General features: G+C 36.8%; 5 protein-coding genes across 6 annotated transcripts in view; 2 read left to right on the top strand and 3 right to left on the bottom strand.

Annotated features, from left to right (window-relative positions):
* The window catches only part of si:ch73-63e15.2 (protein strawberry notch homolog 2), a 42336-nt gene extending 26806 nt beyond the window's left edge, over positions 1-15530 (bottom strand). Inside the window, exons 1-3 of one of the 2 annotated variants that reach the window (XM_043222236.1) lie at positions 15346-15530; positions 4571-4711; positions 1910-1989 (exon numbers count right to left, since the gene is read on the bottom strand). In XM_043222236.1, coding sequence (XP_043078171.1) covers positions 1910-1989; positions 4571-4672 — 182 coding nt within the window. In that variant the 5' untranslated portion in view covers positions 4673-4711; positions 15346-15530. The remainder of the gene's footprint in view (positions 1-1909; positions 1990-4570; positions 4712-15345) is intronic. The other variant, XM_043222238.1, reaches the window with a different exon arrangement.
* A 4943-nt stretch (positions 15531-20473) lies between these two features.
* tm6sf2b (transmembrane 6 superfamily member 2b) lies at positions 20474-30525 on the top strand. The gene is made up of 10 exons (XM_043223913.1): positions 20474-20609; positions 22009-22112; positions 25199-25296; positions 25372-25475; positions 25699-25781; positions 25861-25985; positions 26069-26170; positions 26242-26334; positions 28435-28554; positions 29851-30525. Exons 1-10 carry the CDS (start codon positions 20524-20526, stop codon positions 30058-30060), a joined length of 1125 nt encoding a protein of 374 aa, XP_043079848.1. The 5' UTR covers positions 20474-20523; the 3' UTR covers positions 30061-30525.
* A 1377-nt stretch (positions 30526-31902) lies between these two features.
* Positions 31903-37139, top strand: hapln4 (hyaluronan and proteoglycan link protein 4). Its single transcript, XM_043223912.1, is given in 6 exon segments — positions 31903-32151; positions 32153-32212; positions 32716-32824; positions 34372-34734; positions 34822-35124; positions 36048-37139. Coding segments are annotated over 6 exon segments (1290 nt in total). The 5' UTR covers positions 31903-32052; the 3' UTR covers positions 36404-37139.
* A 6569-nt stretch (positions 37140-43708) lies between these two features.
* On the bottom strand, positions 43709-100615 carry LOC122328186 (neurocan core protein-like). The gene is made up of 9 exons (XM_043223895.1): positions 99981-100615; positions 99831-99898; positions 84831-84947; positions 69491-69604; positions 57733-57891; positions 56138-56220; positions 54753-54897; positions 48565-48747; positions 43709-48477 (listed from the first exon to the last, which is right to left on the bottom strand). The coding sequence occupies exons 1-9, from the start codon at positions 100613-100615 to the stop codon at positions 48359-48361; spliced, it is 1623 nt and encodes a 540-aa protein (XP_043079830.1). The 3' UTR covers positions 43709-48358.
* A 3876-nt stretch (positions 100616-104491) lies between these two features.
* LOC122328187 (brevican core protein-like) lies at positions 104492-107164 on the bottom strand. The gene is made up of 3 exons (XM_043223896.1): positions 107114-107164; positions 105594-105887; positions 104492-105252 (listed from the first exon to the last, which is right to left on the bottom strand). Exons 1-3 carry the CDS (start codon positions 107148-107150, stop codon positions 104492-104494), a joined length of 1092 nt encoding a protein of 363 aa, XP_043079831.1. The 5' UTR covers positions 107151-107164.
* Between the last annotated feature and the right edge of the window lie 37015 nt (positions 107165-144179).

Raw genomic sequence — 144179 nt, forward strand, 5'->3', positions numbered from 1 at the left:
GTTAATTAACAGCAATGGCTATTAACAATTATAATAAATAAATACTTTTAATTATAGTTTTTATTGTTAAAATTACTACTACTACTACTACTAAGGATTTAAAATTAATATCATCATTATTATTATTACTACTGACGTTCTTGTTATTTTCATTATTTTTATCTAGTAACATAATTCTTAATAGCAATTACTATTATTAATAATAATAAATTTTAATTATGGATATTATTGTATTGATTATATTATTTTAAGCATTAACTGTATTCTGAATTACAAATAATCGTCAAATAATAATGACAATAATAACTATAATTTGAAAATGTGTAGTTAATTATTGTTATAATAATGTTTAAAATGTAATTACTAATTATTCATTTATTTATATTACAATGAACTGATAGTAATAATATAAAATAGTACTAATATTCATATAATTATCACTTGATTCATATAACATTAAAATGTTATCAAGAATACAATACATTTAACAAACAATATTTACTTCAATTTAAGAGTAGAAAATAATAACAACCTTGTCTAAATGAACAACATTTTTGAGGTTTGAATCATCGGTTTAGCTATGACTCATGAAAGTGGGAAAACTTGTATCTGGCGTCTTGCTGTGGAAGAATGTAATACGAAGCACAAACTGATAAGCTGGTGTTTTCCTAGTCTGTCTGCACGAGCTGATGCAGAATATATTTGTTAATGAATGTCAAAGCATCACTGAAAGTTTTCACATTGCCAGCGCTGAAATTCGGTGAATGCGTCGAGATGTTTTTCCATCACGGAGTGGGCGGAGGATGTAGCACTGACGCTAGCATCAACCACAAACTGTTATTCTTTCTAAAACAGAGACCCTTATTTCAGCGTTTTCAAACCCGTCGACCTTTGCACACACATATCTCATCCACCTCGCTTCCCTGTGCCATACTGCTACAATAAATCGCTGATGCGGGCTATAAATACACAGAGAGGACTTCCCACAGTCTCTGTAAACAAAACACCCGCTCGTTCACATGACCTCTGATGGCACCTGAGCACAAGACGACGCCAAACGATCATGCACAGCAACTCCAGGATGACCAGACGTTTTGATAAAGAAAGTAACAATTAATTAAGATAAATGAGTACGTTTTGTCCACACAGTGAAAGTCTATGGGGGTCATTTGGACCCCATTGACTTTTTGAAGTCCTATCCTTTGAAAAGGTTTTCACGCAATATTTTTTGAACAAAAGTCAGTCTTTTGCACAACTAGGTGGCAACAAAGCAGATGTTTTATATATATATATATATATATATATATATATATATATATATATATATATATATATATATATATATTTAAAAAAATCATTACGGAGTGCTTCACTAAGGCAAGTAAAATTGTAGACCGAGTACGTATCATATATCAAGTCAAGTTCAGGGATGTTTTTGCTTGCGTCTCATCGGTTCGTAAAGACATGAAGGGACTCGTTGTGACTTCCTGTATCAAGGTTGCAGATACAATACGGTCTTTTATTGCCAAATAAATAAGTTTAACTTGCAAAAGGGCTTCCCCGGTGGACATGGACTAAATAATACAATGCCAATATGTTTTCCTTTAAGGAAACATCAAAATACATTTAAAAATGTATACGTTTATTTCCATAAATTGATGCATGAGTGAAACAGGACACGAATTTTATGTTTCTGAGGCATAAAAATAACTGAAAATGAAAATGATTTTAGATTTGGAAGGATGATTATGAAGACAATGTGTTTTTTTTTTCTTTGGAATGACACGCGTGATAAACATGTTAATTAAGAAGGGTGACTTCTGGTTTCGTTCTGACTTCTTTTAGGTTTCCTCTGGGTTTGGTAAACAGTGGGAAGATATAATGATTAGACGGAAGTCTCTGTACTTACTGGTTGTCAGATTGCATGGGACAGGGCAAGCTGTAGGTCTGATGGGGGAAGCTCCAAGGGTTGCTGGCAAACACATGGCTCTGAAAGAGAGGAAGTGAAAGGTTCTGGGTATTAGGTAGGGATGTACCACTATCAAAAACATTATAATGCTAATTAAATATATTTCTGATAATTAATGAATAGCTGATAGTAAAGGTTAACATTAAATGCATTTATACATTATTTATAATATTTTTGAACATATCATTTGCAAACAAAGGAAACTGACTAGAAAAACGAGAAGGAAAACACAATGTATATATATATATATATATATATATATATATATATATATATATATGACTAAAGCTAGTTTTACAATTAAAATTAACCACCAAAAAAAAAATCCTAATATATATATATATATATATATATATATATATATATATATATATATATAGGGTTCAGATGAGTTTTGATCTATTCTACTCTATGATTCGTCACATACTGTAATAACAGCTTAATGCCCAAAAGCGCTGTTCCAGTGTATTTTCTGTTTTTTCATAAACAAGCATAAGTGGTAAACCCGACATACACGACACTGCCTGCGTCTGACTAACAAACTTGCATATTAACAGATAAATGCTGGTCATATTTCAAAGTCCAAACAGTCAAGTGTCTGAAAGCTGTTAGTACTGTGTGTGAGAGATGTGGGAGCTGATGGTAGCACACAATGGGTATTGTCAGTGGGAGTGTCGACAGAACGAATGGTCCCAAACTCGTTGGGCGAGAGGAGATTTTCTACTAGTTAATCGATTGAGGAGGGTTTCGTTATCTCAGATAATAATAATAATAGTACCAAAAACTAAAATGTGTCACCAAATACACTTGGGCAGCCTAAGTCTATGAGTGGGAAAAACTGATACTTATATATATATATATATATACACACACACTTCCATGGCCACAGGTGTATAAAATCAAGCACATAGGCATGCAGACTGTTTTTACAAACATTTATGAAAGAATGGGTCGCTCTCAGGAGCTCAGTGAATTCCTGCACACCTGTGCAACAAATCCATTCATGAAATTTCCTCACTCCTAAATATTCCACAGTCAACTGCCAGCTGCATTATAAGAACGTGGAAGCGTTTGGGCACGACAGCCATATAAACTGATGGAACAGGGTCGCAGAGTGTGAAGAGGTCGCCAACTTTCTCCAGAGTCAATCGCTACAGACCTTCAAACTTCATGCGGCCTTCAGATTAGCTCACAGTGCGCAGAGAGCTTCATGGAATGGGATTTCATGGCCGAGCAGCTGCATCCAAGCCATACATGAGCTAGTGCAATGCAAAGCGTCAGATGCAGTGGTGCAAGGCACGCCTCCACTGGACTCTAGAGCACTGAAGATCCGTTCTCTGGAGTGATAAGGATTATGGTGTGAGGTTGTTTTTCAGGAGCTGGGCTTGGCCTCTTAGTTCCAGTGAAAGGAACTCTGAATGCTTGAGCATACCGAGACATTTTGGACAATTCCATGCTCCCAACTTTATAGGAACAGTTTGGAGCTGGCCTCTTCCTCTTCCAACAGGACTGTGCTCCAGTGCACAAAGCAAGGTCCATAAAGACATGGATGACTGAGTCTGGTGTGGGTGAACTTGACTGACCTGCACAGAGTCCTGACCTCAACCCAATAGAACGACTTTGGGATGAATTAGAGCAGGGACTGAGAGCCAGGCCTTCCTGTCCAACATAAGTGTGTGACCTCACAAATGCGTGAAAAATAAAAAATGCACATGAACACACTCCTAAACCTTGTGGACAGCCTTCTCAGAACAGTTGAAGCTGTTATACCTGCAAAGGGTGGACCGACGTCATATTGAACCCTATGGATTAGGAATGGGATGTCACTTAAGTTCATATCCGAGTCAAGGCAGGTAAGCGAATACTTTTGGCAATTTAGTGTTTGTGTGTGTGTGTGTGTGTGTGTATACACTATATAGTCATTTTAAAGGAAATATCTTAGTGGGCGCATTGACAAAAAAATAGGAACTAAAACTAAAATAAAACTTGTAGCTGTTACAACTTTGTCCAGAGCTGAGTATAGCCTGCATAAAAATAGCGAGTCATTCGGTCTTAAATTTGTATCTACAGGAAACCCCCTTCATCTTTATTTACACTCATGATGACATCGCTGTACTCTATCACAGCCCAAATATTTACTTTACACTTCCTTTTTCCACTTCAAAACCATCTTATTCTTCGAATTTTACCCGACGCTGTCACAATACGAGATGCACGCTAACAGTATTGAAAAAAAAGCAGTGAGAAAGAGCTACATGGCTTATCAGGAATTGCGTCTACCAACTGTTAAAATTACTCTGTGACCACAAAGACGTCACGCTATCACCCACACCCACCAAAATCTTGAGGTTTCGCCCAGATATCAGAATGAATGACCCGAGTTTTTTAAAAAAGGAAACCAGTAACGAACACTATGACTTTATGAATTTTATACTAAACCTGTGTTTACATTCCTGTGGTGAGAAATGTGATTCTATACCAAACGCATTGTGGTTAACAATACAGGCTAGCAACCGAAAGGATGTAGGTTCAAACGTTTTTTGACTGGTGTGACCCAAAACGCTCCCTGTTTAGACGCTAGAAGAAATGAGAGGTAGCTACCATAGGGGGTGCGAGGATGAACCCCCCGGCATCCAGCTGAGGTCCGTCCGAATGTGAAAAGATGTGCCCGTCCATAGCAGGCGGAATGGAGAGCGATGGCATCAGACCTGAGCGATACGGTCAGCGTCTTCTCACCATGACCTGAGAACACAAACACGAGACACGGTACGTCCTTAAACAGTGGAAAAACAAGTGGGCGAGCATTATACTGTCAGTGTTAAAACCTCAACAGATGCGCAAAAAGCCATTTGGAAGAACATGAGGGTGAGTAAATGTGACAGAATCGTTATTTTTAGCTTAAACGCGACGATAATCTCCACACACTCTGAACAGATCTATTATAATCAGCTAGAAAAGCGTTAAGTTTCACACAGAAACCTCTGAGGGTCCTCACCGGTTGAGATTGCGTGGCGGCTCTTACGTGCAAAAGTGTGATATTTGAATAGAGTTCCTTGTGAGGAGACAAAATTGAGACATTTCAAGCCACAGAGCGGTTTGAATTAAGAAAACAAACATGGTATCACATGAAGGGACAGTGATTGTTACGCAAGGGAAATTCTCAGAAGCGCAAAAACAACTTGTGTTTCTCCTTAGGAAGTTGATAGTGTGCCAGAGAAGAGTTAAAAACACCTTAAACATGACCTACGCATCATTCAGGCGAAACCTTGTTTTCACTTTATGGCTGCTGACTGATAACAGACAATTTAATGATTTACTATCTGGCTGAATGAAGATAAACTGCTAAAATAAATAAATAAATAGTCCGAAAGGTGTATATTCATTAAAGGGGTCATGAAGTGAAAAATCTAAATTGCCTTGATCTTTTGCCATGTAAGAGGTCACTGTGCTACAAACACTAAGAACTCGAAACGCACACATACTGTCCTGCTCACGCTTTAAAGACTAGCACAGAACAGAAGAAATTGTTGAATAAAGTTGGAGTTTTGTTCAATCTATTCAATGTACAATTATTCTCGTAGCTTCATAAAATTAAGGTTGAAGCACTGGACTGTCTTTACTTTCTATGGAAGGTCAGAAAGCTCTCGGATTTCATCAAAAATATCTTAATTTGTGTTTTGAAGATGAGCGAAAATCTTACGGGTTTGCAACGACAGAATTTTCACAAATTTTTTGAGGTGATTTTTCTTTATTCTGACGCAAAATTCCAGATTGCATGGACTTCTCTTGAAGTGGCTGGATTCACGCACAGAAAAATGTGCCATACAAAGGTAATGTGAACTGACTGAAAAGATAATAGTAAGGTCTTATAATATTAATGGTCAATATTAGTCTCTTTTATTTCAGCTGGAAAGAAAAACTGGAAAAAGTCCAGGATTATAAATACAGTTTGTTTTTCCTACGCAATAACAGGCACCGAATAAAAAAAAAACAAGGCATTTAAACGAGATTCTTTTAATTTCACGTCTTAAAAACGAACATTTAACCACCTCTGAGGTTACGGTCATATTTCTTACACTGTCGAATGCCTGAGCAGTCAATGCATCCCAGTAAGAGGAGGTGTCCATCTCTCTAACCCCCTGCCACAAAGGACAATCAATACTGATTACTATTGAGTTCCCAAATGTCCTCTTCCTGTAAAGCACCATTATCTTTACTGGAAGACGGGGAAAAAAAGATGAGAAAGCACCACGGAAAGAGATTTTCACAGGAATGAAGCACACACTGGTTTTATTTTACATAACATCCATAACATTTTACAGAAAAAAACCCCAAAAATAGATGAAACAACTACCAAATGTAATAAAACTGGGAAGTTGTATTGAAACAAGAAGGAAGCACTAAAAGATACCTGACAGACCATTTTTAAATAAACTTTCTTTGTTATTTACTTTCACTTTTATTTGTTATTTAGGAAAAAAAAAGGACAAAAAAGGCATTATTGGTGGAGACGAAAAGGAGGAATTCCTTCAAGAATTAGGAAAATACTTCTTTTTGCCTACAAAACCATCTAAAATGCATCACATTTCAAAAAAAGGCTTCGGTGTTTAGGAGGAAACACTAAAAACAGGACACAAATGTCATTAGTGGTGGAGACAAGAATGGGATTCATTTAAGAAAGTAAAAAATCCTTCAGTTTGGCCTTCACAACCATCTAAAGTATTATATTTTAATAAATGTATTTGTTGATACATTAAAAAAATTACTTGCAGAGACAAGGAGGAAAAATGGGACAAAAAAAGACAGTATTGGTGAACACGAGAAAGGGGAATTCCTTCAAGAAAAAAAAAAAATGCTTTACTTTTTCTCCAAAACCTTCTAAACGTGTCATACTTCAATAAATGGATTCGTTATTTAGGACTAAACATAAGATGTAAGGTCATTAGTGGGTGGTTTTCTTAATAAAAGGAAGAAAGTTCTTCAATTTGTCCGCCAAATGCGTCTAAACACATTGTATGTCAATAAATGAATTTGTTATTTAGCAGTGAACACTAAAAATAGGGTGGAAAAGTCAAGAGCAGTGGAAATGAGAAGGGGGAATTCCTTCAAGAACAACAACAACAAAAAAAAGCATTAGTTTGGCCTCCAAAACCCATCTAAACATCTCATGTTTCAATAAATGGATTTGTTATTTAGGACTAAACACGAAAAAATAAGATAAAAAGTCGTGGAAGGGGATTTCCTTAAAATTCTACAATTTGGCCTCCAATAGCATCTAAACACCCTGTATTTGAAAACAATGTATTAAAAAAATTGTTATTTAGCAGGAAACACTAAAGGATGGATGAAGTCATCACTGATGGAGACGAGGAGGGGAAACTCCTTCAAGAAAGAAGAAAAACCAACAGAGCTAAACAAACTAGAGTTCAGGACAAAAACTTGTGCAAAAACAAGTGTGAGTTTATATATATATATATATATATATATATATATATATATATATATATATATATATTAATTATGTATTAGTGCTGTCAAACGATTAAACAATATTTATTATTCATATATAATGCATAAAGGTCATATTCAAGAAAATTTTTATATATTACATGTATTTATATATAAAATATAAGAACATGAATATACAAATGTACAAACGTGAATTTTTCTAAATATATACTGTATGTGTGTGTATTTATATATACACATAATAGATATACACTGTACACATAAAATATAAACAACAAATTTCATTTTGGATGCGATTCATCACAATTAATTGTTTCACAGCTCTAACATACACACAAACACATATATATACATATATGTCCGTCTGATAATCACAGATGGTGTGAATCACGAAAGCTCAGGAGCTTATTTCGTGCCCTCAGCCCATGAGACCTGACAGATACCTCACGCGCTCCCTCTAATCGTCTCTGATCTCTCGCACGGCACTAGAAGCGACCGAGACGTCTTTCAAGGAGCGGGAAGAAAAGCAAACAAGCATTATGCAAGGGGGAAAAAAAGTCCTCAGGCCTGCGGCGTGGTATGGATCACCATCAGGGGTTTCCCGCGTTCTCCTCAAGAGTGAGTTAAGGACACAGCTCACATTCTGCTGGGTTAAGATGAGCACGTGGAAGACGTCCAGAAACGTGTAACGCTGATTATCCGCTCGTCCTCGTGAGGGAAAAGCTGGAGATCCTGTCAGCTCAGAGTTCCCTGATGTTCTTGGATCAACACGCGCCTCGTTCTGTGAGAGTTCATGCATACAACAAGCTTCTGTTTGCTTGGCGTGGTCTGATGCCAAACCGGAGTCGTATGGTTTTGTCCTCGTTTGCTCTTTGTCTATCTCAGACCTTCATCTCTGGGTAAAGGTCTTGTTGGGAAGAGCCAAACGAGTGCGAGTTATCTGGTTTCACATGACTGGCCGGGAAAGCCGAGCTCGCGAAGACGGGGCAGACGATCCCAGGAGATAGAGGAAAATCATGCTGACAATTGTTTGGAAACAGCCGAAGCTAATGCAATTAGAGAAACAAACTAAGCATGCTAAGTGCGGCCAAACGTGTTTGCAATGGCAAAGCCAGACACATTGATTGAGAGATTAAATATGCAAGACAAGAAAAAGTTACTCTGGGTGCTGTCACGTCCAAACGCCACATGATTAATAGCGCAATTATGATAAAAAAAAAAAAAAATCAAAACATCTTTCTGTTTTACTTAGTTAAGCTCCTCTTGGTAGTGTATTCAAAGCTATGGCCAGTACTGCCAATATTCATTTATCAGTCAAGGCCGATAATTTATAGTCAATTCTAAATATTATTATAATAATATAAATATTTAAATACATGCTATTGAAGTTTGCCTAAAAATATTGTAAATTAAAACACAGAAAACTAAGCTTAAATGTTTTAAGTTTACACATTTCCAATTGTCAACAAACATTTAATTCTTAAAAAATATTTAGATCATGGAATTTATTTAAAAATTATTTTTTTAAAGTATGCGTCGATATCAACATTTGTGGACAGTACGAATACATTTTTTTAAAGAAATGACTACTTTACACTCTAATTTTCTTAAATTATTCTAAAAAAGAAAAAAAGATTGATCAATTGTTTTTAACATTTAATGTAATAATGTTTTTCGAACAGAATATCATTACAATGATTACTGAAGGCTTGAGTAATGATGCTGACAATTCACACGAATAAATAACATAAAATAAATAAATTCAAATAAAGCAAATAAAGAAACCAGTTATTTGAAACGGTGATCATATTTTACAGTATTATTGTTTTTACTGTATGTTTGGTGTCTTATGCCTCGGTGGGCATTAAACATACAGAAAAATACGGACATCAACATAGAAATTTGCACATTAAGCCAGAAAAGGAGAAATGTTAATATTTAATCATTGAAGATTTAATAAGCTGTCAACTGAAACAGTCAAAAGAGAGATTCAAAACGAAACCGATCAAACCACTGAACGGAATGGCTAGAACGTTCCAGATTGTTCCAGATTTCTGTGAATCATCTAAACAGCTGGAGGCAAATGGTAACCATGACAGAAATAATAGTGAAAATGACTAATTCAGCTGAAAAATACACCACTTAGGCCGTGCTTCTATCATTCAGCCCAGCCTATCTCTTTGTATGATCATGATTACACGCAATATTGTCTATCTGGGTGGGACATTTACTATTATAAAGCATCGGCAGGATGAATGTTATGAAGTCATTGTGAGTCATAACGGGCTTTCATTTCATTGAAGGAGAGAGCCATTTCAGAGGTTTACCAATGTCATTCAGAACCTGCAATCAATGGAGGCCTTTCAAAGCTAGACCGCGTTAAAAGGGATCTGCGTAGCTGGTGGCGAAGTCGAAGTCTTTTTCCAGCATGTCAGCAGCATTAAAACATGTAAAAAGGAGAAATGTGGTGTTGAACATAAGAGAAAATTGGAGCGACGGCCTAGTAGTAGGCTAAATGTTTCAATACCAAGAAGTTCCCGTAAACGCTTGGTTAAAAAAATGGTTAAAATTAGGGATTCTGGGGAAAAAAAAACAATTACTGGATTTTGTCAAATTGTTGATTACGCACCTATAAAAGTTCATGAAAATCACAAACTTAACCCATAAAAGTAAAAACAAAAAAACTTTTTTGAAAGATATCTGAACAACCAAGAAATAACATTATTGCTGCTATGGGAAAATGTTTAGAAGTTAAAAATCATCTAAATATATACAATCTTAACGAAAAGTTATAACATAACTCTCATAACATCTAAAATTTAAAAGCGTTCCTGAGGAAGATTTGGAGCTTGTTTCAACACTTACCTAAAAAACACTTTAAAAGCTTCAAAAAATCGACACGTTCCAAAGAAAAGATTTAAAAAAATAGACATGTTGGAGAATTTTTGGAAGACGTAAGAGAAAATACTAAACCAATAAAAAAATAAAACCAACGTGTTCCTATGGAGCATTTGGAGGTTGTTTGCATAACTAATAAAAAGTGAATGAGTTCCTTGGAGGATATCTGCATAACTAAGAACGCTCATGTTATCTGTGTAACGCTTGGAGAACATTAAATACTCTCACAACATTTAAAATCTGGAGGATATCTGCAGAGCCAAAAAAATAACATCTCTTGAGGAATGTGAGAAAGAAAAAAACGGTTTTTAAAATTTGTATAAAAAAGGACACATCTCCTAGAGAGCATCTGGAGGACTTTTGCAGAAAAAGGAAAAAAAAAAATCAGTCAAGCAAACTGAAGTTTGCAAAATTAGCTACATATTTATTTATATGGACCATGTATATAGATTACAGAGTTAAACTGTTACAACAAGCAGGCATAAAAACCAAAACAAGGTGTGAAATATTCAGAAACTGTTCTGGATTTGGAAAAAAAACGAGCGCATGCTGCTTTTTCTCCCTCTTACTGGACCTTCTGCTTTTTTACGATCAGTTGCCGCCCTTTTCCAGCCCAACTCTGACCCATAAGCACAGCGTGACGCCTTCACGACTCCTTCCAAAACCGAGCAACTCCGGCCTTCCTTTCTGCCCAGGGTCACCAAACCGACACGGAAAAGCGCTGCTGCTGATTCGACAAAATAACAGAGTGAAGGCCGCATCCAGCAAAACAAGCCACATGCACGTTCCTGGGGTGCCGTCAAAACCAAGAACAGACGTCATTTTCATCCAAAAGGAAAAAGCATTACATAATATTACTGCAAAGACCGTCCCAGGGAACCTATGAAGGGCAGAAAATACCCCTGACTTCACCACGGAGGTATCTGTGCGAAAAGAACGTTTAATGGCATCGGTGAGGCGAATTGATACAGAGAATAACAAAGGCTTTTTCATAAAGAAACTGACTGAGCGGCCAGTTATGGGAAAAGTGGGGGTGTACAAACCACCATGAGATTTCGAAGCTGTCGTCCTGACCTCAAAACAACTCAAAAATCTTTCAATAAAAACGCTTTCCGCTTTCAAAAAAAACTTTGTTTCTGTCTTTGCCTTTCCACATCAGACGGGATTCCCAGATCCCAGCGTTCCTTCGGAACCAAGATATGCAAATTATGCCTTGAAATCCCGTTGAATTCCAGGACGGACTGCTAATGTTTAGACTGATATCTTAATGTTTAGATGTTTAGACGTCACAGCTAGTTCTCCGTGGTGTACGTGCTCTGCATTTCACTATCAGACTTAAACATTCCTTGAACGCACATTCCTTGAGCACAAGCAGCACTCAGTAGAGTTGTATTCTTCAGCAGGCCACAGAGAATTGGGTGTTTTTACAATGTAAATAAAAAAGGTATTAACAAAAAAAAAAAAAAAAAAACTAATAGTAAAAACATAATAAATGTAAAAATGTAAATAATATAAATAAATTACAGGAGAAATATACATTTCTCGTTTTTCCAACAAAACCAAATAAGATGAAATAAAATATACAATGAAATAAAAAATCCAAAAATATCTATAATCAAATAAGAGTCATGTAAAATAAATAAATAATTACATAAAGTATGAACTACGTAAAATTGATTACATTAATAACGCTAGCTGTACATTGAACGATTTTAATGAACGGCGTAAAGGCAAGAAGCTACGGATGAGAAAGAGATGAAAGTAATCTCACATTTACTTTAATTATCTACTTGAATTAATTATTCTGATCGATTGAGAGAGAAAGAGAGAATTAGTGTGAATTAGTCTACCTGCGTCTGTGTCTAAGTAAGAGATTTTATTAATCAAAGTTACAGGGCACCGTTCTCAAGAAGTTTGTATTCTCACAAACCAAAATAACAGACAGAATTTTCTGAGGCCACATGGAAAAACATATGAATTATTATAAACATTGTATAAATTAATAGCCTACGTAGGCCTATGGATGATTGATTATAATATTTCATTTTCATTATTAGTAACAGTTTCGCCTGTGGGATAAATAAAGTGAATAATATTTCTGTATATTATCAAATTCTTCATTAACTTATGTACTATCCCTGTTGTGGCATTATTCATAATAAACAATAAATACTTTTGAGAAATACTGCCATGGCTGTTTACAGAGGTCGCTTTTTTAAATCCGTGGGAAACGTGGACTTTTTGTCTTTAGCTTATTATTATTTTGTGCTGTATTGTTGGTTACTATTATTTATACGGTTATTTCTGTTTCTGCATTAAACAACACTTTAATATCTAAAGCTTGTTCGTGTGATGTTATGGAATGCTGTGAAATGAATAAAGGCATAATAATCGTCATAAGCGTAAAACTGTGGTTATTCCTCAGACATTAAGCACACTAAATGGATCTATGACCGTTGCGTCCCTACGTACGATACACGATACGCCAAACACCATGAAATGAAAATGAAACCAATCGTACCAATCGCCGCAGACTAGCATCACGCAAAGAAGGGGTTAGGACGATGAATCAGTGAGTGAACCGTAAAAAACAAATGCATATTATAAGACAATGAAAGCGTTTTTTTGCATGCATGTCAACCCTGTTATTAGGGAGCCTCAAAACCAAGATATTACCCGTAATAGGGGTACTTTAAAATAAAATGCTTTTAAATGTGCACTGATTCAAAACTGCAACTCTTTGAGACGAGCTTAAATCAAATTCTATGGCACAGACAAGTGTTACACCCAAATAAAGGCTGGTGAAATGAACCTCACTCGATGCATGTGTGACCTGTTGGACTCGAACCAGCACCGATCGCCGTGGCTCCCCGTGGCGCTCCTTCCCGCCCTATTTCACACTTAATACATAGCCCATTACTTGGCTTCCGGAAACCGAACGCTCGCATCGGTAGGCCGCTTGCGCACAGAAACACCGCTACGGCAGCAGTATCGCTCCTCGCCGAAACGCATGAACGACATTCAATGAGAACGTAAGAAAACACTGGGCCAAACGGAAGCGGGAAGGTTCTTCAGCCTGCGCCCCACGCCGCTATCTTGAGTTAAATCACTGTTAGAGAGCTTTGTACCCTGCCTGGGCTACACAACAGAGCTTTGTGCGCCAAACTAGAAAGCGGCCGTTTGAATTGCACAGACAGCTCTGAGCCAAAACTAACAAAGAAACAGCTAATAAATAACCAGGATCATGAACTAAAGTGCATTAAACTGTCTTTTTGAAGCATTCTTTTTTTTCTCTGTTTCTGGGCGAACATTATTTATTAGAAATTATTTATATTAATTGGGCTTACATATGATATCTAAATTATATATCGCTATTTTTGTCTTCATTTTTCAAGATTGCACTGTCAAGAAGTGGCAACAAGGTTATAAATAAATAAAACATTTGATTCATTGGGTAACAATTCAATAGTCACGCTAGATGACAAAGATTCAGCTTCATGTGATGATAATCTAATCTTGCAGCAATAATTTGGGTGAAAAACGACTTAGTGTTTAAAAAAACAGAAGTAACTATAATGAAAAAAAGTCAACAATTGGGTCCACGTTAATGGATTTTCTTATTGTTTCCCCACTGCCAATAAATCACAGGAAAAAATGAATGATATCTTAGTTATAAATGACATCTGCGATTATAAAATGTATTAAATTATGTTTTTATTACGGTTACTTAAATCCCGGTCGAACCGACAATTAAATAATGTCCCAACAGTTATCAAAACACAATGTAATCCTAAAAAGGCTTCAGTTTTCCTACGCCATCGGTGCAGTACGCGTCGGATTCGTTTGGACGCGTTTCAAGAAACTTTTTGCCTTCTGCATACCGCTTTGTGTCTTTCCAAAACAAAACGTGGCCATAATTGCTTTTGTTTCCCTCCCCGTGCAACCGTCTAGACCGAGTGATGTCAGCTGGCGTCATCCGTTGGAGAACAAGCCACTTCTAATCGAGCTTCTCCACACTCTGTGCTGGCAAAGAAAGAGGGAAGTTTGCGTGACTTTTACAGTTACACAATCCGCTGGGTCCACCATCGTCACACACGACCAGCGGGGCTGATATCACGAAGAGATAAACGCTATTATATTCCTCTTCTCCAAAGGATTGGTGCAGTGACAGAGACTAGGCCTTGATCCTCCCTTCATCAACTTCCATGGAAGGCCACTGAAGTTCCTCGGAAACGTAATTCCCAGAAATGACTGTCCATTCAGAGAAGTGAAATCTTACAGTCAGATCTGTGGCGCGATCACGAGGCACGATATTTCACTGATTTATTAGTGGCCTGAGAAAAGTCGCTTAGAAACCAAACCAAACTAAACAACAACGGCTTGATGTATTTTACAGTACAATACGAGTTGAGACAAGCCCAGCTCTGGCCTGAAGGGTTTACACTCTTGGTTTCAATATCACTCATCCCTTATTAATAAAGCCGTTTCATCACCTAAATTGGAAATGTCGCATTTATTACGTTCGTGTGAAGAACTAAAGAAGCGTTCATCGCGCTGGCGATAAAAGTCAACATTAAAGAAAGACAGACACGACAGAAACGAAAACAGAAAGTTCAACTCCGCTAACAGAAACTTAACCGCTGAGCCTTTATGAGCAGTAAACATAATAAACAAGTTAATAACTCTTCCGAAACCCCGTTTATTAGCAGAATGCCCGTGTTTTATTACGCAACACAATCATATTTGCCTCACAAAACTTATGTCGACCCCGGTGACTCTTTATAACGGCACTTCCGACATTAACATCCACCATCTATTCGAACTAGTGGACTGCTATGTGCGTTAAGACCCAAAACAGCGCGATCAAACAGACGAAAAGTCTAATAATTTGAAGTATTCGTACTGACGAAAATACGCTGCGAGCATGCACTGCGCATGCGCGGGACGATTTAGAAACCGGTACACAAACAACTCTCAAAACTCTTTTGACAGGAACAGGACTCGCTTACTTGAATATAGGCAGCTCTCGAACGTATTTCCCAAGCCTCTTTCCTTGTTTGACGCCTCGGGAGTGGTGAAATAGAAAATAGCCCTGGGTTTTCTTCAGCTCGTCGCGCTTGAAGCCATGTTGAGCAGAAAGCCGACACTTCCGCGGCTGCCTTGACACGTCTGACTGGACGCGAAACAACGTGACTAGTGTACGGGACGCGACGCGACCCGACCCGTCTGGGCTCCTACGTCAACAGAAGAATGGCCAATCAAAGGCGACGAGCTGATCGCCGCGTGATGCGATTCGTGAACTTTTTTTTTTAGCGGCGCGTTTGCGTCGCGTCTCTCGCGCGCGGATGCGTCAGGCTACGCGCTACACGCGGACTATCTACAACGAAGTAACGAAAAAGTCGGGTTTTCGAGGTCGGGATGTCTCGACGAAATATTACATGTAACTTCGTGACGTTTAAAATAAGTTTGAGGGAGTTTTAGACCGTTTCGGATATTAATCGATGATTTCTTAGTTTGCCGCGCGCCCTTGTGGATAAAGAGCTAAATAGCCATTTGCATGCACTATATTCTATTCTATTCTTGAAATGTAAAAAATGTTAGATTTTATCTTGTTTGCCAAGCAAAACAACTATTTTGACCAAAATATGTTAATTTATGGTTTAATGAGTATAGCTTTTCTAACAATATGCAGCTCTCAAAAGTCAGTTGTGAGCCATGAGCATGAACAGCTTTATGAGAATAAACCATAGTTTCATTGTAGTAAATCTGTAGTTACCATTTAGTAACCATGTCGTTTTTCTTTTTATTACCATTGCTATAACCAGTTTTAAGTGCCACGGTTAAACTATGGTTACTGTAGCAAAGCCATGATTAGTCTGTGGTTACCATGGTTTTACTTCAGTAACCATGTTTTGTTTTTTTTTGTTTAATTTGTAGTAAAACCATGGTTAATTTTCGTATTTTATGGTGGCCTACAACACAGTGGAACTTTGAATGAAGTACTGAGTCGATTGACAAAAATGTTACACACGAGAAACGAAGGGGTGCCAAAAAAAGCAAATCAAACTAGACCAAATAGTCAAAGAAATCACTGTAGTGCATATAAGAGAAACAATGGAAGGCAAAAACACGTATTTGGATGATTTATATAGCCTGCTGTTGAATAGTACCTATCTCGACCGGTAGGTGGCACTCTGCACGCAGGTTTCTACAAACTAAAATAAATAAACGTTGACTACATTTATTCACTCTACCTACTATGAATGTTAATGATCCTGAGTAGTCACGTGATCATTTTCATACCTCACAATCGTTTCCTCCCCCACCCAATTACTCATATTAATACAATCATACTTCCTTGTCTTGTGCAGAAAGAAAACTATGTTGTGCGTAATGCTGAAAAAATGTACTGTACCTGAAGAAATATCCTGCTCGATTGCCCCCGCCCTCATTTTGGCTACAGAAAGAATTCAGACAAGGAAATAGCCTTAAGTTTCTAATTTACTCTATATCTTGATATTCCGGTAGCGCAAGAGAAAAAGTGTGGCTTCAAATTATTTTTGTTTTTCATACAGAATTAAAACGAAACTGATTATCGTTCTTAAAGGGATAGTTCACCCAAAAAAATTATTCTGTCATTAATCAACCTAATAACAGCACAAACCCATATGTTTTTGTTAATTTACTCAACTTTTGAAACAACTACTTACTCTTTACAACCCTTTGGAAACAAATAACCAGAACATTGAACAGTCTTTCAGTCATTCACCGGAAAAAACAGGGATGACTGGAGATTGTTGCAGCACACACTATATACAAGTACTGGTCATTCAGTATCTCAGAAAATTTGAATATTACTTAAGACCAATACGAAGAAAGGATTTTTAGAAATCCTGGCCAGCTGAAAAGTACAAACATGAAAAGTACGAGCTTGTACAACACTCAAAACTTAGTTGAGGCTGCTTTTGCCTGAATTACACTGCGGCGTGTCATGGAGTTGATCAGTCTGTGGCGCTGCTCAGGTCTTACGTGGATACATGAATCTTGTATTGAGGAGGGAGTTGGAGCTTATACATGACAGGATTGACTTGTTCAATGATGGTGAAGGGGCAAACATATCTGGGACCTAGCTTCTTGCTGGGCAGCCACAGACGCATGTCCTTGGTGGATAGCCAGACCTTCTGTCCAGGTTGATAGTTGTGTGTTTCAGCTCTTCTACTGTCAACCATGCTCTGTGGACTGCCCGCTGAAGACGGTGATGTGCAGAGTCCCAGATACTCTCTCACCAGCAGTCCACTGCTGGAACATCAGAGGGTATGGGAATAACAGGGACTGGAAACCAAGTACACACTGGAAGGTCATGAGTCCAGTAGCCAATTGTTGGAGAAAGTTTTGGGCTTTTCTGGCCCAGCCCAGGAACTGGGTCTAGGAGTCCTCACCTCCAGGATCTTCCTTTCAGCCTGTCCATTGCTCTGGGGATGGCATCCTGAGGACAGGCTGATGGTCACACCTAGGAGTCTGAAGAATGCCTTCCAGAAACAACTTCATAAAATCAACCCCTAAAATCAATGACCAGGGGCAATTCGAAACTGGCAGGGGGAGGAGTTTACCGACTGGCAGATGGCGAGGATATTTGGAAATGGCACACTCTCTACACCCCTGCACAAACCTTCTCACATCCTGCGCCACCAGAAGTGGTCTCTTAGCAATAAGAGAGTTCCGTTGGCCCCAGGAGCATTTCTCTGCTTTCAGGTATAACTGAAACCCACTTAACTTCTCTAGAACCTCCACAACATGCTGGTGATGTTCAGCCAGGCTCCGGGAGTAGATGAGATTTTACTTACTTGGTCTTTGGATCTTTAAATCGTATCATTTTAATCATGAATCATAAATTATCAGATATAGCAAATGATGAATAGTTTACATCCAAAGTCTAAATCTAACAATTTTGAGCTTGTATTTTGTAGTTATGACTTCTTTTTCTCCAAATTTTGAGTTTACATTTGACAGATGTTTATAATTCAGGTTTCAGTTCATAACTCGCAATAGCATCACAATTTCTTCCATACAATTATTATATGATAGCTGCACAAATCATGTACGAATGCTCATCATTAGTTTAGAAGGAAGCTACAAAAAGGCATTTAGGTTTCAAGAATATGCTAAAACTTTGAAGAATATTTGTGGTATGCGTAACCACATTTTAGTTCCTCTTCTGGGATTTCTCAAGATTGGAAAAACCGGAATTACAAGTACCCACTTTCCCATTCCACTGTTTGAGTCTGAGCATAAATACAGTTTGTTCGATGAGCGCTCACATCTTTTTTTTGGTCTTTCCTCATCATTGAGCATGGCTCTTATGCCCACCAGCGTTGTTCTGCAGGCATTGTCTAGCTTCACAGGTGTTGCTGTGAAGGCTTACAAGATTTGGAAAAGCCCAAGGGTGAACAAGAACTCACAAGGTTGCTACTGACCTCAACTGACATCCTCAACACAGGTTCGTACAAGAACCTTTTTGTGAATATGGAAAAATTCTTTGACCCACAATATGACTACGATTGCACAAATGTAAGAGATAACACTATTTTTATGCGTGGGAATGAGAGATACATGCGTCCTTTTGGCTGGAAACGCATTGCTTTGAAAGTCCTGGATAAGTATCCCGATGGAAATGCCTGGTTGGGTACTGATGGATGGAGGAGTCACTCTGTGGATGGTGAGTGGCCGGTGTCCTATCATGGAACCAGCATGAGTAATGCTAAATGCATCATCGAATCCAACTACAAAGCAGGCCATAGAGAAATGTATGGAAGAGGGATTTATTCCACCTGGAATATACTTGAGGCTGCTAAAATATACAGCCAGACATTTACATGTGAAAGAACCGGAAAGATATACCAAGTCCTGCTGCAGAACCGAATCAACCCACAAATGAGGAAAGTGTGCAACAGGAACGACTACTGGCTGATTGAGGTTCCTCATGGCACTTCTCCTGAAGAGGAAAAAAAAATAGTGGAGAACTCCATTCGGCCTTATGGAATTCTGCTGAGAGAGAAACCACCCTATTGACCTTAATGGGTTCTGTGGGAAAATTTACTGCTTGTGGGATCATTTATTAATTACACTTAGCTGAGGATTTGTGTTTGTCTTAAGACATTAGTGCTGTCAAATGATTAATCAAAATTAATCACATCCAGGTATTGAAATTCAGGGTGACATTTAAATGGCAGTAAATAAAAATATATATGACCCGTTACAATGTTTTGCTGCAAAAATAAATTTGGGAAGTGGTACGTAATGTTGTATTTTATTTTATATTATTTTATTTTATTTTATTGTATACTGTACTTGATAAATGGAAATGTGTGTCTATAGCTAATAATGTATCCTACGTAGACCTGCTGTTAATAAACAATGTTAAAAGTAATAAAGCAGTGACAAGACCTCATGTTGTACATGATTTATCGCCATGGTTTTTTATTATACCAAGTAGTTTATCAGAGTTTATAGTTGACCTTTCATTCATAGTTTAATATAAAGCGCAGTCCGGTAGATCCTGCACTTTACACTACATTAGCCGACAGAATAGTACAATATGGTAAAGTATAGGCCTAATGATACTGCTACAAATTCTGTACGTAACGGTATAAGTCCCATAATAATTTAGTATCTCTAGCAAATATTTCTAACCCAGTAATCTATCAAATAATGTTAGAAATCCCCTTAGTCCACTTCACAAGTACATTCTTGAGCTTACCGAACAACACATAACCCACACAAAAGCCTCTTTGCCTGTCGCGGCTTTGGCAGAGCTTTCCTTTTTTGGCACACAGGCATTTGACAAATTAGACCAAAAGTAAACACGATTATGTAAATGTATGACAAAATCAAATTATGTACTTTTCCAAAAGAGCCTTTGTTTGGCTCGATTATTCCCTCACAATAACGCGACCCCCACAGGGCCATTGTAAATTGGGTTACGCACAATTTTTGGTGAGGGTGTCCTCGGTAAGTAGACGTTTATTTTCGACTATAACACAAGAGACCTGCAAAATATTTATTGACTTGCAAAGTCCCTAAGACTTTCGAGATATACTGAATGCTAATGTTGTTAACATTACTCTAACAGTTTGTAGATTATCTTCTGCGGAGCCTTGGGTTGAATAACCAACTCGATAGCAAACATCATGGTACTGGAGATATGTGTTTTTACATTTTCCCTGACGGCTCTTGGCGTCCTTTACACTATGAACAATGTTCCAGCATTTCAAGAGTGAGTATTTTTGTACCGTATAAGGGTTAAAACAATCAAAAATCAGTTTTAATCAATTTATTATAAATTGATCACATTAATCGCATTGGTTTATTTATTACGATAGTTAAAGGAATAGCTAAAGAATTCATTTTGCGTGATTAAATGTGGCGATTTTCGAAGACTATCACTCAAGTGTCTCTTATTTCTTTATGTCTTCCACTTGAGGGCAGTGAAAGCATATGGTATTATTCACAAAATAAGAGTCAGACACCGATGCAAAACATGTCTGCTATCGCGGTCACAAAACTGCAAAAACAAAATGCAGTTGATTTTGTTCTAGATTCAAGCTACTGCTTTTATTGATAGAAAACACAACAGGTTTATTATAATTATTATTGCAGAAATCGCAGCCTGACAAAAACAAAATATTACATTCACAACATTACACCCATTTAAAAGATGTAGGCACTGCAAAGCAGCGCAAGCCAAGGAAATTATACACCACGCTTGGAAGACTAAGACATTTGTGTGCATATCTCTCCCCGGGCTGGTCTCAACATCACAAAAACTGGCCAATTTAGACTTGAAAAGAATTATGAATGCTTGATATTTTAATTGCAGTCTGCAACATTTTCATTTGAAAGTTTCTGTTATTCTCAAATTGAGGGTCAAAGGTAAAATACAACAATTAGTTTGACTGTATAATCAATATATATATATATATATATATATATATATATATATATATATATATATATATATATATATATATATATATATATATATAAACTAAGCAAGGTCATTAAAAAGTGCTATTTCACTGTACTTCCGTGCCAACATTTATTCATTTTAAACAAAAACACGTTGACAATAAGACATGCTGCACATACAACAGTAATCATGTCTCAGAAAGACAGGATGGTTGTCATGTGCTTCCCCATCTCATTTGGTGCTCTGGGTGTTGGAATAATTACAGCTCTCTCTGCCAAACCATTCATCTCTGCTCACTTACTGGAGACAGGAAAGAAAATGGCCGAATACACATAGGTGTGTAGTAATTGGGGACAAGTCGCTATGCAAAATTAATCAGAAATGAATTTCGACGCCCTTTAGGATAGGCTTGAAGGGCATATTCTTGATTAAATATTTAATACTTCAAGGCTGCTAGAATAATAGTAACAATAATAGGTGTACTTGTTTTAAAAAGTCAGTTTTTTAGCTCCCTCTAGTGGTTTTTTTGACCCCCTCCGCTTTTTTCGACTCTCCGTTTTCATAATTCATACAATTTTTCTGTCTTTCTTAAATCACTTGTCTTTGTATGTCGGTACCCCCATGCAAACTCATGAAAACGATCTTTTTAAAGCAAGTTGATTCTGATATTACGTTCACTTATATTTGTAATATTTTGCGTTTACAGGCCAGTGGTTATTCTGGAAATTGGGATGGCTGTTCTTGTGGCGGTGTTCCTCCTGGTCTACCTCGCTACTCGCTATAATCCTCCGAAAGATCCTTTGTTCTATGGTATGAGCTCTGACACTGATTTGATTCAGTTTTGGTTAATTATTAAAAATATGCACCATTTCATCATTTCTTTCTGACTCTTAAATAACTAAACAACAGATGATAAGTAACACCAAATGTGTTTCTGTTTAAGGTTACATACGTCTGCATGAATTATTTAAAAGGATGGTTTACCCAACAGTAACAATTCTCTCATTAATCGCTCACCCTCATATTGTTCCAAACCCATAAGACCTTCATTCATCTTCGGATCACAAATGAAGATATTTTTGATTAAATCTGAGAGCTTTCTGAACGTGCAATGCAACTCGTTCAAGGCCCAGAAAGATAATTAGGACATCAATAAAACAGTCCATCTAGCGCAGTGTTATGAAGCTACCAGAACACTTTTTGAGTGCAAAGGAAACCAAAATAACGAACAATGTATTCTCTTCCATGCCAGTGTGAGAAGTGAGTTTACAAGACGTGCGTACCTTTCTGAGTCTTGAACATGTCAGTTGTGTTTCTGTGAAGATGAGTGAAGGTCTTACAAGTTTTGAAATGGTTGAGTAATTAATGACAGAATTTGAATTTTTGGATTAAGTATGCCTTTAATTGTTTTGTTGCTCCACTGAATGAAGCGATTTAAACTCATTAGTATCAGTGGGATGTAGAAACTGGCATTTCATTGACATTTCCTCTCACTGTAGTAAAGGTTCAGAGATGTTTACACAAAAATCAGTGGAACTTGCTCAATTTTTCAAAAATAGAGAGGAAAATCGTCATTTGTCCCACCGAAATGTTTACAATGCCAGATAAGGAATTACAGAATTCCTCCGTGACACGTTGTTTGTCTACTATTTGTGGACAAACTTAAAAACTAATTTAAAATGAAAATGCTTTAAAAGGAAACATCCAGCGAAATCCTCAAATCATTAAACACAAACTCCTTGTGCATTGCCAATCTCCTTCGTATTAGGACACAATAGAAAAATGTAAGCTTTTTGCTATGTAATTCTAGAAATTCAGCTTAAGATAGCGGTGTTATTATGGGTTAGAGTTGACTGAGAGGTGACAATGTCATCTGGCGCAGGATGTCATTTCACCCCGCAGTGATGAAGGAGGCGATAATTCCATTATCACACCTGTAATGCAGGTAAACCAAACCAAGACCCCTGCGGATTAAAAAGGGCTTGGGGAGAAAAAAGGAAGTGAGAAAGACAGACAGTGAGAATGTCAGTATCAGATTGTGCATCTGTGCTCAGCGGATGGCATTACGGCACTTCTCATTGAGCTGTTATATCTACGAAACTGTCAGTCAGATACTCGGGGGCGCTAGAAGAATGGCACTGGACAATATCTAGTCTAGCAATCCAACCATAAAATTGGATACAAGAAAAGTATTTGTTACAATAACACACCTGTCTTTACTCTTACACCGGCGCATTCCTTTACAACAAGCTATGAATTCTATCTTGAAAACGTCTTAGATTACTAAAGGAAAATTTCGATCTGATCGTTTAGGCTACTTACCATCTTTATAGCTCGTCATTTATCTAAAAAGAGCAACTTGAACATTTCCCAAAACTTCTCCATTGTGTTCAAATGCAGTGATGTGGTTTTAAGACGACATGAGGGTGAAGTAAATGATGACAGATTTTTCACGTCTAGGTGAACTTTTCCGTTAAATCATGTGCCTGAGCTTTCAGCGGTGACATTTACAGTCATTATTTTTGCCTCCATGCTTAAGAATTTTCCTTCTTCATGTCCCCTGCCACTCATTATTTGTCACCCAGACGCTTAGGAAATGCCACATGGGGTATTCACTGTCTCCGCAAAGTGCCCTTTTGGCACAGCTGCACTTTAAACCGGAAAAAACCCCACCACGTGGCTCCAAGTATACATTTCTTGATCACAGCTCCGCTAGCAGATATCATTATCCTCTTCCACCTCGCTAGAAATCAATAGTCAGTAAAAGTGAAATCTTTTTAATAAAGACGCGAGAATAAAGGTGGACTAGTTAACTCTTGATAGGGCGGTTGAGCGGTGCAACATCTTATTAGTGAGATTCTTCTTTCGTCGCAGAAGGCTTAGAGTTAACAATGAAAACATTTCAATTCAGCGCTTCGAAAGCGCCAAAGAAGCCGAGCTCATAATCCCACTGTGGAGAGAGATGCGTTTTCTTGCAAAGCCTGCAATTAAAAGTGAACAAAGTAAATTAAAATTTCTCTTTCATTATTGACAAGAAGAGTTTGTCACTTTCTGAGGACGAAAATCCTCTATTGTTTGATTTCAGGCATAGCGTTAATTATATGTGGAATATATAACCATCCAATCATGTGACTAATGCTGCCTTCGCATGCTATCGGAAATTTCCTCTTTCCCACTTATGAAGTGCTGTAATGTTGGAAAAAATAAAATGTACAATCCCATCGGTTGACAATTATATAAACACTACTGCGCAGTTGGTCAGCTTTCAACTTTCACTGCTAATAAAACATACAATATGCTTTGATTAATTGTTCATATTTAGCCTGTAAATACTGTAGCGGCAAGACAAATGGATGTAGTTGCTGTGAGAACAGCAGCAATGGTTGTCTCCTCCTCCATGTTTAAAGTTTATGACGCACCAGCTCTGGTATCAAAATTATTTCTGAATTTCCCTGTAGTAAATATGACTTGTGATCTAGTTTACATCCAATCTGTGATTAGGAATTCTGATAGCACACGAAAGCAGCACTGATACAATATCCCACTTCTTTCATGATCTAAATATTATATAGAAATGAGTCTACAATGTAACCTAAAAACAGTCAACCAAAAGAATTGATATATAGTATAGCACTGCTATTGAAATTCTCCATATTCTCACATCACCATGAACCAATCCGAATCAAGTGTTCCATAGGACCACACACAACTCACCAATCAGAATCAAGTATCAAAATACCAAAATATCAGATGACCAAAAAATAAATCAAAATCGGAAAGCTGCGATAAATTAATTTCTTACTGACATAGAATACACTACAACATCTAAAGCGCACACATTTTAACACTAAACCGAAGACTCTTGTTGTGTAAACATAAAATCTTTTTCGTTTCAGTTTTTGCAGAGTTTTCCTTCACGTGTGTGATTGACTTCACGAGCGCTCTAGAATACGATGGCTTCACCTCAGGGTTCATGGAGTTCTACCAGAAAACGGTCAGTATCATGAAGAAAAAGCAGAGTTGATGTTATCGATTACCCAGTCTGACAGTGGTCTTGCTGGTTCTCCAGGGGGAGCCGTATCTCGGCACGCCGTATGCTATCATGATGTGCTACTGGGATGGTATAGTGCACTTCATTCTCTACCTGATGCTAATACACCGCATGTCAAACAGGTTTGTAATGTATGTCTAATCAGTAAACTATTCTAGTCAAAGATGTAAATGAGATGTATAGTCTGCCATTTTGTTTCATGTTGTAACATGGTTTTATTCAAAGGATTGGATCCAGTTGAGATAATGTTTTGACACTATCTGGCAAGAACATGACATGAAAGTACATGCTGTGAGGTTTAAAAGGAGATGAATTTTCTTAAATTAGTGTTTCCTATCATCCCAGGCAACAATACCGCACATTGGGTCTTTTCTGGGCTGGATCACTGTGTGCCAACATGATTGTGTTTGTACCTGGAATCGTGGTTGGTGAGTCAAAGTAAATAAATGATCACAAATTCCTGCTGCACAGTACATAAGATGCTCCTCAAATACGTTTTATGTGCAGGTAAATATGGCTCTGAGATCCGTCCTGCCTTTTGGCTCAACATGCCGTTTCTGTTGGTGCCCATATGGGGAGCAGTTTCTTTGTTCTCCAGGCCAAGGGATATGCCTCTTGTGGGAGCATCCAAGGTAAAGAACCAGACACTGTTGACCTCGGCCAGTGGTTAGTATTTTCTCTACAGAATCAGTAAAATGGTGCATGTTTCCATCAGGCTGAACGTGAGCAGAAAAAAGCCTTGATCTGGCGCCCCTTGGATCTTCTTTTTGTGGTTTATCTAGTGGCTGCCATGGCATTCACTATCTTTAGAGGACTGGTAAGTTGGTGCTTATAAAGTCAAAGTCAAAATCTGTTATGGCAAAGAAACTCACATTTGTTTCCATATAGGCCGTTCTTGATTGCCCGTTAGAAATCCTGAACAGATATGTGACTGAATATGAGCCATATCTGAAGGATCCCGTGGGCTTCCCAAAAGTTATGGTGAGTAGATATTCACATTCTCTCAAGTAATCGAATTCAGTTTTAGGCCAACATATTCAGGCTTCTTAATACCCTGAGCTTAATAGCATTAAGCTCCTCTAAATGACTGTACGGTACCTTCTAGATAGGTATTACTCATTATTAGCACTCAATAAGGTGGGTGGCTTATTGTCACCTTGGGTAGTCTGTCTCAGCTCGAGCACAAAGGTATCAAGGGTACCTTTGTTTTTGTTTAGATTGGTCAATAGGTTATCAAAAGTCCTTGTTCTAACTGGAACCCTGGCACAATGGTCGCCCATCGATCAGGCAAGAGATGTGCTGTGACTTGATAAGCTAATCCTACCCATGAGTCCTGGCTGAGCCCCTCCATCAACTCTAAGAAGGAGAGAGTGTGACATGTGTGGTAATGTGTTAGATAAGGAACGAGGGTGCACCAACACGTATGTTTGTATAGAGGACATGCATTGATCGCATAATACCTGTGCAGTCAGGACACCCAGGTGCTAGTGAGAATATTTATATAGTATATATAGGGTAAATACCCTAAAAAATTGTAATGTTTCTACTCAAAATTCAATTCAACATTTGCGAATGATTAAAATCTAACTACTTTACATATAAAACAATACTGTATATTAATTTATACCTAAAATTATATATGTAATATTTTATTTTAAATGTATTTACATGTATGTAAATGCATAAATGTATATCTAATATATATTTATATATATATATATATATATAGATGTACATATAAGTATAAGTACAACATATGCACACACAAACATTTATATTGTATACATATGTTGTTCTAAATATTGATATATAAGTTATTAGTAATTCTTTACTAATTAGTATTTTTATTTAGTTGATTCATTATTTATTTTTGCAAAAACATTTAATAGATAATATTTATTATCATTTTTAATATTTAATATTTATTATACCTAAATAGATGTTTTTTCATTTATATGAAGTTTATAGGTTATATAAGTAATTTTTGTTCTATACACACACACAAACACACACACACACACACACACACACACACACACACACACACACACACACACACACACACACACACACACATTTAATACACAATAAATACTGTACTATAATAAATAATTGAGCTATAATTAAATAAACTTATAATCATATAATCGTATATATTAAATAAACTGATTCATTAAAATTAGTGCTGTCAAATGATTCATCACGATTAATTGCATCCAAAATAAAAGATTTAGTTTTACATAATACATAATGTTTGTATACTGTATATATTTATTACGTATACATAAATACACATACACACATGCATGTATATATTTAGGGTAAATATGCTAAGTTTACATATTAATTATATAAATTATATGAAAAGAAATATATACATTTAAATACATGTAAAAATGAAAATATATTATGCAAACAAAAATATTTATTTTGGATGCAATTAATCTCCATTAATCATTTGACAGCACTAATTAAAATATGAATTTGTAACTTGAAATACATAAAAAGCAACTTTATAGATGTATTTTTAGTAATTTATAGGTGTGTATACATATATATATATATATATATATATATATATATATATATATATATATATATATATATATATATACATATATATATATATATATATACTTATCATGTCATGTTATCATGTCATGTCAAATAAACAAGTTTTAGCATCATTTTAAATCACTTTTAAAAACAAGCAATACAAATAAATTCACTAAAGATGTATCTGAATTCCTGGGCGAACATGACTTTCACAGCTTGTTATAACTTTCTTGAAAGACACCACGTGCTATGCAACACAACCAGGCTCTGTTTAGGGTCTAATCGTGGGTAATGTGCCCATGTTTGTGTTTTTAAGCCTCAAGTATGAATGATTGTGTGAACTCAGAGCAGTCGGGCCGATCTGTATTCAGCAGGAGTGCATTGCTGCAGCAGCGCTGGTGCCCTTGGGGACTGAGTTGGACTGCATTAATTTGCCATCAAAGCACTGGTGTGTAGAGGCAAGGCGTGTAGTGTTGACACACAGATTGAAATAATACTTGTTGCACGATGTCTTTTCGTCTCCAGATGTTGCTGCTCCTGTTCCACGCGCTTCCAGTGCTGGGTGCATTTGCATATGGGCTTTGCACACCTGGCTGCACTTGGATGCTTGATTGGACGGTATATTTTGCAGGTGCCATCTTACAGGTAACTTCAAGTCGAAACTGAGAAGAAAGCAAGAAATCATCTGTGAGAAACTGTAGATTCTATGTTCCAAGGTTCAAGTTAGAAACAACAATTGAGGTATACTGTATGTCCTCCATATTTTCTGGCAGAATCTAGAGATTTCTGTCTACTGTATGCTGATGCTATAGAAAGGCATCAGCATCAAACAGTACCACGATCAAAGCCTTGGCCTGAACAAGCTCATCCAGCACCCCTTTAATTCCCAGTATGAGGCCTGAGCAGTCAGCATCTCTAATCAAAGACCTCCAGTAGAACAGGACTTCACTGGAATTTGACTGTAGATCTCCGGCTCCACATACTAATGAACGCCTCCTCAAAGCTGCGAGGACGTCATTCATCTCTACTTACCCATAGGCAGAGGCCTCTAAAAATACATTACAGGGTCTTGGATGAGACCTCATTGTGCCCTTATCATTGAACTTTGCAAAAGTACAATATAAAACTCAGTTCTTGCATTTCATTAAGGGAGAATGAATGGTGTAGAGAACTTGCAGCCACAGTGCTAGGATTTGTGTTGGTATGTGGGTGTTATGGGCCGTGTTAGCCATTGTAAGCTAAACTATGCTTGCTAGTTTCGTCATTACCAGCGCAGTCCAATGATTCATTGCTTCCTGAAATCTAAGTTCCATCGGCAAACTGTCATAAACAGCCATGATTGGAACTCCAGCTCTCGGACTGTGGTTGGAAGCAGTGCATATTGTTTGACATGTGGACTTTAATTGATCGTATATACACCACCGTGGGCATGTGGGCATAATGAACGCTGTCAAGGTCTAGAAAAGTATTAAAGACATTGTATGAATTCTCCATCGGTCATCAGTGGTTCGGACGTAATGTTATGAAGCTAAGTTATAGTGCTAAGGTGATGAATCATTGAGTAAAGTTGTAATTTTTGTCTTGTAGCTTCACTACGTTACTATTAAACCACTGATGGTCTATTTTAATGATGTCCTTGCTACCTTTCTGGGTCTTGAATGTTTCTGTTGAGCTTCCATCTAAGAAGGGTCAAATAATTAATCAAAAACATCTTCATTTGCGTGATCAAAGGTGAATAATTCATGACAACATTTTTTGGGGGTGAACTATTCCTTTAAGCAATACGTTTTTTTACGGAAATGAATCCCTGGTTGGTTGTGTTTTGGCCCAAGTCAAGGTGACCGAAAGTCCTTTTCTCAATTTATTTCATTTTTTTTTCATTTGTCTTATCAATTGAATAAAACTCTCACTCACAGCATCTTGTGCTTCTGTCCACCACAGTGCCAGTGGTCTCATATTGGAGCATCGCTGCACCCACGCACCGCAGAAATGTACAGGATTCCCATCACGACCCTGGCGCCCGTCCTCCTCCTCAACCTGCTGTATGCGGCCATACCTGTCCTGCTCGCCCTGCGCTGCAAACGAGAGCCGGACTACTTCCTTTCCATCGCACCTGTGGGCCAAACTAACAATGAGAAGAAATTAAGTTAAATCGACTGAGAAAAACAAAAACATTGACCTTGAAGTATTGAAGTTCCGTCATCATTTACTTGTGCTTCAGAAAGAGTGCATTTCAAATTGCGTTTATTTGGCACAGCTGTGTTCCAGTGGGTTCTAGTTAATTTGGTAATCACGTAGGTTACAGGACCTTGCTTTTTGGAAATGTCTTGATTGTGTCAGTTGCCAGAGCTACGGCTGTTACTGAATTCCTCATGAGAAAAACAACTCTAAATTGCATGAAGCTGAGATCATTAAAGCATGGCTTGTTCTACCTGTCTTGACACAACAAGACCTTTAACGCCACCGTTTATAAGCCTTCCGTCTTTCACTGTAAAATCTCATGCAGTGTATTTTTCTAGTTCTATCCATCTGCTCCTCACAAATTTCACAGTTAGCTACATCTTAAATGTAACACATGCCAGAACTTTCTCCTGAATAATTGACTGGTCTCATAGGTAATAAAATATTATCCTACAAGATCTTCATCTGGATACACTGTATGTACATGATAAAGTCAGCAGGCTTGAGTTCTAGAGCTGCTAACATTAAAAGCTACCCTTGCTCAGCAGCTTTTTCATGCTGATGAGGAGCAATGCGCACCATTTCTGCTTGCACACACAAACAGCGCTCAGTGTGGCATCAAATCAGTTCCAGTGGAATTAGTACAGAAATCTGTCAAGCTAGTCTAGCGGATAATTTCATTTCAGTGTTGACATAGCAGAGGTCAAAAAGTATTATATTAAATATTTCAGTATAGGGGAGGCTAGTGGTAATTAGCTCCTTTCTCCTACAGTGAATAGTTCTCAGGATTGGATTTTTTTTAAAAGTCAGTTTTAAATAAGCTATTGAACGCATTAAAAGTATTGCTACAGTTCACTGAACCCATACTGACAACAATAGTTGTCACAATGAAATGAGTAGGCAATTAAACAGCCTATTATATGCTTTGCAATACAACTGAAACTTGTTTTAAAAAATTAGAAACTGTAAAAAACACTTTAAAGAATTTAAAATTGTATTGGCCAGCAGTGTAATGTATTACACAATTATCTGTCAAAGGATCACTTAAAATAGTCTAGAATAATCACTCTCCAAACACACAACAAATATGTACCAAATACTGAAACATAATAAATATGTATTAATAAAGGAGTCAAGATTAGAATATTACATATTATTGTAATTTTGTAAAATATATACATGTATATATATATATATATATATATATATATATATATATATATATATATATATACACACACACACACACACACACAAACATAATTTATGAGAATGAATAAAAACGGAAATATAGGCTGTTTTTGCAAATAAACTCTCAGGCTAGCGTATAGAGATTTAGCCTAGCATACTAAACGGTTTCTCGCATAAATTAACTAAATTAAGAATATTAATTTTAGCCTCATATCTTACAAATACTTACCACCAGTCGCTATGTGCTTAATTAAAATGTGATTATAAATTTTTGAAGAGGGGGTAAAAAGCTTTGGACAATATCCCGCTTGAGCTCAGTCCCCTTTCCGTACACTAAAGTTACAGCTGCTATACAAGTATGTAAGGCAAGTACGAAACTCTACCTGGCTCTCTTTTAACGAAAACACAGTGCATTTATTAATTACAGACACTACATTATTATAGTTTCACGATACAATACACTTTATTTACTGGATATACATAGTCAAAACCTACTCGCGTTAGGTTTGGGTCTCATTTTCGACCAATTTAAACCACTGAAGTGCTTAAAACAAGTTGAGGTTATTCGAGTTTAAATATCGACGACAACGCTACTAAATAAACGACCTGGCAAAGCTACCGAGTTTGCGATTAAATTCGCAGCTGTAAACAAGGCTACACAAAATACTTCAAACTTAAAAGTGCACCGTCCGAAAAAGAGACGGGCAACCCTCTTTGATACCAACAGTGCATCAGCCTAACACTAAGAGCTTTTCTTCAGTCGTAATGTAAATGAGAGAGACACCGTCAGCAGCACAGTGTGATGAGACGCGACAGACGACATCTGCAGTGAAACCGAGTCAGAACCGGGACGGCTGCACCGGAACGCAAGTCACTGCACCGGAGCAATAATAACTTCATACTGCATAAAACGCGTCCTCTCGTCATGCTGGTGAGTAAAGACTGCACGCGTGGGGGATTTACTACGGTAACCTTGATAATGCGCAGTGCATTGCGGTAGGGGATGCTCAAAGATGCTGTAAGGGGAGTTGAGGAGGAGGAGGATGATGTATGATTCCGTTGTGTCGTATATAATGTGTTTGGGCTGGCGTCAGTGCTGCATAGTGTGTGTATGTGTGGTCTGGATCATGTTACATAAAAGAAGACATAAAAAAAGACCCGCATTTGTAAAGCATCACTGTATGACTTTGTATAGACGGCAAAAATCTGACTATTTTGCTATAGCAGAGGACTCTGGTACCTAATGTTTGCAAAGATGATCCAAAACACATTCATATTTGTCATGCTGGTATATCCATCATTAGAGTTGCAGTAGATGTAGACCAGATACTTCCCATTTATTCGTCTGATTTAGTCAAAAAACAACAACAACAAAAAAACTAACAAAACCAAGCTTATTTGTGTGCAATGTGCAATTTATTATTTTTTTTTAAGATCTTGTGCTTGGAAACCATTACCTGTGGGCTGTTGTTACTTTCACCCTTTGTGAACACCTACCCAGCCGACTTGGAGAAAGGACGTAGGAGAGTGGTTCATGTAATGGGTAAGAACTTCTTCTGTGCCACTTTATACCAGGTGTCCCAGATCACAATGCACACAAGACAAAGCTGCAAATGCTGCGCAAGCAGAAGAAGCTTATAGCTACCGACAATTGCCTACTTGTAGGAAAACATTTTTGCAACTGTGTTAAACATGTGACTAACAGATATATACAATTATTGTGTAAGTGCATTCATATTCAGAGCATTTCATGTAAATTTTGACACAGACCACTCCACCCACAAGAGTAATCTTCAGAGTATAACCTCACTTTGCAAGTTTAATGTCGGAACACCAGAAGTGTTAAAAAAAACGTACAAACTCCAATTGTAGTGGCTACTCGAAGCTCAAGTTGGATTTAAAAGTAATATGCAACATCTGACAATTTAATTTAACAGGTAAACATGTTTTATAATCGGTTTCAAGTCAGCTAGATGGATTTTCTTTATTTGATATTCATTTTTATGTAAGCAAGAAAAAGGGTCTTTAATTGAAGCTGTAGCTGTCTTCTAACAGCATGGTCCCAACATTTACTTGGCAGCTGCAAATTACTTTCAAAAAGTCTGTGGTTACAGTGACATTGCTTTCAGTTTAGACTCTTTGCTTCTGATGAAATACTGGTTCTTTAGCTGTCTCTGGCTGAATTAATGATTGGACATGTTTGGCAACCCAGCTTTCAAAAGAAAAGGTGTTGTGGTAACAAACATTTCCGAGTGCCAGGTGTCCAACTGACAGTTTAAATGAGCAGATGTCAAAGCTGATTATGGCCCTTGAGGTCTGTCCGGAAAATCTTGGATAGCTATCAGAGAAGGTGTTGTTTGATAGCTGTGTTTCACGCTTTTAAGACTTGGTGGCTTGGAGATCCAGCTATGCTTCAAGTGCCTTTGAATAGCTTTCAGGCAAAAGCAAAGGAATCTGTGGGAAATAGTCATTAATTTTTCTTACCAGGTTTAAGATTAGATGCTTATTTAGTGCAACAGGTAAAGCTAATGTACTCAGCAAGTGGGCCGCATTTGCATTACAATTGGCACTCTTAAAGAATATTCATGCAATATGCAGATTTTTAGTCGGATGTGGCGTATCAGTTAAGTTCACATAACTGAAAGGGACACAGCACAAAGAATACTAAAAGATTTGGCTGTATTTGAAATGAAAATGACCCTATTTGCACATGAACTGCATGAAAAACAACCACAAAACTGCATACTTTTCCACAGTCACATAAAGTAAATTTTCACCCAAACCTTAAGAAATTTCAAATTGACAGCCAGTCCTAATGTCAAGATTCAACTGAAATTCACATTCAAATATAATTTCAACATTATTAATGTAATACGATTTAAATGTGGCACTCATGGTTTCACATGATGTTAAATCATATTCAAATATAATTGCAACAGTTTAAATCTAATTCCCTCTGAATGTGGCCCTTTTGAAGTTTCTGAAGTTTAGCATGGCGCTAGATTCTTAAAAGGTATGGGACTGATTCCAAGGTTCTGATAAACATAATTCATATAATGTGAACTTTTGAACTTTTCTCTTTTTCCCTAGAGGACGAAACAGGGGCAGTGATAGTCCAGACTGCTCCAGGTAAGGTGGTCACTCATCGTGGTGGCACTATCACTCTTCCCTGCCGTTACCACCATGAACCAGAGGACGTCGACCCTAACCGCATCCGCATCAAATGGACAAAGGTTTCTGACGCTTTCCAGTTTGAAGACGTATTTGTAGCACTGGGGCGACAACAGAAGGCATTTGGGTCCTACCGTGACCGAGTGTCTCTGGAACGGGCCGGGCCAGGAGATGCTTCAGTTATTATTCACAATATCACCTTGCAAGATTATGGCCGCTACGAGTGTGAGGTCACCAATGACATGGAGGATGACACAGGATTTGTCAATCTAGACCTTGAAGGTCAGGGAACTGGTCTTGGTTGTAGTAACTAAGATGAAATAAAGTGTCGTATTTCTACTTAACCAACTTCTCTGAACTTTTTCAAAGGTGTGGTGTTCCCATACTACCCTCCATCTGGACGCTACAAGTTGAACTACCACCAGGCAGAGGAAGTGTGCCAACAGCAAGATGCAATTCTGGCCTCCCATGCACAGCTCCACAAGGCATGGCTTGAGGGACTGGACTGGTGCAACGCCGGCTGGTTAGAGGATGGTTCGGTCCAGTACCCCATCTCCCATCCTCGAGACCAATGTGGCCGAAAAGAAAGCCCTCCGGGGGTCCGTAACTATGGCTATAGGCACAAAGATGATGAACGCTATGATGCTTTTTGTTTTACCTCGAACCTCAATGGTGAGTGTTTGCCTTGGGATGAAATTGCTTCTTAGACATCCTTTCTGGCCTGAGGCTGTTGGACCAGGTTCCTGTTGAGAAGGTCCTCCTGCTTCTCCTTTCACTGCCTTCCATTCAATACATATCCAATAAATGGTGCCAGTGCCACAAATGAAGGAGTCTTAACTGAACAATGCATCAATTCCTGGAAAATGGTCCAAATCAAATCAGATTTCAGGGAAACTATGATTAAGTACAGCTTATGGGGTGCAGAGACACTTTGTGGCCATGCGGGAATAATAGGCGTTTGCTCAGTTGAAAGTTGAATTGATTTTGTCTTCAGGAAGAAAACTGTATTTTTGGCCCTGGTTCAGACCAGTTGTTACTAAGTGCTGTATGATCCAGTGGGTACACGAGATTTGCCCAGTTCTTCAGACCCACTAGCAGTCAAGTCATTGAGAGCCAAAAGGCTTCTCTTTTCCCCCAAGTGGGCTATTAGAGAGGACAGTTTGTCCTGAAATCTTTATAGCTAGGGCAATTTTCAATAATACCCCTACACTGACCAGCTGCTGCAAATTTAGCCAATGGCCCTGTGGGAAATATGAGAGATTGTACTGCTCTAACAGTCAGCCGTCACATAAACAAACAGAAAATCAATGAATGACTTCTGAAAAACAAGTGGCGGTCTGAAATGTTTCCTTCTTTGTCCTTTCCTTTTTTTAGTTTCTTTTAACTTACCCAGCCAGGCCTGAAAAAAAAGCATGACAGGCACTGAAATCATGATCCAAATTTACTTTCCAGAAGATTATCATTAGCATTTTGATGGACCATTCAGCTGGAAAATGTTGTTTTGCTATTCCAGTTTGTCAGACATTTATGGCTAACTGTTGTATAGCCTTCTCATAGCTTTTGTTGTTTTTCTTAAAACTGTGTTTCTCTTGCAGGACGTGTTTACTTCCTCAAACGTTTTAAGAAGGTAAACTACATCGAGGCAGTAAAGGCGTGTCAACGTGACGACGCAGTGATCGCCAAAATTGGACAACTATACGCCGCATGGAAGATCCAGCTCTTGGACCGTTGTGAGGCTGGCTGGGTGGAAGATGGCAGCATCCGTTACCCCATCGTCAATCCTCGGGCCCGCTGTGGGGGCCCAGAACCTGGGGTTCGAAACCTAGGTTTCCCTGATAAAAAGTTCCGCCTCTACGGAGTCTACTGTTTTCGGAAGAACACTGATGTCCAGTCAACACAGGCTCCCAAAGAAACCACAACCAAACTGGCTAATAGCACCAGAAGCATCTGAAAGTGCAAAATACCAGTTACTAGCATCATGGCTTCCATGTTTGACCGACAAGGCTTTTTGCACACCTGCTAGGCTAATAGACAACTAGGCTAGTGCTGAACTCGGGGCTTGTACAATTTAACACACTTGCTTGAAATGAGGTGTCAATCATCTCTAAATTGAGAAAGTAAGCAACTTTTCTCCTCAGAGACATTAGTTTCGCAGTGTACCCTGCATGCAGAATTTAGCCTTCAGGTTTTCAATTTGTTTTATTTTGCTGTTTCCCAGGGAAGACAAAAGTGACTTTAATTAGCGCTATGAAAACAGGAAAGCTAATTTAGCCTTACAATGACTATAGCACATTAGCAATAGCCCTCAATGGCCTGATGATGAGAAAGTAATAATGAACAAAACTTGCATCAGATGCTAGCATGAACTGGCTAGCTTGGCTGGGCTTAGCTTGCTTATTAAAATGAACTTTCAGAGTTATTGTCATCAAAGCAAGTAGCAAAACTGATTAGCTTTGCCAATTACTATGCACATAACACTAGACACTCGTTTTTTGATACATTTTGAATGACCTCGCAAGCAATAACAGAATTAGGCATGACATTTTCTAAATGTTTATTACAGTGGTAAAGCTAAAGTATTGTGAATGACAGACTTACATCAGCTGCTTTACTGATTACACTGTCCATTCAGTATTGCAAAATATTGTCTGTGATAATGCATTTTAGATTAAAGTTATTTACCTGTTGTTGTTTGCATGTCAGTTCTCTAAACGACTGTGGATGCAGGAAACAGAATTGCTTGTAAACACAAAAGCTTGACCTCTGACACAAAAAGGGAAGGAAAACCTGATGTCACCAGTAACCATGACGATAGCTGAATATGGCTCTAACAAATTGCACATTGCTATTTTGGTTTGTCTTGGGCACAAGCTCCCGGCGATGCTGCACTTTGTGTCTACAGACTGCAAAACACTTGAGAAAATGTTTGTTGTTTTGCCAGAATCACATAAGTGACCCTTACATTTCCATAGTAACAGCTATAATGAGGCCTCATGAATTTCAAAGAAAAGCAACAGTCATGTGTTAAATGGCTGAAATTAGGCAGTTTACTCTGATGGATTTCATTAGCACCCTATATATAATTTGAATGCAGGAGTAAACATTCTAAAGAATACAAAAACATTATATAACGAGTGCTAAATTATATACTATTTCATTGAAGCACAAAAATGTTTTTCTAAAAAGCTAACTTCTATTGGAAATTGGCATCATATCACGTATGTTGTGCTACTCTCATGAGAAGAAGATGCTGTATAAAAAAGATAATCTAAAATATTTCTCTTGAGATGGTTGCATTATCTTTCAACGGATAGATTTAATCTTCCCTCAACATGAAAAAGTCAAGATTAATTGACCCCTAACAACTGAGCACGTCCTCTTGGGCAAACAGGACTGAATCAGATCTCAAAAGGTGCCATATTTGTCTAGTTTCTTACCTGCTGACAGGAAAAAACTGAAAGTGAAAATTGAACACTCAGAAAGCATGTACTACACAGGCACAAGGTGTCAAATAATTTGCTCATCTATTCTAAACGTTAATGCCGTGCGATTTGAAAGGAAGTAGCATTCCCATCTCTGCAGGAGCTAGCAGAGACATGCTATCCAACAAAACTGTTTGTTTAAGACAGTGTTAAGCATAGAAATCAAGTCATAATTCGTGAACAAAAGATAACACATACATATGTAACGGAGGCCAGGTGGTGAGTGCTGTTGAGATCAACCTCACTCCCATGATCTCAAAACATCATCTGATGCTAGAGGTTACGGTCTGTAGCTTCCTTGTTAGCATGCTCACTTTCCATGCTGGAAATGCTGGAAATGACCGTTTTTCAAGGCCCGTGATATATTCAATGCATTTAAATATCATAACACAACACAATGCTATAGTACATTCACAAATGCTATGATTCAATTAAATAAATATATGCAATGTAGGTTTAATATATGCACTTTAATTATTTACATGCGTGTAAATGCACTACACTAATTGTTATCATTTACGTGTGGAGCGTCTCAAACTCAGACCTGCTAACCTTTTAGTGGGCACAGTAGCACACTACACTCCACGCAAATCCTGGTGACGCCTTTGTGCACGCACAGTACTTAAATCAAGCAACAGCAATTAAAGAGGACTTTGACTAGTCAGAGCGCTGGGTTCATTCCCCATAAATGCAAATCACAAACAGTCTTTCCAAATAAGGAACACTGTATTCTTTATGTATTCATTCATAGTATCACAGTGATACTGGGATCAAAGTTTACAGTTAAGATATAAATACAGATGTCTATGGTAGCGATCAAAATAGATCTTTTTAAAGTTTCCTGATGCTTCGTAAATAATGTCAATAGTATTGCTCGCCACGGTAAAAAGTGGCTGTTAAAAATGTATTTGTGACTGAATCGAGATTTGTTCAAAAACGCTGATTCATCCAGTAATGCAACAATTGAAGTATTCATGAGTGATACATTGAATCATTCATTTGAAACACTTTTTCATAATTTAATATTAACAATTGGTGTAGTAAATATATTATCAATTAAAATGTTAATAAAATAATTCATTCAAAATATTGCATTGCATTGCTTTCTTCACAACCTTTCCTCACTTACCAATTTGAGAATATATCCCCCACCCCTCGGTAAAAAATCTCAAGGTTGGCAGGTCTGTCAAACTTCATCTCTGCATATTGTTGTGATCTGGGAACACCGTGCACCATTTTATCAGATTTTTAGGGCGAACAGTTTTTAAACCTACGCTAACACAGGAGAATGTTCTCAATATGCTAACTGTTCATTGCAACGGCAAAATAAAAAATTATACCTTCAATCTGAGTTTACGCATTTGGATGTCCACACATTCAAAAAGAAGCATGATTACCTGAACTAATTATCATTGACTTATTGCTATTATAGATGTATTTTACTCAGTTTTTTAAATACTATTGTTTATTTAGGTGTACTATTTTTACCACAAAAAAAATGATTCTAATTCTAATTATACTTGATTAATCGTCTGGATGTAGAAAATATTAACTTACAGGATTTTGCTTATTTGCAGTCGATGTATTTTCAAAACGAAGACTTTCAGAAATAAAAACGGGAAAGATGTTACATATTTGCATGATTTGGCTCATTGCATCCTTCATGCAAACACTCCAGTCTCGTTGAGCTAATATGTCTAGCCATTCTTCTTGTGTAAACTTTGAGAACGCTGTATTATGTACATAATGCTTTACATAGTAATTGGCTGAAGTGTTTGTAACATTGATTGGCTTATTTCAGCGGGTAATGAGTCAGTGCATACAAAGCCTCTGCTTTAGTTGAATAAGCCTCCAGCAGTGAACAGTGAGCGTTTGCTGTTTGTTTAAACCCTGTAAGCTTTGAACAGGGATCCTGCTGATTTGTTCCGATTGGAAGCGGCTGTAGGTACAGATCAAGAGCGAACATGCTGCTTTTGCTCGACAGTCTGTGTTGAGAGAACTCAGACTGAAGTGGAAAAGAAAGGGTAGAAGGTTAATGCAACTGTTTAGAGCATTTATTCACAGAGAGCTCTTGAACGTGACGCAAGAAGAAAGGAAGTTACATGACCAGTTTGAGTTAAAAACAAGTGTTTTGTAAATGTTCGCTGTGAATTTCCATGATTAGATGTAAGCAAGATAAGGTATGAGCAAAATAGACATTGCATCTCAATTTAGCACCAGCCAATCAGAGTTTAGGTATGGATTTTGTTTTAGAGTTAAAACCAATGCTAAAACGAACCTTTAACTTTAACGTTAACCACGCACCTGGTTTCAAGGTGAAGTTATTTTTTATTTTAAGGATTAAGGATAAAGCCTATACTATATACATGAAGCAAAGGAAAAGAAATAACTGTTGTGATATCATTTGTACCAAAGTAGCACGCCGAAGCAAGCTTTCTAAAAATGTTAGCACTGAGTGGTAAACACCTCTAACAATCATTGGTTCATGGAAGTGGTGTGTTCTGAGGCTCCAGCTTCTTTTCTGGTTATGTTTTTGTGTTTAGTAAAACTGTAATAAAGTCTGAATGCATAAACAAAGTAACAAAAACTGAAAAACGAACAAAGACCCAATGCATCAATGCAATGCAATATCCACAGCTATAATACTCACAACCTCCTTTATGAAACGTTAAAACATGGCCCTTTCAAGCCATGAAGGTCGAGCGCTTCCCTGGAGCACGACAGAACTGTGAGACTAGAAGTAAGAGGACTCTGATAGACTTGCTATGCCCGAAGCCACCAATGCGTAAAAATCCTATTGTACTGAAGATGCGCTTAGCTGCTTAATGAGGGAAGATTTCCGGATCAATTGTAGACCTACAAGAAAGGTACACTGGAACTCAACGGCCCAGATGGACTTGAGCAAAAGTGTGTTTTTATTTGTTCGCAACTCATTTTTTTGGCCTGCTTTGCATCCCGCAGTACTTTAAAAAGCTATTAGCAGCTAAGGACTCAGCAACCATCTGCACAAACATCATTATCTTGTTAAATGCGGCTCTTGCAAAGGCTTAGCAGACCTCGTGCATTCATCAGTTTACCTACTGGAATGAAAAATGAACTTAAGAATAGGAATTAACCTTAGCACTGACTCACGACGCTAATATGGCAACTGTATAAACGCATTTTCCCAAATGAGGAATACGCCGGAGATAGTTGCCTGTCACAGTTTTTCAAAACGCCGTCGGTTTACGGCAAGGAACACATTCAGAAAGCAAAGACGGGGGAATCTGGCAATTCAGATGCTATTAGCACACTTAGCTTCAGTCAGCGAAAAAGTTCTAGGATGAGATGCTTAATATTTATAGAGCAAAAAAAAAAAAAAAAAAAAAAAGTGGGCTTACACTTCTTCAAATTCATATCGCTCCCAGAATAGTAACTGGTTCAAAAGAAAGCTCCACAGTAAATCAGGAATGTGTTTTTGCGGTTGGAAAAATGCCTAGGTCATCTTAAGAGCAACACTAACTAGATTCCACAGCTTGACGTCTAATGAGGACAGCGTGCCCTTGGAACACCGGGAGAGTCTAGCACATGCAGATCAGCCGGGCAGAAAGATCTCCCTCTACAGCTGTGAAATTAAACTAGCTTGGAATTTATTCAAATCAAAGTAGCTCACGGAGTTTCAAGGGTTAAACTGTCCAAATAAATTTAAAGGAACATTCCACCCAAAATGAACATTGAATATCATTTTAAATCCACACAGATAATGGCTATATTGTGGGTTTTCTGTGAGATCTCTTTTTTTTTCCTGTGGCATAGTGACTTGTCAAGGGACAGCTTATTTAAAATGTTAAATTCTGACATTAATGTCATTACGAACTCATTTCTCATCTTTGAGACACAAACAATACTGTATTTTCATTGGAACCTGTACTTGGTTGACACGGGAGAACAAACCTCATTGGTTCTTGCACGGCCAAGCTTGCAAAATTGGAGCGTTTTGATGATTTTAGCGAATTTGCATCGGTCATTATTTATATGTGCATAAAAGCCTATATTACATTTAATCATCAATAAACCACTCATTCAAACACACATTGCAATATATTCGCAGACTTTTTGAGATGTCAATGTTTTTGGAGGAATAAACTTTTAAAGGAGCGATAATCATTTGTGGTGAAAGACGAAAGGAAGTCTTATATGTGACTCTGGACCACAAAACCAGTCATAGGGGTAAAATTGAGATTTATACATCATACGAAAGTTGAATAAATAAGCTTTACACTAATGTTATGTTAGGATAGGACAATATTCGGCTGTGATAGAACTATTTGAAAATCTGGAATATGAGGTTGCAAGTAAAACTAAATATCAAGAAAATTGCTTTTAAATCGTCAAATTAAATTCCTAGCAATGCATATTACTAATCAAGAGTTAAGATTTGATATATTTACAATAAGACATTTACAAAATATCTTCATGGAACATGATCTTTACTTAACATCCTAATGATTTTTGGCATAAAAGAAAAACTATGTTATTACTTCAGAAGACTTCTTAAGAAGTGAATTTTTTGCATTGCATTTTTCTTTTAGTTGAAACTGTTCTTTAAAAAAGAGAAAAAATAATATGTAGGTAAGTAAATAATGACAGAATTTACATTTTGAGCAGTGCTTATGAAAAGACTGGGCCTCTTTGAGGGGATCTCAACAGGGTACTTTTTCATTAAACAAGTAATTCATTTTTAAATTGTATGTCTGGATGAATAATACTCTTTGATATTGCGCGACTAACACCTTGTTCTGTTGCATCTCTGTGCTCTTCTGAGTCTTGATCTCGCCTGTTTATTAAATGTGAGAATCATAGCTCCGTACAGGAGCGGATACAGAAATATTTACAATGTCTCGCTCCTCAGTGCGAGGATGGAACATCAAAGACCTTGAATCTGACATGAAGAGATAAAGCAGAGGTAGTCAGAGATACACGGAGTGTATGAATTATTCACCACACACTTCTTGTGAGCCAATGGCCCGATAAGAACCTGCGTCCAGTGACGGAGGGAAAGAGAAAGATTAAACAAAAAAAATCTAAAATGTTCGCAGTGGCAAACGTGGAGCTGACAAACCTTTCCTTGCTAAACCAAACAACTTCATATTTCATTGATCGGCATTAAAATAATCTGTAACTTGTAAGGCCCTTGAGATTTAAAGGATCAGTTTACCCCAAAAAGGTCAAATTCTGTCATGAATTACTCTGAATGCTTTTTTCCACAAAGAAAAAAACTATTCAACTATTTCTTCTCTTCCGCATACCTTGATGCATCGTTGAGTAAAGTCGCTATTTTGGTTTTTTTTTTTTGGGGGGGTTGAACAGCTGATGTCACATGGATTATTTCAACAATGTCCTTTCTATCTTTCTGGGTCTTAAACAAGTCAGTTCCATTGCTGTCTGTCAAAAAGCTCTCGTTTTTCTTCATTTATGTTCAAAACAGTAAAGAGTGAACTGTCCATTTAATGATGACTTTTTGTTTTCTAAATTTGTGATCTTTAAGGGATAATTTATCTATAAATGTGATTGAAAATCCTTTACTTACCCTTATGTAATTCCAAACCTGATGCTTTTCTTGGTCACTACATACGTACATTGTATGGAAAAGAGCTGCATGAACACATGTTGAGTTCTACAGAGAATAGAAAGTCAGACAAGTTTTTTGTGGTGTAGTTAATGGCAAAAAACCCTTAAGAATGTGTAATCTGCAACAAAAACAACTGTAAAGGATAAGACCAATACAATGGTACTACCGATCCCATCCAATGTTTTTAATTGACCACTTGTTCGGTAAAGAATATAATACAATGACAGAACTAGAATTCATAAGAACATCAATAAATATTGGATAACACACATGGACCACATTCACACAGCCTTACTCGGGTCATCCCGGTAAAGGAAATGCTTTAAAAATAAACAACAGTATCTCAATGTAAAAGATGGTGTTTGATGTTTGTAGTGCTTTCTGCCTAGTGTCGGAGAACGGAGAGTTAGCCTGTGTGACTGAGGTCCTGGGACTCTAAGCAACAAACACATCCAGATTCCATGTTAAAAAAGTGAAAAACAAATAAATCCATACATAAAAAAATGAGAAGAGAACATCAAGAAGTGAAAACAAAGTCTGTACATCACCGAGCCAGGGAGTGGTGTCAAAAGATTTTATGGTTTTGTCGCAAGGTTGTTTTGCTACTGCCAGAGGAATGAATTTACTGCTTGTAACAGCAGGGAATGCTGGGTCATTAATAACGACGGGATGCCCTTCAAGCCAACAAATAATAAATAAACAGGAATGAGAGCTGCAACTGTAAATATGCAGGAAAAGTCTCATATGCTTGGTTTTGAAATGTAAGCAAAAAAGTTGAAGAACGTAAAGTCAAAATGCATATCGATGTAAAACCACATTACAGATTCTCTTCAACAGTGTTATCGTCAAAAAAACGACATGCAGGACAAAGTCGTATATACAGTGATGTGACAGCCAGCTGAGTTGGAATTTACAGATAAGATTATGTGCCAATGCGGATTTATTTGAAGTAAAGGGCGGACTATGAAAGCACGGTTTAGGTGAGCAGGGAACGCCGGAGGTTCGGGTTAAGTATACTAAGCAGCTGTGATTTCCAGAACAATCCGCACTGCCATCGGCATCTGAACTGGCTTCTTTGTCATGGTAATTCCCTTTCTGACACCGTCCAATCAAAGCCATTTCCAGCAGCCGAAGATAACGCACTAAAAATTCAGATGTGTTACTCTTGCCGCGATAGTCCGGAAGGTGATGATGGATGTGACTTGTTACCTGCAGTCCTGATTAAACAGAGACAATCGTGCTCGGCCTCACCTCCGTAGCTTCCTCTTTACCTCCAACAATCATGTAAATACGGAAAGACAAGGTTAACGTCTCAATGCAACACGGACATTTTATCAAATTGGTAAAAACGGCGTTCTTGGTTGCGGCAGCGGACAGGAAGCAAACCGCGTGAGGCTATCGAGAGTATTTTGCATATTCTTCTTGCGAGAAACAAGACAAATTTGGCTGAATGAGTCATGCAAACAAGCCTAAATAAGACTATGTTCCACGGATGTAACTACAAAGGGGTGGCGCAGCTAGCGTAACAACCTCTGGGACAGCAATTGCTCTGTGGCAATTAGTCAGAAAACTTGCCACAAGAAAATCCCGCAGCTGCCTTTTATAGTTCTTCAGAATGCCTGCCAAAATACAGCTGTGAACATTCTTTGTTTAGAGATTCATTTTTATAATCAAGGCTCGCAATTAAGTTGCCACATTGTTAGCCATCTGCCTTCCTTCGCTAGCCTCAGCTGAGGGCTGTAAAGAGCTATTAGCGTGATATAGAGGTACATTAGCAGCTAATATGGATTATTACGATCCTGGGTATCAGAATGAAACTCCAATTTTGACAGACAAATTGCATAACACTGGGGCACCTCCTGTTCAATGCAAATCAGGCGTTAGAAAGAGTTGCACGAAACCTGCCCAGAAAAGGTCATTATTCACCCCAAAACTTAAAAAATAAAATTAGATTTTGCTTTGAGGATGTGGGTTTTATTTTGCATTGTGACATTATTTTCAAGGAAATTAACCACTCTGAAATTATTATTACCGCAATGCAAATGCTTAAGTAAAGAGTTTTTTTTTCAGAAATTCACACATTTATAAATAATAAAAATAATGCGAAATTGATATGTTTTTGTGAAATTTACTACAAATGCGTGCTGCTGCATTTTTGACTTCGCAACATTCAAAAACAGCTTTTTTTTTTCTAAAATGTCAATAAAAAAACCCCATCCTTTTCTTAAAGTCAATTGCTTCTTTATCAAAATATGCACCAATAACCTCAACATTAATTATGTTTTTTTGGAACAAAAAGATGAATTGTTCAGATATTACGCCTATTTCATTCTTTGAATTCTGGGCTATTAAAAAGGAGGATAAAGGTAGAGAAGGAAAGAAGAGGGAGCGCTGACGTTAAAAAGAAGTTGGCGGAAAACTGGGCTGCGTTTGCAATCTCACTAGGAAATTGAGTGAGGAACAGCGAGAGATAAGCACAAACCCTGGCATTAGAGAAACGCGCTGTAAGAAAGAAAGAGTCTTTACCCTTTTTAAGGTAAAGAGGATAGTTGAGAGTGCAGAGAATAAGGAGCGGCCCTCATTTTTGAGTCAGCTGTCGCAGTACTCTTTGAAAAACAGGACACGCACCTGGTAGGGAAGAAAAAAAAAAAAAAAAAAAAGTGCTCCTTTGGAAACCACAGTGAGCCCAGACCACATCTTTCGCTCTGAGGAGAACAGAAGGCCAAATGCTGCCTCTCAACTGGCTTTCTTCTGCATGCGCCTTTCCTTTTTAACCTCCCGATCTTCAGTGCTGGAGGTATGCCTCTGAAATTTACCCATGAGCACTTTTAACATCTAACCCGTATGTGATATCGCACCATCTGGATTCTTTGTTTTCATCCTCATCCCACCCATGGGAATCCATTCCTGTTTTATTTCTTTCTTAAGTGTGCTACTTCGAGAAGCTAATTGCGGGCATAGCTGTGACCCCCAAGGCTGTTAAAAGTACCTTGTCACTGGCTCGGTTTGATGTGGCGTATATGTAGTCGGGCGCAATTAAGACCAGCGAGTCGAACCTCTTTTTCCGTCTCTCTAATTCTGCCTCTTTTTCTCGCTGACAGGCTCTGACAGGACAATTTCTCCTCTGTGGGTGAGAAAGTGGGAGATCATGACACAAGCCATCAATAACAGATGGAGGGACCACAAGTAGGGGGGATTTTACAGTGGTACATTTCATCTAATATTGTTAAGTCATTCAAAGTCGGTACCTGGAGAAAGTCGGTACCTCAGAAACTGCAGGCTTGAAATATATCTGCGTAGCAATTAGTTCAAAACTGTTTAAGGACTTACAGGAATAGTTTGACTCCAACAATTACGTTATTTAACCTCATGTCATTTCAAACCCGTATTACGTTCTTTTGTCTGTGGAGCACAAAAGATACTTTGCAGAGCGTCCAAGCTGCTCTTTTCCAGCGGAGCACCATAAAAGTTATTGAAAAGTGGTGTGCGTGGCCATACGTGTGCTTTATACATCTTCTGAAAGTTTTCAAGAAGTTCGTACGAGGGAACTGCAAGAATGAAATGCTTACGAACACATTGATTTGACATCAATAAAATCCAATGTATGATACAGCAACTTTTTGATTATGGACTCACACAAATCTATCATACTTTCAGTGTCACGGTGGACCCACAGATCCACTATAATTTTATAAATAATACTGCTATTGCGTCATGGAATTAAGTTTTTTAGACAAAAATGTACTTGTTTAGATATAAAATAGTTCCAAAGTGACATTTTCGAATTAGTAAATTCTCAGCTGTTCAACTTTCAATATCGCTCACGTAGGTGATATTGCTCAATTAGCTAGTCACTCATCTTTTTTTTGCTCAACATAAAACCGTACAGGGTTTGGAACAACATGTGTATTGTTACATTTTTGCGTGAAATGGGCAGTTTTTCAAAATATGCCACTACCGAAGGTATTCAATGAATTTGTGTGAGCAAAGTTTAAATGATTATTAGCAGAAAACTCCACCGATGTGGATCTGAAATCTCGTTAATCGTTAAGATTTGACATCATTGACATGAAACGTCACATTTCTATGAAAGCTACGACGGAATAATGAGTTTTGATTAAACTTCGCTCGTTTTTACGCACAAATCCAGCATGCGGCTTCAGAAGACGTCAAATGCAGCGCACCACTACTTTTTTATCCTTATTAGACAGCTCCTTCTGGCAGTCACTCATATCCTTTTGTGGTCTACAGAAAAAAAGAAAATCATACAAGTTCGGAACGACATGAGTGCGATTTAATTTTCTTGTAAAATCCAGATGAGCACCACTCCTCTCAACTCAAAACACACCAATACTCAGAAATACTGTATAAATTAGGTTAACGTCTTACAAAAAGCGAACCAACGTCGAGACGGTCAAGGAATACTGCACAAGCCACCCAATCCCAAGCATTTCCTGGCTGTTTCGATTTGATCCCACTTTGAAATGAAATACAATATTTACATGTTGTACCAACCCACCCGCTCAATTAATGCTTATGTAAAAATACATAAACAGTTACCTAGAGTGTTTTCTACATTGAAGGTACGAAAGAACTTTCCTCATGTTGGATCCACTAAAATGAGATGTAACATTAACGGATAAAGAGATGGAAAAGTGAAACTGTTATAGTCCTTGTGAGGTCCAGCAGTGCCCCTCTGATCATAACGGGGGTAGACTGAGCCAGACGAGAAGGGGGAAAGGTGAAAGGCCGTCGGATATCAAAGATAAGGAGGTTTAGGTGAAAGGCTGGCGGAAAGGAGGGGATTATTTGGTTAGAAATGGCCGTGACCCTCCTGCTGACCTCGATGACCTCCTGAACCGTGCCTCTTGTGCTTTCTGCGCTCATGGTGGGACTTGTGGTGGTGGCGTCTGTAACGGTGAGATCTCCTCGCTGAGGATCCCAAAAAGAAATAAAAGAGTGAGTCTGGCTGTTTGGTTCTTGAGATTGACGATTAATGAATAAAGCTGGCATACTCACACTTCGTACAGATGATCTTGGGACGGTCCCATTTGCCGTTGGCGCGACACTTGATAGTGGGAATGTGGCGCTGGAGGAAACCGTCACCGCACTGGTAACGCACCACAGAGTGAATGTCATAATGAGAACGCTTCCGACCAATCAGGAAAGCGTTGTCCACGGTGGGCGGAGCTCCGCATAGTACTGCAGAAAAGACAGTGTAGGGTTATGAAAATGAAAATACATTGCGTATCAACATACTTAATACATGTTGCAGGAAATAATGTACCGTTATTGAAAAACATTGACTTCTTCGATGTTGTAGATAACCAGTAACCAATGGCTGCATTATTTTGTATAAATTAAATTAAAATAAACCACATAAAAACTAAAACCAATCATTTTAAATGGTAAAAAGTGAATTCAGACACTGGAACAACAAAAGTGAGGTTTTTTTTTTTTTTTGTGTGAATTGCACAGAACATGCTCAATATAAAATCAGGCGAAAAAAAAAAAGAATTTTTCAATTAATTGATCCAATCAATTCCCACTAGATATATTTAATTGAATACTATGAATATTAATCCTATATTTTGCTTAATTCATAAATAAAATGGGCTTAAAGAGCTTCAAATGCGCACTTTACTCTAGACATATCAGGCATGGTGTATGAAAAAATTGCTGTAGTCAGACTCAACCCTAAAGCGCCGCAGTCTAGTGACATACTCTTCTCCAGCAGTGCCTCACGGTGACATTTATCTTATTAAACCGGTTCAAAGAGCTGCAGTTTCCTTTTCTTTCATTAGGTGGCACCATCGGAGCTGAAACTCAGCTTACTGCTTGACTGAAGACGCAGGAGTTGCCTATCCTTTTGTTGCGGTGGGCCAGTAAACACCTCAGGGAACCAATCGGGACGCAAGGCACAAACAATTAGCCCTTGGTATACTGCTCCCGGCACATTCATACGCTCTGAACAGCAAACCCATAATCCAAAGCTGCTCTCTATAATCACCTCAGCTTGTTCATTTGCAGCAGAACATCATAAAGCTGACCTGTGATTTGAGTGTGTAATGTCTTCACTCCGGCAGACTTTATGGCCTTGGCACTCGAGCTTTTTCCCTTCAAGTAAGATTTTCTTTATCAAACGTTGCAGAGCAAGTCGTGCCATTAACCTCATTGCAGGATTTCATGGCATTTTCAGAACCGAATCAATTCTGGGAAGGAACTGCAGGTTATCTTTCGCTCAGGACGGGCAGAAATTGCCACCTAATCAGTGCCGGTATGAGCTGGAATTGATCTGGGAAGTCAGCGGCAGCTTGTAAGCCTGATGAGTTTTGTTGTATGTGTTTTTTTTTTTTTTGGTGAGGAGCTCTTTGTCTGGAGAAAAAGAGGTATGACCTTCTAGGTTGAGGACAGGAGGCAAATGTCACACTTAAAAACATTCGCTTCTGCACTCAGCAGCCGTCCTCAATCCACACAAGCCGAGCTCTGATTCAGCAATAAATCATAAATAAGTAATAGACCATAAAATCAATACTCAATCCTGGACACATTGTACACATAGATACACTGGCCTCCAAAGTATTCAGGCATCTAAGCCATATTTAAAAATGTATGAATGTCACTTTATTCTATGTTCGATTATATATATATATATATATATATATATATATATATATATAATTTTTTTATTATTTTTTCCAAGTTTTTAGTAAGATAGCAAAGAGTAGCATAACTTTTTACCTTTAATATTATATTTAATGAATAAAAAATTAAGAAATAAAATATATTTATGAAGATTTTTACATTTTTAAAAGTAAACACACAAGTACGTACACACATTTGTCTATAATATATATCACAAAAAATAACATTAATTAAATTTACTATAAATAATAATGTAATTGCAATTTTTACTAATCAAATATAAACTGAATTTTAAAATGGAATTTAAGAAGTCATATGTATAATTTTAAAACAAAATATTTACTTAACATGCTTTTTCATATATATATATATATATATATATATATATATATATATATATATATATATATTTATACATTTAATATATTTTTTTATTAATTTAAAACATTCTGTAATTAATTTTAAAAAATATTCACATTTTAAGTTACGGTTACATTAATGAATCTGATGAATTATATATTTTAATTATTGATATAGATTAATATAAATTTGTACATTTTCCTTACATGTGGATCTAGGCGTTTAATATAGTTTATGTTATATGCGGCAGATTACTTTGCACATATGAAGTGACTGATAACAGATTTCCTATTTGCGTTCCAACTGCAAGTTGAAGCAGTTTCGCAGAGGACAAAGGAAAGAGGTTTATCGCAGCGCTATCATATCGACCAGACCGTGCAGAATGCCCCAGGATGCGTCTCACCTCATTCATACAAATATCAAAGCTGGCAGGCAAAAGTCAAGGTGATTCAATAACACAGACACAGATAGGGGTTCTTCAACTGAGTCAGCATCACCCTGAGGCTTATGCTCAACACTCTGGATTCAGGCATCTTCACCTCCAGCAAAACCTGGAGCTCAGCATAAAAACTATTACATCACGACAGAAACATAGCGACTGAAATTGCCGAACATCAGTTTAAAGCACATCTGAGTTGATATCATGTGACCGTCTATTGCTGGCTGCTCTTAAGGGATTGTATTATTGTATTAGGGCCGGGCTGGAGAGATTGCATGATCAATAGCGCTGACAGTTTGAATGATAGAATGACTGGGGGAGGGTTGATGGACGAAAGGGGACGGCGAGGCAGGTGGTGGGGGTGCTCGGAAATGTTTCCCAGGTGGTCTTGCAAAATGACAGCTGGCTGAGCCGAGTACGTGTGCCAGCCATAAGACGGTTTGCTCAAAACTGAACGAGCACAGCATCCATTAAAATCTGCGGCTACTGCCCAGAGTAACCCCCGTGTAGCCCGCTACAATAACAATGCTAATTTGCATGTGAGTTCGAAGATGCTTTTGAGGAATCATGAACTTCTGTCTATTCTAAAGGGATCCTTTAGTCTAGTCTAGATCTAATAAGACACTTTGGCTTCACAAGGACCAACTGGAAAACATGTGATTCAGAAGATACCTCTCAGGAGGTCCAGACAATGACAGAAAACAACTCTTAAATTATATTATGTATATATATATACATACTGTGCTGTATCGTGAATAAAACACAGCTGGAATGGAACTGTTTTATAATAAATTGAATTTAAATTATATTTGTGGATAGATAAATATTAAATAAAAAAATCTAACTATAAATATATTTAAAAAATACATATTTAATCAAATATTTTAATATTTAACTTGATAATTATTCAATATAAATATTTCAATGAAATATTTTCTTTAAATATCAAGATATTTCAGTTAAACATCTAATATGAAATCTTACCATGTGAGCTTTAACACGTAAGCCAGCCTACCTCATAAGCTTAAACACATTTTAATAAAGAATGGAGTATTAAATTATGGATCGGAGGGCAGCATTTCAATAGGAAGTGAGAAACGTGTTTCACTGGCTCTCCAGAGCAGGTTCTTCATGGTCTGGGCCTCCTGAGAGATATTCTCTGATGGACCTGTTCTCCGGTTGGCCCTTGTGAACCCAAGGTGTCTCTTCATATCTAGCTAGGGCAGACAGACCCGACGGATTCCATACCCTCAGTCTGCTTCGTATGTAAATGACCAGATAAAACGAGTCTAATGAGCCCACAGAGGTGTGGGTGAAGCAGACTGCGTCAGAGCTAGACGAGTACGAGTGGCTGAAGAGAACCAGTCATGTCCATCATGTCATGATCGAAGCTTTGAACACACAGGCCTCTCGAGGACCCAGCATCACATCCTCAGAACGAAATGACTGACGGTTTTTGTTGAGGTCACTGTCTGATAGCGAAAAGACGTGAGATGACTCGGTGAACGAAGAGCTGGGGAAAATGAAGTGGTACAAACTGACATGACAAGTTCAGAGTGACACAAAAAGAAAGCTAGGAATGGAATCGATCTTGGTTTCAGAAATAGTTGAAGATCCTGCTGCCATTTATTCTCCCTCATCTCATTACAAACCTGTGAGAAACTAAAGGGTGTTGGTAACCTGGTAAAGATAACTGATCAGGTAAACGGGCTAAACATCGAAACAGCAACTGCATTTTTCTGTCTGGAGTTAGTGGGAGCGTGAAGTGATAAATATTGTCAGTAAACGCAAATGAACTTTTCTACGTATTGTCACGATATTGACATGTCAAAAAAAGTCATTCCTAATATTATAACACCCTTAACATATATCTGTAGTCATTTCAAACTGGCTGTTTGCTAAAAAACGGCAAAAAGTCATACTACTGCTCAAAAATGGTAGCAAACATAACTTATAGATCAATTTCATTGCTGCCACAATTTTCAAAAATTCTTGAAAAATTATTTAATAATCGTTTAGAAACATAGGTTATTAAATGAAGGCCAATATGGATTTAGATCCTCGGGGGCAATAATTGATGCAACAGAGGACATTTTAAATGCGCTGGTCAATACAAATATGCCGTTGGAATATTTATTACTGATCTTAAAAAAGCCTTCAACACCTTTAATCGCTCAATTTTGCTTGAAAAACTAGGTTGTTACGGAATTGGAGGAGTTGCTTGGAAATGGGTTAAAAGTTACTTAACTGACGGAAGACAATATGTGAAGATGGGAAAGTTTTCTTCTAAGCGTCTTGTCTTTGCTTGTGGCGTCCCTCATGGCTCAGTACTAGGCCCTAATCTGTTTCATTTGTATATTAATGATGCATTCAATGCATCTAAAATATTAAAATGTGTATTATTTGCTGGCGATACTAATATATTTTTATCGTTATGGCAATTACAATAATCTTATACATTTTTAAAGAATGAACTTAGTAACGTAAAAAATGGATAGATAATAATAAATGATCATTAAATTTAAATGCAACCAAAACTAAACTAAAAGTGATATTTGGAAATTATAAAATGCATTCTCATTTACAAGCAGTTATAGATGGTGTGCAAATAGATAATGTATCCGAGTAATAATAGAGATGAAACGATCGTGAAAAGCACACATCAGGCACATAAAATCAAAAGCTTCCAAGCGTCTCTCAATAAGAAATAAAGTTCATGTCCTTTATTCATCAAGTCCTTGATTCACGTCTTGCATTCTTCTTTGGTATTTCCATATCTAACTTGCTGCAATAAAATATGGGGAAATAATTACCTAAATTTAATACATCCACTCCACATTTTACAAAAAAGGGCAATACGTATTATACTTAAGGTTGGGTATCTGGAACATACAAATGTACTTTTTTTTGCACTCAAAAGTATTAAGAGTCCATGATCTTGTTAAATTTTACACTGCACAGATTCAGTTTAAAGCATTTAACAACCTATGACCTGGTTACATTCAGAAATAATTTGTTCAGAGAAAGAAGTCTTATTATGTACTGGCTCAAATAAATAAATAATTCAATTCAAACTAAAAAATCCATATTAATACAAATATTTAATTTAATATTTTTACATAATAAAAAAAAATATATATATATATATATATATATTCAAATTTTTTTTCTGATCTCTAAATATTAAACTAAAACTTTATTTAAATTGGTAATTAGTTTTATAGTAGTATGACAGGTAAATGACTGCAGGATTTTTTTTTTTTTTTTTTTGAAAACTACTTTTTTAAAGGGCAAAAGCATAAAGTATCATAAAAGTGGGTTGATATTACTCAGGAACTGTATTTCAAGTCTTCCCAAGTAATATGATATTAAAAATGTGAGAGCAAATCAGTCTTTTAACTTAAATCTTCTCAGTGAATGTTTGAATCCTTCACACGGCCAGCCTTAACGACCCTTCATTTCTTCAGTTCAACTCACTCATGACCAGCACATTATTCAAAATAAATCTTGCGTTCCTCTGAAGAAATAAAGTCAAATGAGTTCCCGAAAAGACTCGAAAGTAAGCGACGGTGAACAGATAGCAGCGCTGATTTCAATCAAAAGAAGAGGTGCGAATCAAAGAGAATAAGAGGAACATTGTGTGAAAAAAGTGAACAAAAGGAGGTCAGCACTGGAGGAAGCAGTACAGTGTGGTAGAAAGCGAGGTGCTACAGTATTTGTCCTCTTTTCCCAATTCGGCCCCCCTCTCTCTTTTTGCGCTCACCTGTGCCTTTCTTGCAGATGTAGGGCAGGTTGTAGTTGCAGGGCACATCGTTCCATTTGCCGTTCTCATGTGCGATCATCACCACGCAGTCCTCTCCGCCCGCAAAGAAATTATCCGGCTGGTTCTCCCTCCAGTTCTCATATTGCTGGAGGAGGAACGGGGGATATTTCAGGCCTAAATCCAATCCCATGGCTTTACTAGGTGTTTCATGTACCATCTTATATATCCATTGCTTTACAAACGGGTTTTCAGGTACGCCTAATGGGTCTGATATAATATATTATACAAATGATTTGAAAATCGGATCAATTTTGCTTTTATTATCATATTGTGATTAGCTTAAGTGATTCGTTGTAGTGTATGTTTTCATATTTTGTATTAAAAAGTTCATGTATTATAAATAATAATTTTTTTTTATATAATAAATATTTTTTTAATTTTTAAACTACTTGTTGCATATTTATCAATTGTATTAATGAAACAAATAAATATTTTAGCTGATGATGGAAAAAAAATGTATACTATAAAATATGAAAATAAATGTTAAAGTATTTAAATTAACTATAATATTTTATTGTTGATGGATAAATTTCAAATAAATACATCTATTTATATTTGGTATATTTGTATACCATATTATTTTTATACCAGATATCAATGAAAAGTATATTTAGAATACTTAAAATAAAATCTATATAAAAATAAACGCCAATGAAATATTAAAATATATGTCAATTTAAATATTTATATGAAATGTCATATTTTATTTACTCTCTGATGACAGAGTAAATGATAGATAAATGTTAGTTGATCTTCTTACAATAAATATAATATTTTATTTGTTAATGGATACAAATATGTCCATTAAATATTGAGTTTAAATAAAGAAATTATCTAATAAAACATTACAAATACATGAATAAATAAAACTGATATAAAAATGTTATCTTAAAAATGTAATAAAATTCTAATATTTTATTTTTGTCGATTGAGACATTCCTCCAGATGTCTACTTTAAACATACAAAGAAATTATACATGGTTTTCAGTTGATAAAACTATTAAATAAAATATAGGCTCATTTAAATTCTTATGTTAAATATTTTATTTGTTAAAGGATATAACTATTTCAATGAAATATTGTTTTTGTTTAAATACAGAAATAATCCAGTAAAACATCTATTAAAATATATTCATAAAAAATTATATAAAAATGTAATAAAAAACGAATAAGATAAATTTTCATTTAAATACTTATATCAAATGTTCTATTTACATAATTATTTCGATTCAATTCGAGGTAAACATACAACATACTTAAAAAATACAATATTACCCAAATTTGTATACTTTATATCTATTTTTTCCTGAGTGTGCCAGTCTCACCAGATCCATGTTATCAGTCCACTGAAAGTCGTCTTCCACCATCCTGTCATTCAGACCAATCCACGTGTTTTCATGGCACAGTCCTGTTTAAAAAGATCCCAACGCATATTTCAATCACAACATATTTCAGATGAAAACGCTCATATAAATACAAAGTGTAACCAGCAACCAGGATAACCACTGGATTAACCAGGTTAATAGAGTCTTAGTGCTATAAAATGCAGAGTTAATGCTTCCCTTTTAAGTGGTAGTCTGCTTTATGTCTCCTACAGGGCCACTGGGAGCCGAACGATGGTGTTATCACAATCACAATTCAAGCTCAAGCCAGAAGCCATCAGATCGTCCCAAGATGCATTTGTGAAGATTTTTTTTTTGGGGTCTGGCTGTAATGGAATTTCAATCACGGTGTTACTGATTAACATCATTACAGGGCCCATTAATCTTCCTAATGGCTGTGGCCCCTTTATTGCAAGGGTGGAGATGTCCATTTTCAAGGCGATTAAACACACTTTTTGGTGAGCGCCGTGGCTCTCAGTGCAGACAGCATGCTGCGAGAGGCCACACCGAGCGTCATTACGCTGGATTTAGACTCGACTAGAGGAGGCAGACAGGAGGTCAGCGTCCTGCCGCTTCTCTTAGGTGTCTGACTGGATATTAATGAATCTAGGCTATGCAAATAGTTTTAGCCAAAGCTAATTGGGTAAAACAGACAAAGATTAGCCACAGATACTGGCCATTTGCTGTTTTATATTCCATGAAGAACTCGATTCTGCAAAACACAGAATTTTAGAATGAATAATAAGCTTTAGTCATGTTATAGCCGTGGAATTTGATTTGGTACATGCTAGTCAGTGCAAATGATTTTTTAGTAGGCTTATTTTTGGTTTTTTTGTGGAAATTTTATCATAATAAATTATGAAAGTATACACAGAATTTTCATTACATTACACCACAAAAAAATAATATTATTAATTTGTTCATTAATTTAATGACACTAGTATTTTATCAAAATATTGGTTGGTATATGCTGTTAATGTTATTGTTTTATTTGATTTGATTAAAAAATAATAATAATAAAATAGTGCTTTAAACTGAATAATTGTGATTAATCTAATCCAAGTTTACATAAAAGTGTGTACTGTGTATATTATATGATGCATGTCTGTGTGTGTGTGTGTGTGTGTATAATATATATATATATATATATATATATATATATATATATATATATATATATATATAGACATGCATGTATATATATATATATATATATATATATATATATATATATATATATATATATATATACATGCATGTATATCATTTCTGTTTAAAAGAAACCCTGTTCTTGCATTTTAGCTCTTACAAAAAATTCTAAGGGCACAATTATTTCTTGATGCTAAAAAGCTTTGTATCACAGGAATAATATATATATATATATGTTAAAATAGAAAGCAGTTATTTTAAATTGCAAAGTTATTTCCCAGTATCACTGTTTCACTGTACTTTCAATCAATTTAATCAGCATTGGAGAGCAAAAACAATCCTCTTACCAACCCCAAACTTTTTGTCAGTGGATGAACCCTGATACTGACCGTTAATGAAGTCCTGCTCTTGGTTGGAATGGATGCTAGCCAGGTGGCCGCTGTGCTCCCTGCAGTCCTTCTCTGCATCTTCCCACGTGTGTCTGCGGGTGAAGTACCTGTAGCAGTGGCCGTGAAACTTCCTCCAGTTGTGCTCGCAACCCTCAGTGTCTGCCGTGAGGAAGAAACAGAGGCTGAGGTACAGTAAAGAGCCCGAGACATTAGCAAAAACATCACCGGTTAGCATCTAGCCTTCCTTCAGCACAACTCGCACGATTAGCATCACAATGCGAGGAAAAAGTTAAAGATTAGCACGGATTTCTTAGCATTTGGTTAGTCTGGGATGTTTAAAAAAAGCCCATTCAGCGATAATCCCACACTTAGCTATATGCTAGCCTACTTTCGCCCTCAACTTTAGCTTCTCTGAGGTGACACATTCAAGCTTTTTATTCGTGTGTCATTCTAATCCGTGGCTTTGAACATAAGCAGTTTAGCATTAGCAAAAACGTGTCTTAATCTATTCAAATGACAACAATCTAGAGGAGCGTCTTCCGCCGCTAAGTTCAGCGGCTAATTAAGCCCTGTCACATCCCTGTCAGAAATGCCTCTTTCTAGCCCTCTGGGACTCTCTGCCGCATCTGGACGCATGACGAACAGATAATCTGCACTTTTCTAAGCACGTGTGGCTTCGTACATTTGCGTAAATGTATGTGGGTGAAGGTTTTAGCCGTCCCAGACTTTCCATTTCATGACGCTCCAAGCACTTCTCTGCCTTTTTTACTTCCAGCAAATTCAAAGCGACGTTGGTAAATTGGCTGCTGCAAATTGGCCCATACGGAGCTCTGTTTAGCATGCAGAACGTGGGGCAGAGGAACAGAATGTACCCCAAGAAAGTATTTAAGGCGCCACGACCACTGGGTCTGCGTGTCCAAAATGTTAACGTCTACTGTCAATCACCACACTTTCTCGTTTTCTTCATCAGAATGAAAATGCAATCAGGATTTGCATTTCTTTGCCATACGTACTAGCCTTGTTGGCGGTGGTGAACCAGCATTGGGTTTGTTACGTGAAGTGACTGGTTAAATTTAGGAGATTCGTGAAAAAAACGAATTACTTGCATTCGATTCGGTGCAGCTAATCGATGTTGAGTGTCTGAAATAAACATGTACCAATTAAGGGCAAATGTGAATAATTTTTTTTTTTTCTGGTTTAATAAAACAAAAAGGTACAAAACACTGCGTTTATCTTTATCGTTAAAATATTCATCTAATTTTATGTTTTTGTGTCTTGTGATGCCACATACGTTGAAAATTCCTCACATTGCACCAACAAAATTCAATTATTAGCAACAAAATTATGATTTTTCTTAACTGACATTAGCACTTCACCAAAGCAGAACCCGTTGATTCCTTAACCCACATCTTTGTTGGGCCTGGGACAACATTGTGATTAACCAATCTGATTTAAAGTTTTTGGTGTTTTTACAACAGTATCATTCATCTATCATTTCCACTGGTTTTAGGTGTTACTCATGGGTAAGGGTTTAGGTGTAGAGATATGGTCAAGACAAATTTTATGGATTAAAATGTTGTTCCAGGGTCAACAAAATATGCGAATTCAGGATAAATAAAATTAGCTTTCACTTTCATTCAAGGGAGCAAATTAAACAAAACAGTTAAATGCATCAAAGTTAAATAAAATAACAAAAACTAAAATTAAAATCTGAATAATATGGGAAATAAAAATAACATTTTAGATCCTGTTTAGGCATTTTATTTACAGAGCAGTTCTTATATTTCTTAATATATGGCATTTCTTGTTTGGTAAACTCCACTTCCACATTTTTTCGCATTCCCTGAAGATCACCAATGTAAAAGAGTCAGAGCTTAATTTTGAGGGCTGTCCCGTTTAACCTGAGTCAGAGGGATCTAGCCTGAAGCTTAACCTGAAAGAAAATACTGGCTGGAATAAAAGAATCATGATTCTCTCTCATACGCTTTGGCATTCAAGTTGCTTTCTTTCCCCTAGGGAGAAAACAGACTGGCTGCTCTTTCACTGCTGCTGGAAGGATAGAACAGAGACAACACACGTCATGTTTCCCAAAGGAGGATGAACAGCGTTAGCTAATCTGTAAGGAAACAGCTAATGTTTAAAGTAACAATAGTTCTTAACTGGTGGGCCAAGAATAGTAGTAACTATCAATGCTAAATGCAAATAATAAAATGCAGTAGTCATAGATATGGGTTTGCCAGCACAATATGTATATATGTGTGTGTGTATTTTACTTTTATGGTTCCCATATATTTTATTGATTGTCATATATATATATATATATATATATATATATATATATATATATATATATATATATATATATATATATATATATATATATATATATATATTCTGACGTGAAAGGTCCTGACAAAACAAAGCAGACTGTATTACATACAGATATTTGTCAAAAGACACAAAAAGCCAAACAAATAAAGGTTCAGTTGCAATAAGAATATACAGTTTATGCAATATATAAAATTGACTTGTTAGAGTACAAACAATGAAACAACAAAAACACCAAAACAAATACAAAATAAATAAACTAACAACAAACTATAAACACAAGTGTAATATATATACTAATATATACTAATATATTCTATTCTATTATATATAATATATATATAAGCATTTTTCTTTATTTGCTTTAATATGCTTTTAATGTACAATAAAAACTATTTCTTTCACTTATAAATATGCAAAAATATGGAAGTCTGTTTCTGCCACTGAATAAAAAAAAAAGGTTATTGTGACTTTTTATCTTACAATTCAAACTTTATATATATATATATATATATATGTATGCATATATATCATATATGTATGCATATATATATATATATATATATATATATTTATGACTTCATGTGCTTTAATTTGACGTCCTTTTTTATTATCATTTTTCCCTGTTTTAGGAAATCCTAAACGTGATCCTGGATGGATCCTTCAGCAATCGCAGAGCCGTAAAGCCGAGAGTTGTAATGGGCTCCCCACGGATGGCCTGTAATTGCTCTCGATAAACCAAGCTGATACACCTCGTGGCTGTGAGCATGAGTGCATGAAACCAGAGTGCTTTCGGCTCGCATCAGCTTTAACAGACGCTAGCCCCTTTAAATCAAGTGCGCCAACAGCCCGTACCGCCGAGGCCATAAGCATGCATCTCCCTGGCAGAGATACGGATAGTGTCTGTACACGAACAGAAACGGCAGCATGTTTGTCGCTCCTTGTTCCAGCACTCGGCCCTCTGTTCTCGCTCCATCACTTTCACATCTGTGAAAGAGCGCTTATTACTCCTCGCTCTCGGATATTCTCGGCTACATCATCCGAGACAGAATGAGGTGGCCGAAACAGTAATCTTCGCTATCGCTTCTCGTGTCTTCTTGCGCTTGTTTACGGCCTTCGTTCTCGCAAAGAGCAAAAGCGTGTTTGGCGAAATGGCGACACCTGAAAATCAACCCCCCGAACGCTTCATCATCAGGGGTCTCCAAACCGCAGCACTAAAATATCACATCGTGATGGGGATAAATGACCCAATCACTCAGCTGGAAGCACTTGCCCTTTTTATTTTTAACTGCTGCTCATTCACTTGCCACACATTAATCAGAAAAACGTGCAGAGCGTCGACGCGTCACGCTCGGAGGGGAGCTCCAGATAGACTGTAAGTGGCCAAGACAGCCAGCGAGCCTCTCGAAGAAGTGTCTTCATTTAATAAGCTAGTGTTTATTTTTTAATTGATCGTTTGCAAACCCGCTCTCCTGTTGCCGTGACGGACAAACGACGCCGAGGTGTGTTCTCACACAGTGTAAAATACATCGCAGAGCAAAGAGAAAACTGACAACACGGCGAAAAGCACATGGCGTCGTGGTTTCGTTATTACAGTTGCTGTGGCAACCAGGAACAGCACAGCTTGACCCTCAGCGCTTTTTTTTATTTACTCATTGAAAAGTTTCAATTCAGTCAATCTGTTTTAACAAAATTTGTTGAGCTTTGTTTTGCTTTGCTCTGTTTTTTGTTTGGTTTTGATTTTTGTTTTTCATCTTTCATTTTTAGGTTTTGTTTTGCTATGCTCTGTTTTTAATGTGTTTTGATTTATTTTGATTAATGTTTTTAGTTTTTCATTTTTGTTTTGTTTTTCATTTGGCTTTGCTATTCTTGCTTTTTTGCTTTTTTCTCTTTTAAGAAAAGTGTTAATTAAGAATATATATATATAAACTTTTGTTATATATATAAACTTTTGTTATATATATATATGTTTTTTTTATATATATATATATATATATATATATATATATATATATATATATATATATATATATATATATTATTACTTAATATATATATATATAAACTTTTGTTATATATATAAACTTTTGTTATATATATATATATATATATATATATATATATATATATATATATATATATATATATATATATATATATATATATATATATGTATTGTTACATTTTATTATTTACTTTTAGCCTTTCCCTGCTTGACACCATCAGACCTGCATGCCATTTCTGGGTCACGTTTTTACGTTGGGGTTCTCAAAGAAGAAATAAATGGAGGACTCCACTTGGCTGCTATTCCATGGGTCTCTTTTTGCAAATATTTGCAGAAGGACCGGTTTTAATGAGCATGGGATATGAAAGCAAAGCCTGCGGTGAGCAATATCATCTGCTTTGAACACTGTCGGGCTGCTTTCTTCAAAGCATTGCAACTCCCACTAGTCTTTGGGGCGAAGGCTTTCAGGTGGAGGACCGGTGACAACCGCCCGTTCCCATTCCGGGCCGGGTGCCAAGGTATGCCAACAGTGACTTGTATTGCCTCCAGCATCTCTATTCTTCCTGTGACTGGAGATAAGAGGGCAGGCTCTGCTGGTGCACACCAATTTGGACACGTTCCCACTGTATTACAATACACCGTCAACAGACGTGAGTGGATCCAGAAGCTTGTTTAACGGAGTCTACTGACTTCTCTTTTCATTCACACGTCTGAATCTATCAATCAATCAATCAATCAATCAATCAATCAATCAATCAATCAATCAATTAATCAATCTATCTAGCTATCTATTTACTCCATCCATTGTCTTGTATAACTGTCTTTATTTACATTCACAGTTTGTCTCAAAACATCTTGTTTTTTTTAAATTCACAATTTCTAATTTATACAGTATGAATATTCTTCAATGTCAATTCAAGGATAAATGGTGCACAACCCTTACTAAAATGTAATATAATTAACATAAGATGATGTTAATCCTTTGGGATGTCATGGGCAGTTTTATTTATACATATATATATTTTTTTTTACAGCTTTACATTTTGAAATTTAAGGTATCTTATTGACCCACAGGAACCGTAAATGACCAGCAATGCTGTGATCCAGACTAAACCTCCAGTAACCATCACCACCCAGCCTGGAAATTCAAGCTGCTCTTTGCTTAAATGTACTTGCAAACAAAGTTTTTGGAATTCTGTGCACTTTTCGTGCCAAACTTCAACAATTGCTTTGCTGAAACAAGACTAGGAAAGTTGCCAAGTCTTCCTATAATGTCTTCCTCTTTTTCCAGCTGCCTCACTAACACCAGCCCTCCGCAGCATTCATTCATATTCCTCCAGCAGAAGAGAGCAATTTCCACTGGCTCAGAGCCCTGATTGGTAACCTAAATAAAAAAAAAATTCTCGCACTGTGGCTCTCTGATGCATGAAGATTGAAGCTTGATGAATACTTCATTCTCCCCCCTGAGTGAGTCTGCCACAGATTATTAGGTAGCGTATGCATGTGGACCTGCGCCATAAAACTCTCCGGAACAACTTCGATAACGTTCATTATTTAATCCAATGTTGAAATAATGTGGACTTGTGCCATAAAGCTCAGCAGAACAATTTCGACAATGCCAATAATTTAATCTAAAAAATACTAGTCTTACACAAGTGCTGTAAATTACAAAGACCGTTCTCAAGCAGCAAACTAACATCTGACAATATGACCTTAAACCTAATTAACCTGCTTTACCTGCCCTGCCTACAACATCCTGGTTTCCATATATGGAATATTCAACTTCCTGTTTTCCTTATATGGAAAAATAACCAAAAAAACCTTTGCTCAACCACCCGTGTTTAGTAATCTTCACCACACGCTCCTGTTGATGTGATGTTATAATTAAGAAATCTTCATTAGTGCAAACACTATCTAAAGACCCAGAAGACTGTGATTAATTTGGCTGTGCTCAATATTAGTTGATGCAGGACCTCAGTGGTGCAACTCACTGTCTGTCTTGATTACTTTCAGATCTGCTTGCTTCCAGCACAGACTAGACGGCATGTAACATGCCCACCACTCTTTTCAGTTGTCAATCAATCTGCTACTCTTGACAAAATTTCTCTAAGGATAAAAGAAATTTCAGACTGGTGCATTGTTTAACCTTGTTACAAACATGCAAGCTCCAATAGTCATTTTCTCTAGTAGGCAAACTTATGGACAGAAATCAATCAGAGCTTGACGGGAAAAAGCCACATATAATGGAGTAAAAATATCTGGCTACCGATTTTATGTTGTATCGATTAATTATTATAGACTAATGTCGTATTGAGGAATAACGTTGGGTGCAATCTCCTGCTTCTACTGTTTTCTTTACAAAATCTGTGTATTCTGTCCTCAATAAAAGTCAACACAGCCAGATACAAAAATAACCTGTCAAATATTTATTATAAATATTGACCAATCCAGCATTCCAGCCTGAAAGAATGGATTGAGAATATATGATGGTTTCAAACTGAGAAACCTGATGGTTTTCACGCATCTATCGAACCCACCACCAACTAACAGAAAGTCTTACAGAGTTAACAAAACTATGTTTTATATATATCAACTGTAGCACACTGATGAAAAGTTATGCGGTGAAGTTAATAATAGAAAAAAACAAAAGTCAATTCAACAAATGTATATACGATAAAGCGGTGTATTGTGTATCAAGTATTGATAATAACTAATAACGATATCTATTGTTTTGTTTAATTAGATGCTTCTGAGTAACGCATACAATTGGTTTGTGTGGTTTAATGAAGTACTACACTGAGTATTTGCCTGTGAAATATGAAAACAGTAGCTGACTCAAAATGTGCAAATTGTTATGAAAGGTTTATCGACTCAATCTTAAGTTTGTTTTTCACTGACACTTGAAACTGGCATTAACTAAAATGATTAAATGGTGTAGAAGTATTGCTTGTTCTTACTAACTAATATGAACTAATGTTAACTATTGAAACTTAGTGTAAAGCGTTATAGCAAATATCTTTTCACATTCTCCATTGAAATGCCATCAAATGATATACAACTTGTTGGAAAACAAAACACAACAAAACAAAGACTGGCCCAAGTTTGAAAGTGATTGAAAATTTCAAGTTGAGTTTTCTCAACTTGAAAATTGAGTTTTCTGAAGTCTTAAAATTGCTATGCAAAATGTTCTTTTCTTGACAATAATTATTATTCACAATCAAAATTATGCTGTGCACATTTGTGATCAAAAAACCAGTCTTAAGCCGCTATGGTATATTTATAGCAATAGCTATGAATGCATTGTATGGGTAAAAATGACAGATTTTTCGAAAATCATTAAGATATTAAATAAAGATCATGTTCCATGAAGATATTTAGTCATTTCTTCTACCGTAAATATGAAAGAAAAAAAACGAAAAGCGAAGTCGCAGTCTCCACTCTGAAACAAACAAACAAACAATAACAACCCCCGGGGTGGAAGTGTGTGGTGAACTCTGAAATAATTATATCGTAATAACAGTAAAGCTGTTCAAGACAACACGACAGCACTGGCTGAGATGTTTGCGGCATCACGCTAGGCCGAGGACAGCCTCCGACTACGACAACAAAATGATTTTGTGGTGGGCCTAAGTTAATAAGCATCAGCCATGACTCCGGCTCATAAATCTTCCCCACACATTTGACTTAACAAATACTTTACAGTCAGCCAGATACAGTGGGAATTGCCCGCGCTCACTAAATTAGGAGCGGGAAGGGAGAGATATATGCAGAAGCTGTGTGTGTGTGTGTGTGTTTGAGAGGTTTCCTGAAATGTGACTCGCGAGCCACGGGCGGCATTAATGTCCCTTCATCCTCGCTCGGGACTCTGCACCTTTATCCAAAGGCACTTTCCGTTCTCTCCGAACAAATATTTGCGTCACGGATTGGGATTTCAAAAAGAAGCGATAAAGAACTGAACAAGCGCGCGATATTAACGTGCGCAAGTGGCATGAAAGTGCATTCTGCAGCTCTGGGATTAATTAAGCATGTCACACACTAATCAGCTTTTTATTCAATTCGCAAATGATTCGCTCCACGCGAAGAATGGAGGACGTTTGGAGCACGCCATGCATGTTTGTGAATTTCTCCCGTTCGCTTTCTCTTTAACAAAGCCAATTGAGCAGAAATTGCCAGGTACACGTCCTCCTCGAGATCTGATTGAGAGGGAACGACCGGCAGGGAAGCTTTTGAGGCTAAATTAAAGGTGCTGAAAGCGCGTTTCTTCAGAGCCGGCGGCCCGTGGAAATTTAGCGATGTTAAAGACAATCGAGGATTATTTCCCCCCAAAAAAACCCATTAGGGATTGCTGCTTTAATGCGAGGGTTTAATGCGTTTAGAAATGCTTTTACCTCAATTTGAGAGTTGCAATTAGCATAACAGATTAATTGGCTCAGCGGGTCTGTTGATACACACATTACCGCGCGTATCGAACAGCTGGCCTCTGAACCCGACCGGTTTTGGAGGTGTTGTAGGTGTATTGACATTGCTAGCGGTCGTCATGGAAACTGGAGGTTTCTGGTGGAGGCAGGTGAGCTTCAAAGGACTGATGTGGTTGTGATGAGAACAGACAGTCTTTGAATCACATTACACCGGAGACTGGGCGAGCAAACAAATTAACCTGACACGGGCTTCAGCGCCTCTTTGATCATTCTTATTGAAGGGGTGTGTGCGGGTGTACATTAACCACTGTTCGCGCACAAAAAACATCCAGATTGGTGCTCTCGAGGTGCGGTTTGAAAACGCCAGTGCAGGTGCGGAATAACAACCATATTCACGCTGAACGGAAATCGTGACAAGCAAGCGCGCAGAAATGCTAAATATACGCATTAGTACCTTTCCAAACATACGTGTAGCGCTTTTAGGTTTCGCATTGAGCACTGCTTGCTGAATTGACTACTGTAATAGAACTACTAATTTAAAGTTATAAATTAGATTAATTATAAATAACGTATAATTAAAATAATGCATTGTGTGTAATGTATTGCATTTTAATATTTCTTTCTTTTTTTCTAATAAAAGAAATTAAGCATTTCCCCATAAGAACTGAACCGGGTTTTAAATGTATTATTTGAATTACATTATAAAATAATATATTACATTTTCATTACAAGTCAGTTCTTCCGAAATAAAAAGAATGACATTTGTACTTTCGCAAGAAAAAAGTGTTATATAATAGTAATAATAAAAATAAATGAAACATATATATTTCATATTTATTTTCTGTTAAGAACAGCAAATTATATATTTTAATTTAAAAACTGTAAAGGCATAAATCTTTTGATTGATTTTTTTAAGTATAGCCTAATAATAATAATAATAATAATATTAATGTATTAATTTAATTATTAATATTAATCATTTATTTTCCATTAAGAATGACAAATTATATAATTGAATTCAAATCTGCAAAAACAAATAATTAAAAAAACTTTTATGTATTATAATAATAATAATAATAATAATAAAATTAAATAAATTCATAAATAAAATGCTACAACATAAATGTAATTGAATTATAAATAGCAAAAACATAAATCCATTTTTTTTTAAATTGCTGGTTGCAATCTTAAAAATAATGCCTTTTTTCTAAGTTATTAAAGTATTTACAGCAACTTTTTAAGATGTCATTACAACATCTGTTCTTCTGTAAAAGAAATCCTTGGGATTTTTACATCTGGACCCCAACTGTAACACCCTATAATCCTTTGCCACAAACTATGGCCAATCAGACTCAAGCATTTAATGAAGCGCTGCTCCAAAATGAAATATAAATCAAAGACTGCAGACACGTAGACAGTAGTCCTGCATGCTAATGTAAGAGTTCACCCAAAAACGAACATTCTGTCACCACCAAAAGGGCAGCCATGGACTCGTTCCAGTCTACTGCTCCCACTCCTCAGGCCCACTTTACAAGACATAAAGTGTGTGTATGATGGGAGGGCTTTGGGGGCTGCGTTGGGAGGGGAGGATTCGGGTGGAGGTGCGTTTCGCTCCATCAGAGCGATCTCAAGTCCGAGCTGCTTCCTCTATTTTCTCACTCTCGTTTCCCTCTCAGACTCACTTTCTCTCTCGTGCGGCGGGGACGGGATTGATCGCCCATGCTTCATTGCCCTGCAGCTGAACGCTTGCTTGTAAGGCCACAGGACGCTACAGCAAACACATTGAGGCTGGAGAAAGCGATCATGCAGCAGAGGTCTGACACTGCTTGGATTACAGCAGGATTAAATGTGCTGCGTCTCAGAACAGGTGCTGCTTGTTTAGCTATCTCCACCTACTAAAGCATATGTGTGTTGTGTTTATGTATGTATAAACACACAAACATTTGTGTACATATTTAAGAAAATATATTCATTTTATATTAAATATATATATTTATACATACATATATAAATTATACTAATATAAATATAGACGCGAATACATGTAAATATTCTGTGTGTGCTAGCATCACTTTGTGGCAACTTTCATCCATATAACCTTTCATCCATGCATTTGTCCACTAATCCCTTTCTCACTTCATTCATTGATCACTTCATCCCTTCATCCCTTTTTTGATCATCCATGCATCCCTACATCCCTTCATCCTATCACATTTTCATTCATCCCTAAAGTATTCATCCAACCATCTCTTCATTTATCTGTTCATCCATCAATTCATTCTTTCATTCATTCATTCATCATCTCTTTATCCATCCATCCATTCATTCATCCATCCATCCATTCATCCATCCCATCATTCCTTCATTCATCTATCTATCATTCACCTCTTCATCCATCCATTCTTCCTTTTATTCATTCATCCATCTCATTATAAATTCATTCACCCATCCATCCATTATCCAACGGTTTATTTATTCATTCATTCATCCATCCTTCGCTTCTTCCATCCCTTCATCCTTTCATCCATCCATCCATCCATCCATCCATCCATCCATCCATCCATCCATCCATCCATCCATCCATCCAACAGTTTATTCATTCATTCATTCATTCATTCATCCATCCTTCACTTCTTCCATCCCCTCATCCTTTCATTTATTCATCCATCCATCTGTCCATCATCACATCATTCCTTCATCCATCCATTCTTCTTTTTATTCATTTATTCATCTATCCCATTATTCTTTCATTTATCCATCCATTCATTCATTTATTCAATGGCCTTTAAAAAATCCCACTAAATTAAAAAAAAATATTAAAATGACAAATGCACATAAAAACAAATGAAACAAAATAATCAACTAAAATTAAAATGAATGTTTTTTTTTTTAAATATGCCACTTCTTCCGATTTAAAAAGGGATCAGGAACTTCCCCCACTCCCCACTTCTTTTATGCCGTATATTTCATCATTTGAATTATTATACAATATTTGATATTTTCTTACCTTTCTCACAGGTAGCTCCACCATAGCTGGGCAGACACAAGCATACGAAAGAGTTGATCTCATCAATGCAGGTGCCTCCATTCTGACATGGATTGGACTGACAATCATCAATATCTGCGAGAACAAAGAGAAACGGAGAGATTACGAATTTCAGAAACAACACATTTGCTTTTTTTATTTTTTTTTAACCTTTTCATTAGAGCTGAGAAAGTACCGCAGGTGCTAAAGCGGCAGCACGCCAGAAAGTTTTTGTTCTCGTTATTTTTCTATTTTCAAACTAACATATGTCCTAACATTTCTATATTTCCAATTACTGAGGTAAAATGTCTCGCTGGCGTTTCTGAAATGATCTACAATACTAGGCCTGAAAATCACTATAATAATGAGTTGGACCCTTTTTACAAACACGTTTGTGTAAAGAAGAACTCCGGCCAGCTGTGAACATCAGATCTTTGTGTTCACAGGGAGAAATTAGACAAGCACTTGGGTTGAAGATGAATCTGCCGAGCCTTTCTTCAAGAAGTTACTGTTTGACCTAGATTGCTTCTCTCAGGTTTTCTGTGGTTTTGTGTTAACAGTGACTTGTATTAGACACATTAGGCTGATTTACACTAGTATAATTTTCCTGGATACCATACAAAGCACATTTGCATAAACATCAATGGCATATGTCCAGATATTTCAGCATGACAGCTGTGATGGTAAACTTGACATTTCGTAATGTCATTTTGCAAGTTTATGCGCTATAAAAGTTAACTGTGAAAAAAACAGTGTGTAAAATACGTAACGACTTATGCATCAGCTTTTTAGTATAAAAGTCTGGTCTCTGATCGGTTGTGGTTCATCTTGTGTGAATTTTTTAAGGTGCCCCTAAGATGTCTAAATGTCATGTACTTTATCTTGTAGATTTTAAAAAGACTAGTTTTATGTCATATATTTCAAAAAATACAACATGAATAACTATAGCATTTCTAGGTTAGTTTGTTGTGATTATGATCTTGCTGTGGTTACTAACATAAATATAATTTCCATCGTGCATCTATTAACCACCAGGTAAAAATAACATATTTACTGAACTGTTTGTGTTAAAGATTTATTTACATTTTATTGAACTATTTATTCATTATGCAATATATACTTTAAAAACAATATCATATAATAAACATTAGAATATAAAAAAGATGAAGAACAAACTAATAATGAAACAACTTAAAACAATAACTAAAACAAAAATAAATATATAACTAGACATTAAATACTGTTTTGAGTTATAATATATATGTAATTTCTCCACATTTCTTAAAATTTGTTGTATAAATATAATTAAATATATAAAAGATACTTAAACAAATAAACAAATAAATAAATACAACAATGTAATGCATTTAATTAATACATAACATGAGAATAAAACTAAATAAAAACTTCATAATAACTAACACAAAAATAAATACACAAAGGAAGAAGAAATTAGTTTTGAGTTATAAATATAATTCAGTATATAAAATATGCTAATGTTAACAAACAAATAAAGTTTTAAAGCTGAAACTAAATATTAAACAAAGTATTTAAATACGTTTTAAAGTAATAAAATAAATAAACACAGCATAGCACCTCAGAATAAAACTAAAATGTTATAAAAAATATATATAAATTGGAGATGAACTTAGTTTACAAAACAGTAATTTATTTTTGCATGCATTTTTATGCTGTTCAATTTTATTCTTGCACATGTATAACAAATAAATAAATATATAAAATATATTAAAAAGGCTTAAATAAAAAACTAACTTTACTATGAGAAACACACTATTAAACCATATTTGTGGTTACTAAAATGTAGGAAGCCATTAAGAAATATAAAGAATACATTTTTAAGCCAGTTTTAAAAAGAAATAAAATATACATTTTAAGAGCCTTCAAGCATTAAGCAGAATAACTGTTAACAATTCCCATTGTAAAAACCTCTGACACTCTCATCCTGGTATTTCCACACATAAACACATCCACACATAAAATTAGACCTGGGTCAGCGGGGTGCATGCATGGACACACATACCCTATATCCAATGGTTCACCTGCCTGCAACCATTTCTTCTTCTCATCCTGAGCTTGAGGGCAAAATCAATTAAGACACAGCTGGCAAACGAGAGCCTCTAGCCTACAAACCCTCTGAGTGTATCTCCTGGGCTCCAGAGAGGGCAAAGGCAGAGGGCGGCTGGATCATCTCCACTTTGCCTGGAGTATAAAACACCCATGGCTGGATTAATGAGGTTTTAGATGCAGAGGAAACACGCTGGGATGAAAGCAGAGCTCCACTGTATCAAAACGATGCAGTGGTAGAGCTATCACAGAGTCAAAGTGTCAGCGGGCTTCAAGCTGGGAAAGACTTGGCACGTCTAGACGTCCAATCCCAGGAATCTCCAGAGTCATACTTCTCTCATCATACAATGTACTACTAAAAATAAACATCAAATACACAGTGCAACCAGTGCAGTCTGACTACTGAATGAATGAATTCTATCAGTGTTTCGATTTTAGTGAATCAAACACAAATGAGTCACAAACAAATGACTCTCACGAACCAGACTGAGTGAATCAAAAACATACTGCAACCAGCGATTGCTGAATGAATGATTCTTATGAGCAGTTCATTTAAGTGAACCGAACACACTTAAATATCAATCGGAGGGCTCTTGCTTACAAAAAAATCTTTTCATTTTACTGACAGATTAAAAAGAAACCAAGAACTGTTGCAGTGTTCCAGATCCAGAATGAAATGGGTTATTTTTGCTTCCTATTTCTAAAGCGTCCTTTTAATGAACATATGTATAAAATGTCGAAGGTCTGCAATATAAAATTCTAAAGTAATTATTAGCGGTTTTGCAGTCTTCAATTTATACTACTAAAAGAATTTTAATGGAACTTTCAAGCAACCGGACTCAAGCAATCAGAATCGTTCATTTACTTAAGATTCACATCCCACTGATTTGCAAATCACATGCAATAAATGCTCACCTAAAATGATCACAACCGGCCAGGAAATTGGTTCACAGTAAATTACTTGCGTCCAAAAAGGTACAATAAACTGAGTGAGCACCAAATGGGCCACTGGGACGCGCACACTACATGCTTCATGCTCGATTGGCTCCTCCAGACACACTTACCGACCGGGCATCCCTTCCTTCCTCTGGAGACCAATAGTATTTTGGCAGCAGCCTTAGTAAAACAAGTGTCCTGAGAGCTGGCCGGACAGGAAGAGAAGGCCACACGAGACAAACAGGGCCGGTATTTTGTGCTGAAAACGTTGCACAAAACAGCTGAGGGCAGCCTTAGTCAGTCAACCCTGTCCCTTCTGACATTGGCTCTTGAGCATTTTCCGCAGCTTCCGAGAGCCGAAGGGAAGATGCTTAGTTTGGGGTTGACCAGATTTATGTTTTCAATTTCAGCGGCTGCTGGGGCATTTGTAAATGACGTGCCAAATAAAATGTAAACAGTCCTCCCTTCCCTTATAAATGAGACCTCAAATGCAATCAACTATTTCACGGCCAAATGATCCATCCAGCGCTTTTTCATGGGATCAGAATCTAATAACGCTGCGAGAAGAGAAAGATCAATACCACAAAGCAAGGACTCTCTTCCTCAACTTCTCGCGTAAGATATTTTATCACGCCGTGCTTCTGGCTTCAAATAATAATGATTGAAAATGTGACCGGATATGACAAAGGCCGATTTGCAATGCATCAGCTGTCTGGGACGCAGCAGCCCTCTGTCCCAGAGTTGTTTGCACCTCCGAACCTTTGCTCAAACCATCAAAGTGCATTTCTTCCATCTGGTCTGTGTATACAGACATTGAACTGTTGGTTCCACTGCTTTGTGCCAACTCAGAAAGTACAGAATAGGAGGAGACAACTCTAAATTGGCTTGACAGAATGGAGTATTTCAATGCACGAAAATAGTTTCATCAGGATGCGGTCTGTATTTAAATAAAGCTCACTATAGATTATATTACGTACATGCATTAGATAGAATAATAGATAAAACCACAGAACGACAGATAGAATAATGTCTAGAATGATAGATCCATTTCGAACTGTTCTGCTTTGACCTTCCTCACAGGAAACTTATTCCAAAGTGCCGTAATTCCCTCGAGGAGGAGGAGTTTAGGAGAGCCCTGAAGATGTATGACAATGACAAGACAACCCTGACATTTTCTAAGGAGTAGAATCGCTGCAGTCGCGTCGAAAATGACGTTCCATAAGAATGCATGAAATTCCAAGCTCTCCGCGACATTATTTTATTACTGTTTAACATTTGAAAGATAAATTACACTCTTTCAGAGAGGCGTGCGTCCTGTTTCTGTTGATTGTCTTCATCGTAATTGCTTTGGCTTCGCGAGAATGGCTTTTTCAGCGTGGAGAGCTTTATGGAGTGCGCCCGGGAGTGGGATAATCAGCAAACGGGAGCAGTTGATGAGCAAACAAAAATGAAACAATAATATATAAGCGTAAAAGGACGCAGCACAGCCAAGCCCTTGTAATCTTTTCCTCAAGTTGCTATTACTGAGGCGGCGGTCTACAATAACATGCCTGTGGGAACAAACACTCCTTTCAGAACACTGATGAAACAGAGTCGTCAATTTGCGTCTCAGAAGAGTCTCTTGAGAGGCTCCTAATAATGCTAACGTGATGGGTCCTGCAAATTGTCATGTTTTTTCGGCAGAGTTTCATTTGATTTCATCATAACTTTGGGTTTGCATCAGGTTCGGGTTTGCGATATTTTGTGATAAAAATGAATTAATAAATCGAGTAGTCGCGCAAATAAAAAGTCCTAAAATATTTTGGTCAGTTATTACAGTATTTGCTCCAAGGAAAAATAAATAAAGAATTATTTAATCAATAAATAAATAATAAATACGGGTAATTATTTGGATATGGATTGAAGGGAAGGACTGCGGTGCAATAATGTCAGTACAAATCACGTCTGCACAATAGGGGCCGGTCACCCGCTGGGAGCCGAGAGGTATAAATGACGGCCGACATTCACATGCATCAATAGCTCTCTGACATTTCTTCATTTAAAGGATCTCAGACCACTGACAGCGACTGCCACGGCAAAAGATTGATACATTCAGTTGCTCAAACCACATGGGTGTGCTCCAATCAATAGAAGCCATTTGGTTATTGATAGTTTTGAGGCAAACATAGATGTCCATAGACGAGTAAGGTTTACTGCTGTTATAAAAGTTGATTAAGGTTAAAAAGACCAGAGAGGCTGTAGTGAAATGCGGCCTGTAACATCTAGGGGCAAAATCACGAAACAGTTGAAGATTCCATTGCAAGAACTGCATCCTATTCACTAAACACCTAACATACTGTATATTACCACCACTAAATGCAGCCTCTATGTAAATAAAATTCACTGTATGGATAGAACAAAAAACTAAGTATAGTAAGATGGAGTGATAGAATGATAGAATGACAGATAGACGGATAAAACGCTACAAATATATGTTGAACAAGACAGACAGATAGATAGATAGATAGATAGATAGATAGATAGATAGATAGATAGATAGATAGATAGATAGATAGATAGATAGATAGATAGATAGATAGATAGATAGATAGAATGTTAAAACGTTACAATGATAGATAGATAGATAGATAGATAGATAGATAGATAGATAGATAGATAGATAGATAGATAGAATGTTAAAACGTTACAATGATAGATAGATAGATAGATAGATAGATAGATAGATAGATAGATAGATAGATAGATAGATAGATAGATAGATAGATAGATAGATAGATAGACAGATAGATAGATAGCTAGACAGATAGATAGATATGTAGAACGTTAGAACTTTATAACTATAGATAGATAGATAGATAGATAGAACCATAGATAAATAGAATCAATAGAAACGATAGATAGATAGATAGATAGATAGATAGATAGATAGATAGATAGATAGATAGAATGTTAAAACGTTACAATGATAGACAGATAGATAGATAGATAGATAGATAGATAGATAGATAGATAGATAGATAGATAGATAGATAGATAGATAGATAGATAGATAGATAGATAGACAGATAGATAGATATGTGTAGAACGTTAGAACTTTATAACTATAGATAGATAGATAGATAGATAGATAGATAGAACCATAGATAAATAGAATCAATAGAACGATAGATAGATAGATAGATAGATAGATAGATAGATAGATAGATAGATAGATAGATAGATAGATAGATAGATAGAATGTTAAAACGTTACAATGATAGATAGATAGATAGATAGATAGATAGATAGATAGATAGATAGATAGATATGTAGAACGTTAGAACGTTAGAACGTTAGATAGATAGATAGATAGATAGATAGATAGATAGATAGATAGATAGATAGATAGATAGATAGATAGATAGAATGTTAAAACGTTACAATGATAGATAGATAGATAGATAGATAGATAGATAGATAGATAGATAGATAGATAGATAGATAGATAGATAGATAGATAGATAGATAGATAGATAGATTTATAGATAGTCTGAACACTCATATCAAATCAGGTCAAAGTATTGCCAGTCCTTTAAACTGATTTAGACAAATCTGCCATGTGTACTTACAAATCAAATTGAAGTTTGGAGGAAAGCAGCTGGATGATTTATTGTGACGGTCTGGTCGAGTTTAAAGCACCAGGGTTTCAGCTGGGGGCAGCATCTTAGTGAGCTGAAGTCAGGCACTGTCCAAGCCACTGCTGACAGGGCTAGTGCAACAACTCGGGAGCGTTGCAGAAGCTAATGAGCAGAGGTGTCACAACATTTCAAACTGTTGCTCCTCAGATCTGACAGCGCCTCTGTTCTCTCTCTGGTGTGGGGAGGTCAAACTTGCTCTCAAAGCTGTCTTCAAACACAGAAAGAGAGAGAGAGCGAGGGGGGAGAGAAAGGAGCGCAATGTGGCGAAAAGAGAAGCGCAAGAGGAATGGAGTGAGATGCAGTGTTGAAGATTTCCCCCTGACCAGATCAGATACTCTAGAAGGCCTGAAGGCTTACATGGCCAAGGATAGATTTTGTAAAACCCCTCTAACCCTGGCTGTGATGCAATCCACACAGCTTGGGGGATCATGTGGGAATGAGGAGATCTGCCATATTTCTCCAGATGGGGAATCTTCACGATGTACTTTCAAAACCCAACGAAGCTCTAATCAATGCACAAGATCAGATATTGCTGTCTAACTGGGATATAAATAGAGATGTCTACGAACAAAAAAAAAAAGTAACCTCTCACTTTCCTCAAAATCGTCAAAATCAATCAGATATCAGCAGACGGATGAACCCTGGATCAGAAAAATAGGATCAAGGAAGCCGTGTAGCACAAATTTTCTCAATCCTGCTCCCGAGGTCCCACAGCGCTGCACATTTTGCATAACTCTCTTATCTAAAGCGCTTGCTTTAGCTGGCTAACAGAGTTCACGTGACTTTTACATGTTAATCACACGCGCGTACATCTCAATTGAAGATAGATAGATAGATAGATAGATAGATAGATAGATAGATAGATAGATAGATACACAGGCAGATAGATAGACCGATAGATAGACAGACTGGAAGATGGACAGACAGACAAACAGATAGATGGATAGACAGAAAGACAGACAGATCAATTGATGGACGTACAAACAGATGGGGAAACAGATGGACAGATAAGATAGTTAGACATAATGACAGATGAACAGACAGGTAGACGGACATATTGATAGATGGACGGACGGATAGATGATAGATAGACAGATAGATGGATTGACAGACTGAAAGATGTTAAATAAATAGACAGACAAACAGATAGATAGATAGACAGACAGACAGTTAAACAGAAGATGGATGGATAGATAGGTATATAGACAGAAAGATGAAAAGATGATTGATAGACGGACAGACAGATGGATAGACAGGTAGACGAAAAGATGGATAGATCAATAGACAGATCGTCAGACAGATGATGTGACAGATGAACAGACAGACTGTATTATAAGCAGACAGACAAACAGATGATAAATAGACAGATAGACAGACAGAGATCAACTGACAGACAGTCGCACAGACATTTGATAGAAAGACAGGAAGACAGACGGTAATGTAGGACGATGGACAGGAAGACAGACAGACGCAAGGACATGAAGACAGACACACAGCTAATCCCTATGCAGTGAAACTTAGCATCTTTGTTCTTCGGCGTGACATCTGTGATAAGTGTTTGTGATTTAACACAGAGCGGTGTCAAAGCTCAAAGTACTGGCACACATTCACGTGATAGCCGTCCCGGCGAAGCTGAGATAAGAGAACCCCCCTCTGCACCCCATAATTCATTTCCAGAACTCGTTCCCAGGACAACACGTCCATCCACCTGCCACAGCGATAAGAGGCTCCAAAACCCAGACACTGACTTCATAGAAAATCAATTTGTCCCCAAATGTACAGTAAATGACTGGGCTTTACAAATTCTGTTCCCATCCTACTGCGGAGGAGCGTCGCATGGACGATGACTGACATCGCTGAATCAGCACCCAATCACAGGCCAGCACACATCATTTCATCCCCTCGCCAGTGGAGTGTTCAGTCAAGCACATATACACACTACAACACTGACGCTTCGACACTCAGGCCTGCACACATTTACAGACTGATTCTTTGTTTTGTTATATTGTATTCTACATCTCCATCCTCAGTTTTCTTCTGTCTTCTTAACCGTCTTATCTCATAATAAAAAGACAAACACTATAATTTGCACAGTAGTGGCTAGAATGACATATTCACAGCTCACTAGATTACTTTTGAGCTACAAAGCCTATAAAACTAGGTTGACATCTAAAAAATAATTGTACATGTATTACAAAAGTATGTTTGTGGATTTATTGTATCACGCTTTTGTATTTTTAAAAATTCATAATGTATATTCTCTTTTTGTTATTCATATATATAGTTCCTATTTTTTTAGATTTTAGTGTAGTTAATTTTTTTTCAAACCCTTTTTCAAATGATTTTTGGAAATGTTTTTTCCCTTCACACAATTATCAAATGCTGTTCTTTCAATTTTGTTTGTAGTGTTTACCTTTTTATTTGTGTTTAAAAATAGGTAAAAATGACTATAATAGAATAATAAATGTTGTCCTGCATTGTTGGCTGCAGACTTATTAAAAAAAAAATTGTATGTATCTGTGAAGGACTGGTAATAGGACAAAGAACAGAATAAAGAAGTTCATATTTAAAGATTAACTGGGTGCTAAAATGTATTCATTATATTTTTTTATAATAGTACACAAATTGTTTACAGTTTCCTTATTTTATAATTCTTTTATTTTAGTTTTTAGTAAATGTAGTGATTTTCAAACTATTTTAGTAATCTTTTTTTTTTTATTATACACAAATACTACAAAAATATTTTAAAAATTCTATTATTTACTGCTATCTAGCTATTGGTGTGAGCCTTAAAAAAAGGCAAAGCGTTCCACCAGTTACGATCCCTAAATTTCAATTTAGTGCATCTGACTAGTTGAAATGTGTACTGACTTGAAAAATGAAAGGATTACGAGATTCGGTATGGAACTGTAAAAGTTTGGCTTTAGCTGCTGTAAACTGTAGCAATGTGGCAGTCTAGGACTTTATGGACAGCAGGTGTATACAACTTCTGCGATCGCCTGCTGAGCCAAACTCATAAAAGCTTGTTAATCTTCAAATCTGTGTTTTCTTTTGCTCCGCCCCCTGCTGTCGCGTTGGGCCGCCAACCGGGCCGCCCTCTACCTGTCTTTGCCAACATTAGTCTGACGGAGCAGATGGACCTGAGTTCGTTTGCGCGTGCCGGTCCTTTCCGACAGCCCGAGGGTGCAGGGATCCACACAGCCTATCGCGCCGGGATACTTGTCGGCAAATGAAAAATGATTGTCAATGATTTGTTGATCACTTCTCCATGCAGGATGGAATGTGCCAAGGGATGATTTAATGAGCCACTGGTGGGGGCCGGGGGGGATCGTCCCGTGTAAAGAGCAGCCGTACACAGGGGTATTGGCTTGCCCACATAGCCATCAATCAACAGGCGTGCTGATGTGCGAGATGCTGCAGTGGGCTGAGTTTCCTCACGGGAAACGTCCCAGAAGAAAGTTGCTCTCTAGGGCTGCAGGGCAAAAATATCGATAGGGTAAACTTCATTCATCTTTTGCATGCAATTATGGAGCCTGATATAGACGCAACAAGGGATTATTTAGTTTTTGCATGTAATAAAAAATAAATATGATAAACCTTACTTCTGCAGAATAATAAAAAATAAAAAAGTAACTGTGACAAAATCTCCAAATTTTGTTTCTGTTCATAATATTAACTATGACCATCGCTTTTTGTTAATTTTAAAAAGTAAAAAAATAGCATACTAGCAACTATATGCTATTAATAGCAATAATGCCTGTGTGTTTGCAATATGAGTAGCGGGACCAAATAAAGCCATGGAGGAAATGCATACGAGGTTAAGGGTGGAGAAAATATATGGTAGTCTGGTAGAGGCAAATTCAATGTATTACTGGAGAAAAAGGCTTGGGGGACCAAAAGGGCTGCTTTCACTCCATTTTGGAAGTGCATTGCAATTTTCATACAGCCTTTCTGGCAAATAACAACAGGCCAGAGGGGACAAGGGTCGAGGGAGCAGCACTGAAAAAGAGAATGGAGGAGTAGAGTGAAAAAGAGAGACTGAGAGAAGGAAAATGTGGCATGGTATATATATATATATATATATATATATATATATATATATATATATATATATATATATATATTATGAGGACTGGTGAAAAGAAAATGTAACCCTTTCAAGTATATTACTGGATGAGACTACACATATCGACTGCTTGCAACAAAGTGAATAAGTATTGAATCATACGGGTGTGCTTCAGTCTGACTGCATTACATCTGCTCTGTAAAACTGTATCTGTGTTATTCAGCTTTAACAGAAACATCATCCACTTCCCCTGAAGGCTGAATAAATATGACAGCTTTTGGCGTTTTGATTGTTTTAATGCATTGCGCAACCTCCCAAATCCCCATTTTCAGCAGTTGTGACCCATTGACTCATTAAGTATCCTCAAAATTAATTTGTTGATTTGAGCTTGGCTGATTTGATGGTCCTTTAACTCTGGAATGTAGAAACTAAAATAGAGAGAGAAAGAGATCACCACAATCTTTACTGTTGCTAAAGGAGAATAACATTCAAATAATGCTGCAAATCACAACATTATGTAAATATCGTATTTAAATCATATTTACATCACACGGCTCAATAACCCACATTTTTGTATGGAATAATTTTGTATGGAATTCTACCATAGAGTGTAAAAAACATGGACGTAGTGTCCCTGACGTCGCCCGTAAGTTTCTGAAGTTTTATTTTTGAAACTCAGAGTAGGCGGAGCTAGTGATCGCCATCTTGGAATTGTGTCACCGTGCTTTACTCTCGGATAATCCAAAATGGGCAAACACACAGGAACTCATTGATGAAACCACACGTCCTTGCTCAGCAGTGGTGACAGCAGCTGCAATCCACCTGCCACTCAATTTGCCACACTCTTAAATATGCAGAACTTTAAAGCTTAATATAATTTAATTGGCTAAAAATATTCGGCCCCCTCACAGTTGTGATGAAGGGCAACATTACCTGTATAGACCGAAACAACTCTTTGTAAACATTTTTTTCTACTGTAAAGTTGGCCATTTTAACACGAGGAGTCTATAAGAATGACTCCCTTTTGTAGCCATCAGTCGATGAATTGCAGTTTTACTTCTGTGTTGGTTTCACAAGACAGACTGGGAGGTTGCCAATTGAATCCTACCAAATATACTTCTATTGCGATTTTATCTTTACAAACGTTCACAAAATTTCACAAATTGAGGGATGATTCATAGTTGTTGTTTACAGTAAGTGACTGGATTTTGTCCATAAAAGTGCATTTTGAACTAACGTATTTAATTTGCAGTCAACATTCCATAACTGTAAATGCATTTCTATCCATTGTAGGAAGTTCAAAATATGATTGAAAACTCCTTTAACTAACAATATGTCTGGGAAGAAGATGTTTAGAGTTGTCTCTCTAGCTTGAGAACAGTTACAAATAGCAATCCAAACCCGTCAAGTTATTTGTGCACCATTTTGTGTCTCAAATGAATGTGTGAACTCTTCAAGCGTCCCTTAAATTATTGAACATCACCAAACTCAGGATGTGTCTCAATCCAGTTCATGTATCTCTTGGAGCGGGAGCCCCGTGGAGATTGATGGACAGGCTCGTCTGGATGATGTTCGCATGTTGTGCCTCTAAAGAAAGTGATCTTGTCCCTGCCGTGAGCTTCTTTGCTCTTTCTCATAAATGTTTCAAGTGCCCGGCAGATGCGCGGTCAATAAATTATGCATGCATCCTAAATGCCTCTTCCCAAATTGCTGAGCACAATCTGAGTCCCGGAGGATGGAGTCCAAGGATATCATGTTTCGATGTCATGTAACCATAGTACACATTTTGTTCCTAAGACAGACAGCAAGAGATGCAATGTGGTTGCTAGGGTGTTGCTATGTGCTTTTTAGGGTGTTTTGTGTAGTTTCTATAGGCCTAAGAGCAAAGGAGATAACTGTGAAGTCTATATGACATTATGGTTTGTAGATATAGCTTTGTTCCTTGTTCAATGTAAGTCTATGAAATTGGTGCCCGCATTCTCCACCAATTATTATGCTTTCCAAACTCTTTTAAAACTACAACATTCCTTAATAAACCACCCAATCTGAGGTTCAATATTATTCATGTTTGCAGCATAAATGGTCATGTTTGCAGCACAGCAGGGTAAGGCTAGTCCTAGCAAAAAGCAGTAATGAATATGAATACAAAAAAAATCAAAGAACACTTCCCCTACATAATTCATCTTTCTTTCATAAGACAACACATTGACTGCAGAGATCAAGTGTTGGGTTAGTACAAAATGTGGTCAAGAGTTTGCAGTAATATGCAATTAACCTACTGCCTTTGGCTGTAATTAATATTATACACAATGCTAATGCAGAATGCTCCACAGGAAAAGCCAATTACTAAATCACCCGAAGGAACTTTTGACGTCCAAAAGTGTAGGAATTACATAAACATGAATTGTTTTCTCCAGAATGCCATTTGTGTCAAAAATCTGAAATGAATCCCTAAGGCTGTGCAGAATGGTATAAAATGTGTCTGTGAATCAAATCTATAGACCGCTTGTTAGCGTATTTGCGCTTAGCATCAGCGTTGTAATGCTTACTAGCACGCGTGCTAGCAACGGATCGACTGTTTGCTGCAGTTTAGCATAATTCAAATATCGACCGTGCAGCTGACTTGTGAAAAGATTGATAATGAGGCCCGGAATAATGTGGCTTTGTTAACCTTTGACCTCTCCACCATAACACAGCTGGGACCTTTGACATCCAGATGCTTCTCCATAAGGACACCTTATTATGGCCTCAGCCCTCTTGCTTATGACCACAAAATAGGTGAAAAAAAAAAAAAGAAAGATAAATGTATATACAAAGATTTTTGCCAGCATCACAAAGTTTTTGGTTTGACTTCCTTTCATGACTTCCTCCTCATCTTCCTCATGCCCTTAAACTGGTTGTCAAAGACCATAATTGTTGAAACTAGGTATGAAGTATAAGCTTTAAAATGTTACCGCCCTTTAGATATAAAAACACTTTTCAAACTTCTAGAAGCACAGAATTTGATGTACTTCATCTAAAGACCATCATAGCACATGTTTATTCAAATAATTTAGATTCGTCATTTAATTTTTCAGCGATTCATCAATTAGTTAGTTAGTAAATTCACAAGCCAATGCATATTCTGAAAGCAATCTTCTAAAACATCTGCAAAATCTACTGCCGTTGAGTTATGGGTAGTTTTTAGGGCATTTTCTGCAACTTTTATCACCTATGTGTCTAAAATCTCAAAAATCCACTACTCCAATGTATGAGTAATAGTAATAGTACTAATAATAAACGGTCCATTTTTTCATGATTCACACCAATTCAGAAGGATACATCACTAACCTACATTATTACTGAGAATTACGCTACATTATGGATGTTAACTACTTTCTGAAGACTGTCATTTCATGCTCTCTTCAAGTGATTACAGTCCTAGCTGCTCCATATGTATTATTTCTGACTCTTTTCTACCTCTTTATCCATCTCTCCTTTTTTCTCCACGGCATAGCCTTGCCCTAATGTTCAGAGTGTGCTCTCATTTTCTCAAAACCCTTCCAACCTCCAGCCCAGCTCTCCTTTCACCTGTTCCTGTTCCTGTCTGACAGAGAAGAATGAGCTGTGTGCAGCCCTGTCAGATCACGCAGCCACTTCCCGTACATGCCACCTCGTAGTTTGCTGTCAGGTCTCTCTGCTTCTGTAAACCATCTTCCCCTGCAGAGCTACTCATATCAACTACAACAGGGCTTCCCAATTTTTGCAGTCAGCTGCAACACCCCACAGCCAAAAAAATAGAGCCTGTACCCCTTTAAAGTACATATTCTAAAATACTTTTTAAATATTTAATGCAGTGAAATTTTAAAAATGAGAAAATTTTAATTGCCAGTTTAATGGCCAAAATTTGTTGATCTTTTATAATATATAATATTATTATATACTATGATCTCATATAATAACAGAAGTTATTATATGTGACAGAAGTTCAAATAAATGAATAATAATGGTTATTTCTAATACAAAAATGAATTCTCTAATAATATATACTTTCATTTGTTACTAACATTAACATCAACATCAACAACAACAAAACAACAACCCCAACTAATATTACTACTAAAATTCCTCTATAAAAAAATAATAATTAAAACTCAAAAGGGACAAATGTTTAAATAAATTTAAAATACTATAATAATTAAAAAACTATATAACTATATAAAAACTATAATAATGACAACAATTATAATATATTAGTAAAAATCTCTGCAATGTTTTTTTTTTTTTTTTTTTTTTTACAATTCCTTTACAACTTCCGGCAAAAATGTTTGCAGCTGATCTAAATGCTTGTAAATAAAAATTTTGCCGGACATTGTAGGTCTTCGCCTTGCTAATAATCGTATTCATTGGTTTTACATCAAGGGTCAAAGGCACAACCCTCAAAAGAGATGCTCGCATTGGTTTTATATCCAATTTTATCTGTGTGCATAAATTCGAGTGCACTTCTAGAGCTGCAGGAGCTCCTTCAAACATCCTTGACCTCTTTTGTTCCGACCGACCTCTCTCTTAATCCACTTACCGATCTCGCAGCTCTCTCCCGAATAGCCCTGAGGGCACAGGCAACTGTATCCTTCCCCCTCGGTCAAACAGCTTCCACCATGCAGGCACGGGTTGGTCTGGCAGGGATCATCTTCGGCTGTAAAGAGAGAACATAAAGAAAATGCATTTTAGAGCCAGATTCGAATGTAAATTTCCCATATGAGCACCAAGGCTCAATGTTTGCACTGTATGAGTGCACAACCAAAGTCTGGGCCTCACTCGTGAAACATGAACAGAAATCCTCCACTTTCCGGACTGAAAATGAAGAGGAGCCTGAGCGTATGACTTTCAACAAGGTGAGAGATTAGCACAAGTTTGATGTCATCCCCCGTTCATCATGACAGATGCTCCGCAGGGAAGGACAATGCGATTCACCATGTCCGCCTCTGATGATCCCCGGCCTTCATAAATTATCCGATCATCGCCTAGAGTAGCGGCGCACACTATCGTCTATTTTTATGGCACATTACCATACCGTTCTTGGGTCATAAACACACTTTATTTCCGTGAGCTACGACTCTTGAAAAACCCGTACGGCGAAATGTTTTGGGGTGTGGTGATCTTACAGATTAAGTCATAATTACTTCAACTTACGGACAGGAAACCTTTACAAGGACGTTGGCGCACAACTTGCGCCGGAAATTGATTAAGTGCTGCTTTATAATCCGTTTCCAACCACGAAACGCAATCTGACAGTGCATCAAACACACCACGTCTCCTCCGGTATAATTCCAAACACGCAATTATTTACAGCAGGGGAGATAAATCGCAACACGGCCTAGCAACGCTCGCCACAGTGCGCGTTCGACTTCCCACATCTTATCGAGTTTTACTTTGTTAGAGGCCTTGGGAGCTCTTCAGTAGAAATTAACCGTACTATATTTCTTGTCTGTTGTGACAGCTTGTTTTATTTTCTCTCCGCTAACGGATTCTTCTTGAAGCGCACAATCCCTTAAGAAAACAAAAAGCACACATGCAACGATATACGAGCAGAGTATGAAAGCAGATTAAAGGCAAGGTTTGCGGCTGTGCTCTGTAGCTACTGTACTGCGCTTGCATTTGTCTGTTATATTTGTATTTGAGTTCTGCTCATTTTACCAGGCTGAAAAAAATCAGCGTGAAAGTCCCACGCTGGCTCAGGCCGGATTATGATGGTCAATGCAGGTCTAGCTAGAAAACCAACATCGAAATGCTACATGAATAAGTACATAAATGAACCAACAAATGGCATGAATCATGTTTCAATTTTGATACGTGAACAAATTAAATAAGGCTATAAAAAATATAAACGCATGTAAAAAATAACATTACATTTTCAAAATGCAATAATAATATTAGAAATGTAAAAATGTGTCTGACTATATTATTTATTATATATTATACTTTTTAATATATTATACTTTTTTAAACATTTGATTATAATGGTCCGTCTATTTCTAAGGCTACTTATAATACATATATAAAAAATAATAAAATACGTGCTGGTCTTTTAAAAAGGGAGGTTGACAGCAGACAACAAAAATTACTAAAAAGTATGTTGAAGCTAAATATTCATCCACCCATTGCTCTTATTAAATTATTCATTTCGGAAGCAGGCTCAAGGCCCTGCTCACACGTCAAAGTCCCAAAAATGAAACCAAGACTGCACAAAGTCCACATTTGCACAAAAACGAAATACAAAGCACTCCATGAAGGACAAACTGTGAAAGTCGGACACGGTGAATATTCACTTTTTGCAGTCAATTGTTCTTTTAGTCCAAAGACAACAGCCAGCAGAAACCCCCAGCTGGATGGCTGAGATTGACAAGTGTGTGACACATGAGTGACTGCTGCTTCATAGCTAGAAAGAGCGGATAAACATTCCCCCGCTCTCTCATGAGCTCTCAAAGCCGGCTCGGCTCAGCGAGAGGCAGCTGGGCTATTGTGAATTCTCCACGCGAGGCGCGATGACATAAAGATCCGCATTGACCAATTTTAATGAACGCCGCCCAAACCAGAGACTCCTCTTGCACACAACTCCAAGAGAGCGACAGAGTTCAAGGACTCCTCGTCATCATCGTGATGAAATGAACTCTTCAGTGCCCACTCGAGAGCTTTTTCATCCCAAATCCCGTCAAACGGATCGTTTTCTGAGAGGATGGAGAGCTCTTGTCGCTAAGCTGGAAACGGTGCAGGGGAAAAAAGACATTCAGGTCCCAAACAATTAGTCACGACGTAGGCCATTTCCTGCACAGATCGCTAGTCCCGACGGAGATCGCTTCCCTAAGCTGTGGATAATATGGAAACACCTCAGTAGGTGGTTTGAGGTGTAAATGCGTGTGGTAATTCAGGCCACATATGTAAGCTTTACTCATTCCCAAAAGGAATTATGATAGCACGGACAATTTGGGAGTTTTGCGAAGTGAGCAAGCGACTCACATACTAAATCAAAATAGGATAAGGAGAACACGTAAAGAAAATATTTGCGGATTAAAAAGAATACATTTTTACTTAACTATATACGTGCATACATTCTTAAATAAATACATACGTGTGTGTATTTATATATTTACAATAAATACACACACATATATTAGATAAACAATAACTTTTATTTTGAACGTGATTAATCACGAATAATCTTTGGACAGCAATAAATATGATTAAAAACAGCATGAATAACTAAAATGACTGTGCCAATAAAGTGACAATAAAATACACTCAAAATTAGCAAATTTAAATAGATGCGTGTAAAACTAAAATTAAAAAGTAAAAATTACTGAATTGTGTTTTCAGTACAATATTTGACGTTTCTTTGCAATGCTTGGGAAATTTACTAGTAATTTCTGAATGAAAATTGTTTCTTCACCATTTTTTCCCCCAGTGATCTGATCAATCAAGACGCATGAAGTGACTTTTTACATGCGGTGAATGAGTAGAGGGGTGGATAAACAAACACATCAAAGAAAACAATGGAACACGGATGAGAAAGCAATAGCGGTTAAAGCCTCCTCCGTTTCGTGCCGTTGGCTTATGATTAATTACACAGCGGGCTTAAAATAGTTCCTTCTTCCCCAATTCCGTCTCTTTTTATTTCTCCATGACTTTCTCACTTAAGTCCACGCACTGTTCATGGTCTCAGAGGATCATCCTGAGATGCAAAAGACTGCTTAGACGATCAACTCTACAAACAATGTAAGTGGATAATAGTCATTTTTCACGCTAAACGCTTGATTACAAAACAGCTGCAATACATCAAACTTGTGCCTACATCGTAACTTCCACCACACAGCATCTCATTTGCACAACTTTTTTTTGAGGAATAAATTTTAAAAAATACTCGTCTTACTCACAAGTCGCTTGATTGAGTGCCTAGCTCTAACCCACAATCTGAACAGAAACAAAAAACAAGTATGCTTGTGAAAAATACAAGTTTTAACGGCTAGAAGAGCGACTGACCTCCAAAGCAGATGACGAACCATTAAAATGCGATCTTTTTATTCAGTCGCTATCTCTCAAAAACACAGTGCATGGCCATGAGGGACAGTCTCTAGGAAAATAAAATACTAATACAGTGCTTCACCGCCTAGACTCTTAAGTGTACAGGCTCCTTCTCTCATAAACAAGCTGTTTATGATGCTGCACTGAGGCCCTTGTTAAGGGAGAAATACTTGAAGACTTCATCGCAGTAAGATCCAATCAAACCCTCTGAGGTCTTCACACTTGAAAACAATAGATGAAAATTATAGTGGCTGGCCAGCACAAGTAAATCTCTCTGTATGAATAAAGTGTTGCTAGAACTTCAGCGATACTTCTGAACCTCGTGTCCACTGCTACAGGGAGATGTTTTAGCAGTATTTTCATTGTAAGAGAGACTGAAACCTCCAAAAAATTTGGGCAAGATTATGTTTGATAATATGATTCAATCTTAAAAATATATTTATCTTAAATTTAGCTTGTTTTGTTCAAATTTGCTATTTGTTTGCACCTTTTCAGTGGAATGTTTAATCCAAAAATTTTAATTAGCCAATGATTATCTCACCTTCAAGCCATCCTAGATGTATATGGCTTTCTTCTTTCAGATGAACGCAGCTAGAGTTATATTATAAAAGACCTGGCTCTTCCAAGCCTTACGATGAAAGTTAATGAGTGTTGACCCAAAAAGTGCATCCATTCATTTCTTTGCACATCCTCATCTTGTACGTCTAATTTGTGACTGGTTTTATGATGGATGGATGCACTTTTTTGGGCTTCAAATTCTCAACACCCATTCACTGCTATTATAAAGCTTGGAAGAGCCAGGACATGTTTTAATATAACTCCAATTGTATTCACATGAAAGAGAAAAGTCATATACACCTAGGATGGCTTGAGGCTATTTATTGTATTTACAAGTTGAAAAGTATTCGTTAAGTGGATTCAAAACACTTAGCTCCAAGCAAGATGGCGCTGCTTTTTCTATACAAAAACTATTATAAAACTACATTTGATTCTTGTGAGTTTTAACTTTTTTACAGCTTTATTAAGTTTACAAAGGTGCTATAATCTGAATTACAATATATTCTATCATAACAGTGCAATAAAATCATATTGTAAATGCAGGGAAAATTAATTCATTTCAACAAATTTACCAACAAAACACACGTTGCCTCCAGTGGGTTTACAATGCTATCTCAGGTTTCCAGAAACTTGTGATTTAAAGAAACTGTTTCAAGATTCTGACTAGTATTTACAATTTTGAGGTGATGTTTAATTTGTGTTGTAATCTTTTGTTATTATTTGAATGCACTAACACCTTTCTACAGCCGCCACATCTCTCTCTCATCGCCCTTATAATGTCTTCGACTAAAACTTGTCAAATTGACATTAATCATTAACTGTTTAAAGAGAAAGTTTATCCAAAAACACACAATTCTGTCAACATTTAGTCATTCTCTAGTCCGTCCCTATTGACTTTGAAAGTATGGAAAAAGAAAAAATAACGCCATGGAAGTCAATGGGGACCAGAAACTATTTGGGTACCCACATTCTTTAAAATATCTATTTTCTTGCATGTTTGAGAATGAGTAGACTTTGAATGAGAAAATAATTTTTTTTTTTCCAGTGTTATGTTTTAATGAAATGTTTCAAATCAGCACTTCTTTAGGTCGAACGATACTAAAACCGTGCATCCAGTTGACGTACATGCAGACAAACTTTCTCAGAAAAGCGCTTGGCTTTTTGTAACTGTAAGGTGGGAATTTCATTTCTGGAGCATTACAAATGTTTCTATTAATTTTTTAAGATGCTTTTGTAAGTGGTCCATGTCCTTCCTCTTATCACAGTTGAGGCTTGAAATATTCATACAGCATACAGATTTTGGAAACTACATTCGATTACATGTAAATCAGCCATCACTGATTCAACAGAAATCAACATTACACCATTTTTTTTTTTTGCATTTGAGCTGTCCCGGTTTCACCACATCGCTTCTACAGTAACTGTTGCTGTGAATAAAACCGCTGTGGGTGGTGCATCATTAAGTAAATTAAACGCTACAATTAGTCACAATACAAACAAGCGCTTGACAAATGCTAGAAAAGGCACAAATGCACGGCATTCTGAGGCGAATTGCAGATTTTCACATCCCGAAATGAGTTTATCATGGTTCTTGCAATGAAGTTTTTACATGGCGCATCCTTTGAGCCTCGGAGGTCAAACCACCAGTGCTCATCATTCACTGAATGTGAGGTTGCAATTACTGTGGAGGTAAGCTGAGTGTGCACCTTGGGAAACCGAGGCCTATTTCTACCGCAAACACAGATAACTCTGCATCCCTGTGGACCAGAGCAATCTACTGGCTCAGAGCAAGCAGTGATTTAATGTTGCTGGAAGAATGAAGCTGAGGGAGGTTGGCGTTGCCGCTTACCACTGGCGGGATGACGTAACTTGCGCTGCAGTGGAGCAAATTCAGACAGCTCTCTGTATTTGCTGTAGAAAAGCAGTGAGACTGGGTTTAGGGAATCACGAAAGGATGGAGGTTGGGCCATCAAATGATGCTTTTGAATCTGAATCAAATCAAGAAGACTGTGATAAAGATTCATTTCTATTCAATGCTTCCAGAGCGATATCAAGAACATTGATTGGAAACAAAGAAGCAGTTCACTCATATGTTAAAAATTTGTACAGTATATACAGTATGAACAGATTTATAAATGTAACATTACATTACTTGCTCACCAATCGCACTCTGCAGTGAATAGGTGCCATTAAAATGAAAGTCCAAACGGACTTCTATAATACTCTATAAGTAATCCGCACAACTCCAATCTAGAAATTAACATCATGTCAAATTTCGCTTGTAAACATTGACTGATCTGTGCATATTTCTCTCCTGATTCAGACAATACTGGAGGAGAAAAAAAATTCAAATGTCTAGACGAATTTGGTATTAAAAACACGCAGCATTTTGCTTCATAAGACGTTAATTGATGTACTGCAGTAGTGTGAATTAATTGTGGACTATTGTGATGGCACCCATTCACTGCAAGAGAATTCATTGTAATGCTAAAAATTTGTTCTCATCTACATCTGGGATGGCCTGAGGTAAGTAAATTTCCTGTATATTTTCCTTTTTTTTTTTTTTTTTTTTTTTTAAAGCCATTACTGAGCATACCAAAGTACAAGCTACTCATAATTTACAATTACATAATTTTAATTTAATTTTAATTTAATTTTGTGAATGCATAATGTATTTTATATTATTTAAACATGTAATATTTAAACTATATAAGGTATAATTTAGATATCTAATAAAATTTGAATAATGTTTTTTAATTTAAGTAGAGTCATAATTTTCAAGCACAAAATATACACAAGACAACTGAAGGAATTCACCGGAATTAATCATTAAACTAGTGTCACTTTAATGAAGACTGTAGTTGAAGTAGTTGTGCTGATACATTTCGTTTGTCACTTTGAGGCACTCTTGTACCACCAGATGTTATTTATTGTTAAACTACAACACATTTCAGGTAGAAATGTTGAAAACAAATCTGATGTGCCAACATTTGAGATCATTGAGCCAACATGACTACAATAAATCTCCCTGCGCAAAAACACTAGCTGAAAATGGCTGAAAATCTTCCGCCCAGGGATTATGGCATCTGAAAACACAAATGATTTATAAAAATAAGAGTTGACACTACGTCAAAATGCCACAATGTTCTCATATTTCTCTTTATATTATATATATATATATATATATTTTTTTTACCTGCAAGCGGTTTCAAAAATCTTTTTTTAGACCTAAGAAGTCAAGAAATGAGAAAGAGACACAATTCAAAGCGCTTAGAGGCACATAATCCTCAAACACTTAAAACCTACAATTTCAGGTCAGATTTCTGCTGGAAAGGCACTAAAACTTCATCCTAGCAACGAAAATCCTAAAATAATCCTGACATTGAACAACCCAGCGTTCCAATAATATCCCCGTCTTGACGTACCTCAGCACTACAACGAAAAAGATTAAAGCCTGTCGGTGTCACACGCATCCTGAGATTTGCATAAATAACTGGAAAACGCACATTAAACGTCCCTATTAATAGGTTTGATGCTAAAACAAAACCACGATGTGTAAGAGTTTGGTGCGAGGGACAAGAGCCGATTTCATCTCCATATGAATATGAAAGAAGGGAAGGGGAGCAAGAGAGAGAGGGAGGAGAGTATCTGTGCTATTGTTAGTGCCTGGAGAGTCTGACACACAGTTAATGGTTGAAGCTCCTCCATGCTGTAGGCTTCAGGCTGCTAGGCACATCAACAGTCCTTATTGTTCCCGCCTCTTCTCCCCTTCTTTCATTTTCCTGTTCCATCTCCCGCTTGTCTGGGCTGATGTGCCCTGCTGAACATAATTTGATGTCGCTGAGGTTGTATCTGAAGAGTCTTCTAATAAAGCTGCTGTTGTTTATGCACAAAACGCATCCGCAAGGCTGGAAGTGAAATAAAGAGGTCCTCGACTGAATACGGAGTCATTCTTCTTCTGAGTGACTCTGTGCTAACTGAAGTCGGTTATTTATAGGCAGTGTCGGGGAAGGTTACTTTTAAACGTAACACATTGAAATATTGCGTTACTTCGCATAAAAAGTAACTAATTACGTCGTTTTTATGGAAAGTAACGACTCACGTAACTTGCGTCATATATGAATATGCACCAACCCCAACACTGTTTATAAGAGTGACGTCCAAATTAAAAGCTTTCTGTCTGGCCAACTTGAAATCGCCGATTGCATGGATTGCTATTCACAAAATAACGACAAAAAATACACAATGTTGCCATCAAAAGACTTCTCACAGCAAAATCTTGCAGGCAAAAAGTCTAGTGCCTACTGTCAATTGTGTAGATGCGTGCGGTCTTTCAAAAGAATCACTTTTTTTGGTGTGATGAATGTGTATTGTTCACAACATGTTGGGAAAAAAGCGTTTAGTGATATTGTGCCCTAATTCGATATTCTCGAATGGAATTACGCCAAACCATAGCAAATACTAATTTAAAAAAAAATAAAATATGCCTATTATCACAATTGTTAAGTGTTTTGTATAACTTGACAAAAATATGACAATGTGCCATTTTGGTAAAAGAAAACTTGCCAAAACCTGCCTTGGGAACATTTTTTCACCCTGACGTATGTAAAATTCCCGATCGCATGGCTTTCTTCTAAAATGACTGGATTTCACCAACAAAAATTGCAGTACAAATGTAAAATGAACGCCTAAAATGACGATACAAATTATTTTAATACTGTTGACAAAAATGAGAAAATGCAATTTTAGCCAGAGCAAAGCGAAATTCCAGTGCTAAAATGTGACCATATATTTTGACCATATTTTAAATCAAACCACCACTCTCCAAAAAGTAAACAACTGTTACTCACGCAGCAGTGTGTTCATACTGTACACAGAGAGATGGTGGCTTTTTGTCTTGCGTGCACAGACATTATAAAGCACATTAAATGCTGGGACACATTCTCTTTCAAAGTGATAGGGGAGAATAAAATGCCATGTTGCTAAAATAAGCATCTCGGTGGGGTGTGGAGAGAGTCGGAGCTGTCTGGTCTATTCAGCTCCGGCAAGATACAGCCCAGTCGGCAGGGAACCTGAAGCAGCACGTATAATCAGATAGAAGAGGATACTTCATCACCGTGTTCCGGACTCAATCCAGGTCAGCGGTGCACGCTCCACGCCGCTGACAATGAGGCCATCGGATATCAGGAACATCAGACTTTCAGTTCAATTTCCGACCTGGCAGATCTCGCACTGCATTTATGAAAAATGCTGAGCATGGGATGATGGAAGTAAGACGAGTTTAGGTTTAGAAAACAGCTTATGACCAAAAGAGGGGTTTATATACTTAGCTAAAACCAGACCCACCTCACCCTCCCAAAAGGAAGCGTTTATTTTTATTTTATTTTAGTTGCAATGAAACAAAATGAATCTGAAACAAACACATAAAATCTAATAGAGATGACAAACAAAATGAAAATAAATTCACCAACACAATTAAACAAGCTTTAAAGTAGTCAGCGAGTGGTTGCTGGTGTGTCATTTCTAGGCGGCCCACTTAGAAAATCCCCACTAATAAAGCAAGGAAGCTGTCACAGCCACGGTGTAGTGGTAGTGCACATTTACAGCTCTTTCTCTTTTCTTGCCTCATCTGTTTTTTGCCTGTCATTTAGTCTAAATATCTGTGTGTTGCTCTATTTGTCAGTCCGTTCTCACTAACTAGTCTAACTCTCTAACAGACCTTTGTTCTGTCTATCTGTCTGTCGGTTGTTCTATCTGTTGTTCTGTCTACTTGTCTGTCATTCCATCTATCTGTCTGTCATTCTGTCCGTCTGTCTGTTGTTCTGTCTGTCTGTCATTCCGTAAATATGACTGTTGTTCTGTCTACCTATCTGTCTGTTGTTCTGTCTGTCATTCCATCTATCTGTCTGTCATTCAGTCTGTCTGTTGTTCTATCTGTCTGTCGTTCTGTCTGTCTGTCGTTCTATCTGTCTGTCATTCTGTCTGTCTGTCTGTTGTTCTGTCTGTCATTCCATCTATCTGTCTGTTGTTCTGTCTACCTGTCTGTAGTTCTGTCTGTCATTCCGCTCTATCTGTCTGTCATTCTGTCTATCTGTTTGTCATTCAGTCTGTCTGTCGTTCTATCTGTCTGTCATTCTGTCTGTCTGTCGTTCTATCTGTCTGTCATTCTGTCTGTCTGTCGTTCTATCTGTCTGTCATTCTGTCTGTCTGTCGTTCTATCTATCTGTCTGTCATTCTGTCTGTCATTCAGTCTGTCTGTCATTCAATCTGTCTGTCGTTCTATCTGTCTGTCATTCTGTCTATCTGTCTGTTGTTCTGTCTGTCATTTTGTTCGTCTGTTGTTCTGTCTGTCTGTTGTTCTGTCATTCTGTCTAACTATCGCTGTTGCTGTCTGTCGCTTTCTCTATCTGTCTGTTCTTTTTAAGTGTCATTCTGTCCATTGTTCTAACTATATGTCTATTGTTCTACTTGTTTTAATGCTGTCCTCTATATACCTGTATTGTTCTGCCTGTCATTCTGTCAATCTTTGTCTGTTTTGCTTTGTCTATCTGTTTTGCAAAATGCATACAAATAAATAAAAACACTATAAAAGGATAACAGAAACATCTTTCCTGTCCTTAAATAAGCATTTTAAAAAGAATATCAAACCCTCCTACTCCAAGAGATGACATTTTGATGTTTACAGTTTCTTTAGTGCAAACACATAACAAACACCGTGGATCCTGATACATAAGACCACCCAGTGGATCGTGTGGGTGGTGAAACAGTAAATAAACCATCTGAAGGAGGGGGTGATGTTTGCCTGGAGAGAGCCTGGCAGCTCGGTTAGCTGCAAGTACAACTGTTAGCTTGTCTACAAACAGTAGTAGCGCTTGGGCTCACATGATCAAAGCCTGCATGCAGCACGCGTAGCTTCCATGGAGACTGAAAGGTACATTGGAAGCAGTCATGCTAGCTTCCTCACCTCAGATGCGATCATTATCTCCCCTGAACTCGCTTTCACGGCTGGTGTGAGTAACTCGCAAGTTATTAAAGCCAGATTCATACACGCAGCACAATACATTAGGGGAACATAATGTATTCTGAAAACAGAATTTTCGATGAGGAAAAAAAACTGTGAGGTGGGACCGTTCCCCAATTCTGCTGGTCAATGTGAGTTAGAACAGATGATGTTTTGAGACATTTTTCTTGCTGAATTTACTACACTGATCATATATTCATTGTGTATTACCTTGTAGGCAGGGTGATTCATCTTAAGGAGCTAGAGGACAATAACTCACAGGCTTTCTATTGTCCGTTCAAACCCCAGATTGGGCTTTATAATTTAGAGTCTGGCAGTGAGAAGAATATAAGTCTTGCTCACGGTTTCAAAAGCAACGGCACAGGCTACAAATGAAGAACATTAAAAAAGAATTAAGCATGCAGTATATGTGAAACCTAATAAGTAGCAAGAATCAAAAGAATTTAAATAGAGATATTTTTAATGTTTGTATTTTAAAATATTTTAAATAAAAAATTATATATATATATTTAACATTTAATTATATTTAAAAATCTGTAAAATAAAACAAAAATATTATAATTTATGTTAAAATATAATTCAGTCACTCATATCAACATAGGATACGAGAACATTTATGTTTATATGTGCGTCATTTTATTAAATATTAACATTATTAAAATGATTAAGATTATAAAAATGTAATATTAAACTTTTAATAAAATGAAAAATAATAAAAAAAATTATTTTTAATAGAAGAAAAATGTAATAAAATTAATTATATTACATAGAGTAATACACTTATTAACCCCTACAATAAAAATAGTCAGGGTCTATAAGAATGTATAAAGTAACGTGTTAAAATTACATGAAATATTACTATTTCAGACAACAAAAATTATAAAGTAATAAACAATAATAAAAGTTTAAAAAAATTAATAAAATAAAAATCACACATGCACAACAGAGCGTTTATAGTGTAAGGGCACTGTGTAAAGCTAAATTAAAATACTTCTATTTGGCAAAATAAAAACTAAATGAAAAAACCACTACAATTTGTTACTTCTTACTGTTGTCCTGCTCAGAAATTGGGTGGGTTTGTAGAGAGCGTAGCATGTGTGTGTGTGAATGAGTACACTGCATCTGTCTGTTCTACAAAGAGCGATGAACATGTCTGTTTCCATGTGCAAACAGCTCCAAGCCATGTCAGCGAGAGTGATGGAACAGCAAAGTCACGTAAGACACAGCACCTCCTCGCCTTATCGCAGAGCGACGTGCTTTCTCTAATTAAGGGCAAGCCGGTCTGGTGCTGGTGTTATGACTACCGTGGACGGGCGGCTATTTTTCAAAACCACTTCTCTGATGCCTAAAAGGCCTCGGGAGAGGCAGAGAACAGCAGCCTCTCCACCGGCAGATCATTGATTAAAAAGGCTTATGAACTTCCACCTGCGCTGCAGGAAAAGGAGGACAAACAGGACTCTCTGCTCTTTGTGCTCAAAAGCAACCAAAATCCTCAGGCAAAAAAAAAAATCTGTGTTTCTTTCTGTCGGTTGAAAACAGTTGTTTAGCAGCAGTTTTGTCTTGTCTTTTCCGTATGCTTCAAAGTTCTTCATCGCTTTTTATATGCTAAACAGTCAAAGCTCTGCAGCAATGATTCATTTAACAGACAGACAAAATCTGACCTTGAGAAACCTTTTTCGTTTAGTAGTTTACATATTTTATGCTGCAGAAGCATGTGTCAAACACTAAAATGTCTCATTTGGGCTGCATGGTCTGAGTTAAATGATTAATCCTTTTATGTGTTTTGTATGCTTAAAGATCTGTTCATCTGTTTACATTTATTCTATGCCAGAGTTGCTTTCAAGATCATTACTTTGTTCGCTGAAGAGCGCTTTCTAGGTCTTGCACCCCAAGAAACTCCTACCCAAAGAAATCGATCTGAACAATGGGAGGTTGAGATTATGTATACGGCACCATTTTATACATGCATATAGACTAGAGCAAGACTAGAGTCAATTACTGAACACATCTACTGGCTTCTGTCAACATTGATTTGTTTTAGACTAAGATCTCTGCCTTAGCAAGAGACTCTAATTGCACTGGCCCTAACCTCTAATTACTCTGAGGTTGCAGCAATTCACTTCTGTGCAGTCTGTTTACCACGCAAAGAAAGAAAGAACAAAAGACAGAAATATAGAGTGGAAGAAAGGAAGAATAAAGCGGGAAAAAATTGAGGGGAGATATAAAATAAAATTATATGAAGGAAAATAAATACAGTATTGAAAAGTAGAAAGAAATAAAATAACAAAAAGAATAAAGAATGAAAGAAATAAGGAGAAAAGCAAAACAAAAAAAATAAATCAAGAGCAAAATAAACAATGTTCAAAATAAAAACAAAACAAAAGAAAGATTAATGGAAAAAACTGAAGAAAGACAATTGTAAAACATGTAACTGTAAAATAAAGAATGAACAAACGAAGACGGAAGAGAAATAAAAACAAATAAATATATAACAAAATAAATAGCAAAATAAAAAAAATTGAAAGAAATTGAAAGAAAAGAATGTGCGGAAGAAAGAAGCAAAATTAATACTATATGGAAAAAAGGAAAATAAGAGAGCAGAATGAAAAACATCAAACGATTGAAATTTAATTGAGGTTAAGAGAGAAAAATAACTCCAAATAATGCAAGTAAAAGGAAAAGATGGTAGGAAATTAAATAAATTAAAATAATTAATTAAAAGAGAAGGAAACCACAAAAAAATTCAGAAAGAAATAACAAAGGAAAAAAAACACAAAAGGATCAAGTCAAGGAATGAAAGACAAAATGGAAGAACGAACACATGAAAGACTGATAAAAATAAAGAATGGAAGGGAAATAACCAACAAAAAGAAATAAAAAATTCATGTTTAAACTAAAAAAGAATTTAAACTTTTAATATACCTAAAAATAAAAATACACAGAGCGCTCAAGCTGTGCTGTTGATGCCTGCCACAGTAATGGTAATAAGGTAAGGGAATTCTTGTTTTGCATACTAAAAAACCTGTCATGATCGGGTAATGTATGTATGACTTTCAGCACTGAAGTTAAAATACTGAGTGTGAAATAATAAAACAATATGTTAAATTAATGCATGCTCTTATCATTCTGTGGACAAAATGCCGTGAACTTCACCCCAATCGAGAGATTAATATGCACATGTGTGCTCGTCTGTTTTCAACACAGCTAATCTTACATTCTTGTCTTCTTCCCTCTCATTAAGCTGTGAGAGATAATGCAAAAAGACAGCCATTGTGACGGTCTACAGTGATGAAACTATGGCACCATGTGCTTTTTCAAAACTTTACATTTTCATTGGTTTCATGTTATATTGTTGGCTGGGAAAATATGTAAATGTTCTTGCCCAGGAGCCGCAGCTGTATCCCTTCTAGCCTTAACCACAAATCAGGAGAGTATAAATTAACTTTGGTGGACTTAAACTTGAATATAGTGTGTTCCACGGTTGAAATAAAAACACTTGATGTTTATTCATGTAAATTTTGTGCTTTTAGTAAATATGAAAAGACGTGTTTGAACTGGGGCAGTGATCTGTCATGACACATTAAAGAGCCACAAAATGATACTTATTTTTGAATTTCTTTAAAAATGACATAATTTGAAAGCAGAGAGTCCTGAGACCTTGTTTTATACCAAAAGTAACCTGCTCTTTATTGTCTTTCAGCAAATGTTCCTCTTTGCTCTGCAATGTATTTTTCACTACATGAGAACATGATGTGTAGTGTGAGAGCGACATTGTTTGTCAGTGATAGCAATAGTAACTAAGGCTGGGCGGGTCTTCGCGAATAGTCAGTTGGTCCCTAAACCAAAATATTACAGCAATTCGTGTTGTAAACAGAACTTCAGATTCGCATATCAACATAAGACAACTAAAGAGCGATATACCTGAAGATCTGATTGGGCTGTTTTCTACTCCCAGCCGTAGTTGTGTCTTTCTTCTGACTTCCTGTGGTCTGGTATGAAGGTTCCTCTGTTGGAACCGGTTCAGATGTTGTCCAGCCCTGAGCCAACACAAATGACTCCGAACCTCCTGACCTGGACTCAGCCTGCTGAGAAGTGTCCTTTGGTCCTGCACCAGTGGGCTGAACCGTAGGTCCGGCTTGTGTCGTTATTATGGTAGGAACCGGTGGTTGTGGAGTATCTACCTCTTCTTGAACCACAGGTAACCACGTGGTAGAAACAGCTGGATCTGGAGTACACAAAATGTCCTCGGTAGTGGTTTCTTCTGGTTGGGATGGAGTTACCCCTACGGTTGGAGGTTGAATTGCTAGCTTGTCTTCGTTGGGATCTCTGGGGCTTGGGGTACTAGGCGTGTTGGAATTGTGTGTTTGTGGTGCAGTGGTCAACCCTAGGTCTTGCTTTCGTTTAACGAAAGGCACGTTGACTTTATTCGAGGGACCGTTCTTGTGCTTTTCAAGGGGGCGATGGACGTACATGATTTCACCCCTGGCTTCCTCAACCGTGTCGGCTGGTTTCTCATGCTTGGGTTCAGAAGAACTGGATGCAATAGTAGGTTGGGTCGTCTGGAGACTCATAAGCTGCCATCTGACAGTGGTCTCCAGCGGGACTCTGTGGTCATCAGATCCATTTATTTGGCTGTCAAGGGTGAGCGGTAACTCCTTCCCTGCACTTCCCTCACCATCTTTTCTTCCTCTGCAGATAACAGTCATGCGGGACCTTTGGGAATAGGGTAACCATCCTCATTCCCTTCCCGAAAAAAGTTCTCAGGTTATTCCTGGAACAGGAATGGTCATGATCTCCAAACTGGCTCGTTTGGCTTCCATGGGACTGCTTGTTTGAGTTATGAAATGCCTGTTATCGCTTGGGACAACTTTCAATGACTTTAGCGGCCAAATTTGTTGGCTGCTCCTCATGGAACTAAAGCTCCTAGACGCCAAGAAAGAGTCGGATTCGCCGCTCCAGATCCAATCGCTTCCTGCAGGATGACAAAACACTGTGATTAACAGAGCGAGGAGGAGATCGCTTCATTTAAATGTATGTTTAATTAGCGAGCAAAATATGCTAACTCCCGCCCCAGAACTATGGTAATTAACTTTAATGCGTAAGTGCTCGATATAGAACTGTCATTATTTATCCATCAATGCCCTGGAGATATCCAGCAATTAATCTATTGGTCTCAACACACCTATCTTTTAATCAAACCCCTGCTTCAAAGGAAAAATGAGTTACAAGCGTAGCTAAAATGACCTTTATTTTCTTCCCAGAGGGTAATATTTGACTCTCGGGTGAAACTGAGATGAAATGTACATTCATTTTGAAAGCAATCCAGGTAATAAGGCTCTTTTTCTTTATGTTGCCACAGCACAAAGAACTCGTACATCATGCTCCTGTCCGGTGCCATTAATTCCCAGTGCTTTCTAGCAGTAAATCTAAGAACCAAATCTTTATGTTCAAGAAGCAAAAAGGTCTTGATTTACATCACGATGTGTGTAGGTATCCATTCAGAGTGCAATAAAGTAAAAACGAGTAAACACTAGACTTATTATTATTATTCTTACGTGATTCAGCATACTGCAGTACACGCGCTAAACCAAATCCTAAACAGAGATTTCACTGGCTGTGTGGAAGAGATATTTGGTTTAGCTTAAGTATTCTACTGTGTGCATGGATAATTTATATATCTGCTCAGATAACATGCTTTGCCTTAAAGGAAACAAGCGGTGTTTAGCATTTAAGTCATTTTATATATTCACAGACCATATGTTCGGTACACACAATGAAATATTAAGCAATAATGAATAATTCAAGACTCTGCTGTTGAGGTGTCACATGGATGTGGTGCAATTTACATAACCAAGTAATCGAGCAATTAATGATATGAATAGCTGATTACTCTCTGCAGTCACATGAATGTGATGGTATTAAACATGTTCATGAGATGTACGAAAGCAATATATTAAATAGATTCCACCAATTACCCGGATGTACTGTAATAGTGGGACAATTATCCAGATAATGTAAAGCATTTGGAGCAAGATCAAACCAAGTGCCATCTGCACAAAAGATGCAAGGGATTTTTTATATCCATGTTTGTGATTATTTTTAAGCAGCTGGTGACAAGGTGGTTTTTAGTCTAGGAGACACAAAGCTGCTTTTTGTGAAATATATAGTTCCAAATATCATTAGTCATGAGTTGCAACAACTGTAAGTAAGTCATAACTGTGAGACATGTATTTGCAACTTTAGTTCTTATAACTACAATATTGCAGTTAGAAAAACAAAAAACAGCTGGGAGATGCAAAGTCACAATTTTGAAAGTTTAAATGTGAGTTAAAAATAACTGCAGTTGGTAGACGTAAAGTTGAAATTCTGAGATATAAAGTCGCATTCAAAGAAGAATTTGCAATTATGAGACATAAAATATCATAACTGTCATAATAAATGACAATTGTAAGATATATAATTGTATTTAAATAACTGCAACTGGGAAAAAGTATTTAAAGTTGGAATGTAACAAAAAGTCCAATTCATGAGATGTTGCAATAAAGTCGCAATTGAAACAAATTGTTATATTCAGGAGAGTCCGAATTATAATACAAAACGCCGCAATTTGGAGATACAATATTGCAGTCAGAAGATCTAAAGTCGCAGTTCTGAAGAAAAAGTTGGAATTATGTCAAAATCACTAGATAAAATGTTGCACTGGAAAAAAGCCACAATTATGAGATACAAAGTCAAAACTGGGAGGTTAAAAGCCTCAATTGCAAAATAGTGATCATTTTTAGACATTATAATTCTAAGACAAAAAGTCACAATGCAATATTGAATCAATATTGTGATTGTTAAAAAAAAAATTCATTTAAAAACAAATCAAATATGAGAGTAGAAAATATAAATAATAATTGAATATATGTTCTCAATTATAAGACAAAAAGTACCAATTATAAGACATAAAGTTACAATTGTGAGATTTTTTTACTTCGAGGCAGAAAAAGGGTTCCGTAGTTTAGCTTTTTAGTTTAACATGAATAAAACATTTTTTCTTTAGATACCGCTTAATTTTATGTTCTGCATCAAATGCAATGACATTCAAGCATTTTGTGGTTAAAGTGTCCACTTATATTTATGTAAATAAAACTGAAGTATCTGGACACTCAGCAAAACAGATATTTAAGCGTGTTGTTCTACGGCACTTATGCATTTGAGAGAAATAGTTTTACCCACGTCTATCCATATACAATATATTGTGGAGCTCAAGGACACAGCAAGTTTATATAAAAGATGGCAGCATTTTCTGAATTCTCAACAGGCTCTATGTAATGAAACACGAAACAAGGGGAGAGACGGAGCAGCATGCATCGAAGGGTGAAATAGCTAGTGAATCTGAACTTGACTAAATGACCTCTGCTGGAGGAAAAATGAACGGAAACAGCCAGATTGAGCATAGAGTATCTTAACGAACACACTCCATGGCCTGACGATGATCACGCCTCGTATAATTGGGAGAGACTTGAATTTGTAGCGTGCCTGCGGTTTGGCCAAAGCACATTAATTAGATTCGGATGTAAATAATGCATGCTGACTAAAGCTGGATTTTCACCCGGCATTAAACATTAATGTTCCCTGTTGAATTTGGTTTGCGGGGAGGATATTTGTACTGATGATGCCCTGAGAACGGACTGCTGCCAAAACCCATCGTACTAAAACCACACCAGTTAGACATGCTTCAATCGCAGCCTAAGGCTCGCAACGCTCTAAATTTTCAGATGTTGGATCCCATTTTGCTTTCTCCTGCTATGCAGCTTTACTTGGCACAGATATGACAGACATTGATATCCATTAAAAGCCCTAGAGCAGGAGGCAGGAATACATCTCAGCTCTGTGACTCTACAGCGACCCTCCCACTTTCAGATTCTGGAGAACGAATCGTGGTCGGCAACCTTCCTCTTCGGCGTCTGTGCCTGAAGAACCATTTGCTGCCATATTGTTTTTCTTTCAAAACAATGAAAAATAAACAGCAAGCTGTTGAGGACATAGTATGCCAAGGGCATTTATCTTTGCACCAAGTGGACGCCACATTTGATTTGCGCGAATGAAAGGCACACTATGAGGGTTAAAAGTGCAAACCATTCAGTGTTGAAATGGGTATTTGGATTTAACTGAAGAAATAATGAAAATATGTCCTTTTACTGATTTACAATTACAATTTTGCTCTGTTCTTTGCTTCTTCAATCATGGGCACTTTTGGAAAACTTTTCACATTAACAAATTTGCACTGTGTTATGTAACTGTCTCAAATTAGATGGAGATGTAATTTAATGGTTGAAGTTGAAGAAACGCCCTCTATTGACCAATAAACATTAGTTTAACCTATTGGTTAAAAGATTGACTTCTTGGAGAAAAATCTATAATAGAGGAAACTCACTTCTGTGGTTTCACATTACCCAATTCTACATAAACCAAGCATAAAGTAATACAAAAAGTAATTAAGCCCTAATTCAACTAAATTAAGCACAAGCTTCACCTACCTCATAAAGTTCAATTAAGAAAAGGAGCTTGGGTAATTGCACATGCTTAAACTTCTATTAAGCTTTGGACGAGTGTGTTGTACCTTTGTTTGGTCCAGTGAAGGTCTGTAAATATGCATGATCCATGTAAGAATTGCTTTGACTCTTTATCTCCTTCTGCGCATCCACCAAGCCCACTTCCTTCTCCTGCTCCAAGAGCTCTTCTTCTGGATCTGACGAGGAGGGATTATATGAATGTTCCTTGGTATTAGGCTCCATGATAGCATTATCAACACCAACTTTGCTTGTTTTCCCTCTACTTGGCTTGGTCCTGGCAGGTGGGACCATTTCTGATGTTCCTCTGTAAAGGCTGGACTCTGTGGCCGGTATCTCAGGTTCTCTAGTCCCTGTCCAGTACCTAAACGGTTTCATGATTGTGTTGACAAAGTTGGAGATGACGCTGTTGCTGGTCTGAGCTTGCGTAGAGGAGGATGGCGTGGTTGAAGACGGGTCAGGAGACACATCGGAATCATCTGTCTCCTCTTTTGCTGAACCCCCTTGAAGGTTCTCCTGCTTCTCCACAGCATCGTCTTCCCACTCTTCAGACTTTTCTTCAGGTCCAAGATGGATTACAACATGCTCCTCTGAAATTTCTGAAGATTCATTGTTTATGATGGACTTGAAGTCTTCTTTCTCAAGATCGACCAGACCGGTCCAAGTTGAAGGCTCAGGGTAGGCTCCATTTCTTTGAAGCAGCACCTCTTCATTGCTTGAAGAGCTCGAATTGGAGTTTTCTAGGGTTTTATAGAGTATTGCCGTCTGCTCTTCAAAATTCTTCTCTGAAAGAGGAAGATAGTCTCGTTAATGGCACCATTGAATGATAAAACTACAAAGCAGATATCCATACATAAGTCCATAATGCGAATTTAACCTAATCCTTATTTCATACATTTTTCAAATGCTCCTGACACAAGGGTGAAACTCTTGATAAATTATTCGGAAGTGTGCTCCAAAATTATGTAGACTGGATGTAAGAGAATTTTTTATCAAACTTCTCAAAGTAAAAAAACTAAATCTCCAGCTCATCACTGAGGTCAAAACCCCCAAAAAAGATGAAAAGATCTTTGTATTAATGTATGCCTGTAGCAAAACAGAGATAGAGGCCAGAAGTTCAACCAACCTTGATAGCAGTAGGCGCTAAAGAGGTCGCTAGTGTCTGGAAACCCGGTGCGGTTGGGGTTATGGTAAACAGTCCGTACTCCTGGTTCATCTCCTCCACAGTTACGCCGGGGAAGGTTGATGGGGTAACGCACGCTGCCGTCAGCCAGCCAGCCGGGGTCACAGCGGTCCAGGCCACCCTGCCAGGCCAGATAGAGTTGCCCGGCTGTGGCCAGTTGAGCTCCCAGAGTGTGGCAGTGAGTGGAGGCAGACGCCAGGCTCAACTTCTCTGGCACGCTGGTGTGAAACACTTCACCCAGAGAGAGCAAAGATATACAGTGTGCATTTTTTGCAAGTGCTAATTGCAACATTAGACCTATGAATAAACTTCATAAAGAAACTAAATTTGGTTATATATTCATAATACTGTTTTAACATATATACTCTGCAATACAGGTGATTGCTTAATATAAGAAAAACATCAAATGTACTTTTTGTAATAATGAGATTTGATGTATTGGTTGATTATTTTTACAGAGCCCCGCAAACAACATGCAGGAAAGAAATAGTAAAGCGTACACACAACTTAATAAATTGTTCCTATGTTTTAAGTAAATTGTGCTCACAAAATAATCATTTGTTTGCATGCTTTAATTTAATTAAATTGTGACCATGACCATATTGTGTGCACACTTTATTTTAAGGTGTCCAAAATACAGAGTATTTACCAAGTAAGTACTTAGTAGTAGCCATTGTACTTACATAAAAAATAACTTACCATGTAACTTATAAAACATGTAAGTTATAAACAGTTTGTACTTACAGTTTGCAATTATGTAGATGTTGATGACAATTAAGTAGGTGACAAAGTCTGTTACACGGCTACTTAAGAACCAAAATATCATCACATATGTGCTCAAATATATGTAATACCTTTCTAATTACATGCATTACAGGCATAAGCTACTTAAATTAAAGTATATCAAGATTCTACTTAAGCGTAGTAGCTGTGTAACAGACTTGGTCTGTTACATATGTGTAACGTTAGCAGCCTATTATCTACATAACTACAAACTGTAAATACAGGCTGTTCCACAACTTAGTTACATGATAAGTACATTTTTTCTTCATGTAAGTACAATGGCTACTACTAAGTACCTAATTAAGTAATTACTCTGTATTATGACATCATGAAATAAAGTGTTCTGTAACAACACACAAATTAATAAATTACACCAATATGACAGGCATTAAAGGTTTAAGGCATTTTGAATACTGATTCAAAGCAAGAGGCAGGGCCGTCACTCCTGCACGTAACAAATGGACGTGCACTTCAAAAAAAAAAGAAAAGAATGCATGTTATAACTGTACCCGCTCTGGCATAGACCGTGAGGGCTGCGCTGAAAGCATGGTGACCTACTTAGATGTTCTGGGAGTTGGGACATGAGCAGGTACATGCATCTTCGCCATCTGAGGCTCACGAGGACATTTAAAGACACAGTTTTTTGATGACTGAGCTGTAAGTGAATGCATCTGTAGTACCTTGCAGGCCATTGGCAAAGCAGTACACATCGAACATCTCGTCGGGTTCTCGGTTGCGTGAGTTCCTCACGCCAGGTGAGTCTTCCCTGTCGCCAAAGCAGCCGGTCGGGCGACTGGATGGGATACCTGGGTGAGGAGCCAAAACAAAGCAGGAGTCAATTCCAGGGAGGGAAGGAGTGAGTAAGATAAACTGTGCAATTACCGAAAGCGCATCGATTTGATGGCGCATGGGTGCCAAGCAAAGTCTGATTAAGAGATTATACACGCACTCCAGGGTTTCCAAAGAGAAATAGCGAATGGGATTCTCGCGCAGCCCAAATATTGAAGTCAGTTATATAAAACCATTAAAGCAGCCCACATATATCCCATCCCAGTCCAGAGATCTCTGATGTCTCCATACGCTTGCGCTAATTGCTGCGCGTTTGCGTCTTCACTGATGTGTGTGTAGCCAAGCTTCTCTGGAGATGGCCCAATTAGAGCTCTTCCATGCAGGAGGGAAAACCGCTCGCTTTTTATTCGATGAGGCCGGGCTCGCGCTCATTACGAGCTGACAATATATGCTAGATATGAATGCTGAAATCAATAACCGCCTGACATTCAGCCACGGAAAAGTTATTGGAGGTGGCAAGCCTGAAGAAACGGGGCGGTAATGTGGTCGATACATAATAGATATTACGATTAATTAGAACGGCTGATTATTAAATTGCTGCGAGTCCCGGATTCCTTCTGAAGAAAGTCGTGGCTGTTCTGTTTCATGCAAGGGGACCAATTTATCAGCACGGCAGCTCAAATTTTCGTTCTGATCTACAAAGTGATGGTTTTATAAGTAACATTAAAAGGAAGATTCAGAGATTCTCTGGGGAATGGAATTATGTAAACATGTTCAAAGACTCCTTGCTCCCAAATATATGCTTGTTTCTGAATTTCTGAAAAGCAAAAGGCCATTTAGTAAACATTTACAGCACGTTACTTTGCATACCAGTGTGATATAGACCTGCAACTCGCGTAACATATCATTTTTTCTGTTTGTCGCTTTGAAATAAAATAAATTATACATTTTTGTCATGACGTGAAAATGAAAAATAAAGTAAAATATTGAACACTTGTCAAAAATATATCAATAAAACATTAAATTATTTAAGAAATTCTATATATACACAAATATAAAACACTGGATGTTTGATAAGTTGAAAATAAGATAAAATATTTGAATATAAAATAACATACGTATTAGTTAAGTTAAAAATTAATTACAGAAAAATGTATTAAATATTAACACAATAAAATATACAGTATTTTTGTTCTGTTGAAAACAAAACAAAACCAATATGGGAAATAACGGCTAATCTGTCTTAGCTCTAGTTCTGACCTCACAGTCTGGTCCGACAGCCAACCAGCATCGCAGTTGTCATAGCCGTCATCAAAAGTGGCCTGCAGCTGGGCTGGGGTGGCGATATTAGCAGAGTTCTCCAGACAAACTCTTTTGGCGTCAGTGAAGGACAGAGCATAGCGGTCGTGAGGAGCACGGTAGTGAAAGACCACTCCTGTTTGAGAAAACAAAAAACAGATTGGATGATGGGAACCATGCATAAATTGTCTTCCAAATTAAGAGCAATAAACAAGTTTAACTTAAAGGGTTACTTCACCCCAAAATGAACATTGTGTCATTAATCACTCCATGTCATTCCAAACCTTTCAAAGCTTTGTTCATCATCAGAATATAATTGAAGATATTTTGATGAAAGGTGGGAGACTTGAGACTGTCCCATTGACTGCTGAGTAATGAACACTGTCAAGGTCCAGAAAGGACATTGGAAAAAATAATCCATCTGCCATCAGTGGTTCAACTGTAATGTTTTTTAGTGATGAAAATGTGAATGAATGTACGAGTAAAATAAAATTAATCGCTTTTTTAAGTAATACGTCTCCTCCGTCATCAACGTAGCTCCAGTTTGAGAACTTCTGATGAAAAAACAAATTGTTGCTAAAAGCAGTTATTTTTATTTTCTTTGTGTACAAAAAAGTATTATTATTGCATGATAACATTCAGATTGAACCACTGATTTTTTGATGGTGTCTTTCATACTGCTCTGCGTCTTGACAGTGTTCATTACCCGCCAGTCAATGGGACAGCCACAAAACTCCTGGCTTTTATCCAAAATATCTTAAATTGTGTTCACTAAATTTTCATTTTGGGGTGGAGTGACCCTTTAACAAACGAAACAATGCAGGCCCCCAGAAACGCTTCCTGAAATTCACTTTCATTCCTGTTTTTCCACCATTCCTCATTCCTATGAGAAAAGCGAAATCAGGAACACAGTACAAAAGAAGCCAAATCCCAGCACCAGTTCTTTGACCAGTTAGAGGACGGACTTCCAGTCCGATGTACAAAGAAATGAGATTCCTGGGATTGCTTTTGAACTCTCCATCTGTTATTCCCAGATCACATCGCTTTGGAGTCCCTTTCGTCCTCTACACGTCTATAACCTCCGCTGTCGGCTGCCATCTCGGGAAAACTCACAAACATGAAAGGGACAAAGGAAAATCCTCAAAGCTAGGTGGGCCAATTTATGGCGAAACACTTCAGACGACGTCTTAAGGGGGAAGATTTCAGTCTCCTGAGCAATACGGCCCATTTCTTACCCAACTGTGGCAGCTACGTGTGACGCCCCACTTCAAAGGGGCACGAGAGGAAGATGTCTCTTTCGGTTTTCATATCCTTCCTCCCTTTTTTTCCGGGCCTACTTCTCTTTTTTGCTTCCCATTGGAGTTTAGGATAGACTCTGAGTTTATAAAAATACTCACTGTCTGTGACAAACATCTGGGGAGGAGATATGTGGGACTCTCATTCGCTGAGGGAGCCCTCATCTTATTAGAAAAGGGGTCAGAGTTTCCATATCTCATTTCCCCAAGACACAATCCGGGGAAGGTCAGGTTTGTGACCAGTTAGCAAACGGTTTTGTTGAATGTCTGTGATGTTTCTAGGCAATAGTTCACTCAAAAACACAGAAATGTAGCGTTAAATTTCTTGCTCACCAATGGATCCTCTTACAGTAATTGGGTGCCGTCAGTACGATTGTCGAAATACACATCAGTTATCCACCAAACTCCTTTTAGCCCATCAAACAACGTCTTGTGAAGCTGCAAGTTTGCAATAATCAACTCCATCAATAAGGCATTTTAACTTTAAATGTCACTTCTGGCCAACTTACTAGTCCATAATTCATAATAACACCAGTGGAAAAATCTGTTGATTTCTCACATCAAAATCCACCAAAATACTTGTAAATGGTGTTTGGTCTGTGCATATTTTTGTCTTCGTTCAAATTACTTTTTTGACTCAAATGACTGGGTTTCTTACAGGTGAATGCAATATTATAGACAGACGACTGATAATGGTGGATTTGTTTCTTACTTTTTTTCAGTTCACAAGACATTAATTGCTGGACTGTTAAAATTTTAAAGTAATTAATTTAGTAATTAATTTTAAAGTAAGAAGTGTTGGATTATTTTGATCATGATTTTATTATTATTATTATTAATAATAATAATAATAATATTATTATTATTATTGTCTGCTGTATTCTGTTCACAAACTGAAAACACAGAATTAATGGTCAAAAATTGTACTTCACGGAACAAAAAATGCCATTGAAGAACCTTTATTTTACAGAAATGCTCTATTGCGTAAACAGTGCAACTACAGTTTAATTTATTACACAATTATGAAATTATTATGACTGCATCTGTGTGCATTAGTTAAGGAGTTTTTACTTGCACAGATCGTGGTCAAAAGTAGTCGAACTGCATGTTATTTTTATTTTAAATATTCCTGTAAATAGTCTCGACTCTCTGGTCCTTTCATTATCCAGTACTTTGTGTTCAAAACTACGTTGCTGTAACACAATAAGGTGTGAAAGCTTCTAAGGTTGGTGAATGCTTTAATTGGCAATGTTATTGCTATTTCCATAAAAGCTCGTAACAGTAATGGAAATTTTTCATGATACTGGCTGTCAGCGTGTTTCAATGCTATAATTGCTAAGCTCCAGCTAATTAACCATTCAGATGTGCAGAGGAGGAGGTTTCAGTACACGAGTATCCGCATGTATAATATTAATAATGCACTGGCATCTCTTAATGCATTTTTTAAGAGTTACTCTCCTTCAGAAAAGTAATCCTTGTTAAGTTTTGCAATAAGAAGTTATGACTTCATCATAATGGTCATAAATTTGTTTTCTTTTGCTGCTGGATGTTGTCTAGGCCACGTTCATTAAAATCATGTTTATGTTAAGCTTTGATTTCCTGCCTATATATACAAATATATTTCATTGCAATTTTTTTTTTTATGTGGTAGTGTTAGTTTTTACTCTTTAAATTTACATATTTTGAGCGTTTTAAAATGATACTTTTTGAAATTATTTTTAATCCTTAGTTATTATTTTTATTTTTATTGTTTTATTTATTTGTTTAACATTTAATTTGCCATTGTTTCTTAGATTTATTTATTGTAAAAAAAGAATTCTCAGATTTTTATTCAAATTATTATTGTTTTTATTACACATTCTGTATTGATTCTTTTGTTATAAATTATTTTTTTATATATATATATATATATATATATATATATATATATATATATATATATATATATATATATAAAATTATCAAAGGACAAAAGGTGTTATTTGCTGAATAAACTTAAAAATATATATATTTTATTGTATTTTATTTTGTTTTGGATCCCAATAATCGAGATGAATTGTTGGCCAGCACTATTTACATTATATATACATACAAGTTTAGTTATTATGACTGTTGTTGCTTTGTTTTACATTATATGTTCTTACAGTAAAGCAAATTGTGTTAACTCTATAATGAACATTATTTACTTCTGCGCTTAAAAGAATGGCATCGGCTTAACTGCTGTGTAACTGCTGCATTTAACAACCGATTAAACCAGTTTGCTCAGTGAAAAGGGACGCAGTTTTTCGCTCTGAATGTTGTTGTGCGTAAAAATGCTGTGACTGTTTGATAAATTCAACCAGTGAACATTTCCGTTCCACAGCCTCGCCAAACGCAAGCGCTGTGCTGCGTGCTGGCAGCGAGCGAAGTCTAACTAACTTCATCAAGGCTTTGGCAGAAATCTGAGTGTGCAAAAAAACGCAGCAGCTGTTTGTTCCATGCCTCCGTGGTCTGATCTGATGGAAAACGCCACCAGATGCGCAGGAAAACCAATCCTCAGCGCTGAGGACCGTAATTACAGCCGGTTTTTCAGATTAAATAATATATCAAGTCATTCAGCGAGAGCGCTTTCACCCAGAGGCCTGTGAAACCACTGAAAAGTGCTACCTGGCCTCGTGGCATAAACGTATTCTTGTGCACTTTTTAGCGAGACGCGAAATACGTTCCGAGTGCATATCACAGCAGTGTCCCAAAGAAATGAACACTAGGGGACACCTTTTATTCCTTTTCACACAAATTTACAGAGTTACGATTAATAAATTGCAATTTTCTCACATTTACTTGAAGAATATCGCGTTGTGATGCTACGGCTACAACATTAATATGCTGGGATATTTCAAAACGGATGCTTTTGAACATTAGCATGACAGTTTCATACAGTATCTATGGCTCACGGAGTACAGAGATGCACCTGAGAGGCGAGGAGCTCTGGTTCAAACCCCGTGTAACTACGGCTCGACAAAACCAATCTGTGTCAAAGGAAGTCGAAACGCACGGACGCATCGGGCATCGCATCGCTTTGTTGGATTTGGTGTAGGCGATTTCTAACAACACGATAGAGAATTACATTTTAGCAACAGTCCGCGACATTTCTGAACCTGAACCACAGCGATACATACCTATAGCAACTTAAAACGTGCAAGGGTTCGCGATTGAACCTGTGTTTTGGAGCCACTCAATTTCTCAATTTCTTAAACTGCGGAGAAACGTGCAGTAAGGCACGTAAAAGCGGTTTTGTATCACAAAAAGTGCACAGAGGTATTTATTATCATAAGACCAGGCTGGAAAAGAGCCGATTTGCGCATAACGTGAACATTAAAGTAACGTAAAGCATTTGTTGTTGCAAACCTGTATGAGTTACTTTCTTCTTCTGAACACAAAAGATGAATCTGATCACCGTAATGGCGCCGCGTGTGTGTATTAGCATTCTGCGCGCGCTACAATACCTGTGACCTGAAGGCACCGTGTCTTGTTCGTCGTTAATGCCGACCACGACCTCACAGCGTACATCCCCGAGTCGCTGGATCTCAGGCCTGTCAGCACCAAGCTGGCGTTGTAGCGGTTCTCCGGGTATCCCGGCAAGGTCACTCGCCCTGGAAGGCTTTCTTCACCTTGATTATGTTGTCTTTGGCCACCAGAATGGACTGCTCCTTCTGCAGACCATCCGGCCGCTGCTGACCCCACAGTTTGGTCCACTTGATGCGGGGGTTCGTGATGGGCGCTCGGACGCAGGGTGAAAACACACGGCAGGAGGGCCGCACCGGACAGAGGCTCCTGAACCCGCTGGTGAGTCACCTTACGCATGTTCACCACAGTATCACAGCTCACCAGGCCTGAGGACACAGAAATAAATCACAGAACTGAGCAGGTTCACGACTAGGCTTCAACAGTTTGATGAATAGTGCCTCCAGTCCGTTCTGATTTCAGTTCTGACACCATTCCTCTCTTCGGTTCATTGTGTTGTTGAGATGTTTTAGTTGATTTTTTTAGTTTGGTATTCTATCTTTACTGTATTTCCTAATTGTACATTGATTTTTTTTTTTAAATGTGCTTTATAAATAAACTTGAACTTGAAATAATCATGTAATTTTTATTTTTAAAAAGAGAGTGGCTACTGCATTTCTTCTTAAAAATTTAAATTGTTTTTAACATTACTTGGAATAATATTTAAAAGAACTAGGCCTACTTTGTTCAGCCCGCATGCAGTATTCAACAGAGCACGCTACATTTAATACTAAACAGACACGTAAGAGGATTTTTATTGCTTTTTATTATTTTTTATTATACGAAATGCATAAGGACTGTTAAAGCCATAATCACGATTAATCACATAAGTCAATGTTTATATAAGTCCATGCACTGTAAATATTTGTGTGTGTGCTATTAAAGATAATCTTTTCCTAAGTAATAATAAAAATGCGGTATTAATTTCAAACATAATTAGATTTTACTTGCTGAATGAATATGCAACGATGACAAATGAACCAAAAAGCATCTTTTCTCAACTTACATTTATTTTTACACAAAAATTACAAAACATGCTGAATTAATAAAAGGTTGTTTGTACCATTTTATTTATTATTATTACTTTTATTTGGAAGGGATGCATTAAATTGGACAAAAGTGACAAAACTGTCACATTGTTAAAATTCTCTTTAATTTTCTAATCATGAAAAGTAGTATGGCTGATTTAAAAACACGCTGCACAGCATTTTTAATATTGATAATTAAAAATGTTTCTTGATCACTAAATCAGCGTATCAGGAAGATTTCTGAGGATCACGTGACACTGAAGACTAGATAAATGATGGTGAAAATTCAGCTTTGCATAAAAACAGCAATAAATTACATTTTAAAATATATTTAAATATACCAACAACAAAAAAAAAACATGTTACTTTGCAATATAATTCAGTACAATACAATATTACTTTTTTTACTGTATTAATAAATGTTTGTTCTTTGAAAAACATTAAAAAAGCTGACTGCATACTTATCAATAGTAATGTATAACTTTTTAGCTTTTTAATATTCAAAAAAGTAGGCACACTAGGCAGAAGTGACCAGCATTTCATCTCAAACGAGTCTAAGATGCATACAGCGATGCAGATGAAAGTCTTACAAAATGACAAAAACCCCATAATCCTTAAAGAAAATCCGATCAGTCATTGATTGTGAGGCTAAAACACAAACATAACGTAGGATTAGCAGCCTTTGAGAGAAAGATAGACTTTTGCTGAAATCAATATTAATACATTATACAATAGTAAGCAATTTATTATTTATACTACATCTGCAATGTGATTTATAAATTCAGCGAACCCCGCCAACAAGAACCGCACAGGCAAATGGAGTCATACAACTGCTAATAATCCGGTTTGCTCTCCGAGGCAAAAAAATAAATAAAACGCATTAATAAACGAAAAATACAAAATCAATAGGCGGCGTGATCAAAAGGACTCGCCGTGGCTGTTCATTCTCATCCCCGAGAGAAGCACAATTCATATTATGTGCAGATGCATTATAGTTCGTCACAAAGCAGTGACGCCTCTCGCCTTCTCACTTGCATGCAGGAGGTGAGAACGTAATTGCTTCACGGTGGATTGAATGAATGACGCGAGGTAAGACGAGAGAAGAGAGGGCCGCTGACTGTTCAGAGCGAGAGAGCAAAATTCATTGACTTATTTTCATTAGAGTGGGCTTCTCCGGCACCTCGTGTCTGGCCTTGCCCGCCAAGTATTTGATTTGATTTGATGTAAAGAAGAGTCTGGTAACAGTATGGGCGCGATTTCATCTCCCCGCATAATTAGACGGAGAGATTGGAGCGACGGAGCCAGGTCTATATTGACTGTAAAGTGCTTTTTCATTCATTTTGTATTGATATATTTACGTTTGTATTTATTTGTTTGACTAACTATCGAGTAGCCCAGATACTTTGTATAAGTGGTATGAGAAGCTATTTGATAGACTTTTTCCACCTATTAATAAAACACTAAATATTAATTTTTAACTCAACTTGATTTTACTTGATGAATGAATATGCAGCATCATGACGAATTAACCAAAAGAAACGGTTTAGAAAGAGTTTATGTGTGCCATTTAATTTTTTTATTTTTATTACTATTATTACTACATTTATGAAATGGATGGATACAGACAGATAAATATAATGTAAAAATAAATAGATATTAAGCAATTTAATGAACAACTTATTAAATAAATGAATGAATGATTTGTTGAGGCCAGATATACGTGAATAGTATTTATTTATAAATAATACAATTAAAAATAATATTTTAAATAATATATTATATTAATAATATTAAATAATGTTTTAAAAAGTGTGTTGAATAATTATAAACACTTATTGCTTCTTTTCTAGTCGTAAATAAAAGAAATAAGAAAATGTTTCTGAGAAGAAATCGATTCGGTGTCACCACGGGCAAAACATCCATCAGAAAATACATCTTACGCTTCACAAAAACATAGTAACAGGGACATAAAAACACCTCTAGCTCTTAGTTTACAATCAAAACGATGCAATAAAAATGTATATATTGCAGTCTAACATCTCACCATCACACAGATACTGTGTCATTATGTGAGCATCAAATCACAGCACAGCCGTGAAAAACTCATTTCTATTAAAAATCAAGCATGAAAAACGTGTCAGAGGCTGGGCAGCATATATATATATATATATATATATATATATATATATATATATATATATATATATATATATATATATATATATATATATATATATATATATATATATATATATATATATATATATATATATATATATATATATTCTCTCTGCAAGCTTTGCATCTCTTCCATCTTACACGCTGAAAGTTTATTTGCTCAAGAGTCTCGTGTGGTTTTGGTGAGACTTGCAGAGCTACACAAATAAATAGCCCTGTGCTCCTTCATTTGCAAGATCTGCTCTTCACTTCCAGACCGCTTCAAAAACGCAGATGCTCTAATATTCGCACTTTAACCGCTCAAACCGGAAGCCTTTAACCCCGATTTTAGCTTCTTTATGTACTAAACAGCTGTTACCGGGCATATTTACAGCAAGTATGATGGCAGAAATTCATCTATGATGACATTCAGGTAAAGAGTGAAGGATGGCGTCCCCTGTGACGGCCGGCGAGTAATAGTCGGTGGAGATGATGGCGGCCCACTCGTCCAGCGGGAACAGCACTTATCCTCTGTCCTCAGAAATGGACTGACACGGTGAAACGGCTTGACAACATCAATGCGAGGGTAAATGGACTCGCAATTTTCTCGCTGAATCACAGCACGCATCTTCACAAACATGTCACGAAGCAAATCGCTTAGCTGAGAGGAAAGATTCGGTTTGAGGGTGGCGTGGTGAGGGTCCCGGCCCGTTGAGCCGGTCAGGCAAGGGCCCCATGCTATTTACCGACGTGAAAGACGATTTACATTTGCATGGAATAAAGTCGATATCGCTAAGCGTGCGATTAATGAACGGTGCAGACTTGACTCTCCGGAGCTGCTTTGAGTCGAGTCTTCCGTTAGAAAGTTAGCTTTTAGCTTCATGTACACGGAAGCTGAAAGTTCTTCACAGCGACCGCCAAAATAAAAGTCCGGTTTAACTTGAAGTAATTGTGACGAGATATATCACAGCAGAATGTAACGCTACTACTACAGCTACTATAAACGATTACAAATACTATTAAAACTTTATTTTCACACTAAAACTTTATTTTATTGTTCACAATTTTTCATCCACCTTTTTTATTTTACACAGGAAACCTCTATTGTGCATCTCTTTGTTTGCCAAAACTCAAAGGGTTTCATTTTCTTCTGATTAAAGTAGAAATTAAACTTGTCTTTCATGCCATCATGTGATTTACCAGTAAAATTAAGAAAAACATTTAAAAGAACTCTCTATTGTTGTTTTATAACGGCTATGTGAAAATACAGTTCTGCGCTTTATTTATTTATGAACTGAAAAAAATATTAGTAGCATTTGTATTGAATGCATTTTCATTTTTGATTGAGTAAAATTAAGAACAAAAAAAAACATAAAAGTTGCACAATATCTATTTATTTAAATATAATTTTTTAATATTAGAACATTTTATAATAATAATAATAATAATAATAATAATAATAATAATTAGTACAATAAAACTACAAACAATATTTGTTAATTTACCACCACCACCACCAAAACAACAACAACAAAAACAATAATAAATGCTATAATATAAATTGGAAATTGCTTAAGGTGTGTTTATATTATTATTTTTAATATTATACTTTTACATAACAGAGAAAAAAATCAATAAATGAATGTATCTTAAATATTCAGTATAGTGTGTAGTGTAGTATTTAAATAATAATAATAATGTTGTTACTATACATAATTTTCTATTTTAAATTTTTCTCCCTATATATCATACTTATTATATATAATAGGTAATAGACATGATGACAATAACAATAAATTGATTCATATATTTAGAATAACAACAAATATAATTATATTACATATATTATATATTTTAAAAATATATTATATTATATTATTAAACTATAAACTAATAAACTGCTGATTATTAAAAAAACTTTTTTAACATTACGAAATGCTTTTCTTTGGTTTTGGAGCAGCAGGACAACTGAAATCAGTAAATTATGAATGATAATTTATTTGCTCTGCAGGGGTTCTGTCCTTCCGCTGGATCTCCTCTCAGAGCTCATGCTTTTCTTCCTTTCTGTCCTCCATCTCCAGGGAAGGATCGCTTCCACGATAAAGGGAAGGCTCTGTATTACCTTCCTGCTGCCCGAATTCATGCTCGAGGAGAATGTAAGCAGCGCGACTGCGGAGCATGACGCCGCTTCCCAGGCTCTCCGTGCGCCCACACGCAAACACCTCTAATTGCATTGGTGCGAGTTTCGCAGATGTATTTAAACAGATATGTAGTAAATTAGGCCGCCTCCTCATGCGCCGCACCAACCACGTGAAAACGGGTTCGGCCCGCAACGCTTTGTGTGCGAGCGTGATCTAATTTGCCACATTAAATAAACAGAAATCAAATGCAGATACCTCCTTAAAAACCAAATTACGCCGGAGTCGAGGAATAAAAATTGCTTCGTCCCACTTGGGTAAATAATGAATGTAAGAAGCATGGCGAAATATACCAAATCTGCATTTAGATGGAAATGTTTTTACAAGCATAACCCCGGAGATCGGTCTTTTGTTTGAAATTCTGCCGTTGTTTTTTAATCTTTCGAGGTCGAGCCAAAAGAGAAGGTAAAATGCGGAGGGTTACGAGGCCGAAAAAATACGGCGGCTGCTTGATGTATTGTGACTATTTGCCGTCGTCTTTGAACACCTGAAATGCATTAAGTGCTGTCAGAAGCCTTTATCGAGGCAGAGCAGGAAACACAAGGCAACGGCGCTGAACGCATCTCTTACAAGGACCTTTTTTTCCGCTCTCTCTTTCTTTTTCTGCGGGCTAATGTAATTGGCTGCTTGCTGACAGTGGCCCCATTGTCTTCAATTACCCAGCAGCCACCGAATGACTGATCGATTGCGGGTCGGGTTATGCTGACAAGTCGTGCCTTCTGGAGTTATTTCATTCATTTGCTTTGACGCTGATATTTGAGGGATTTTATGAAGTAATGGGCCTTTTATTACTACGCTGACCGCAATTAATGACGGTAAAACATATTAAAGATGGTGGTGGGTGGGGAGGAGGAAATGAAAATGAAAACTGAGACTGGTACTGTCAAGGGAAAAAGGCCAACTGCTTTCTTCACGCCACGATCTTCATCTTTAATAGTGACGGGCGGCTTTCGATGGTGTTTGTGTGAGAAGGGAATGATAAATCTGAAAAAGGTGAGCTAACGCTGGCCAAATATTTACAGGCATGCTGCCCAAAACCCCATTTTTTTAGTCTTGCTTCATGTATCCTATGTGTACAATAATATTGAATTATTTTACTATTTAATTTAGGTAATTAAATATCAAGGTAAAAAGGTATCAACTTGTCTTTAGTGAAGAGTGGTCAAATATTAATTGTTACACATGAATAATTTTTTTTTATATACACTAATGTGTATAATAACAATAATGATATTAATAATAAAAACATCAGTTACTATCAGTTAATATAAATGTATTATTACAATCAAAAATAATAATTTAAAATACATTATTAACAAAATTGTTATTGAACAAAAATACAAATTAAATTAAACAATGCTAAATTAATAAAGCAAACAATATTATTATTGCTTATATATATATATATATATATATATATATATATATATATATATATATATATATATATATATATATATGTATATATTATAATAATAAAGTTAATAATATAAAATAATATCTATTTATTATTATTCAAATTAGTAGTATTCATTTATTTATTGGTATTTATAATAATTATTATTATTGTAAATACCAATAAATAAATTAATACTACTACTACTAATAATAATAATGTTAATAATACATTTTAAATTAATTTAATATAGATTAATTTAATATTGATTTATTTTATTATTCAATAATAATAATTAATAATAATAAATAGATATTATTTTATAGTATTAACTGGTATTGTAATAATTATCATCATTATTAACAGTTATTATTGAATAATAAATACAATTTAATTAATAATAAACGAATGAAGCAACAATTTATTACTAATTTATTATATTTTTTATTATTATTATTATAACCGTAGTTTAATAACAATCCTTAAAACAAGTCTTCTACTTTCCTTACTTGACCTTCATGGCTTTAAGCATGACTTCATGCCATGGCAATGGAGACAAACCGCTAAAGTGATAACAAATCCGCTTGAGCGCTGCAGTTTCTCTTCAGCGCAGTGGCCACTTTTACAGGCCACCACTCTGGCAAATTGCCCATGTTAGTCAGCATTTCCCCTGCTCTTTCCTTCAGTCTCTCAGCCACAGGCCGAGACTGTCCCGCAAGCGCCTAATTGCATACACATCTCCACTATGCACGCCGCCCACTGAGCTCGAAACAATCATGTGTCCACGCATCCAGAGCGTTAGCGCAAACTCACGGAACGCAGCGCGACGGGAGCCAGCAGCCCCGAGGTAAGTCTACATATGCGTCATTTGCACCGAATGAGGACTGTTTGTTTGATCCGCGCTTAAGTGCGGCCTCCAGCGGCGTCATACATTCGGACACGCCACCTCCGAGAGTGTGTTTGAGTCGTGGAATCACTGGATTAAAGCGAACAGGTGTGCTAATACGGTGTGCTAACGACGCACGGTCCGCCCTAATGACATTCCTTTCTGAAAGCGCCTCGCATGAGATGCTCTTCCCCGAAACCCCAGAGGTTCCCGCCATATTCACAGCGCCATGAATATTAACCGAGCCCAGGTGTCTGAGCTCAATATCTCCTGTCTTCCTTCCTGTCTCCTGCTCAAATACACACGCATACATAAAAGATACTCCGAGTCCAGAGGCTTGACTACATTTCCTGCTCTCTGCTAGGTAATGGCACATTTATTTAGCGCGATACGGGACGCTCAACCCAAGCCCCTTTAGATAAAATATACCTGCCGCCTCCCACATAAACTGGCAGCAGCAGCTGCTTGACTTATGCATGGCTAAATATTTGAGCCTTGTAACATTAAAATTAGATGGCATTGGTAATGTTTAAACTAATTATTTATGGAAATAGCAGACTGATTGAATGTCATTGCATCAATAAACTCATTTTTTGTGACATTTCAATCCTTTTGGGCATAAAGTACATTGATTATGCTGGCATTTTACATTTTGAGAGAACGAACATTAGAGCTCAGTGACTTACAACACAAAGATGAGCCAAACTGTGCCATGGTAAATACGTAAATTAAGCTTTATTAAATGTATTATTTATAAATTAATGTAAAAAAGGCAATACATACTTTGTAAATAACTAATTAAATCAAAACTAATCATCAAATCTTAATCCAAATAAGTTACTCAAATATATATATATATATATATATATATATATATATATATATATATATATATATATATATATATATATATATATAAAATAACTTTTTTACCTTCACCCTGTGTTTTCATGTTAAATAAATAAACATAACATTTCCTATGTTTATATAGTTTTTTTCAAATAAAAGATATCTAAAATAAATACAAAATAAATTAAATCAATAAAAAAATTATGTAATTTTGTATTAATAATAAAAAAATATATACAGTTTTTTAAATATGTATTTCTCAATAGTTATTACTTTCACATAAAAATGCACCACTTGGACTACAACTTTTTTTTTCATGAACTAAACTAAACGAGCTTTGCGTTAAATTTAATGAAAAATAGAACAAATTGAGCAAACTAGCTAGCCACTTGTAAAGATGACTCTTGCAACATTGCCTTGGTTGAGGAAAGCAAAAAATATATATATTTAACACTCATGCCGACAAAGTGTCCTTATTTACACCACGGGTGTCCAATGAGAGCAGTTACAATGGAGAGCGAAGCTAAGAGGGCGAGGGAATCTTTATGTGGATTATGCGCAGCATGTCTAGTTCATCGCAGCTAAAACTAAAAAAGAAAGGCGCGTGTGGTCCTCAAGTGCCAGATTCGACTCTAAGCAACTAGTGCAGATGGCAGCAAGCAGGTCAGAACCGAGAGACTCCACGGCCCGGCCTGCAGCCCTGCAAGTGCACGATAAGAACCCGGTGTCGTCTGAAATCAGAAGAGGCCGGTCTGTGAAACAGTGCATGCAACACAGCCCTGCCAAAAGTTCTGACTTGGGACCCAGTTTTGCATGGTGAAGCGTGAAGCGTTTGCATCTACAAAAGGCTTTTGACGGAGTAGGATTCAGTCGGCACAAGCTTATGCGTCAGCGCTCTTCCTTTCACGGCACGTGGGCACGTATTACCGACGCTGAGAGCCGTGCAAGCATTAGAGTGAGTGATGACAAGTCTTTAGGTGGCAATGTGAGGAAATGAGGCTTTCTGCAGATGAAAGTGTTCCTCGAACACTCTCTATTTACTGCAGATGGAAGCAGCGGAGGGCAGAATCCAGCCGAGGGGGATTTATCAGCGATGTCCAAAAAGGCTCATCAGTGTCTGGTCAGGGAAAGGTGTGCGACGGTAATTACCACAAGATGAAAGGATGAGAGAAAACCTGTTTAAAAGGATGGTTCCACCCAAAAATGAAAATGTTGGCATAATTTACTCACCTTGTTCCAAACCTGTGTCACTTTTTCAATGGAACACAAAATAACGCCAAACAAGAGTGTTTTGAACTTTGTGCATCCATTTAAAGTCAGTTTAGTCAAAAAATTTTGGTTAACCCTAACCCTTGAATTTTTCAGCTAGACAGGCAGAAAAGCAGACTGATTGATCAAAAACTGAAATAGATAGATAGATAGATAGATAGATAGATAGATAGATAGATAGATAGATAGATAGATAGATAGATAGATAGATAGATAGATAGATAGACTTTTATTGTATGGTCAAAGAGAAAAGACAAAAGAAATTAATAACATGAGGGTAAATAAATGAAGACAGAATTTCCAGAAGGTTCCAGAATTTATAGCAATGCCATAGAAGAACAATTTTGGGTTCCCGAAAGAACCTTTCAGCTAACCATTTTAATACACTGTATTAATATATAGAACCTTTTGTGCAAGGAAAATGTTCCATGCATGTTAAAGCTTCTTAATGCAACCATCCATGCCTATAAAGCACCTTAATTTTTAAAAGTGTAGGTTGCACTGCTTTCATCCATTGTAGGTGAAAATTGCACTAATTCACCAGCAGGATTTGGACATTTTGAAATTTGAAAAGTTGTTACTGAGTCAACGAGCATTTGATTGACAAGAGCGCTCCTGCGACTGAACGGATAAGAGTAGATGAATGCTGAGATTCAGGAGAGAATGACTCACCATGTTCTAGGGTGAAGAGCAGACACATAGCCAGGAGAGACTGGAGCGCAGTCAATGAGCTCCCCCAGCATCCTAAAGGAGAAACACAAAGAAAAAGAGAGAGAGTGTTGAATTGATTATACATTTCGGTCGTGTCAAAACTAATTATGATCAACAGACTGAAAGTGCATTTTCACTCTTTTTTCAGTTTATAGGAACCAAGTAACCCTTTAAAGGCTTGATAACTTATAGTATTCAAAGTAGGTCTCCCAAATGTATTTATATCCTGTCCAAAAAACATTTGTACTGGATTCAACCTGACTGAGGCATCTCTACCATCTGGGTTGTGTTTGTTATGCACAAAAATATTTAGTTATCACTGCAGTTTTCAAGAGCATAGCATTTGTACCAGCATTATTACAGGATGTAAACAGCAGCAAAATCACTCACAACAACGTGTGAGGTTTCTTTCGTGAAGCTTTTAAAGGCAAGCATATTTTGCTGCTGTTGTTGTTGTTGTGGTAAAACAGTTAGGGGTCTGGCTGGGCAGATACAAAACAGATCAAGATGGACAGAAATGATAAAAGATAAATAGAACACTGAAAGTAGACAGGGAGATAGAATGACAGACAGACCGATGAACAGAACAAAGGATAGATAAACACACAGGATGACAAACGGGATTGACAATCAGAACAAAGAATTATCAGACAGTATGACAGAGAGCGACAGATAGGAAAAAAAGACTGACAGACAGAACAAACAGATAGACAAAAAAAGCTGATATAGATAAATAGCCAGACACAACAACAGAAAGAGAAACAGATGGAAAAAAGACTGACAGAATGAGAGAACGACAGACAGATTGCCAGACAGAACAAAGGACTGAGATAGCGACAGACAGATTGACTGACAGAACAAAGGACTGAGATAGCGACAGACAGATTGAAAGACAGAACAAAGGACTGAGATAGCGACAAACAGATTGATAGACAGAACAAAGGACTGAGATAGCGACAGACAGATTGACTGACAGAACAAAGGACTGAGATAGCGACAGACAGATTGACAGACAGAACAAAGGACTGAGATAGCGACAGACAGACTGATAGACAGAACAAAGGACTGAGATAGCGACAGACAGATTGACTGACAGAACAAAGGACTGAGATAGCGACAGACAGATTGGACAGACAGAACAAAGGACTGATATGCGACAGACAGATAGATAGACAGAACAAAGGACTGAGATAGCGACAGACAGATTGACTGACAGAACAAAGGACTGGGAGATAGCGACAGACAGATTGACAGACAGAACAAAGGACTGAGATAGCGACAGACAGACTGATAGACAGAACAAAGGACTGAGATAGCGACAGACAGATTGACTGACAGAACAAAGGACTGAGATAGCGACAGACAGATTGACAGACAGAACAAAGGACTGAGATAGCGACAGACAGATTGACTGACAGAACAAAGGACTGAGATAGCGACAGACAGATTGACTGACAGAACAAAGGACTTGAGATAGCGACAGACAGATTGACAGACAGAACAAAGGACTGAGATAGCGACAGACAGATTGATAGACAGAACAAAGGACTGATTGACAGATGGAACAAAATAAGAGGTGAGATAGACAGAACAACAGAAAGATTAACAGAGCAAAGAATGGACAAAATATGGACAAACAGATAGAAAGATGGATGAATAGAACAGCAAAACAGACAGACAGAATAAGAGATAGAAAATTATAAAGAGATTGATGGACAGAACAAAGTACAGAAACACTTGTAGGCAAACAGCAGACAGATAGATAGACTAAACAACAGTCAGAAAGACAGACAGAAAGAAATTACAGAAAAATAGAACAACTTTTTAGATAATACAATATCTATAGTAAGACGGACAGACAAACAGGCAGTGGAATTTAGACAGATCAAGTCAGATTTTTGTATGAAAGGACAACAGATGCTACAACAAAAAGAGCTAGATATGACAAATAACTACCTTTCAGTAAAGTAAGGCTTCTATAACTTTAACTACCCAAATCCCTCAATCAGGTTTGAATTTTATAGGGTCACCAAGTATATGAGCGCCTGACAAGACCATTCTACATTATTACAGGGAGAAAGTGTTTAGTACAAACCAAGTGTGAGAGAGACAAAGAGCCGGCAGTAAATAATAGATGCCACTGGATTGACTCTGCTCTGGCCAAGGGCGAAACACAAGCTCTGTCTGAGAGATTGACACGGATAACCAGTGTATGTTACAGCGAGCCGCCACCTGCTCCGGAAGTCAAAGACGAGCGCATGACAAATAGAGAGATGAGCCGCCCAGCTACGCCAAACCAATAAGACAGTCGCTTCATTTGGCGCCCACGCAGTCGATTAATCGCCTCCAAACTAATTCGATCTCATCTGCTGCAGGTTAAATGGACGGCGTGTCAATTCAATCAAAACCGGATTTTCCTTTCCGCTTTTGTTCCTCTCGATTCCTGATCATGTGACGCCCCACAAACTTCTGAGAATCATGGGTGAGTCTATCTCGTAATTGTATCTGCAGGTTGGAGCCTTGCAGTTTTCCCTGGCTGTCGAGGCAGGTGACAGATGATAAGCCAAAACCTCCTACATGGAGGTAGGCGAGCGAACACGCACACAAACAAACACTAAGACAAACCCACACACATACTAAAAGAACCGATATCGAACAAAAGGGAGCGACGTGCTCGCAGATAAAGGATCTGGTGGAAGCTTTTGACGAGAAAAGCACACAAACACATCAAGTCGCCACAGCTCAGTGCATGAATCTGCTTGTATCGCCTTTAAGGTTTTTTGAGGGGAAAAGCGTGATTTTAGATGCTGCCCACTTCGCCTTCGCTGTGTGAAGGCGATTGTGAGCTGGCATGCGCTAATCCTGCTGTTGTCTTGCTCAGCCTGGGCTCTCTGATCCTGGCAAAACATCATGCCAGACCTCTGTAGACTCTCACAGCCTCCGGCCTCCATCAACTCATCCAGAGTCTTGTTAGGGCTAAAGCGGGGCATCAATACCGCTCATTCCTGGGGTTTGTTCCACGCGAGGAGATTATTCTTACAATGCATTCTTGCTTTAAGTTATCAGGCTCGACGGTTTTCACCTTGTGGACATTACAAAAGTTACATCATGCGGAGAGAAAGCAACTTGAATTTAAAGTTGCAATCCTAAATAAGCAAATGTAAATAGTCAATATATACATCTAAATACAAATACAAATTTGAATATATCTAAAGTACATATTAGTTTTTAAAGATATGGGCCAATTTATCAGCTTTGGCAATACTGTGGTTCACAAATTCATGATGCATCCGCTTGTACTGATATATTCCGTTTGTATCCATGTATTTAGAAATAAATATATATTCATGGTCATTTATTTATTTAGAACTATAAATTTAGTTAAAAAATTATATTATATAATTAAAATTGCTTTGGATAAATGGGCATATTAAATTAAAAATAAAATGCAAAAAGATTATTCGATTTAATATAAATTTCATGATCAGTACTACAAGAAAATATATAAACAAATAAAACATAAAATTAAATAATATAAAATGTGAATATAGCGTAAAAATAAAATGAATGCAAACATAAAAGGTAATAAAAAGGAAATAATATAAAAACTAAAATAAAAAATATATGAAACAGCAAATAAAATTATATAAATAAATAAATAAATGGAAAAATCAATACATACGTAAATACAATAAAGCAATAACAACAGATAAATAAAACAGAAAATACATAAATTCATTAATTAATCTACAAATTAATTACTTAAATTAATAATTGCTATTCGACATAATAAAAATTATGTTATGTAAATATTCAGTTTATTTCGCAACACTGAGCAGGTAATATTTTAAGTTCAGTTCGGGGCTCAAGATCCACTGATAACTATGTTTTTTCCTGGAAAAAACAAAAACTGAGAACTGGGACACAAAATCTTTTACTGTATTATCACTAGAGAAACAAATGAGAACATTCTTGAATTTTTTTCCCTGTATGGGCAGAAACTCAAGGAGAGCAGTTACAAACATCTTTGCTTCTGTCACTGGCAGCCTTGCCACTCTGCGTTATTGGACACAGTCATGACTCAAACTAAAGTGCACACACATACGCCAAGCTTCAATAAAAACACTCACGCAGGAAATGTGAACATCCTTTTTTTTTCCATGGTAAGACAAACAGTTTCCTGTAAATTTCTTTTACATGGAACATTCGCAAAGCAGGTCTTTTTATCAGCTTCCCCTGAACGTTTATTGTATCTTTTTCTCTTTGTCTCTACAAATCGTGGCGTTTCTCCAAGACAATTCACGAGGTGGGTTAAAAGCTCACGTCTAAACCCACAGATCTCTATTTTGTGATGCAAGACAAACACGTTGTGCCTTGAGGGCACCATAAACGCTCCAAATAAACAAATAAATGAATCACAGCCATTCATTTCTGTGCGCGTTTTGTGTGCAGCAGAAAAGAGCAAAAGAAAAGAAAAAGGGTGCGAGGCACAATGCGAGTGCTAAAATGGTGAATTCTGTCTATTGTTGTTTTTCTGATACAGATGGTGGGTCAGCCTGTCGCTATTAGCAACGACACCAGTGTCAACTCAGACAGGAAGTGTCGATCACACTAGGAAGTGACATGGTCCTGGAGGTTGAGAAGAAAAGAGAAGAACAAAAGGAAGACCGAACAAAGCAAACAACCGACCAGCATTCATTTCCACGCCGCTGCAGACGGATGTAGGGTCAGTAGCTTCTTGTAAAAAGCTAGGTTGATGCTGGTCTACCAGCTCTAACCGGTTTAACCAAGAGGGTCTACCGTGTTAAAACCAGGTACACTAGTTGCTAGTGCGCAGCGTTAAGAAGTAGCATCGCTAAAATGCAGTGCTGCTAGTAGTTTAGCTTTATTACAGTACTGTTTGTAGAATTAAATGGATTTTCAGTAGCGAAGCTCTACTTTCGATCAAGTAGTGCAGTAACATCAACAAAAACTAATTTTTCCAATGTTAAGGATTGCTGATCTAGGATCAGTAAGTCAATAAAGTTCGGCGTAGCTTGGAGCATCTCAGTTTGTTCTGCGGTCTGAAGGTAAATAAAGAACCGTTGACTGAATAAATAAAGCGCTTTTCTTCACTCGAGAAACGCTATATTCCTAAACACTAATGTAACGTTTTATGCAAAGAGCTGAAACACTCTTTTTATATATGATATCATGGACAAATAATATCATGTAAAATATGTGCTCACATAGCGACATAAAACTGTTTTCATGAAAACGTAAATGCGCTGCGCACGCATTTCCTCTGATGTGGTGGGAAAAACATTAAGCTGGTCAAAACTGATTTGACCGTATTTTTTTCTAATGAAATGTTAACAATATAATAACACAGGCAACCAAGGGTGGCGCAAGACCAAAACAGGTTGTTATCATTATTATTATTATTATTATTATTATTAAAATTGCTAAAGGCACATCTCTAATGTTTATGAGCAGTGCTTACAAACCTGCAGGAAGCTTGAAAACCAATTTTTTTATCTTCTCTAAATATATAGTTCGGTATAGATGCATTTCTCTATTAAAGGCATGGGTTCAGTGCAGCTCTTTAAACTTTAGAGCTGTGTGTGCACTTTGTTCGACACAGCAACAGAGCCAGCCATTGAAATGAATGGGTTTACAGTGCAGCACGTTTTTATTTTATTAATGTTTTATGGGGATGCTTTGGTTTTTCTTGGAGGTGCTGAAGCACCTGCTAGGCCCTCTCTGGTGCCACCACTGCAGGAAACGATGCAAATAAAATGCAGCCTAACCGTAAAGCCTCTATACATTTATATTGTAACACTACAATAAGATTTCATTAATGTATTAATATAGTAATTGGTGAACATTAGATAATATATTATTACAGTATTTATTCATTTTAGTTCATGTTAGTTAATGTTAATTAACGAAAAATACCATTGTTCATTGCTAGTTCACATTTGTTCACAGTGCATTAAGTAACCTTGACCTTTTTTTTATTTTAATAATGCATTAGTAAATGTTACAATTAACATGAAGATGAATAAATTATGCAGAAGTGTTGTTCATTTTTAGTCCAAGCGTTAATCACACTAGCCAACTAATGCTAACTATTGAACCTTTTTGTTAAGTGCTACCTTTTGTATAAATTTATACAATAAAGCCTCAATACCAAGTAGCTTTAGGAGGTTTCTGTCGACTGCAAAAAAAAAAAAAAATGTATTGCCTATGTAACAATACGCATAAATCCGATCCTGTATATGATACCGATTTTTGCTGGAACAGTTGTTGAATAAGCATTTAACCTGAGCACTTATGCTTTCCTAACTGCTTGACTGACGCTTTTATTGATCACCGAGAGAGCATTGACTTGGTATGATGTTGTATCAATATAAAAATATTGTTTTTATAATAGCTTAGATGTAGTAAACTACTTTGCCGTGTTACTTTTCAAGCTTAGCTTGCCATTTTTCCCTGTCTGTACCTTTAGTGTAGTGAAGCTTAATTTAATGAGTAACTGTTAGCAGGGCCGGCCCAAGTCTTTATGGGGCCCTAAGCAGAATTTTTATGTGGGGAGCCCCTCAGTGCCGCAATGTGACTGGTTATTGTCAAAGTTGTAATTTTACTACAACTTATATGTTTTTATAATAAATTTTAAACAGCAGAGAGCATCTGTAAACAACTCTTAGTCTATATCTGGCTAAATGAGGCATAATGATATTGGAATATAGACAGTTTTATCGGGTGCATGCACCTGGCCCAGAGTTAACATCTACTCTGCGTTCGCTTATCGGTCTGGTTAGTGCTAATTATGAGTAATGAAGTTGGTCTGAGGTTTGTGGGCTGTGGATAATGCACATAATGCACGCTTAAAAATCGAATCGAGGCGTGTGTATTTACATCACTGTATTTCTGAAGGAAAATATTGTTTTCATTTCATCCTGCATGTAAGGCTGCGTTTCGTATTTCTAAATTATATATCCAGGAAAGTGACTTTCAGAACAAAGCAGACAAAAACTTTAATCAAGTAAAATGTTATATTATATTAAAATGTCTATTTGCCGAACTTCGCTAAAACAAAAAGACACCCTACCTGGGCTACGCAAATGAACTGAGGTCTGATCTGATCGGGGCCGCGTTTCGCAAAAGCAATTATGTTTGCACGTTCTGACACTGCCAATAGAGTTCAATGGAAATAACAAGAACGACCACAGTTAGCTAACAGATAATAAATAACAGAATGAATTCAAAACGCGACAGTTAAACAATAGGTGAATTCATTCATAAATGAATGAGTGAACTATATAGAACAACAGATGTCAATATAACTAAAGATAATTAGAAAAAATGAATGATAAATAGGTAGAACAAAAAGTGCAACGATGGATGGATGGATGGATGGATGGATGGATGGATTAACCAAGGTTAAAAAGTACAGCAGCTCTAATTTACACATCTGAAAGAACCAATCAGAATATGAACCATTCTGTCATTTGGAACATATACAGTGGCATGCAGAAGCTGGATACTGAAGCCGAGGTTTCTGCCATCTGGGACGAGACTCTTTCTGCAGGCGCATTCAGACTAGTCACTCCAGCACACCATATGGTCCGACACACAACACCGGGATATTCCATTCCCGGACCAGAGGAACGGATGAATATTTAAGATGCTTGCGCACATAATTGGCGTCTTAGTCAAAAAATTTGATTTGAGTGGATTGAAACATAACAGCTCGCATCCCACCTCATTACTGGACTTTTCAGGATGTGAACATGCAGGTGCGCCCTGTATCTGTCTGACTCGTGTTTTTCGCAGTGTTTATGTTCTCTTTCACTGACATGAAAAGATGCAATTAAGCAGGAGACGGGCAGAGAGGCGGTCGACACATTAACACTGCGCTAGTGCACGGATGCCACACCCACAGACACAAACTGAAGTGGTTTTCACACATCCTGCCTGCAAGTGATCTCAATGGCCACTGATTGCCTTTAATGTAGCAGGATGCTGCCAGCGTGCGAATGAAGAAAAGGGAGTTTGTTTTCGCGAGAGTGTCAATATGTCCGTTTATTTCACTTTTTTTCTTCCTTTTCTTCCTTATGATGCTCAGAGACCTGCCTCTACCCCGCTGAGTTAAAAAGGTGTTTTTTCCCCTACATCCAGTTCGAGAGATTTCACACGGTATATATTTCTGAAATAACAAGCTGATGTGGTGTAAAAATAGAAGGCACGACTCAATGAAGCTTACGGGATCAAATTGCATTCGTTTTTTATACATGAAATAGTATGCGATATTAGAATGCATCTCAAATTATAGGTTATTAAAAATAATATGCCAGAATGCAGAATTGTGCAGGACGGAGAATGCAATATAGAGAATGCAAACTGAGAAATATAAATATAGATGGTATGCTTACAAGTAAAATGTAAGATTAGAATTACTGCAAGGACTGAAAATAGTATGCCAATACTATCCAGTCGATTTCAAAGGTGTGCAGCATAATAAGAATTAATGCAAGAATTGAAAATTGTCAAAGCGCACTATTTTGCAAGTCTGCATACTGGCTAAATTGACCCGAGAATGCGCTCATAACATGCGCCTTGCAAGTATGAGTTTGAGTAAGAGAGTAAGTGGCTCTACATAATTCAATTACAAAATAAATGTAACTGTAATCCATTACAGTTACTGAGACTCTGATTTTACTCATACCGTTGCCAGATTGACAACTCCAACAGGAATATGCGACATAACGATGAATAAAATCTGCATTTGCCAAATAAGCACCAAAGCTCAGTGCATCTGGCATATAGACCACTAAACCACCACTCTAATCCCTAATCCCAAGTGAAAATAAAATATTGATTTCAGTTAACAAGCACCATTCAGTAATTTGCTTTTTATAGATCCTAGAAAGAACATCAAGGACAAAATGTAGCGTCAGACATCTTCCCAAATGCAACCTATAAGTGATTGACTACACCTTTCCCTTCATTCAAATGGGCAATCCAGCACCTAATTGAGCTTGGCAATACCCGCTTGGCTGCTGGAGGGAACTGACTTGTCTCCCAAGAGGACTGAACGTAAACATCTCGAAGCCGAAGCTGTAGCTTTGAAAATGAGGTGACAGAGAGCTTACATTGCGGGGGCTGGGCAACAGCAATTTCAAACATTTCCTGCTTTTAATTTGCGCTCTCAGGCGCCATGACACACTTTTGACAGGCGACAACGAAATATTTAACTTGCTCTTCTGTGCATCAAGGTCCCTTTGGCTTCTCCTGTGGAATCAAAAACGACTAGAAAGCACCGCGAGTAAGACATGTTGACGCCGAGAAGTCAGTACAAATGACATGTGTGTGCTTTTGTGCGTTAGCGATCAATAAAAAGCGCGAATGAAGACGCCACAAAATTCGCAGGTTTCGTCGGAACCGCTGTGGGAGATAACTACCGATAACAAATAGCAGATATAAATGACCCAGCTCTGGCTGTTTCTGACTGGGAACTGTAAAGATGCCTCAGTTAATCAAAGTTCCTAGACTGTCAGCTTTGAATCACATCTAGGAAGCGCGCTCAGAAACTGTGGCTTTGAACTCAGGGCCACGCTTTCGGAGCGCACATGAAAACCTGAAAAAAAACCTTTGTACAACAGGAAACTCATGTTATGTCGCCAAATTCGGCAGATGCGAGACAGAAATTGACAAAACGCCACTGCAGCAGACACTCAGGCAAAGATTACGACATATGTTACGTGAGAGATTGAGCTCTGGCAGCATCGTCCTATTGATACGACCCAAGTTTCTGGATGCTTTCGTGATCTTACCGTAATTAAAGGCACCTTTTATACCAAGTTTGCATTTGTGGAAAGAGAAAATGCGTCAACTTTAGGAACCAGAATTTAGTATTTAAAAATCTCTTACTTTACAGTAAAATGCTGGGTTTATTCATACAGATTTTTAAACTTAATTTCTGTAAAATATAAATAAATAAAAAACAGACTTGACTATTTATGAATAGCTTTACCGAAAAAGAAGAAAAAGAAAAACTGCAACTGGTTTGAAACAATGTTTTTATGAAAAAATTGTGTTTTTAAGCCAACGTTGTTTTTGTTTTTTTTTAATTGTTTAAAAGCCAAACATTTTATGATTATGATGCATACCTCTATAACGATGGAACTTATGACAATAGTTGATTTCAAGTAATGAAATGCAAGTCATGACTTACAAAATGGCTCGTGAGACATGTAGCAATTGGGACAATCATGACCAAATTGTTTTTTGTTTACTAATATGCATTTCTAAGAACTTCATTTGGAAATTGAAAGGCGATTTTCAAGCTCTGAAATGACAAAAATGATAAAAGAAGAAGAAGAAAAACTTGAAATTGACATTCTAATAAAATACTGAAATGTAAGCGATTGTCCTTAAGAAAATTGTTCCTCAGACCCAGTGTTTTGTTCTTTTGACTCAAATCTTTCTAATGAATCACTGTGATAATGTATTAATGAATCAGACTCTCACTGAAGGGTACGTTTTCGGCAAATTTCAGTTTGTTCCTCTCAAAAGAATATAATACCATAAGAACCATTTCGATGACGGCTTTAAAGTCTTTTTGTCTTCTTCAGACTTCCTCCACGTTCATTATACGGTAAAACAGCGCGCTTTTTGGGTTCCACTGCAAAAAGAAAGGGTACAAGTTTGCGACGGTGTGCAAATGATGTTGACAAACTATTCTCATAAGTATAATCGGGTATAATTTCATGCACACTCATTGTTTGTGTTTATCAAATGTGGGGAGCCACCAACTGTGATTGAGCCACAATAGTGCCAATGCCAGCTTTGTCTTGCTGGTGCATTGAATCCCGCAAACTGGCAGGAACAATGGAGCATGTAGGTGTGTGTGAGTGTTTATACAAGCAGGGCTCTCCGAACAGGTGTCAGAACAGCTTTTATCCATTCAAGCCCGCTCCACTTCTCCGGATCCTTCATGAAAAGACGACTCCGTCATCCCCCAGCTATTAACTGGGAAGATATGGCAGGTCCACTGCGTGTCCCCCCTAAAAATCCACACGAAACTAATCAGAAATCACACCAAAGCACAAAGGAATTCCTCTGACCTCCGACACGCACTGACAGATGGGGAGGACAGAGTCCAACCACCCCAAAATGATATTTCGCACGCCCCGCCTCTCTACACCGAGTCGCTGTCTTTCATGCTGAAGAGCTGCGGCACGCGACAGCTTTGAATTGTTTTCCGTGATTTTTGACACGTCTGGTGAACATTTGACATCAAAAGAAGCTGACCAGAAATTGAATTAAGCGGTTTCGATATTTACAAGCAAGAAGAATCACGCAGAAAATAACAAAGCCTTAACCGGATCTTATTCTGACACCGTGTTGCTGACATACCAAAATATAAAATGATGCATTATATATATTTATCGAGCCCTACCGTGGTAAGCGCGCATTCAATTTTCTCTCAACGACATGCGTTCGGGGAGAAAAAGAGCTGGCAGCGAAAGACAAACAATCCAAGAGAAACAAAGTGACAGATTTGAAGGGAAGAAAGGTAACAGAAAGAGAGAAAGGGAGATAAGAAGACAGTTTATATAACTGTGTGTGAAGGAAAAAAACTAACCAAAGTTAAGTCATTATTACCTAAAAATCATTCATAAGAAAAGCACCAATGCTCAAATGATGAACTAATTGTTCTTTTGAGTCAAATCGTTCTAACAAATAGTTCAAAAAATCGTTCAAAAGGTAATTAAACATAACAAACTGTGTAAAATGCACTATGTATTATTTTCCCCCCTCTTTTTCATCAAGCTTTTTTTATAATTGCCTTATCTTTTAAAGCTAACAAACTACATAAAAAAAACAACAACAACTGTCAAGTTCCCTAACAGTGTATGTTCTTAATATAATAAGGAAAGTCAGAATCACCAATGCGTATGCAAATGTCCGTCAAAATATAACAATCAGTTTTTCAATTGGATCGGTGTTTTATTCTTTATAGAATAGAGTGTTTACTCCATCCCAAAATGAAAGTCCTTTATCCCCATATCATTGATCGTCCTCACAACACAATTTAAGATATTTTTTGTCTGTCCCATTGACTGCCAAGTAATAAAAACCGTCAAGGTCTAGAAAAGTATAAAAGGCACTGTCAGAATAGCCCATCTTCTGTCAGTGGTTAAAGCATATTTTTATGAAGCGACAAGAATACTTTTTATACAGAAATAAAAACAATACAGATCTGTATAGTCACTGTAGTTCAATTTTTGGAGAATATTGCTGCACGCCCTTCTGTGTCTCATTGCTTCATAATGTTACAGTTGAACCACTGATGACAAATGGCCTTTTCTGACAATGTCTTCATACTTTTCTGGACCTTGACAGTGTTCATTACTCTGCAGTCAATGGGACAGTCACAAGCTTCTCTGGTTTCATCCAAAATATCTTACATTTTGTTTCAAAGACAAACATAGCTTTTACGGGTTTGGAACAACATGGGCGTAAGTGATTAGTGACAACATTTTTAATTTGGGGTGGAGTAACCCTTTTAAGGATATCAATATCAATGAGAGAAGAACAGATTTATATGCACATGTGTTAAGTATTATATATGTTACTGGTCTTTGACAGACAGCATGTTGAAGGAAATGTGTTTCTATTACATGCTACAGTATATTCTGCATGTTATTTTTTGACAGACATCCATGATGTGATTTTCAAATAAAGTGGATCTGAAAACAAAGGTAAGGTAATAATTATTTATTTCTTAGCCAGCGAGTATCCGGTGAAGTGACTGATGTGTTTTTTAAAGTTTTTAGCTCTAATATTTCAGCCGGCCTAAGTTTTTGACGAACATGATAACATGCGTGAGGGGTGAACTATTTCTGATTTCTGGGTAATTATAAATTGTGCTGGAAACATTTCAAACAGCAATTCAGCTGTCGCAAATTTGTTGACTGTTGAAAAACACGTTTTAACAAGAAAGGGTTTTTTTTTTTTTTGTCTCTGTAACAAAAAAGCGTTCAATCCATGATGCAGATGCTGCTATATGCAACAGTGAAAATTAGTTCGACGACTCGAAGATCCTGTTAACATCTCACTGGAAGAAAAGATTTTGGTAAATAACGACTTGAACGCATCGAGCGAACAGTCAAACATTTTACATTAAAAAGAAGCTGACCAGAAATTGAATTGCAATTTTGACAAGCAAGATGATTCAGGGGGAAAATAACAAAGTCTAACTGGATCTTATTTTGACACCATGCTGCTGACATACCAAAATATAAAAACAATGCATTATATATATTTATCGAGCACTACCGCGGCAAGCTCTTGATTCAATTTTCTCCGGCATGCGGTCGGAGAGAAAAACAGCTGGCAGGGGAAAGACAAACAATCCAAGAGAAACAAAGTGATGGATTTGAGGGAAAAAAGGGTTCCATAAAAAGACAAGAGAACAAGAGACAGAAACACTTTAAGACGTCTGAACAAAGACAAACATGACAAAGGAATCCAGATGATAAAATAGAAAGTTTAACTCTCAAACAGCTGTATTAAGTAGCTGGCGCGGTCTGTTTGTGTTTGTGCTCATTGAAATAATCATCACACTTTGAGCTCTTAATGGGTCATGAAGCTGTAGAAGTCCAAAGTGTTAAAGGGGGTTTTCAAATGAAAATGAAAGGCGGGAAAGAAGACAAGGAAAAATAACCCACAAAGAACAGAAATCGCTCAAAAGTGTAAGGGTCACACCAATATTCCTTTGTCTCAGCTCAGACATAATGGACCCCGGTGCCATATTGATTCAGAAACATCGACTTTTTGCGAAAAAGAGAGCAGCGGCGTGAGCTCCATTTGCAGCTTTTTTATTTACTTATCTCCAGCGGTTTGATGTAAACCCAATAAGAGCGCCCAACAAAGCAACGCCATTTTCGAGACGCACGGCTAACCGCCACGAGCTTGACGACTACTGTCAGAATAAATGGCATGTCTTGGGTATTTCCCAGCATCATTCTGTATTCGCAATCAAGCACAATTCATTGTTCGCTTAGGATGGTTCTACCCAAAAATGTCAAATCTGGCATGATTTACTCACATTCATGTTGTTTCAAACTTCTTATTCTCTTGTTACTTCTTCTGCTGGACACCAAAGAAGATATTTAGGAGATTGTTCGTGCTGCTCTTTCCTCCTATAAAGCCAAATGTATTATATTTGATAAGCAAAAATGTCAACTTTATGTATTACACATTTTAACATTATGAAAAGCGCATTTAGCTTGGATCAGTTTAGTTAATATGACTATCCATACGTGAATCTAAATCGTGTTAGAACAAAATCTCATAAAGCTATATAGGTAAATCGCTTTCAAATGAAGGCCTGTTCACACCTAGAGCATGATAATGATAAAGATAACTAGATTTGTGTGGGCTTTAAGACTTATTACTGGGAAATATAAGTGCATAAATGATATTTATATGCATTTTATGTGAGTAGTCACCTGTTATAATCTCATTGATTTGCATTATAAGCTGTCAAAATTTCATAGTACTTTTGACCTTATAAATCAGCAACTGGACCAAAATTGCATTGTTTATGATTATGAGCTCCATAAGAGCCTGACATCTTTACAAAAGAAATAAATGTATTGTTTTTCTGGTTATTGTTCCATACGGGTTTTACGGGTTCGATTTAGTGCTTCTCATATGTGCGCATTTATTCATACACATATCAAGTTTTCTTGGTCATTTCATTTTCATTCATTTCATCGGTAAGAGCGACAAGAATATCTTCTTCAAACACTCTCCTTTGTGCTCCCTGTATAAAGAGAGCCATCGGTTCTGAACTAATGAAATGTGATTTTTAGGTGAGCTTATCTGTACTGAGGCCGCTGATAGCCAGACATCTTTTGACCTTTGCATCGCAACTAAGTCACTGGAAATCCAGGGCACTATTTCTGGCTTCGTGAGAGAATCTGACTGCTGGCTTTTGTTCAAGGGCACAATTTAACCAGCCCTTCTGTGTCCCAGAATCTTTCTGTGCTGGAGTGTCAATAAGAGTTTTTCCCTCAGTATGTTTTTTTTTGCCATTATGGCCAAGAAATCCAAGTAATTGGATTTAAATAGTTCAAAAGAGTCTCAAAATAATTAGAGACAAGAATCCCAGTCTCCATGTATTTATCAGTACTGCCTGCTATCAAAGATGAGATGGGGGTGATGGGAGAGGAATAGAGAGAGGTATGAGGCTTTAAAAGAGCCCAACAAGTTAATACAAATGTCTACTGGGAAGAAAACAACTATTGCGACTTTAGCATCTACAAACTTGTCCTAGTTACATTGCTTGTGATTGATCTTCCGGTAGGTGTATAAATTCAATATTCTCTGAAACTCAATATGTGAAAGATATCGGCTGATGGAAATATGCAAGAAAAAAAACAGCTAAAATAAAGCATCATAAGGATATATATTATTATTATTATTTTATGCATACATATAATAAAGAAAAAAAACAAAAACATCAATAAATATAAGACTTATAAGGTAGCAAATAAAAATAAATATACAAATACATGTGAATATAAAAATAAGTATAAAAGCAAATATGAAATAAATGAGAAAGTTAATATTAAAATAAATGGAAAACCTAATAAGAGCAACAATAAATTCATAAATACCACAAAAAAATAAATTATTAATGTATATAAAAGCAAATATGATTACAAAATGTGTATTAAATATTAATATTTTAAATTCAAAATATAGTTTAATGGCCTCTTCTAAATAAATGATAAAAGTAAATAAACAAATAAAACATTTCAAAACTAAATAATATAAAAATGTAAATATAAAATTACACATAGTTGTAAAACTATAAAGTAATAAAATGAACATAAAACACAAATATAAAACAAAAAGCATACATTTTGAATATATAAATATATAAAATAAAATATGAAATGCATTTATAAAGCAAATAAATAAACCTATAAAAAAGGAAAAAAATAACAAGAGAAACCAAATATTATAAAAAAGTAATAAATGCATAAATAAAATGAAGAAATAAGAAAATATTCATACATATAAAATATACACATAAGCTAATAAAAATAAATACATAAATGCAAACATTAAAAGTAGTAAAATTTAATATAAAATAAATATAAAATGGAAAGTGGATCTTAATAAATGCATAAAAACTTTAAATATAAAATAAATATAAATCAAATAAAATATATATAAAAAGCAAATATACATGTTGAAATATATAAAAATACTCATAAAAAGCAAATAAAACTCTATAACTAAATGGAAAAAGCTATACATGCATAAATATAATAAAGAAAAAACATCAAAAAATAAAAGAATTATAAGTTAGCAAATAAAAATAATATACAAATAAATGTAAATATAAAAATAAAGTATAAAGTAAATATGAAATAAATGAGAAAATAAATATTAAAAAAAATACCAAGATGTATAAAGAGGAAAATAAAATGTAAATGCATAAATACTACAAAAAAGATATTATGAATGCATATAAGTGCAACATTAATTACAAATATGTATTAAGTATGTAAATACACATATTAATTAAAAAGTCTAACCTAAATAATAGTAATAAAATCTGTAAATATAAAATCTAAATATATGTAAATAAATAAATATATATATATATATATATATATATATATATATATATATAAAATAAAAAAATAAAAATAAGTATAATAATTTATGTTTGAGTTCATTTTCTGGCTATGGATATAATCACAGAGTGCAAGTGCATATCGTGTTGACTTTTCCTTAACATCTGTTAGACCCATTGTGGTTTCGAAGCCAAGGGAACAGAAGCTGACGGTCTTTAGACCACATTTTTTAAAAGCATTAAAACAACGGGGTCTGTCTGACTCTGTCACACCATCTGTGGGGACTGGCATCTCTCCAGTATTCTCCCGTGTAATCCAGACGGTCATGAGGAACAGAACAGAAACAACAGTTTTTCGAGCGAAAGTAGCAAATAAATTTTTGCGATGGACATCTCAGGGGCTTCTGATCTCATTTGCTCGATACAAAAATGGTAATAGAAATAAATTGGTAAACATGAAAACAGTTGCTCTAATATTAAACGTGACAAAGCGAGGTTTCTCCGCGAATCTGGGAATGCCGCGATGTCACCTTATTCGAGCTTCCAAATCTTTCTAACAAATGTGCAGAGTCTGTTTTATTTGAGCGGGAATAAACTGCAAAGCGCCGTGTCCCCGTTTAAAGTCTCTCTCTGCCGAATCCCCGCCTGCCAGTTTTCAAGCCGATGAATGTTAAAGACGCCCCTCTATTATTTTTTATGCGTTTCTTTACTTTGGTTAAGAGTGATTTGATAAATACTTAGATGACCTGAAAAGCTCCCAGACCCGCCGTGAAAGTTTTTAATTTGACTTCATATGCGAAGTGAAACGGGATTTAGAGGGCGTAAGAGGGAAGCAAGAAGTTTTGGTTTCTAGTGATAGCTAAAGCAAAAGAAAAGAAGAGAAACACTTCATCTTTTTATGCCATCGTGATTTAAAACAACAAAGAAGAGGAGTATCAGTGAATACAATGGTACTGTAGTGCAATCTAAATATTATTAGACAAGTGAACGCCTGGCGTGTCTGAATTCGCATTTTGAACTCAATATGAAAATGTAATAAGTTGGAATGCACTCAACATTAACTAATGGAATATATTTTCTCGCTTTGTATTTTTTTATACGGCACGAGATTAACATCAAAACGGTACGATGTTAATCTATATTATTATAAATGGATCGCGACGTTTGAAAAGGAAATATCAAAGAAATGCTGAATGTAGGAGATGGATCGGAAATTCAGCTACCATTCCGACTTTTTCATTTATATTTTGTGTAAAGAGAAAAATTCTGAGCTTGGTGAATATACAGCTGATGTATTGAAAGTAAATACAAACTGACATTTATTACAGAATTTATTCATCTAATGTTAGTTAATGAGAATACAGCCGCCCTCTGTTCGGCCGGGAGGCATTAACAAGACAGCTGCTGAAGTAGCTTGAAATAAATACCGTACTCATTATTAATATTAAACTAACATGAATCCACTGTTCATTCTTAGTTCATATGAACTAATGTGCTCATTAACGCTAACTAATAAACCGCATTGTGAAGTTTCACCATATTCACATAAGTTCTGTGCATTTATTTTATGTTGTGTGGTTATTTATTGGCTTTAAATGCTTGTCTTTAAAATCACAAAGCACTAAAGTTTGACAAAATTATTTTTATATTTATTAATTTGAAATGACAACAATCATTACAAAGCATTTTGGGTTTAATAATTCATTAAATAACAAAGTATTAATGAGCAAGCACAGAAACTATCAGATTCATCTGTAACTTCAAAAACTGAAAAACTGCAATCCTGTGAAACTACAGGAATAATCCGCAAACTGATTTTTGCCTAACCGTTAATTTCACATAACCGTAAAACCTAAAACTGTGTTAACATTTTGGTCAACCATAGCTGCCAAGCTTCTTTTACTCAGCAATTGTATGCAAAAGTGCAGTCTGATTGTTTATATTAGTGCTGCTTTGTGTTCAGATTAATCGTGATCAAAAATAAAAGGTTTTGTTACATAATATGTTTATGTACTTTTTTATATAAATACACACATAGTGTATTTTAAAATATTTACATGCATATATATATATGTTGATATATAAACATATATATGCATGTGTTTGCCTGCAGACATGTACATAATAAAGAATACTCTCTAATATCATTAAACACTGAAGTCTTTTACCCAAATATCACGCAACAGGATTTGTGGTTCATTTAATTAGCTCATTATAAAGTAGCGCGCGCACACACGGCATTTATGCGCTACATTGATCAAAGATACAGTGTATTGATGAGGAAGGGGTTTCAAGTATGATGTTCTTTTTGGTCTTATAACACTTCAAGCTGCCCGATCCTAAAGCATGGGACTTTCTGAAGGTAATAGTCTTTAATCCCATTGTGTGTTTAATTAACTTCTAGCATCTTCATGAGGAATTACACTGTATTTCAGATTAGAAACCTGACGTGATGATTTGTTCGTCATATGACATCTGCAGCGTCATCTACCTGGTGGCTGAGTTATGTGTCTACAGCTGCTGATCTGACGCTTGACCCCATTAAGGTCTGGTCGGTAAATTGGGTCGCGCCGGAAAACGCTATTTGTTGGAAGCTGCATTCTTTGTGTTATGTTTTACCGATCATATTACAATATTAGCAAATTTACAGGTCTATGGTCTATTGTCAGGCCAGGCAAAAGCTTTCACCATCGAATTTCATTTGTGGAAATCTTTCACTCCAGTAAAATTCTGACTCCTGTGTAAATTATGTAAATATTTTTACATAATATACTACATATATATATTTTTTTTTCAAAGTCAGAATATATATATATATAATATATATATATATATATTATTAAAGTGATGAATATTAATTAATATTATTATATTTTAATTATATTAAATATATAATTAACAAACAAATACAACTATTACACTGTAAATTTATCTCTAATACGATTAAAATATGTAGTATTATTGAAATATTATATATATATATATATATATATATATATTTTTTTTTTTTTTTTTTTTTTTTTATATTATTATGGAATTATATAAAAATTATATTATTACACTATTTCCTCCCTACAAAACAAAACAAAAAATGCTATATGTTATTTCCATTGTTTGCCATGCTATTCTTCCTGTCTAATAGGCAAATTTAGCTCAAAAATGATACAATGTATGCTGCCAGAATTCATGCTAGCTGTCAACATCTTCTAATTACCACTCTGCTTTATGAAAGTACCAAGAAGGGAATTTAATCTAGAAAAACCTTGTGAAGCCAAAGACAGATTGTGACAGCCTTGTTCATAACATGATGCACGGCTCCTCCTGCTTCACCTATCTGTCTGGATTTTTCTTCCTCCTGCTGAGACCCATATGAGTGCACTTGATGCTGAGCAGAAGTCTGATGAATGGCAACACCGCGAGGGATCGCTTTATTTCCACTGCCACCCACCACCTCCATTTCTCAATTCTTAATTTATTATTTCTCTGAACATAACAAAACCGATACAGTAGAAAGTGAAGACAGAAATCTGGAGAAATTCTGTGAAGAGACATGGAAGAGGAATATTATTAGTATTAGTCTTTATCTATGGATCACTTTTAGTTATCGCTTATTAATGCATTCAAACTCGCATTCGAGCTCATGCTAACCTTGGACTGAATACGTAAGAGCTGTACAAA

Source organism: Puntigrus tetrazona, chromosome 22 (genome assembly GCF_018831695.1).
Source record: "Puntigrus tetrazona isolate hp1 chromosome 22, ASM1883169v1, whole genome shotgun sequence".
NCBI lineage: Eukaryota > Metazoa > Chordata > Actinopteri > Cypriniformes > Cyprinidae > Puntigrus > Puntigrus tetrazona.

Excerpts from the sequence above, each read along its gene's own strand:
- tm6sf2b (XM_043223913.1), top strand. The coding sequence starts at position 20,524 with ATGGTACTGGAGATATGTGTTTTTACATTTTCCCTGACGGCTCTTGGC. Across the intron at positions 25,297-25,371 it reads TGGAGTTCTACCAGAAAACG|GGGGAGCCGTATCTCGGCAC; the intron begins GTCAGTATCATG and ends CTGGTTCTCCAG. Across the intron at positions 25,476-25,698 it reads ATACACCGCATGTCAAACAG|GCAACAATACCGCACATTGG; the intron begins GTTTGTAATGTA and ends CTATCATCCCAG.
- LOC122328186 (XM_043223895.1), bottom strand. The coding sequence starts at position 100,615 with ATGACTGTTATCTGCAGAGGAAGAAAAGATGGTGAGGGAAGTGCAGGG. Across the intron at positions 54,898-56,137 it reads GGACTGATAACATGGATCTG|CAATATGAGAACTGGAGGGA; the intron begins GTGAGACTGGCA and ends TTCCTCCTCCAG. Across the intron at positions 48,748-54,752 it reads CATCTGCAAGAAAGGCACAG|TACTATGCGGAGCTCCGCCC; the intron begins GTGAGCGCAAAA and ends TCTTTTCTGCAG.
- LOC122328187 (XM_043223896.1), bottom strand. The coding sequence starts at position 107,150 with ATGTTCGATGTGTACTGCTTTGCCAATGGCCTGCAAG. Across the intron at positions 105,888-107,113 it reads CTTTGCCAATGGCCTGCAAG|GTGAAGTGTTTCACACCAGC; the intron begins GTACTACAGATG and ends TGCTCTCTCTGG. Across the intron at positions 105,253-105,593 it reads TAGCGCCTACTGCTATCAAG|AGAAGAATTTTGAAGAGCAG; the intron begins GTTGGTTGAACT and ends TTCCTCTTTCAG.